General features: G+C 38.3%; 1 protein-coding gene across 2 annotated transcripts; it reads left to right on the top strand.

Annotated features, from left to right (window-relative positions):
• The first annotated feature begins 17,180 nt into the window (after positions 1 to 17,180).
• On the top strand, positions 17,181 to 126,077 carry TDRD7 (tudor domain containing 7). 2 transcript variants are annotated; one of them, XM_072596729.1, is made up of 17 exons: positions 17,181 to 17,362; positions 48,088 to 48,300; positions 50,364 to 50,505; positions 52,535 to 52,727; positions 64,164 to 64,237; positions 66,889 to 67,110; positions 78,605 to 79,193; positions 80,498 to 80,684; positions 89,385 to 89,496; positions 91,008 to 91,210; positions 98,860 to 98,994; positions 101,705 to 101,791; positions 115,127 to 115,261; positions 117,104 to 117,214; positions 120,960 to 121,459; positions 123,580 to 123,740; positions 125,576 to 126,077. In XM_072596729.1, the coding sequence occupies exons 2-17, from the start codon at positions 48,094 to 48,096 to the stop codon at positions 125,794 to 125,796; spliced, it is 3,279 nt and encodes a 1,092-aa protein (XP_072452830.1). In that variant the 5' UTR covers positions 17,181 to 17,362; positions 48,088 to 48,093; the 3' UTR covers positions 125,797 to 126,077. The 2 variants fall into 2 exon arrangements, with proteins under 2 accessions (XP_072452830.1, XP_072452831.1); XM_072596730.1 differs by having other exon boundaries at positions 17,200 to 17,362; positions 48,088 to 48,308.
• Positions 126,078 to 130,683: the final 4,606 nt, after the last annotated feature.

The following is a 130,683-nucleotide window of genomic DNA, read 5'->3' as shown; positions in this document are numbered from 1 at the left end:
AAGAGTTAAAGAACCCTGTGAGTAGAAAAACAAGTGAAAGAAATTACTCAGGATAGTTCCCCTACATCTCTGAATCTCGGACCGAGGAGGGACACAATCAATTCAGCTTGATAATTCATGGAAAAGCCAGGGATTTGGGGAACGTCTTCTTTTGAATTTATCTGATTGGCTTCTCTTTTCTGATGTCACAGTAAAGAAAATACTAGGGAATTGCCTGAGACCCTAGCTCTACATGTGATACAGAAGCTGTCAGAAAAGGAAAGGATGAAAAAGAGAAGAGTACATTTCACAAGAGGTTTTGAATTAAAACAGGTTTAGAATGCTCCTTTCCCTCTGCCACTACTTTCATATCACAACTCCAAGTCACTAAAATTTATAGTGCCATGATGAACTTCAAAATAGGTGAAATAGTTTGAATGATGGAAACCAACAAATCATGACTTACAGCCAGAAAACCTTCCTGTTTCCTACACACACATACACATGAAGTTTCATATGATCACAGACCTAAAGCTGGAAGGTACCCTAGAGACCATCTTGTTGAATCCCCTCATTTTAAAGATGATGAAAGGGAAGCCCGGATAAGTCAAGTAACTGGGACAGGCTGGAAACAAGCCAGTCTAGTGCTTCAGGTTTGATAATGGAATGAAATGAGACACTAAGAGGCCCTCTAACATTCGCCAATAGCATGAAAGGATATGCAACAAGGATTCAGCATTGATTCAGGTGAGCATAGCTTGCCTTCTCTCCATCTGTCCTGATGATCTGCTGGTCAAAAGTGAGTACTCAACCTGAGAAGCCCCTGACTCTCTCAGGGCTGGGCTTTTGTAGTCAGGCAACCATGAAGCTATATTGACAACTAAAAGACTTAGTTCCTTGGACTACTTAAACCTAGAGGATGATTTCACTGCTTTTTAGGGAAAGTCTGGCCTAGATTATGTGTCAAATACTAAGCAGATGTTACTTCTACTATACTCATTTAAAAGCAATAGTTTTCTTCTATAATATCCCATACCATTCTAATTGACTTGTCTTGTAGCTCTATGTGGAGTTTTCTTCATCCCCAACTAATCCTGAGGCAGGTATCGTTTCTTTAAAAAAAAAAAATACACAATAAGCAAGGATTAATACATATTTGTGGATTTGACCAGCAAAGCTAGAGAAATATACATTTTAAACATTATGTATCTGTGCTGCTTTGCCTCACCTCAGAAAGGCCCTCACTATAGCCTTTATTAATAGACCAGTTCCCCCATGGCAAGTATCTTAAGCCTATTCTCTTCTCAAGCCTCTAACCCCATGTGTATTTCCTACTGGTAGATGACTTCAGTTTTTACTTTACTAGGAAGATCAAAACCCTGTAAGTTTTTCTCCCTTTCATAGCGGATAGGGCCTTGACTTCAAACTAGCTTCAAATCCTCCCTGAGACAATAGCTATATGACCTTCTGAGCAAGTCACTTAACCTCTCCATGGGTTAGTTTTCTCACCTATAATATCAGGGAGTTAGACCTGATGGTTTGTAGGGTACTTTTCTTTCTTTTTTTTTTTTTTCTGTATTTAAATTTATTTATTTAAGTTTTCAACATTCATTTCCACAAAATTTTGGGTTCCAAATTTTCTCCCCATTTCTCCCCTCCCCCCACCCCAAAACGCCAAGCATTCTAATTACCCCTATCACCAATCTGCCCTCCCTTCTAACATCCCTCCCTTCCTTTATCCCCATCTTCTCTTTTGTCCTGTAGGGCAAGATAACTTTCTATACCCCATTACCTGTATTTCTCATTTCCTAGTTGTATGCAAGAACAATACTCAACAGTTGTTCCTAAAACTTTGAGTTCCAACTTCTCATCCTCCCTCCCTCCCCACCCATCCCTTTTGGGAAGGGAAATAATTAAATATAGGCCATATCTGTGTAGTTTTGCAAATGATTTCCATAATAGTTGTTTTGTGTAAGACTAACTATATTTCCCTCCGTCCTCTCCTGCCCATTTCTTCTGTTCTCTCTTTTGACCTTGTCCCTCCCCAAGAGTGCTGACTTCTAATTGCTCCCTCCTTCCATTGCCCTCCCTTCCACCATCCCCCCCACCCTGCTTATCCCCTTCTCCCCCACTTTCCTATATTGTAAGATAGGTTTTCATACCAAAATGAGTGTGCATTTTATTCCATCCTTTAGTTGAATGTGATAAGACTAAGCTTCATGTTTTTTCTCTCACCTCTCTGCTTTTTCCCTCCACTGAAAAGTCATTTTCTTGCCTCTTTTATGAGAGATAATTTGCCCCATTCCATTTCTCCCTTTCTTCTCCCAATATATTTCTCTCTCACCTCTTAATTTCATATTTTTAAGATATGATCCCATCCTATTCAACTCACCGTGTGTGTGTGTGTGTGTGTGTGTGTGTGATCCCACCAACCACTATAGGGTACTTTTCAATTCTAAATCTATGATCCTATGATTCTTCAAAAATTAATTACCTCCATTTCCTTAAATGACTCAATTCAATCCTCAAACTAGTTCTGCCCTTACTACACAAAAGTTGCTATCATGAAAGTAACCAATTGCTTTTTATTTAATCATAAAGAATGGGGCTTCCATTCTCACCAAGGCTGGAAATGCCATGTATACCTATGGGCTCCAATTCTACTCCTGTTTGGCCCAAGACCTCCAACCTGAGCGGCTCTATCCTTCATTCAGTAAACTGGTGGTCCACTCTTCTCTGGGGTTCGCTATATTGTGGATGAATTTACAGAGGCCACACAATCAGTATAAGCCACTGTAGCTCAGAACTCTCAAGTTCAAGAGATCTGCCAGCCTCAGCCTCCCTGATAACTCGCATGACATGCATGCATCATCACTCTGGGACAACTGTCTCCTATCAAACACAATGGCCTTTTCTCAAACCTGCATTTCACAGCATGAACTACTCTCTCTTTCTGAACATTCTTTGTTCAGCTGGTTCCTATGTCACTGTACTCTTCTGGTTTTTCTCACTCTTTCTGACTGCTCTCTGGCTCTTCCTTCTACCCTTAGTACTAGAGGCCATCCCTGAGGTTCTGGCTTCAGTCTTTTCTCAGAGGTCTTGCCACTTTTGATGGATGATCACCAAATCTGAATTGGCTTTTGAGGCCTTGGTCAGATTTCTAATGACTTACTGGACTACTTGGCTGATGCTGAGGTCATCATCTTTCCTTCAAACCATGTTCCTCTTCCTGACTTCCCTGTTGGGAGTGACATCATCTATTTCTTCTGTTTAGCATCTCTTTTTCACTTTAAAATTTTATTCATTTGATTTTTCTACCTGTTCTTTTCAATCATGATGCCTAAAGGTTTTCATTTTGTTAATCTTTTCAAAAAAGCTTTTACCATTGGTTTTACTAGTTCTATAGTGTGTTCTGAATTTATATTTCTCCTGATTTTAAGATTTGCTCCATTATGCTTATTTTGGATTTGTTTTTCTAATTTGAAAAAGTTACATATTGAATTCAATAATCGTCTTTTCCTAACAAATGTTTAGAGGAATAAAATTTTTCCTTTAAGGACTGGTTTTGTTGTATCCAAAAATTTTTGGTATGTTCTCAATTATCATTATATTGAATATAATTATTGTTCTTACGCTTTATTTTTTGACCCATTCATTATTCAGCATGTCATTATGAAGTCCTCATTTAGCTTTGTACCTTTTGCCTGTGCTCTTATCATTGATCACTATTTTTATTGTGTCATGGTTAATGAGCTTAATATTTCTGCTTTTTAAAAAATTATAATTGTTTGTAATCTAGAATGTGATCTTTTATTATAAAAGTTCCATCTGATGGTAAGCAACATGGAGATTCTTTGATATTCCCATTCAGGAAAACCTGTAAGTTTCCGTGCTCTAAATTCCTCCACAGTTTATTCATTTTTGTATTTTCAGTTTTGTTTATTATTCTGTTCTGATTAGTCCAGTTTTGAGAGGAATGTTAAAGTTTCCTATTGTTACTGTGTTACTCCCTAAGCCTTTTTGCAAGTCAGTTAACTTTTCCTTTATGAATTCGGATGCTATGTTTTCTGGTGTGTATGTATTTAATACTCACATTGGTTCATTTTCCATGGTGCCTTTAAGTATAAAGTACTTAATTTGTTTTTCTGTTTACGTTGTGAATTTATTTTTGATTTGTCTGACAGAATGATCACAAGTCCTATTATTTAAAAAAATCACAGCTAATTTCCCCCCAGTCTCTCATTTTGAGTTTATATCTTTCTTTGCTTATGTTCCTTATAAATAATAGATTGTGGGCTTTTGCTCTTTTATCCATTCTGCCACACTCATTTTATTGGATTATTTAGTACAGTCACATCAAAGTAATGAGAGTTGGGCTTTTGTTTCCATTTGTTTCTTTAAATTATTTAGATTTAAAATTTAAAGTAAAGACCTTGTCCCTGAAATTAATTTTTTGTAAACTACTTGGATGCAACTCTATTCCTAAAGGTCCTTTTTCTCCCCCAATTCCCCACTCCTATTTGCCCACCCTTTCCCTAAGTGAGGGATTTACTTAAATTATTTATTTTTAATTTAGCATTTATTTCTTTTTCTTCTTCTGTCTGTCCTTTTGTTCCCATCACTGTCAAGTGGTTAATTCAAAATTTCCCTTCTTGTCCTTTCTTCTGACTTACTGTTTGCTAAATTTTCTTTTAACTTTGCTTTCTTCTAAGTTTTTCTTGTTTTTGTTCTCTTTCTTATACTCTCCCCTTCTAGAATATTCTAAAAATTTTATTCTCTGATTAACGAATTTCACAGAACCACCAAATCACAGAAATAGCCATGCGTGACTGAAGCTCGGAGAGAAACCAGGCCTAAATATAAAACTCTGAGAATCACTGAAAAGAGATGCTAACTGAACCCATGCGAGCGAATGAGACCACCACATGAGACAGTATACAGTATAAGGATTCCTCCAGGCACATGCTGACTTAGAAAAACACATATCAACATTATCTATGTTTTGTTGTATTTTTGTTAAAATTTCCCAATTCCATTTTAATCTGGTTCTATTGCACTTGGGAGTGTTGTAGATGATATGTTCCTACAGGCACAAGTGTTTGTCATCTTTGTTAAAGAGCAGGGGTTCTTAACCATTTTAATGTGATAGTCCCTTTCAGAAGTCTAGTGAAGCCTATGAATTCTTTCTCAGAATAATGTTTTTAAATGCATCAAATAAAATGCGCAGGATTACAAAGGATACCAATTATATTGAAACTGAAAATGTAATTTTTTTCCATCCAAGTTCACAGGTCTCTTGAAATCCATCGACCCCATTAAAATCAGGGGATCCCTAGGTTAAGGACCTCTGGTACAGAGGGAAAAGAGAAGAAGGCTTAAGACAGACCCTTGGGCGATACTCACTATTAGCGGGCATGAGAGAAATCAGATAGGGAGAACTCCAAGAGAATAGAGTCACAAAAATCTAAAAAAGGGAATGCATCAGAAAGATATAATAATCAACAATTTCACAGGATACAAAGAAGTCAAAAAGGATTAAGACTGAGAAAATGTCATTAGATTTGGCAATGACTTGTTTAAGGGCACACAGGTAGTACATACCAGAACTTAAACCCAAACTTCTCTGACTCCAAGACCAATTCTCCACATACTACACCATTTGTGTATCATTTTCTCTAGGGAATTGTAAACTTAAGAACAGGGAGTCGTTATCTTAATTATTTTTATCTCCTCCTGCACAAAGGAAAGTGCCTTACACAAAGCAGAAATATACTTGCTGAATGAATGAAAGTCAAAAGAAGGGAACCTCTCTTTGGGGGTGCTTAGACAGATTCATAAAATGGAGGTTCCCAATCTTTTCATGAGGAAGAATAACTTTTCCATTTTCCTAAAACTTTAATAGTACTTATAAAGGAGAGAGAAGGGAGGAGGTAGGGCTATCTGATCATTAACTCCATGGCTCAAGAAGTTTCTGTGACTCCCTATTGTTGTTCAGTTGTTTCCGACTTTTTGTGACCTCAAAGATACTGAAGTGGTTTGTCACTTCCTTCTTCAGCTCATTTTACAGATGAGGAAACTGAGGCAGAGATTAAGTGACTTGCCTAGAGTCACAAAGCCAGTGTCTGATGCTGGATCTGAACATAGGTCTGCCTGATTCCAGGCCCAGTCCTCTGTCCACTGTGCCACTTAGTTGCCCAGCTCCCTATCACTTCTAGGATAAAATACAAGCTTCGTTCGTATCATATTCCCTTTACAATTTGGTTTCAATTCATTTTTGCAGATTGACTACATATTACTTCCCTCTCTTGAATTCTAAGCTCCAGTCAAATTGATGTAAAAGGCAGTCCATCTCCTGTTTCTGTGTCTTTCTGTAGGCTGTACCTACCCGTGGCTCAAATGCTCTCCATCCTCTCATGCCTTTATAATAACAGTGCTTTAAGGTCAGCAAAGTGCTTTATAAATATCTCATTTTTATCCCTACAGCAACCCTGGGAGGTAGAGGGTACTATTCTCTCCATTTTAAAGATGAGGAAACTGAGGCAAACAGAGGTTAAGTGTCTTATCCAAGGCTATACAGCTATTAAGTGTCTGAGGTTGAATTTGAACCCTGTGCTTCCTGACTCTAGGTATAACACTATCCACGGTGCCACTAGAACCCCAGACTCCCTTCAAGACTCAATTCAAACTCTACTTCTATTACATCTTTCCTGATTCTCCTGTTCTTCCTATCCCTGAAAACTACTTTGCATATACTTATCTGTTTACGCATCATTTACCACCAATAGAAAGTCAATTTCTTGAGGCCAGGAACTGTTTTGGTTTTTTTGTCTTTGAATTCCTAGCACCTGGTACATGGCACACATTTAATAAATGCTTATTTAATAGAATTAATAGTAAAACCCCTAATTCAAGTAGGGAAGAGTCACCACTACTCCCCTGTTGCCCTGAATCCATCTTTAACCCATCTTCTTGAGTTTCCATATTTTCCAGAAACACTGGATCGGAGTGTGCAAGAGGCCCTGAACATGTCAAGGACAAGTGACCCATCCCATCCTCACTCCAGGCTGACATAATTTATAGTTTACACCCCAAGCCGTATTCCCTGCATGACCTTCACAGTCAAGACAAGTACCAGTCTTCATTAGGTTGACAAAGTATTTTGGTAGCTGGGACCCTTGTAGATAAGCAGACCCTTCTATCTTCATGGTCTAGCAGTTCCCAAGGGAAAAGAATGCTGATTTGCCATCATCTTGCTCCTCCCCTTTGGGAGGGGTTTTGTGCTTTTCTCACCTTTATTGCACCTTTCCCCCTCCCATGCCACTCCTATTTAGGAGGAGATTTTTTTCCCCCTTATTTTTCCTTTGTTTTACTGCCATAAATAGGTAAACTTCTGTCTGGATTGTAAACTCTTTGCTCTGGCTTAGGGTTCCACATGCATATTCATTTCTCTTGTAATAAACCTAGTTGTCAGCTAAGCTTAATGAACTTGTGATTGCTTGTTGACAACTGGTGGCAGGATATTATAGAGAGGACACTGTGATAAACAGGGTAACATGGGAACAAAATAACAGGAATTAGTTTAATAATCTACAGGCAAGATGTTAAGAGTCATGATCAACTAATTGGGAATCCCTGCTCTACAATGTTCTATGAATTCTCCTTCACTTACTATGGAACGCTAAAACAATTGGAAGTCATACCAAGAGGCCTACTTCATTAAGATTATCTGTTGTTTAGTTGATAAATTCCATCTGCTTTTTCTGACCCCATTTAGGGTTTTTGTGGTAAATATATTGAAGTAGTTTGCCAGTTCCTTCTTTAGCTCATTTTACAGATAAGGAAAGTGAAATAAACAGGTTTAAGTGACTTGCCCAGAGTCATACTGCTACTAAGTGTATGAGGCCAAATTTGCATTCAGGTCCTCCTGACTACAGGGCCAACAATCTTTCCATTGTGCCACCTAGCTGCCCCTTAGGAAGATAATACTTCTGGTGTACTCTGCATTAGGCAGACTATGTCAGAAGTACTGTGTTCAATTCTCATTATAATTAATATAGGAAAAACATTGATACTCTTGTAATCATTCAGAGGAATGTAATGAAAATGGTGGCCAGGATTGTGGGATCATGTAATGAACATTAAAATGAGAAGCCTTCACGAGTATAAACAATCTGGGGGAAGAGGGGAGTTGGAACCAAGATGGCACTTCCCTGAGTTCTCCCCCAAAGCTCTCCAAGTACTTGTAAAAAATGACTCTTAAGAAAATTCTGGAGCTATAGAACCCACTAAATGACAGTGTGAAACAAATCCCCAGCCTAAGACAATCTAGAAAGTCAATAGGAAAGGTCTTGTGCACCTTGCAGGGAGCGGGTTGCACTGCCACAAACCAGCCAGGGCAGGCCTCAGGGGACTAAATCATTGGCAGCTATGGCAGTTTTGAGACTTCTCAACCCACAAATGCCTAAAAAGTCAGTGGGAAAACTCTGTGGAACTTAGGTGAAAGAGGAACCTGTGGTCTGGCTGTGTCTTGCCACAGCTCCAGGGTGGGGTGGCAGTGGTGGTGGTGGCAGCGGTGGCAGCAGCAGCAGCTGAGGCTGCTTCCTGAGCTCTGGGGAACTGAGAAAAACCCCTGAAGCCTGGGACAGTACACCCACCTTTATCAGCACTGAAAGCAGAGCTCTACCTTGGCAAAGAGTTAGAAAGTCAAGTGTTTGGCTGAGAAGATGAGTAAACATCATAAAGAAACTCCGACTACAGAATCTTACTTTGATGACAAGGAAGATCAGGGCATATAACCAGAGGAGGACAGCAGAGTCAAAGTTCCTACATCAAAAGCCTCCAAGAGGAATATGAATTGGTTGCAGGCCATGGAAGAGCTCAAAAAGGATTTTGAAAATCAAGAGAGGTGGAGGAAAAATTGGGAAGAGAAATGAGAGCGATGCAGGAAAATAATGAAAAGCGGGTCAACAGCTTGCTAAAGGAGACTCAATAAAATGCTGAAGAAAATAACACCTTTAAAAATAGGTTAACTCAATTGGCAAAAGAGGTTCAAAAAGTCAATGAGAAGAAGAATGCTTTAAAAAGAAGAATTAGCTAAATGGAAAAGGAGGTTCAAAAGCTCACTGAAGAAAATAGTTCTTTAAAAATGAGAATAGAACAGATGGAGGCTAATGACTTTATGAGACACCAAGAAATCACAAAACAAAACCAAAAGGATGAAAAAATGGAAGATAATGTGAAATATCTCATTGGAAAAACAACTGACCAGGAAAATAGATCCAGGAGAGACAATTTTAAAATTATGGGACTACCTGAAAGCTATGACCAAAAAAAGAGCCTAGACATCATCTTTCATGAAATTATCAAGGAAAATTGCCCTGAGATTCTAGAACTAGGGGGCAAAATAAATACTGAAAGAATCCACCAATCACCTCCTGAAAGAGATCCAAAAAGAGAAACTCCTAGGAACATTATAGGCAAATGCCAGAGGTCCCTGGTCAAGGAGAAAATATTGCAAGCAGCTAGAAACAATTTGAGTATTGTGGAAATACAATCAGGATAATAGAAGATCTAGCAGCTTCAACTTTAAGGGACTGAAGGACCTGGAATATGATATTCCAGAAGTTAAAGGAACTAGGACTAAAACCAAGAATCACCTACCCAGCAAAACTGAGTATAATACTTCAGGGGAAAAAAGGTCTCTCAATGAAATAGAGGACTTTCAAGCATTCTTGATGAAAAGACCAGAGCTGAAAAGAAAATTTGACTTTCAAACACAAGAATCAAGAGAAGCATGAAAAGGTAAACAGGAGAGAGAAATCATAAGGGACTTACCAAAGTTGAACTGTTTACATTCCTACATGGAAAGACAATATTTGTAACTCTTGAAACTTTTTTCGGTATATGGATAGTTGGTGGGATTACATACATACACACACACACACACACAAACACACACACACAGAAAGACAGACAGCACAGGGTGAGTTGAATAGGATGGGATCATATCTAAAAAAATGAAATTAAGGGGTGAGAGAGGAATATATTGGGAGGAGAAAGGGAGAAATGGAATGGGGCAAATTACCTCTCATAAAAGAGGCAAGTAAAAGACTTTTCAGTGGAGGGAAAAAGGGGGGAGGTGAGAGAGAAAGCATGAAGCCTACTCTCATCACATTCGACTCAAGGAAGGAATAAAATGCACACTCATTTTGGTATGAAAACCTATCTTACAATACAGGAAAGTGGGGGAGAAGGGGATAAGCAGGGTGAGGGGGATGATGGAAGGGAGGGCAATAGGAGGAGGGAGCTATTAGAAGTCAGCACTCTTGGGGAGGGACAAGGTCAAAAGAGAGAACAGAAGCAATGGGGGGCAGGATAGGATGGAGGGAAATATAGTTAGTCTTGCACAACATGACTATTATGGAAATCATTTGCAAAACTATACATACATGGCCTATATGAAATTGCTTGCCTTCCCAAAGGGGATGGGTGGGGAAGGAGGGAGGAAGAGAAGTTGGAACTCAAAGTTTTAGGAACAACTGTTGAGTACTGTTCTTGCATACAACTGGGAAATAAGAAATACAGGTAATGGGGTATAGAAAGTTATCTTGCCCTACAGGACAAAAGAGAAGAGGTGGATAAGGGAAGGGAGGGATGTTAGAAGGGAGGGCAGATTGGTGATAGGGGTAATTAGAATGCTTGGCGTTTTGGGGTGGGGGGAGGGGAGAAATGGGGAGAAAATTTGGAACCCAAAATATTGTGGAAATGAATGTTGAAAACTGAAATAACGAAAAATAATAATAAAAATAAGATTAAAAAAAAGAAAGGAGCAAATAGAAGCTAATGACTTTATGAGAAATCAAGAAATCATAAAACAGTATCAAAAGAATGAAAAAACAGAAGACAATGAGAAATATCTCATTGGAAAAACCACTGACCTGGAAAAATAGATCCAAGAGAGATAATTTAAAAATTACTGGACTACTGAAAGCCACGATCAAAAAAAAGCCTAGACATCATCTTTCAAGAAACTATCAAAGAAAACTGCTCTGAAATTCTAGAACCAGAGGGTAAAATAGAAACTGAAAAAATCTACCAATCACCTCTGGAAAAAGACACTAGAAGGAAAACTCCTAGGAATATTGTAGCCAAATTCCAGAGCTCTTGGATCAAGGAGAAAATACTGCAAGCAGTCAGAAAGAAACAATTTGAGTATTGTGGAAATACAATAAAGATAACATAAGATCCAGCAGCTTCTACATTAAGGAATTGAAGGGCTTGGAATATGATATTCCAGAGGTCAGAGGAGCTAGGATTAAAACCAAGAATCACCTACCCATAAAAACTGAGTATAATCCTTCGGGGGGAAAAAATGGAACTTCAATGAAATAGAGAACTTTCAAACATTCTTGATGAAAAGATCAGAGCTGAATAGAAAATTTAACTTGCAAATACAAGAATAAAGAGAAGCATGAAAAGGTAAACAGGAAAGAGAAATCATAAGAGACTTATTAAAGCTGAACTGTTTGCATCCCTACATGTAAAGATGATATTTGTAGCTTATGAGACCTTTCTCAATATTAGGATAGTTGGAGGAAATAGATAGGTAGTTAGATAGAGGGCACAGGGTGAGTTGAATATGAAGGGATGATATCTAAAAGATAAAATTAAGGAATGAGAGAGGAATATATTGGAAGGAGAAAGATAGAATGGTGAAAATTATTTCACATAAAAGAGACAAGTAAAAGGTTTTACAATGGAGGGGAAGAAGGGAGAAGTGAGAAGGAATGAATGTACCTTACTCTCATGGGATTTGATTTAAGAAGGAAATAATATATACACTCAATTGGGTATCTTACCCTACAGGAAAGTAGGGGGAAGGGGATAAGAGTAGGGGAAAGACAAAAGGGAGGGCAGATTGGGGGAGGGATAGTCAGAAGCAAACACTTTAGAAAGGGGACAGGGTCAAAGGAGAAAATAGAATAATTGGGGGATGTGATAGGATGGAAGTAAATACAGTTAAGTCTTTCACAGCATGACTATTATGGAAATGTTTTGCATAACTACACATGCATAACCTACATTGAACTGCTTGCCTTCTCAATGGGGGTGAGTGGGGAGGGATGAAGGGAAAAAATTTGGAACTCAAAGTTTTAAAAACAAATGTTAAAAAACTGTTTCTACATGCAACTGGGAAAGAAGATACATAGGAAAGTGCTTACAAGTAAGTAAAGGAGAAAGAGATGGGGGGAGGATGATAAAAGGGAGGGAAGATTGGGGCAAGGGATAATCAGGATGCATGCCATTTCAGGGTTCAGGGGAGGGGAAAGATGGGGAGAAAATCTGGAACTCAAAATCTTGTGGAAATGAATGCTGGAAACTAAAAATAAATAAATTTAAATCTTAAAAAAGAGTATAATAGATTTCTTCAAGTATTTCAAGGGTTGTCATATGGATAATAAAATTAGAATTCTCCTTCAGGAACTGCCTTTCTTTTATATTTATATCTAATGCCTAGGTCTGCCTGCACACAACAGGAATTTTAATGTTTGTTGACTGATTGATTCTTGCTGGCCACAGAGGCTCAGAGAAATGGACTGAAGTCGCAAAGAGGAAAATTTAGGTTTGATATAAAGAAAGACAATTAGGGCTATCTAAAAGTGGAGTGGGCTCCTTCAGACGGTGGTAGGACCTTTCAATGAAGGTCTTCAATCACAGACTAGATGACCACTAGTTTGATGTTTCAGAGGGGAATTCTTGGTCAGATATGAGCTGGACAATTTGGTCTCTCAGGTACCTTCTAACTCTGTGGAAAGAGAAGTAACCTTAATAGAAGTAACACCTTTTACTCACATTAGTGTAATTGGTAAGAGGTGAACTGGGAGAACATAATACCATAGTAAATGGACAGGAATACTATTATCCCAGTAGGTAATCTACAGGACTTCCTAAGCCTGTGGATCCACTCTACCATCTGCCAAAGATGCCACAGAGGAAAGCGTTAGGTGATGTCTTTCTAGTTTCATGAACAATCAATCTGGTACACCAAAAGTCAAGGTGAGAAAAGAACTGCCTGAAATGGGACAGTGATGACCAATGTGAGTCTTCTGTGAAATGCATCCATCAACATGCATTCATTAAGCACTTGTCTTACCCCAGAACTGCTGGATGCAAGAGATATAAAAGCAAAAAGAGAAATGGTCCCAGAAGAAATCTTGCTAATTAGAAAATCAGAAGTTTAGAGAATTTCATCTTGGAGACATGAATAGACTAAGGGATCTTTTCTATTTTCAACAAATGAAAAGAGATAAGGTAATTAAGATCTAAATCAATCTGAATGTGTAACTTTATTATACAATATGCTTTTCAGAGGTTTCAACAAAAAGAAGCACATAATCTATTTTCACAATTCTGTTATTCAGTGCCTTCAATAATTTTGTGGATTTATGCCATATTGCTTTATAGATCATCCAGTCTTTTCCGAGGATTAGTTACATTCAGCTGAATCATCCTAGCAGTCATTATGAGTAGATTAAGGGAGGCTGCTGTGTCAGCATACCATTCATATTCACATCTAAAGCCATTTTAGAAGGGGTAGGGTTATGTGGCTTTTGTTTACTTTTTCCTACCCTCTTAACATAAAAGCAAAGAGCAATCTAATGGACTCTTCTCAGTCTTTATGTCTCTTGATCTCCCTAATTACCTTCTCCTTCTCTGTTTTTTGTGTGTGACCAAGTTGTTTCTTGGTTTTCCTCCTACCTGTCCAAACAGTGGGCATACCCAGGCTTTTTCCTGAACTCTCATCTCTTTCCTGTTTCTCTCATCCTGTGACCACATCAGCTTCCTGGGATTCAATTACAGATTCAATATATAGATTACTTTTACATATCAAGCTCTGGTTTCTCTTCTGATTTCTAGTTTCACATCACTAACTGCATACTAGAAATGTCTAAATGAGTGTCCCAAAGGCATCTCAAACTCAAGATGTACAAAGAGAACTCATTATCTTTCTCCCCAAATGCATTTCCCAAACTTTCCTATCATTCAAGGACACCACCATCCTTCTAGTCAGCCAGGGTTTGCAAACCCAATGACATCCTTAACTCCTCACATTTATCTCACATATTTAGTTTCCAAATCTTGTTTATTTCCCTGCAACATTTCTCATACACATCTCCTTCCCTCCATTCATATAGACATCATTGTAGTTCAGGCCCTCATTACCTCGTACCTGTACTACTGTAAAATTGGTCTCACTGCCTCAGGTCTCTCCTCACTTCATCTTTCACACAGCTAAAAGAGACTTTTCTGGATGTAAAATGAAGGTCATACAGTAGAAGTGATACCTCCTACCTGAATGTCCTTGATTAACGGAGATTAGAGTGGATGGCCATTGGCAGTTCCTTTCAGGTCTAGAGATATGATCCTATAATTCCACTACTTGAAAAATGAAATTATCATCAAGGCAAACCAAGAAATCATTAATAGTTATACCTCTGACAAGGTGAGCATCCCAACAGATGTCCAGATAATGCTATTCCTACTACTACATGCTGACTGTGCTAGACCCGTTGCCATTTTCTTGGAGTCTTCATGTCTTTTTCCTTTCTATCCAGGTAGTCTGTCATATTCTTCAATGATGGCAATGCTTCTGTTTCAGCTTCCATTGATCTTCACTCAAATGTTCTCCATTATGCATACCCCACTTTGGTTGACTTCCTCACAAGAATATGTTTTGTGAATATACAACGCTACTCATTGCATTTCCACTTACAGCTACTACCCTGTTTCTTCTGATATACCCATTCAGAGCTATATTCTAGTCATGGATCCCATCCCACCAACTCTCCATGACATCTATGAGTTCAAATCCATCTAACTGTACAACGATCTCTAGATCACTTCCTGGTATTCATATTTTGTATCCCTGCACAGAGACCTTTGAGGTCATGGGTTTTATTACTGGCTTCTTTATTGGATTTTGTGTCCTGTGAACTTCTAGGTGACTACTGTTTTTTCCAATGGTACTGTATGCTATCTAACTTGGCAGTTATACTAAGGCAGTTTTCACCTCTTCCTGTCTTTACCAGTCTTTGTTAGGGATACTCTATCCTTAGCCGAGAGCTTTAATTTCTCTGAATTACTACAAAATTTTCCTAGATAAGCTCTATGAACTACATTATCTTTTTCTCTTTCTTGTCCTCAGATATATTTTTCATACTTCCACCCAACTAATACATTTTAAATGATACTTTATAATGCTACTTTCAGATTAAAAATGTACAATGGTCCCCATTGATTCCCACACCATGTTCAAATGATCCTACCTGACTTTAAGACCATCCATAATTTGGCCTTGGCCTAATACAAACATTTTCAAATTAACATGAACCTATTATTCTAATCAGTTTTAGTATAATATCATGCTTACAGATTTTTCCTCCACCGAGAAAAACCTTCTAACTCCATCTGCCTATCCACATCTTAACCATCCTGAACTACCACCTCCTTCAAGAAGCTTTTCTTCACTTCCTTCCAGCTATGCCACTGGCTAATCTGATGTAGGTTAAATTTGTAAGACATGACTCTTAAATGTTGGTTATCGCTTCCTAAGACTCTAGCTGCAAATATAGTCAGAAGGTGGATGGAGGTGTCAGTCTGGGTACAGTAAGCCCAAAGGTCAAACTTCTTTTTCCTAGAGCAAGAGTACTTAAGTTCAGATCTGTGAACTCAAAAAAAAAAAAGTGATAACTTGTATTTCAACATAATTGCTTTCTTTTGTAATACTATGTATTTTATACATTTAAAAACATTACTTTGAGGTGTCCATAGGCTTTACCAATTTGGCAAGGGACACAAAAAGTTTAAGAACCTCTGCTTTAGAGATAGGTAACTGCTATCTTAAAAAATTTCCTTTATCTGGCCAATCATCCTTTTTCAATTAACATTGCCACCTGACTGCTCTTCTAGACTTCATCATGGTCTCCAGAAAGTTGCCATCCTTCAAGATTAACATCAACTCTGAAAGTCACACCTGGTCAGTGCCCCACCCCCCTGCAGTTCCCCCCCCATACATACCACCGTGTGTAATACAGAATACATGTCACACACAGTGTGATATGATACATATCCGAGTGTGTATATAATATACATACCACAGTGTGTAGATAACATATAATATTGTGTATATAATATGTAACATATTATAAAAATGTGTAGCTCTAATATATACCACACTGTATGAATAACATGCATTATAACATAGAATACATTTCACAACGTGTATGTCACATATGATACATTGTGTGCATATAATAGATACTATGTATCACTGTGTAGATAACATAACACATTGTACAGTGTGTGATAATATGTAACACTTCCTATCTTCATGTACATAACAGACATACCACATCGCTGCGTGTACTTAATGATACATCTTACACAGCGTGCACATAAACGCCACAGTGTGTATAAAGTATAGAATATATATCCCACAAACGTACACAGAGTATATGGATATATAGCATTGTTTAAAAACCGTAGGAAGCCTTTGGAGAGTGTGCGCGTGTGCGCGCGTGCATGTGCGCGCGCGTGCATGTATGTGAGTGCGCGCGCGCCCGCGTGTAGACATAAACAGAAGTCTGGTGCTCCGAGCCTCCGACGAGGTGACAGCTACAGTCGGACCCGCCCCCGGCCCTTTACAGCACAAGCCCCAGCCCCGGCGCTCGACCCCCGCGCGCCCGCCTTCAGGGCCCAGGGCCTGCCCGAAACCGCGCCTCCTTGCGGCCTCGGGGCGGACTCTGGCCGCGGGCCTCGAGGACACAACCGCCCCGTTCCCACTCACTCCAGCGACCAGCGCCCTCGAGCCTCTTTCCGGTAGCGAGGAGGTCGCGACCACGACGCGCGCAGAAACCGCTGGGTGGCGTCGGTTTCCCCGCTCTCCTCAGCCATCCCGGGTCGGCCGGCCTGTCCGCCGAATCAACCCCTCCTCCCTGCCGCGTTCCTCCCTCCCGGCTTCATCCTCGGTAGTTGATTGGAGGAGGGACTGGTAGGAGAGCTGGGAAAGCCGGAGAAAGTCGCGCGTGCGCGCTAAGCAGGGCCAGGGGGAGGTGGAGCACCGCGGCGGTTGCGCGCAGGCGCGCTGTGTGGGGGCGGGGCAAGCATGGGGGCGGGGCGGAACGGAACGGAGATATGGGGAGGGGTGGGGAAAGCCTAGGTAGGCAGGGGACGGGGCGGGGTTAGAGAGCTCCAGAAGAGCCACCTCCGAGCTGCGGGAGCTGGCTGGGGACAAACCGAAATTGAAAGTCGTGGCCGTGGTGGCGACTGACGGAGGCGGCGCTGACCACCGGCGCGGGGAAGGATCCCCAGCGCACGGAGCCAGGTAAGCTTCCGCCCCCGGCCCCGCCAGCCAGCGGCCGTCCCACCCCCGCATCTACCCCACTCCCCATCTCCCGGGATACCGGCGCTGTCTGGGCCAGCTGGGCACCGTCCACTGCGCTCCCGGGTTCGGGGTCTCGGCCGCTCGGTCCCTGGGATGGGGATGTCCGCAGACCGGACTCGGGCTCGGGCTGAGGGTGATCGCCCGCCTCCTCCAGACCTACGGCACCTCCGGGGCTGCCGCTCCTGGAGGGGGGTTACGGACCGGACCGAGGAGGCTCCCATGCACTAGCTGTCCGCCTGGGGGGCTGGACGTCCCCGCATCTTACCCGCGCTTCCCTCGGCCTGCGGAGGGCGGTTCCCATGCTCAGTTAAATTGCCCCTGGCGCAGTCTGCCCCACCGCATCCCATCCTGCCCCTAGTCGGGGCTCCGGGCTGAGAAATTGACCTTGGGTCCAAACTGCCAGCGGGCTAAGACCGGGGTGGGGGTGGGGACCTTTGGTCTGAAAAGCCGGGGGGCCGGGAGAGTCTTTGCCCTGCGCCTGATTTGGGAGGTCCGAAGCGGGGGGGCCCCCTGGCACAGTCTGCTTGGAGAGGAAATAGACAGAATCTATGTCGATTTCACCATGTAACAGCTTTCACTGTTGTGGCCTCTGAGACCTTGGGTTTAAACTTAAGGTTGGGGGGGGGGGCGGGGGGGGCGGACGGAATAACTAAGCCTGTAAGTCCTAGAGTAAGGGACCTTTAGCATTAACCTCCGCCTTAATGCGTACACTGAGAATGTGCCTGGCACGGAAGGAAGCGCTGGATGTGCTTATTGCCAAGCGCTCGAAGTGACTTTGCTCAAGTTATGTTAGTAGTTCAGTAGAGGGAGGATTCCATACAAGTAAATTGATCTTTTTTTTCTGTGCACCCCTTCGACCTACTGATTTTTGTGCTGGGGTTTGTTGGGATGCGTTGAATTAAGCTGTTTGGATTGTGGGGTCCCCCATCCTAAATTTTAAGTCTCTAGACTAGGCCAAAGACTTTTTAAGGTTCTCCATGCAATATAACCTAGTACTTCTTGGGTATTTCGCGAATGTTTATTGAACCGGATACAAAGTGAATTGATTTTTATCCCCTCTTGTATAGCCCCTCTAGTTCTTAGACTCTGCTAATTACAATATTGTGTTGGGCTTTTGGTGGTAAGACTAGAATTTGACTGTAAGGTGTATTTGTTGGGTTTTTCATCTTTCAATTTAAGTCTCTTGAGACCTGAGACTAAAATTTTAAAGTTCTCTGTGTCATATCAATTAGTATTATCTTGGGTACTTAGTGAATGTGAGGCCGAAACCACTTTATAAGGAGTACTCACAAACTGGTTTAAACAGTGACTGAATTTGAAGTGCCTCTGTTCATAAATCTTTAGGCAGAAGATCCCATTGTCACAATAATTTGACTTTTTTGTTTTTGTTTCATAGAGTTTTAGAGCTGGAAGAGAACTGAGAGATCCTTTAGTTGCTCGTTTGACAGATGAAGAAACCTGAGGTTCAGAAATAGGTGCTTGGCAAAGGGTTAGAGATAGAGTCAGGCTTTCAGATTCTCAGCCAGTGCCCTTTCCACTAAACTGGCATTTGCAGTATCTTGCAATAATCAGATTTACAGAAAGTACTTATTTATTGTAGAGTGAATTATATTTTGTAGTAGTCAGTCCGCATTTAAAATTTGGAGCTAGAAATGAGAAAAATGAAAAAACTCAAAGAAATTCAAATGAAATATGTCAATACTTTAGTGTATTAGCCACTGTTTTCCCCTCTTAAGGAGTTCATTTAATGAGGAAGTTACTTAGGTTTTCACCAGAAAACATTGAGTCTAGAGATTAAAGTAGAGGAAGAAACTATTCATAGATAGTGAAATGTATTCAAGTGGGACATATTACCATAACTATATCTCAAATAGAAACTAAAAGTGGTAAAACTAGAACTTTAGTTATTTAGTTATAAAGGCACAATAATTGGGACCTTATGGGTCAAAGAGGCTTTAGAAGTTATTTATTCCAACTTCCTTCACGTTCCTCACCTTAAATATGAGGAAAATGAGGCCCAGAGAAGTAGTGGTTTGGGGACACAAGTGGTAAATGGGAGACACAATGTAATAGGATTTGACCCCAAGTCTTCTGATTCCAAATTCATCATTCCTTTCTTAACATCATGCTGCCTCCCAACATGTGAGTTTTGCTTAAGAATATTAAGAATCAGTTGACAAGATACATAGAATGTTAGATCTGGGAGGGAATTTAGTCCAGTTTCTCTCTTTTAACATATGAGGAAACTGAAACCCAAAGAGACTGAAACTGAAACCCAAAGAGAGTGCAGTTTGTCCAAAGTTAAGTGACAGACCTGAGTCTCTAATTCAGGTCTTGTGACTATAGTTACAGCACATTTGCCATGATACCACACTTCCTCACTTTGTTTTAATGATACTCAAAATTCAGTTTTATGAAATAAAAAATATTAATATGGGCAATAGACCAAAGATTGGAACTGAAAGCGCCCTTCAGGCCAATCTAATCTAACTCTTTCATTTTACAGATGAGGACCCTGAGTCCCAAAACAGTTGAAGTGATTTGCCCAGGGTCACACAACTTGTAAATAAATGTTAGAGGCAGAGTATAAAACTAAACTTCAAGACTCCAGCCCTCTATCCATTGCTAATAAGAAGCTGCTTGAGCCAAATGAGAAATATAATAGAATATAGTAGTTAATATGATGCTACAAGTGTACCAGGAGGCATGGGCTAGTCCCAGACTCACTTGGCAATACTCCAACTGAAGTCACATTCAGTTAGATACAAATGACTGTATCATGGGGAAGAAAGGGTTTTTAGGTTAAATTTTTTTTCTTTTCATCCTTTTTCACCTTTTAGCACTTAGTCCTTAAGACAGTAGCTCAATTTCAGACTCCCCAGCTAAACAACTGGAGAGCTTCTTGAGAACTCAAGTGCTAAGGACTTCAAATAGAATTTTCTCAAACTTTATATTCAGATGTATGAAGCTTGCCAGTCCAGAGTTTGACTTATTTCAGAGTCTGGCAGACTATTTGGACTTCATGCCCAAGTCAAACTATTGTTGATTTCTATATTCCTGCTACTTGAATGACAGGGGTATGGAGCAAGAGGTAGCTTGTTGTGGACCAGGAACCTCAGCATCATTAGGTGAGATTTCATTTTCAGGGGCTAGCATTGTAAAGAAGGGACCAATTATCTGTAATGCCCACTCCTAAATAGAGTAGGGCCAAGTGCTTCTATCTTGGCTTGTGATGAGCAGAATTGCAATAAGTGCACTTCTACTTAAGCAGAAAGTAATTTCCCAACTCCTTGGTAGGTAGGGAGTTCTGGGAAAATTAATGGCAAGTGTGATTGATGTTTGAGAGTATGCTGATGAAACGAATGATCCCATGCATCAGAGCCAAATTCTTGTTTTGTAAAATGTAATATGGTGCCTTTAAAAGTCTGTGGTAAAGACTTAATGTTTAGTAGTTTTTGAGCATTGGATGTTACAATATTTAGAATCCTTTCTTTCTGGGGCATTTTTCAGATTCCTTAACTCATAAGTCTCTGCTTACCCTTGAAAATTATATTGGAGTGAGTGAGGTTTTAGAGTGGACCAGAGCAGGATTACTTGTAGAAGCCCTCTGACTGCTGAGGGCTACCAGCATGAAATCTTTAAAACCCAGGTAACACAACTCAGCAGGAAAAGTTCATTTTTGTTTCTTACCTGGACATGTGACTGAGTGGTTAACCACCTTATTTCTGACTCACTGGACTTTTTGACTTTTATTTAGAAAAGGAGGTGAGGAGAGAGAGAAGAATGCAGACAGAGCAGAATGTCAAATATGATTTTATCTCTCAAGGTTTTCAAGCTTCACAATTGGTAAATTTCCAGTAATTTAAGAGGCTTCAAATAGATAGACCTTTTGGCCCTTTTACCTGTCTTTTCTTGACATATGTCCAGAAAACTGATCCACTTCTACCCAACTTTACATTTTGCCCATAAAATGCTTGGGGATGGAGAACCGAATAGCAAGGTTTTGAGAATCTTTGTATTCCTGTGTCAGTGACTGAAATTACTTTTACTTTACTTTAAAAAAAAGAAAAGTAAGATAGAAATTTTTTAAAGCAGTCTTCTAAATATTAATTGAAAAAAGTTTGGAAATGACTGCTCTAGAAATGTACTTGTTTTAGTGGAGTAGAAAGTGCTCTGGATTTGGGTGAGAGGATCTGGGTGTGACTCCAGCCTAGCCATTTACCTGTGTGGGACAAGTCAATCTCTTTAGGTCTTAGTTACCTCTCTTGTAAAATAAGAGGTTTGAACTAAATGGCCCCTAAGGTCCTTTCAGCCACTAGTCATGAGCCTAAAAACCTAGTTGCCTATATATTGCCTGTGATGATTTTTCCTTAGTCTATGTAATAAGACTCACCTTAAGATTTACAAAGTACTTCTTTCCTTCCAACAGCCCTGTGAGACAGGAAGTACAAATGTGATACCACCTTAACAATGAAACTGCCAATTTAGCTTTTTTGTATTTCTCTTGGCTGGAATCCAGCACTGATCTGGTTTCTTGATGGAGAAGTTAGAGAGAAGGAGGGCAGTGTAGTGAAAGATCCCAGGACCAAAGTCCAGCCAGAAGACCTTGGATTTGAATCTCGGCTTTGAGATGAGCTGTGCCACTGTGGTTAAGTCATTTAAGTTAACATCTCTGAGCCTCAATTTCCTCACCTGTAAAATGTGGATAATACCAATATTATCTTTATAAGATAATTTGTTAAATAAAGACTTTGTCACTATATAAATTTGTAAACTCTTATTTTCTGGAGGTGTAATTATTTCTAAATCTCAGGATTGCCACAGAGGCCTATAATTTAACAAAAAATTATGGTACATTAGAGTGGATTATGATCTTATTATTCTCTCCCTTGATGCCTGCCCATACTTGGAATGCAGTAAATTGACCATGCCCTTCTGGAAATCTACCATAGTGAAATCAAACAATGTGCTGGGGACCTTCTTCTAGGTCTCTTGATATTGCATAGATCCCAGGGGAACGTGTAGACTATCCCAGATATCCCGTTCTCACAAACCAACCCATCTTTGTTCCTAATCAAACATTTATTTTTCTGAATTACTCAGATATGATCACAGTAGTTGAGTGGATTCTTAATGTCGTCATCTTCGTTGTTGTGGCGATTGGAGTAATTCAGTAAATTTTTACATTAGGTTGTAAAAACTAACAGCCTTGAGTGGATTTTTTAAAAACTTGCAATGGATTGCTGGAGGAAAGAGACACTGTGGGAACACGTATTAGAAATCTAGTGCAACAGTCCAGATATTACTGTATCGTTGTTCAGTTGTTTCAGTTGTGTGTGATTCTTTGGGTTTTCTTGGCAAAGATGCTGGAGTGGTTTGCCATTGCCTTCTCCAACTCATTTTGCAGATGAGAACTGGGGCAAACATAGTTAAATGACATGCTCAGAGTCACCCGGCTAGCAAATGTCTGAGCAAAAGACTTATCATCCTGACTTCAGGCCCAGCATTGTACCACCTTGCCACCTGTTACTATATTAGAGTGTTGGCTATGAAATAGAAAGGAATGCAGATTATCATTTGTTCTAAAATTTCTAAGTTTTAGAGGCACAGGAAAATTATAGTGACTTACTTGTCCAGTCACACACAACTAGTATGTGTTAAAGATATGACCTGAGACTTGACCTCAGGGTCTTCTGATTCCTAGACAACCTCTATTCAAGTAAGTCATACCAGCAGTGGATATATAGGTTTAGGAAGGTTAAGTGACTTGCTTATCGTTACACAGCAAGTAACTGCCAGGGTTGAGATGGAAACCCAGCCCTCCCCTCAACTCCATATTACTCTAAGGGCCGAGTCTCTTAGGCAGTTGATAACTTGAGTAGAATCTAGGAGTTGGACTTGGTGGCATCTAGTCCCTTCCAGCTATTAAATCACTATGAAAAACTTTTGTACAAAACAAAATCAGTGTAGAATGAAAGGAGACAGAGTAAACTGGGAAAATAAGTATTGTTTTTCTCTATGTTGTTGTTAATGTGTAAATTGTCTTCCTAGTTTTGCTCCCTTCACTCAACATCACTTCATAATTCAGCAGTTTATTCATCATTAATGTAGACATTTTTGTTATTTCTTTTGTCTCACTAATATTTTATTATATTTATATACCATTATTTCTTTAAGCCATTCCCCATTTTTTGGTGTACTTATAGTTTTTGTTTTTCCTTCTCTTTGAACTTTTTGGCATTTATGCCTCAGAGGTTATCACTGGGGGACAGGGTATGTGCAGCATAGTGACTCTTAAGCTATTGTTTTCAAATTGCTTTCCAGAATGGCTGGACAATTCACAAGTCTACCAACAGTCTACCTGTCCTCCAATAATTGTCATATTCTTTATTTTGTCATATTTGCCAATCCCATAGGCATAAGGAAGTATCCTACGTTTGGTTCAGTGCTTTTCTCTTATTAGTGATTTGAAGCATTTTTATATGGTTTTTGGTAGCTTGTATTTCTTTTAAAAGTTGCCTGTTTTTAATTCTTTGACCAAAATTTGTCAGGAGAAACCATGTTTTTTGACCATATTTATCTATTGGGGTATGGATGTTGCTTTCATGTATTTGTGTCAGTTCAGTATGTATCTTGGATATCAGACCTTTATTAGAGATAATTGCTATAAAGATATTTTTCCCAGTTGACTGCTTCCTTTCACATTCTGCATTGGTTTTGTTTGTGCAAAAACTTTTCATAAGAGCATAGATTTAGAGCTGGAAGGGACCTTAGAAGTCATCAAGTCTGATTCCCTTCTTTTACAGATGAGGAAATTTAGGGTCATACCAAATTTTACCAGAATAAAACAGCGAGTAGCTGAAGTGAGATTCAAACCCAACTTATTCCGACTCCCAAGTCCCATATTTTGCTCATTACTACATATTTTCAATTTTATGTCATCAAAATTTTCCATGTCTGTCTCTTTCTCCAGTTTGATCATGACCTGTCTCACCATAGTATGAAAAGTATCTCCTTTCTCCTGAAATTTGTTTGATATGATCCTTCATATTTAGGTCTTATATCTATTTGGAGCTTATTGTGTGATGTTTTCCTAAACTTAGTTTCTTCCAGATTGCTTTTTAGTTTTCCTAGCATGTTTTCCCTATAGGAAGTCCTTGCCCCAGTTGTTTGGTGTCCTTGAGTGTATTATGTTCTTTTACTTCTGGGTCTTGTTTATATAATCTGTTCTACTGATCATTTAACATCTCTGAAGCTCTTTTTCTTCATCTGTAAAATACAGGCTTTGGAAGGGGGAAGTTAGATGATCTCCGAGGTTCCTTACAACCCAAACTGTATGATTTTTGTCACCAGCTTTTCTATTTTCTAACCAGTGACAAAATAGTTTTGCAGACGATTTCTTTGAAGTATATTTTGAGATTTAGTTAAGCTAAGGCCTCTTTATCTCTATTTTTTTATCTTTTGCTCTTCCAAATGAATTTGGTCTAGTTTATAAAGTAATACTTTAGTATTTCAGTATGAAACTGAATTTGTAAATCAATTTAAATAATATTATCATTTCTATTCTGTTGGCACAACCCAACCATAGGAAGTTAACACCTCTCCAGTTATTTATTTTCCATTATATAATTGCATTCATTTAATTTTTTAGTGTGTCTTGGTAGGTGGACTTTTACAGTGTTTTGGGCAGCCTTTTAGTTACTTTAAGTGGAATTTTTTTCTCTTTTCCTGCTGGTTTTTGGTAACAACATATGGGCTGATAACTAGTGATTTTTTTTTTATTGTATTTTATATCCTATTACTTGGTTGAAGTTATAATTTCAGTTAATTTTTAATTGAATCTTTGAGTTCTCTAAGCGTTTATATCTGCAAAAAAAAAGTGATCAGTGTGCTTTTTGCCTTTGTTTACCTCCTCATTTTAAAAAATCTTGTCTTATTGCTGTAACTAATATTTCTAAAACTATATCAAACTTTAATGGTGACAGTGAATACTCTTGCTTTGTCCTTAAACTTACTGGCAAGTCTTGCAGCATTTTATGCAAGTTCTCTTCTAAATAGATACTGTTTGCCTTATTAAGTAAAGTTCATTCATTCCTATACTTTTAAATGTTTTTAACCTGAATCAGTCAGTAAACATTTATTAGGGGCCTGCTCCGTCCCTGCTTTCAAGGAGCACAGAATTTAATGAAATTATCTACAGCCATGTGGAAACAAGCTAGCTATTGGAAATAATCTGCAGAAGAAAGTCACTAGTATTATACTTTGTGGAAACCCTTTTCTGTATATCTATTGATATCAATGTGATTTTATTCTTTTTGTTATTGATACAGCCTTTTAGTTTTCCTAATTTGGCTTTTCCTAAGTTTTCCAACCTCACATTCCTGGGACAAATCCAACCTTGTCAAAGTATGGAATCATTTTATATTGTTACAGCCGTTCTGCTAATATTTTATTCAACACATTTATGTTGCTGTTGATTAGATCTGTTGATCAAAGGTTTCTTTCTCTGTATCATCTTTCCCTGGTTTGGTTATCAAGACTTTATCGCATTGAAAGCGTTTGGTAGGAAATTTCCTTTCTCTTTTTTTCTCCTAAGTGATTTATGTAATATCAGAGTTAGTTTTTGTTTGAGTGTTTGATAGAATTCACTTGTAAATCTTTCTTGTCCTGGGTGCTTTGGTTATTTTTTGGCAGGGGGAAGAGAGAGTTATTGGGAGTTGCTTTATTTCTTTTTCTGAGAAAGAGTGATTTTATGTCTTTGTAAATATTCATCCATTTCATTTGTTACCATTTTCTTTGGTATATAATTAGACAAAATAGTTTATAGTCATTTTCTTTATTCATGTTGTGAATTCTTCTTCATTTTTGATATTGATGACCTGTTTTCCCTCTTTAAAAAAATTAGTTGTCTGTTGTTTTTTTTAAAACTATTCCTAGTTTTATTCATCCACTTAATGGGTTTTTTGTTTTTAGATTTATTTATATCTTTGAGTTTCATAATTTTAAATTGTGGGGGTTTGATGATTTTTTTTGTTCTGCCAGACTTTTTTTACCTGTATGTCCAGTTCATTGCTTCTCCCTCTCCCCTCTTCCCCCCTTGATAAAAACATTTAGAGATATAAATTTTCCTTTAAGAATTTCTTTGGCTCTATCCTGATGATTCTGGTATGTTTTCATATTGTTTTCATTTTCTTTGTTTCTGTGATTTGTTCTTTGTCTTTTATACTGTTTTATCTTCATTTTTATCCTTTTATAATTTTTATTGTATTATGATCAGTAAAATGATGTGTTTACTATTTCTGCTTTTTTGCATTTGTTTATTATACCCTACTACAAGGTGTCATGCATAGATCAGCATGTGCATATTCTTTTTGATTTCTTCCATTCAAAAATCACTAGCGATTTATCATTTTTAATCACTAGAGATTTATCACTTTTCTGAAATTCAGTTCAAGCCTTTAACATTTTTCTTGATTTTCTTTTTGTTAAATTTGTGCAAATCTGAAAGGGATATATTGAAGTGAAACTGCAGTCCTGGGCTGGGTGGAGGAGCTTGTTAATGTTTTCCTTTGGTTTAATTCATCATGGCTTCTTCTGGAGTCCTTTTTCATCCTCACTAGGGAGTTTCTTAGGGGAGCTAGGTTCTGCTTTAACCTTTCATGTGGCCCTATGTGCTAAAAGTCTCTGTTACAGATCTTCTAGGAGCTTATTATCTCCTCTGAATGTTTGGAGTTTATTTAGCCAAAAAGGAAATATTGCTGCGTTATCCTTTTTGCTAGTGTGTTCTGCCATGCCAAATGAAGTTGTTCTGTATTTAACTGAAAGCTAAAGAAATGGAGAGAGAAGAAAAATCTGGGTCATCCCACTGAAAAAGCTTCACTTTCCAGTACTGACAGACTCACCCTCTAAGATCCCTTCAAGTTTCCCATCTGTGAATCTATAATCTCTTTTTACCCAAAAAGAACTGAACTCAATCCGGAAGACCTGGGTTCATGTACAGTGTTTGGACAAATCACTTGACCTTTTGAGTTCTTTCAGCTGTCTCTCTATAAGAAATGGTGCTGAGATGTTCAGTTGCTTTGATAGAGGAAATGCTTCCCTACAGCACTGAGATTGCAGATTCAGGTTCTCCTCCCCATAAGAAGAAAAATCAGTTATTTTTTATCCTGTTCTTTTTTCTTTATAACATTATTTTTAATTGACTATCTTTGTCTCTTCCTGTTGAGATTTCTCTTTATTTTATTAAACTTTGTTGTGGTTTTTTTTTTAACTCTGCAGGATCAAAATTAAACTTTTTCTCTTGAAATGTCAGAATTCTCCAATTAAGATTTTCATTGTTTTTTTGGGGGGAGACTCTATCTAGAAATTTAAAATTTAATTTTTCTATAAATGAATTCAGAATATTGGATGTTAGTAGCTCTGGAACCAGAACATTAGTTAATCTTTAATTTTATAAACACCAAATAAAACAAGCATTTTCATGCAGAGTTGTTGAACAACAAAAAGAATACACATGAAACTGCAAATCTTTGTTATGTACGGTTTGCTTTTCCTTTTGAGCATTTGATAAATTCAACATCAATTTTTTAATTAAATTTTTTAAATCGTTAAGCAAGTTTTTCCTTTCCCATAGCTCCTTCCTCCCAGTGGAAAAAAGAAAAAGAAAACCAATGCAGCACACAGAGTCAAGCAAAACAAAATCCTATATCGGCCATGTCCACAAATGAGTCTCAGTGTGCCTGTTAGTCCATCACCTTTCTGTTCTATAACTTTCCAGACTGTTTTGTTTGACTTCATTTCCTTCTGGCCTCCCTAATTTTTTTTAAAATTTTATCTTATGAAATTAGCAAAAAAAAAAATTATTTTCCCTCTTTCACATGAAGAGGGGGCAGTTTTATACATACATGTATGTGTGTGTGTGTGTGTGTGTGTGTGTGTGTGTGTACACATAGAGTCAAGCAAGAGTGTAATTGCATTGGTTGTATCCTAAAAATTATGTCTCCTTCTGTACCCTGCGTCCATCATGTCTCAGGTGGTGGCAGTATCTGCTTCATTAGCCCTGTTGATAACAGTGGATGATTGTATTGACTTTCTAACTTCCTTGTTATTATTGTAAAAATTATGCTCATTTTACTCTCCATTAGTTCATCCATGTGTAGCCCTTCCTGGTTTCTCCTAAGCCACCCCATCATCTTTTCTTATGGCACAGCAATATTTCATTACATTTACATATCCTAATTTGTTGTCCAGCCATTCCCCAGTTGATGGGAACCTCACTCAGTTTCCAGTTCTTGCTCCTGCAGAAAGGGCTGCTACCCGTTTTTTCTTTCCAATGAGTCCTTTTCTTCTTTCTTTGATATCTTTGGTATATAGACCTAGAGGTGATATTATCTAGCATACATGCACAGTTTAGTAACTTTGGGGACATACATAGATCTCGAATATTTGGACCATTTCATAGCTCCATTGAGGGCATTAATAGGCCCATTTTTTTTTTCCTGTAGCCACTCCCAACATTTTCTTTTCTGGTCATTTTTACTAATCCTGTAGTTGTGAGGTAGAATTCCAAGTTCCTTCAATTTGTAATTCTCTAACTTAATAATTTGGGGCATTTTTTTATATGGTCATTGATAGCTTTAATTTCTTTCTCTGAAAACTGCCTGTTCATATTCTTTGACTAACAATTGAGGAATGGTTCTTACTCTATAGATTTTAATCAGTTTCTTATATACCTTGGAAATAAAATCTTATCAAAACTTGCTGCAAAGAAGTTTTTACCCATTAACATGTTCTACCTCTCCTCCACCCCCACACAATTTATCATATATTATTCTCTTTGTATCTTGTTTGGTTGGAACACTTCCTCTTTTCATAGATCTGAAAATTAATTCTTCTCCCCACCCCATTCTTCTAATTTGTTTGTCATGTTATTTTAAAGTCTAAGTCATATATCTATTTGGACCTTATCTTGCTATAAGGTGTGAGATGCTTCTCTATACCTAGTTTCTCCCATTTTTCTAGCAGTTTTGTTGAATAGTGAGTTCTTACCCTAGTAGGTCTTTGGGGTGATCAAACACTGGGCTCCTAAATTCATTTGCTTTATTGTGTACTTAAATTAATCCATTCCACCTGTCAACCTCTCCTCATATTCTCTTCTGCATATTTTTTAAAAAATGTTTTAATGAATTTCTTTTAAGTTGGCAACTCAGTAGCCTTTCCTTTCCTTAGCACTTCCTTTCCCTTGTTGAAATAACAAAAACATTAAAATAAATAGGTATAATCAAGCAAAACAAACTCCCAGGTCACTTGAGTCTGACTACATATGTTTCTTTCTGCATGTGTTGTCATCCTTGTTGAGAGAGGTCGGTAGCAGGTTTGTAATCAGTGGTTGTCTGGAGGTGTGGTTGGTTTTAGAAGTGAAAGAAAGTAGAGAACAGTTAATACGTGGAGAGTTCATACCAGAAGATTAGGGTAGAAGAACTCCCTCAGAAATTCAAGACAAGTGCTTTAGGTTTTCTCCTAAAGTAAGGAGACAACAGTCCTGTAGAAGGTGTTGTTTTTCCTTGGGGTTGATTGTTTGTAACTTAGGGTTGTTTGTTTTCCGTCCTCACTTAGGAACCTGCAACTAACTCAAATTTCTTACATATTAAATTACTATATGTTATGTTATGTACTTGTATGTGTGTGTGTGTGTGTGCGCGCATATATATATTCTTTGGCGAGTAACAAAGGAAAATATGTCCTTATATGATCGTAAGAAGGGGGTAGAGAAAGGGAAAACGTTGTAGTAGCTGAGATTTTGTCCGCCCTGACACAGGCAACCTTCTCTACCTCCAGCACACGATTGATTCTAGTAAGGTGCACCTTCCAGGATTTTAGAATGTTGTGCTGTGTATCATAAAAAGGTTTAGCATGACTGAAAAATTTGCCCCTTGAGGATAAAAATCTTTCTTGGTTGACAAAAAGAAACTATTTTCCATATTTCAGGAAACCCTTCCCCTACCCCCAAAAGATGACACTATAAAGCTGAAGTACATGCAGTGAAAGTACTTAAAAATGTTTATTAGACTGAGTTTTTTAATGTAGGTTACAGAACTAGAAGCCAGGCAAACCAAGGTGGAGGTTGAGAGTAAAGCAAGGTGAGCCTGAACAACCAGAATCAATGAGGAAAATCAGTATGGAGAAGTTGGAGATCATAGAAAAACATCAAGGAGAATCAAAGAAGGAGGAATAAACCAGAGATGTGAAGCTTATTTTAATGCAGAAGCTTCTTTTACTTAACTTACTATCTGAAGATTCTAGCTGTTAAAATAAAATAGTAATAGAATTTTCAGTGGTGCGGTGCTTATCCTTTTGTGTTCAGGGTTTCTTGGAATAGTTTGGTAGAAAGTGGATACTTTGACCAGAATACATGTGTGTTGGCCCACCAGCTACTGAGGGGTTTTTGAACCATCCTCTTCTGTATCATGACAAAGCTGACTCCACAGTTTTTTGAAATACAGGGTTTATGCTCTGTGTGTCCTAATTCTTGGACAAGCATAGATGAAGTAATGCAACCTAATATTGTGTTAATTATGTATAGTTAGGGTTATGAGATGTGAAATACTACTAGATATTGGTGAGGTTTATGGTACTGGGACCCCAGGAATGTCAGGATGGTATTGCCTGGAATGAATTCACACACTCAAGCCATCTCTTAGTCCAGTCACAAAGTTTATTGAAATACTTTAGGAAAGTGGGTAAAGTTCCCCGGGAACCTGCAGGCTGGCAAGGATGATGCCAAGACATATGGGAAAGGGACAAGGGAAAAGGAACCAAGGATGCAAATTAAGTAATCTAAGGACTTCCAAGGGATATTTTAGGGGCCAAGTGTCTTTGGGAGGAGGCACCTATAATTTGTGGATATGACAATACAGAGAGTCTGCCGAGATAAGGTTTGTTGATACCAGACATTGAGGGAGAAAAGACAGTTTTTGTTTAGCTGCCAAAGGCATGGACGTTGGGGAACAGGTGTGAAAAGAGAGTCCTTGGGTCAGTATCCCTGTATCTGCCCTGACAAGGGAATTACACCGTCAGTTGTGCATGAGTTTTGCAACTAGGGAAAATTTTCTCAAAGGGCAGGGGCCTACTGAAAGATTGGGAGCCTTCCAGAGACATGGTCTTAGGGCAGTCTTAGTGCACAAGCACCCTATCAGTATGTCTTTGGAGTATCCAGAAAATTTTATAGGTGTTGGCATAAACCAATGAAGGATGGAGTTGGAGTTCAGCTTGGGAAGTTACTGGTTTCGTAGTGGTCCCTGGATGACAGGAAAATGTGGAGCTGGACAAGATTTTACTCGAGCCGTTGATCCTAGTGTTCCTGTGGGACTCTCAGGACTACCAGAACAGTTGCCGATAACAGGTCTGGAGGACAAGGACACCTTATTATGTCCCTCTATAGCAGGTGTTCTTATTAACCCTTGGGTCCCTGAACTTGTGTTTTAAAGTTATTCTGATAACTGTTTTTCAGTATCATTAGTTTCCTTTGTAATTCTATGTGTTTTATTTTATGTATTTAAAAACATTATTCTGAGAAAGGGTTCATAGGCTTCATTAGACTGCCAGAATGGGACATGACACACACAAAAAGTAGAACCCCTGCCTATAGGGATAGGGAAGGTTTGTCTCCTCTCTCTTCATCTGTCTCTCTGCTCCTCCCTTCCTCATCCGCCCTTCCCACCACTCCTTCCCCTGTAAGCTAGAGATCAAGGTTCCAGGAGAATAGAAAACCAAAGCATTGAAAGGAGATGCAAGCAAACTAGCTGCCCAAGGCCGAGCTGAAAGTAGAACCTTGTTTATAACAGTTATTCATCTACTTGAGTTTCATCTCATATCTCTCATCACTTACGAGACAATCCTTGGATGTTTGCTCACTCCAAACTCAGTGTTCTCCAAACTGAACTCATCATCATCCCCTTCTCCTTCCGCTCTTAGATGTCTCTCTGCTTATTGCACTGTACTGAGGGAGGGAAATACAAGAATTCAGGGGAATTCTTGCATTGAGGAAGCTGGGTACACAGAAAAATACAAGGATATTGCTATTAAAAAGTCATTTGCTTGCCAGGTGAACAATGGAGATCAAAATAAATACCGGAGTGTTGACTTAATGAGATGTACAAAGTCCATGCAAATAGATACTAGAAGAGCTAAAGGAGTTTTGAGAGCAAGAGTGAGTCAGATGGTCAGATGATCAACAATTAGATAGGACCTGAGAGGGCCTGGACAAAGAAGGCATACACGTCATATGACACAAGCAGTAACTAGAAGGACTTCATTTTAAGACAGTTTTCCCTTCCTCCTTTAGCTACATTTGTCCTCTTAACTCTAGTCAAAACCAATCTTGAGTGAGCTTGACCTGGAGCCTCATTGATTGGGTAGTGAATAGTATGGGAAGCAGAGAGATGCATTGCCCAGAAAACACCATTCTCTCAATCCTGAAGACAAATTCCAGACTCATTTTTCACATTCTCTCTCCTCCTCCTCCTACTTATAAGCTGTTGTAAAATACTGTCGATATTTTACCCCATCGTCCTAGTACAGACTGTAATCAGGTGGCACGTAGATCATCACAGTAGTTTCATAGCTGAGGTTTCTCCCTCTCAAGTCCACCCAGTAATACTGCCCTTCTCCTAGTTATCTAACTGCATTTCCCACTATTCCCAACAGGCATCCTCCCATCCCCAGTCATGTTAGACTCGTTGTTTTCCACATATTGAGCTTGTTTCCTTTTTTGTTACTCCTGAAATATCTTGCTTTCCTCTCTGTCATCTAAATATTTGTCATTTTTCCTCCCTACCTCAATAGGCTTCCTGGCCCTCTTTGATCTCCCTTGCACTTTTATATGACATCTGTATACTGTGTAATTTAGCACTTTAATTATGTTCTGTCTTGTAGTATCCTCTAATTGTTTCAGGGGTATTAAATTCGTCTTTCTAAGTAGATTATGAATTCTTTTTGAGGTCAGGGTTAAAAAGCACATTATAGCTGTTCAGCAAATAATTTACTTACGAGGCAGCTAGATGGCTCAATGGATAGAGTAAGGGCCTGGAGTCAGCAAGACCCTGAGTTCAAATGTGACCTCAGACACTTGGGACCTTCCCAAGCAAGACGCTTAACCTCTTTTTGTCTTAATTCACTCGAGGTGGAAATGGCAAATCACTCCAGTATTTTTGCCAAGAAAATCCTATGGACAATATGGTCTACAGGGTCACAAAAATTAGGACACAACTGAACAAAAAAAACTTGCTTCATTTTTTAAAAGGGAAACTTCTAAGTAAACACATATACTTTTTTTTGTCAGTAACACTTTACCTGAGCCTCCTTTCTTTTTAAAAAAAAATTATCTTAGTTTTTAAATCACCAACATTTATCAGTGTTTCCCTCCTCCCAGAGCCCCATCCTTTATAACAAAGTATAAAAAAGAGGAAAAATAATAGTTTAGCAAAATTGACCAACATGTTGAGAAAGTATATGCAATGGGGCAGCTATGTGGTTCAGTGGATAGAGGACTGAGCCTGGAGTCAGGAAGACTTATCTTCATGAATTCAGATGTGACCTCAGACACTTATCAGCTGTGTGACCCTAGTCAAGTCAGTTTACCTTGTTTGCTTTTTCCCCCTTATCTATAAAATGAGTTGGAAAAGGAAATGACAAACCACTCCAGTATCTTTGCCAGGACCCCCAAAGGGGCCACAAAGAGTCAGACACAACTGAGACAAGTGTACAACAAAAACATGCAGTGCGCCATGCCTGTAATCTCCCTTTTCAGTCAAAAAAAAAAAAAAGATAAGGCACTGCCTTTTTATATCTTTATGTTTCTTCTTGGGGGCCATACTTGGTTATTATTCCACAGCATTCAGTTTCATTGTTATATTGTTATTATTCTTTATATTTTCAGTCTTTTTATAGTCATGTTCAATTTTTCTTGACCCAATTTGGGGGTTTCTTGACAAAGATACTGGAGTAGTTTGCCATTGCCTTCTCCAGCTCATTTTACAGATGAGGAAACTGAGGCATACAGGGATAAATGACTTGCTCAGGGTCACACAGCTAGAAGGTGTCTGAGCCACAGCTGAACTTGAGTCTCTTTGACTCCAGGTCCAGCCTTTTACCCACAGCAATACTTCACTTGTAATGACTTGTTTTCCTGTGTCTGCTTACTTCATTTTGCTTCAGTTTGTTTAAGTCTTCCCAAACTTCTCTTCATTTTATGCATTGTTTCTTATAACAATTAAAGTTTGCCTTTTATGAGTATCTTATTTTACTGTTCTTTCTTTTGGAGGTGTCACTAAAGGAGACAAGTTTGGATTGTTATTGATAGATTGTAAAGGAATACTGTACAAGTATGAAATATAGTATAGTTTTTAGATTTACAGTATTCATATTAGAAAGACAGTGAGTTTAGGAACTGTGTGCCTGGTAGACATTATTTCCTCAAATGGGGGGAGGGAGAAGAAAATATTGAACAGAAGTTTGCAAGGACTGTATATGAGAAAACACCCTTTGTGAAAAAAAGGAAATGACAGAAAAAGATGGGAAGAGTTAAAAACAAGCTCTTTTTTGGAAAGGAGATGCATCCCACCATTTCTACTCTCCCTTTCTAGAGAGAGACAGAATGGGAGCACAGACAGCTCCTCACAGAGTGGGACAAGATTGCCATGGACTACTTATTAGCTTGAGAGATGCAGTAAGGGCAAGTTTCAGAATCCTGTTTCTTGGCACGGGAAAGCAATAGTTGAAGGGAATGTCTGTGAGTTCAGGATCACATATTATATGCTCTTAGCATTGGAAAAGTAACCTTTTCATTTTAAAGGTGAGGAAACTGAGGGCTGGAGCCAGATTTAGTGATTTGGTTACGTCATACAGTGGGGTCAGTGTCAGAGCCTCCTGATTCTGGCCCCTCCTCTTCCCATTACATTAGAGCCAGGAGGCTTGGTACTGCTCAACATGCTTACTCTCCAGACTTAATGAGAGTAAATCCTAGAGAAATAAGACAGGAAGGACCTAACTTCAAGAGGAATCTCAGAAAAGAAAAGAAAAGAAAAGAAGACTCATTAGAGAAATTTAAAATTTTGGACTTGTAAATAGTCAGTTATTCCAGGATTATGGCTGGGATATGGAGTGACCAGGGACTGAAATCTTTGGCAATAGACTATTAAGACTGATACAGTGGATTACAGTGAATCTGCTGGAATAGCAAGAGATTACACACCCAAAGTTCGCCGAATATGTAATTTGTATTTGAATTTGTATTCACAAACTATGGTTTTGTACATTAAATGGCCTCCTGAGGATGCTGCGGGAAAGAAGCAGCTTTCAGAATGGTACTGCATGAGGATTGAAGAGTGAAGGCCATGTTCCTTATTTAGAATTTATTATGATTAATATCTTTTGTTATTTGTTATTTTGTTTTTTGTTTATTTTGTTATTTGTTTTATCATTGCCCAAATATCATCTGCTCCCCATCAATCTTTCCTGCTTCCAGAAAGCCATCTCTTATGGCAAAGACTTTTTTTTAAGTAGAAAAAATATTCAACAAAACCAATCAATATGTTGAAAAAATGTTGTGTAATGCCCATGTATACCCCTCCCCCCACCTCTGCAAAGGAGTTGGGAGGAAATTTCTTCTCACACTTATTCCGTAGAGCCAAGCTGATTCTTTATCATTTCCAAACGTTCATTTAAGTGGTTTTGTGATGGTTCTTTCTGTTTACGTTGTTAAAATCATTGTGTGTGTTGGTTTCCTCATTCCACGTACTTTACTCTGCATCACTTCATTTAAGTGTGTCAGCACTTCTCTGGATTCATCATGCTCATGATTTCTTCAGGATAGTAATAGTCCTGAAGCCATAATAAGAACTCAATGGCACTCAATGGAAAAGACCCTGATGTGGGGAAAGATTGAAGGCCAAAGGAGAAAGTGACATCAGAGGATAGGATAAATCAGTAATATCATGGAAACAGGGAAAATGAACTTGGACAGACTTTGGGAGACAGTGAAGGATCGAAGGGCCTTTGGGTCATGAAGGATTGGACACAACTGAACAACAAATCGTACCGCATTATGTTCATCTACCACAGTTTATTTAACTGCTCCTCAATCAGAAACCATTCACTTTATTTCTCATTCTTTGCTATAATAAAAAGTGCTGCTATGTAAGTATTTTGCTGTATATGGAACATTTCTTTTTCTCAGTTACCTCTTTGGAGTATATCCCTAGCAGTAGAATCTCTAGGTCAGAGGATGTGGGCATTTTAGCCACTTTCTTTGTACAGTTCCAAATTGCTTTCCAGAATGAGTGCGCACATTCACAGCTCTAGCAACGATGCATTAGTCTGCCTGAAAAGACCCTGTTTTTAAGGTCACTTAAGGAGTACTTTTCCCCACACTGTCCCCTTGAGTAGCTTTGGAAAGTTTCCCTCACAGAAGGCCTGTTTAGGAAATTCTTTGGACCTACTTTATCATGGCTGGAAATATAAAGAGGTTCATGATTAGGCCTGATGAAATGTAGGTTCTCACCTAGTTCTTCCAGCTAGTTAGATGACCTTGGCTAAAGATGGATGATGACAAGGAGAGTGATGATGAAGATGATGATGATGATGATAGCTAACATTTACCTAGCACTTTCAATTTGGCAGACAAGCTTTACCTAGATTGTTTCAGTTGATCATAACAATTTTGTGAGAGAAGTACTATTATTATCCTTATTTTACAGATGAGGAAACTGATTCTAAAAGAGATTATTAAGTGACTTGCCCAGAGCCCCCAGCTAGGAAGTGTCGGAGGCAGGATTTGAACCTGGGTCTTCTTGACACAGCATCTACTGTTCTGTTCACAATCCCATATAACTTCTCTTAGCCCTGTATTGAAAAGCCTAGTTGAGATCAGCCCTCCTTCCTTTGTACAACGATGAAAGAATCCCCTTTACAACATGCTGACAAGTGTTCTTCCAGCCTTTGTGTAAAGATGAATCCTGTGTTCCCATCGCTTACCCCAAGGCACTTCTGTTTTTTACTGCTGTAGATCACTCCCAATTTTATTTTCAGATTCTTCCCCTATGTAGGACCTTCCAACATCTCAGTGTTATATCTTTCCTGATATCTACAGGATACTTACATATAAAGCTTATACCTACAATTGGACTTATTTTCTTCCTTAGCCCTTTGTGTTGATCTGTTCAAGTTTCTCTTTTAGCATCAATAAGATCACTCTTCTCCCAGGCCCCCAGGTTGGCTATCTTGATAGGTCACCTTTTTAAACCTTCTCCATCATTCACTCTGGGGCAACCAGGTGGCACTGGACAGAGCATCAGAGTTAGGAAGTTGTTTAGCTCTTTCCATCGTGTACCACTCTTTGGCTTTCATGGCAAAGATACTGGAGTGTTTTGTCATTTCCTTCTCCAGTTCATTTTACAGATGAGAAAATGGAGACAAACAGGGTTAAGTGACTTGCGCAGGGTCTCACAGCTGGCAAATATCTGAGGTCACATTTGAACTCAGGTCTTCTTGACTCCAGGCGCAGTGCTCTGTCTATCCATTGTTCCACCTAGCTGCCCAGAATCAGGAAGACCGGAGTATCCTGAGACTTAACACTCTTACCACTCCCTATGTCATCTACCATCTACTGCCCTCTACACCTCCTTGAACATTTCATACTTATTCCTCCGTTACAGGTTCATGCCGCTTGCCACATATGACATCCTTTTTTTCTTGTGATTTATTTGACATTTGCCCATCTGGCAGGCTCTGCCATATTGTTCTCTGCACTATCATTTTTGAATAAATATTTTGTTCTTTAACTAAAAGTTACTCTGAATTGTAATTTCGTTTTCATTAACACGTCTCATTGGCAACTGAAGTATAAGCTCCCTAGAAAGCAAAAAATACCAAGATCTAAGCTCCACTCTTCCTGCTCTCCATTTCTTCCTTCTGTAGTGTCTAGCATGTGGCTCTAGGTAAACCTGCTACATATTAAATAGCTATACCTAACTGGAGGAAGGGCCTTTTACTTATCTCATTTTAAAAATGACTGTTCCACGTCAGGGTGGGTCAGTAGTCCATATTGACCCAACCTACTAGTCTTTCACTGACTATGACATCAACCTTAAAAAACATCTTATCATAATTCAACAAAAATTACATTCAATAAAGGGCTATGGAAACCTAGATTAAAAATTAATTGGAGACTAAATAATTGAATCCTAAAGAACAAGTGGGTTGAAGAACAAATGATAGAAACAATCAATAATTTCATTAGAGAATGAGACAATGTACCAGAATTTATGAGATTCCACCAAAGCAGCACTTAGGTAAAAATTTATATCAATAAAATAGAGAGAGAGCAGATCAATGAATTGGACATGCAACTAAAAAAACTGGAAAAACAAATTAAAACTCTCCAATTAAACAAAAAATTGGCAATCCTGAAAAAAAAAATCAAACGAGAGATTAATAAAATTGAAAGTCAAAAAAGCCATTGAACCAATAAAACTGGGAACTGGTTTTATGGGGGCAGGAGGACCTAAATAGATGAACCATTTGATTAGTTCATTTGATTTTAAAAAAAAGAAGAAAAACAAATTACTGCTGTCAAAAATGAAATTAAAGCAATTATTGGGAGCAATTTTGCCCAGTTATAGGCCAATAAATCTAAGTGAAATGGATGAATATTTACAAAAATATAAATTGCCCATGTTAACAGAAGAGAAAATGGAATATTTAAATAAACCTTTCCTAGGAAAAAAAAGAAATTCAACAAAACATCAATGAGGTCCCTAAAAGAAAATCCCCAGGACAAGGTGGATTCACAAGTGAATTCTACCAGACATTTAAAGAACAATTAATCACATTAGGATATAAACTGTTTGGAAAAATAGGCAAAGAAGGAGTCCTTCCAAATTCTTTTACAACACAAAGAGCAAAACAGAGAAGGAAAACTGTAGACCGATTTCCTTAATGAATGTTGTTGTAAGAATTTTAAATAAAACACTCGCAAGGAAAATAGAGCAATGTTTCACAGAGATCATACGCTATGACCAGGTGGGATTGGTAACAGGAATAAAGGGCTGGTTCAGTATTAGGAAATTATTAGCATAATTGACCATATGAATAACAAAACCAACAGACATCATGTGATTATCTCAGTAGATGCAGAAAAAGCTCTTGACAAAATACAACACCCATTCCTATTAAAAACACTAGAAACAATAGGAATAAATGGAGCTTTCCTTGAAATGATAAATAGTATTTATCTAAAACCATTAGCAAGCATTATCTGTAATGAGGATAAGCTGGAAGCCTTCCCACTAGGATCAGAGGGGAAGCATGGATGTCCATTATTACCACTATCATTCAGTATTGTACTGAAAATGCTACCTGTGGCAATAAGAGAAGAAAAAGAAATGGAAGCAATTAGAATAGGCATTGAGGGAACAAAACTATCACTCTTTGCAGATGATGTGGTAATATTCTTAGAGAATCAGCTAAAAAGCTATAGTTGAAATAATTAACAACTTTAGCAAAGTTACAGAATATAAAATAAACCCACATAAATCATTAGTATTTCTGTGAACTACCAACAGAACCTTGCATCAAGAGCTAGAAGAAGAAATTCTATTTAAAATAACTGCAGATAATACAAAATACTTGGGAATCTGCCTTCCAAGACAAACACAGGAACTACAGGAACACAATTATGAAACACTTCATACAAATGAAGTCAAATCTGAACGATTAGAAAAATATTAATTGCTCATAGATAGGCTCAGCCAATATAATAAAAATGATAATTCTACCTAAATTTATTCATTCAGTACCATACCAAATTACCAAAAAGTTCTTCTATAGAGCTAGAAAAAATTATTATAAAATTCATCTGGAAGAACAAAAGGTCAAGACTATCAAGGGAATTAATGAAAAAAAAAAACAGTGAAGGAAGATAACTTAGCCATACCAGATCTCAGACTATTTTATAAAGCAGTAATCATCAAAACAGTCTGATACTGGCTGAGAAATGGAGTGGAATAGATTAAGGACATAGATCTCAGTAGTAAATGACCATAGTAACCTAGTGTTTGATAAGCCCAGGGACCCTAGATTTTGAGACAAGAACTCACTATTTGACAAAAACTGTTGGGAAAACTAGAAAACAGTATGTCAGAAACTAAGTATAGACCAATATCTCATACCACATACCAATGAGTACATGATTTAGACAAAAAGGGAGAATACCAAAATAAATCAGGGGAGCATAGAATAGTTATGTGTCAGATCTATGGATAAAGGAAGAATATATGGTCAAATAAAAGATAGAGCCTCATGAGATGTAAAATGGATAATTTTGACTATTAAATTTAAAAGGTTTCATACCAACAAAATTAATACAACCAAGGTCATATATGGAAAGCAGAAAGATGGGAAATATTTTTTTTACAGAAGTTGTCCCTGATAAAGGCCTTATTTATCAGATATATTGAGAACTGAGTCAGATTTGTAAGCATATAAGTCATTCCCCAGTTGATAAATGCTCAAAGGATGTGAACTGGTAGTTCTCAGATAAAGAAATCAAAGCTAACGATAATCATATGAAAAAAATTGCTCTAAATCACTATTGATTAGAGAAATGCAAATTAAAACAACTCTGAGATAACAGCTCAGACCTATCAGATTGGCTAATATGTCAGAAAAGGAAAATGATAAATGTTGGAGGGAATGTGGAAAAATTGGGATAGCAGTACCCTGTTGGTGAAGTTGTGACCTGATTTAACCATTTTAGAGAGCAAATCGAAACTGTGCCCAAAGGACAATCAAATTGTACATACCCAGCAATACAATCCAGCAGTACCACTACTCAGTCTCTATCCCAAAGAGATTAGAAAAGGAGATCTATTTGTACAAAAATATTTATAGCAGCTCTTTTTATGGTGGCCAAGAATTGGGAATCGAGGGTGTGCCCGTCAATTGGAAAATGGCTAAATTGTGATGGATACTATTGTGCTATAAGAAATGATGAGCAGGATGTTTTCAGAAAAACTTGGATAGACTTACATGAACTGATCCAGAATAAAATGAACAGAACCACGAGAACATTGTACACAGTAACAGTAATATTTTACAACAGTCAACTGTGAATGACTTAGCAATGCAATGATCCAAGATAGTTCTGAAGGTCTTATGATAAAAAATGCTCTCCACCTCCAGAGAAAGAGCATATGGAGTCTAATTGCAGATCAAAGCATACTTTTTGTACTTTATTTTTCTTTGAATTTTTTTTGCTTGTGTTTTCTTTTGCATATTTTGGAAATATGTTTTACATGACTGCACATTTTTAATACATATAAAATTTCTTGCTTTCTCAGTGGGAAGGGAGGAAGGGAAAGAGAGAATTTGGAACTCAGTTGCTTTTTTAAATGTTTTTAATGTTTAAATTTTTTTAATGTTGAAAATTGCTTTTCCATGTAATTGGAAAAAATTGAAATTTAAAAAAAAACAAACCTCATTTTCCTTAACAATTAATTATGAATCAGTCATCTGTTATTTAGAATCAGGGAGTTGTTGAATTAGAAAGGACTTTAGAGATAGGTCACATTAACCTGAAAGTAATTTTAATGACCTGTTCATTTGAATAGAAATTAATGTGTGGCTAGGGAGCTTACTCATAAAAGCAAATTCTACTTCCCAGCAAATTCTACTTCCCAGCAAATTCATTAACAAAAATCTTTCAATCTTATTAGTTCTTATTAATGTGAACCAGAACTGGTGTTTGCTTTTATGATATGTAGAATCATGTATGTGTGACAGAGGAGACAAAGAAAACAGTACTTCTCTTTTAGGATCTTTTATTAATAATAAAGTTAATTTGAGGGGAGGGAAATGTTGGAGGACATTCCAGGTTGGACGAAACAGAGACAAATGACTACAGCTTAATAAGTGGGCCCTTAAACAACATGATGAAGAACATGAACTTCATCTAAGTGATCTCCTTTACATTTCTAGCAAGCTGGTGATATGATCAAAAGAGTGTTTAAAGAAGACAATTCTTAATCCTTTAGCTTTGAGGGGAGAAAACTAAAGATAGATTATGATTTTTATAACAAGAGACTTGGAAAAGCCAGGGGTGTTTTAGGTCTAGGGCATGGATTATGACTGTAGAAGGGAGTGGATTCAAGAGACATTACAGAGAAAATATTGGCAGAGTATGGGTGAATTATAACTCCGAGTGTTGTGGAGGTAGATGATGAAGCCAGTTTGGTGGTGTGGTAAGACCAGGCTAATGTCATCGAGGATGGCACGAAGGGCAAACTGGAGACATTTCAACAGAAGAAACAGTAGGAAGATACTGTGGAAAGAGTATCAATGAGTCAGCAAGCCTCTATGAAGTGTCTGCTATGTTCCAAGCACTGTGCTGAGTGCTGGGGGTAAGAACACCCAAAATGAATCCATGCACTCAGGGAGCTTCTGTCCTATTTGGGAAGACAACACATACATGTACAGTTATAGGGATGACTTCACTGGTGCAGGTGAGGAAACTGCCTCTCCAACGCAAATTGTCACCTTCTCCACAGCTCAGAGTTTCCTAGAGCACTAAGAAGTTTAAAGACTTGAACCCAGACCTTCCTGTCTTCAAGGCTATTGAGCCACTGAGCTATCCTTTTTCACTTCTGTGTGTATACCGAATAAATGCAAAATAAATATATAAGGTAGTTAAATACAAAGCAGTTACAGATGGAGGGAATAGACAGGTGCAGGGATCAGGAAATCTTCATGTAGAAGGTGGTGTTTGAACTGAGATTGGAAGGAAGCGAAGGGTTCTGTGAGATGTGGAAGTAAGGGGAGAAAGTGTGCTACAGACTTGGGTAGAGACACAGAAAGGGAGTATATTGTGCATGAGGAACAATAAGGACATTCTGACTGAACCCTTCAGGAAAGGGGGAATAATCGAGAAGTAAGCTAGAAAGCCAGCACGTTAAAGCCACTAAAAAAAAAAAATAGAAATGTGTATTTTATTCTAGAAACAATAAGAAGCCCCTGGAGCCCTTGCATATAGGAGTAATGTCATATCAGCATTTACTTTAGTGTTTACATCAAAGATGAATTGGATTGGGAAGACAAGGAACAATTAGAGAAGCCATTGCAGTAGTCTAGATCAGAGGTAATACAGGCCTAAACAAAGGTTATGGTTGTGTGAGAGCAGTGAGAAAAGAATACAAGAAGTATTGTGAAGCTAGTTATGGCAAGGTTTGGCAATTGATTGGATATATGGGGTGAGGAAGAGTGAGGAGTCAGGAATAATGCTGAGGTTGCAGACCAGGTGGACTAGAAGGATTAGATGCCCTTCAAAGACAGGGAGGTTTGGTAGAAGTTTGGGTTTGGGGGGGAAATAATGGATTCTGTCTTGGAAATGTTGAGTTTGAAAGGTCCATAACAATCAGGTTTCTAAATGGGAGAGGGAGGTAGTTGGGAGGCTAGGAAAGATGAATTTGGTTCACCATAACAGATATCTACTAAGTGTCAATTATGTGGAAGGACATTTTGTTTCATGGCTTGCCATGGCCACAGAAATCGTCGGCTAGTGGCCAACCAAGAAGACCTGGTATGAGAGAAAGCTATATCATATTATCCCGAGAATATTTAAAGATGTTACTAGGACAATAAGCAAATGAAAATCAAGGGAAAACATATGTTAATGTATCTACAACAAACTGTTTGGATTTAACACCATAGTCCCCAATGTATTGCCTAAGGAAATAAAAATAGCACTAATAAAAAAGGATAGTAAGAACTCTGAACCAGACCAGTTATTCACAGAGGAGGTCCAGACTGAAGGCAGCACACTTTTGAAGGAACTGAGGGGTTGATTCTTAAGATATTTGAAAAGAGAGAAAGATACTGAAGATATGGATATTGTCACCACTAAAAGAAAACAATGGAAATAATAATTCCCAACCATGTGCCTACTTTTTCATCTCTGCAATGTCTGTATGATGATAATGTATACATATGTTAGGGATATCCTTGGTGAAAAATTTAGGACTTTAAAAAAATTCTAATATTCTCCAGTAGACCATAACTTTACAGTCACACATTTGACTTAGAAGGTATAAAGAATAGAAGATCCCATTATGCTGATTGTTTGTTGACTATTTTTTAAAAAATCACTTTATTTGATAGAGTAAAAATAGTACTTTAAAGGCCTTTCCCTGAGAAAGTGTTTACCATGTATATGTCAGAATCTTAGTTTTCTTGACAGATTTAAAAAGAACTTTGCCACTCTAGTTATTAACATCGAGAAAGCATGAAACAAGGAGGCATATATCTACTCAAAATGTTTGTTACTGTCATGGAGTATACACAGCATAGAATCCAAATGCATGATAGATTCTCTGTAAGTAGAGAGTTCTTTCCAACAGCTCTATTTGTGAATGGTATGGTATCAATTGCATCAGACCTTGGAACACACCAAAGCCCCCTAAATGAGATCCATAACCACTCAAAGGTTATGCTTTGCAGAGAAGGAAAACTTAAGTGGATGAAAAATGTATCTTGTCCAAACCACAATATGCAGTTGGCTGGACTGACCATATATTTGATGTATCCGCTGCTGCTGGAATGAAGAGAGGAGGAAAAACCCTTATTAAACACTTAATATGGGCCAAGCAGCTTGCTAAATATTGGAGATACAAATACAAAAGACAATACTTTTCCTCAGGAAACTTTCTAATAAGAGAAAACACCTGCAGGAGAGTGGTGCTCAAGGTAGAGTGTTAGGGACAAAGAAATCCCTAGGATGGTTAGTGTAAATGGTAAGTAGTTGATTGACATTTTCTTTAAAGGAAGGGCAGAGTTGCTTGGTTATGCATAGCTTACCAGAGAGAAGCAGTTAATTGTGGAGAATTCTGACCATTCATAGTGCAGTGCCCAGGACTAGAGCTGAAGAGGCCATTGGAGGAATGTCTTGAAGACAGCCAGAGAGTAACTGGAAAGTGAACTGGACCTAAAATTGAATAAAGAGAAGGAAACAGGATGGATTTCATTTGGGAAATTCTAGAGCACTTTAGTTTATCTGTACTATCTATCAAAGATAAATATGCTGTTAGATGAGCTGTAAATCTATCTGAGCCAGATTAAAATGTAATTGAGAAATGTTTAACAAAATAAATGAAAATATAGCTCATCCTAAGGTGAATCTGTAGTTTTCCTGAAATAGAAAATCCATAACTTTTTTTAATACCGGTGTTCTTCCAGTCATATTACATGACCATAGGTCACAGAGTACAGCAAACTGCTAAGGAATCACGATTGTGGATCACTCAAAGAACAATGGAGAGACTTATAGTAGGCAAAAATAGTTGGCAAAATATGTGGGGAGAAAAACCATACAGAATATCAAAGGGACTATGTGACTGGAAAAAAAAGGGACCAGTTATGTAGTAAGAGTGAGGGAAAAATAGATGGACAGCCCATGTTGTAGCCATATGATGTTGAAAGACAGGAAACTGATATCCCTCCACCCCTGCTCCCCAAAACTGTAATCACAACCTGTAGAGAGTTTATAGGAACGTATGGACAAGAAGGCATCGATGGGTTATGATCTTTGCTGATGGAGAACTACTCACATGAATGAAATGACAAATCTCGTCCATGGAAATATCAAAAGTTATAGGTCCGACGCTGTGCTGAAGCACTGGGGATGCAAAGACAGAAACAAAAGTCTCCATCCTCAAGGAGTTTTTAGCTGGCTTGGGTCTTACTGTACATGAGCAAAAGAGTTTGACCTATCTCTTCCTCTCGAAAAACCACCAATTATCTCAAACTCAAAATAGAATTCGAGCCCTGAGATATTGACAAAAAACACAGATTCACCTTATGTTGTGCTATATTTTCATTTATTTTGTTAACTATTTCTCAATTACATTTTAATCTGGCTCAGATAGATTTACAGCTCATCTAACAGTATATTTATCTTTGATAGATAGTACAGATAAATATTGTGAGCTGACTCAAGAATTGAACAGGAGGAGGACAACAGTTGGGAAGTTGCATAATTCCTTTAATGACCTGAAGCTTTCTCATGAAACAGAGGCTTATGTTTCAAATACCAATATTGTTCCATGAAAGATGTATGGCTACAAGTCTGCAAGCATGTACAGTCTCTGAAGTTTTGAAGTCACATATCCCCAAAGGGTAATGGAGAGATAAATTGTGGGTCTCAGCAGACTACAACACTTTACAAAGATTCATTCAGGAAAGATGTCATACAACAGACATCATCAAAAAAATGTATAAATTGAAAGAGATGCATTGGTGAAAGGGAGGGATAGCCAATGACTCCATGGGTATGCTTATAATGTCAGGAAAGTGGAAAGAATATTTGGTAAATTTCATGTTTTGAACTATGGAAGGAAACTGACAAGAGTTGCACAGGTTTTTAATCTGCATCATTGGTAGAAATTCCACATCAATGAAATAACAGTGAAGTATTGGAATATTATTTGAAAAGCAGTTCTTCATTCTACTAAAGTGTCAATTTATGTATTTAGAAACTAGATAAGTCCTTTGAAGAATTATAACTAATAGAAGTCTATTTTATATAAGTAGAAATGGAAAGGTTTCAAGTATGGGGCCAGTGATGGACTTATCTTTTATCTGAGTACCAGGTTAGTGAAACTCAGAGAGAGAGACCCATCACCAGGTTGACTTCAGTGTGATGAACCCTGACAGACTTCCATCTTAGGGGTGTGTGTTGACAAAAAGTATGTCCATGAAATAATGTGCTACAGAAAGGGTGGAAAAAAGGTGTGAATGTGCAAAGTTTACAAATTCTTGAAATGTTATTTTCTAATTCAGTTTTATTGATGCCTTTTGTTTTTGTATCACAGTCATGTCAAGATGGAGGGGGGCAGGGATGGAAGCCCTCCTCTGTGATAAAGAGAACAAAAATATCCAATATAATGAGCATATGTGGTAGTTCACATAACATTCAACCCTTTTCTCCTTACCTCCCTGTTATGGGGAAGGGAGGTATGGTCCATCATCTCTTCTGTGAACTCTGATTGGTTTTTCAGTTACTTGAAGTTTGACTTTCTTTAGGAATTCAGGCTTTAGGCTGCCCTTGAGGCTTCCTTGGAATGTTAAGGTAAACTAGGGAGACATGATGTAAATGGGTATTACAAGATAGCACTCTAATAACAGAGCATCCTCAGAGAGTGTGTATGAAGCTGGGGGGTTTAGAACATGCTCCATCAGTGTAATGGCAATGAAATTACAGCTGTGTTCTGACCCTTCCCTGTCATCCAATTCCTTTCCCTTTCACCTAACTGAAGATGAAGTCACCATCTCCTGAGCAAGAAGGGGCTGTCCCCTCTCTCCTCTCCCCTTTCCTGTGAAAGCAGCTGAAGCAAGAGGAGGAGAAGTGCACCAACAAAATAGTGTGCTAACCCCCAGTGGAGTGTTGATAGACTTGCTGCCCACAAAACCAAGAAGAAATGTATTTATTCTAATGGTAGAATAGCCATTGTTTATATCTCCTATATAATATCTTTATAATTTATGTGTCAACTCCTTTCTAATTGTAAATTTGTGGAATGATGAATCATGTTGCCATGAATTTCTGTTCTTATTAATCACAGGTGAAGATGCTGGAAGCAGACTTGGTTGCAAAGATGCTTCGGGCTGTTCTGCAATCCCATAAAAATGGAATAGCATTACCCCGGCTACAAGGGGAATATAAATCCTTGACTGGTGATTGGATCCCATTCAAACAACTAGGATATCCTACTTTAGAGGCATATCTGAGAAGTGTGCCAGCAGTTGTCAGAATAGAGATCAGTAGATCTGGAGAGGTAAGAAGGTAATTGCACATATATACATATATATGCCATGTGAATTAAATGAAAACGTGACATCTCAAAAGTTCACAGAATCATAGATATAAGAAATTGGCCCAGTCCATTTTTACTAGTCCATAAAACTTTATTTTCAAGGTGATTACATTTTAAAAACCTGTGAATTTCCAAAAATGAATGCTATCTTCTTCCTTTTCCTTCTTCCTCCTTCCACTTCTCTTTTTCTCTTTTTGTTTGGTTCCTGGTCCTCACACCTGATCAGGTCAGCACTCTTACACTGAAGTCTGAAAGTGAACTGACTGAAAGCGAAATATTCCATGATTGAGAATATTTACATATTTCACCCTGATCTGCACTATAGTTTGCGTTGGGAAATAATAATCTAGTCCAACACTCATTCAAAGTACAGATTCTTTGTAAAACATTCCCAGCAAAGTTTCATACAGCGACCACAAGTACATTTTATATATAGTAAATGAGGTACCATGGGTGCTACTTGAGGTAGCCCATTTCATTTTTGGACAACTGTAATTGTTAGGGACTTGGGTATATATTTTTTTCTACAATGAGACTTAATATTCTTTTCAGTAATTTGGATCCTTTAATTCCAGTTTTGCCCTGAACGACCAAACAGAATAAGTCTAATTCTTTTACAGCTCTTCAAATATTTAAAGACTGCTATCCTGTTCGAGCCAGTGCACCAGCAGATCTTTGTCCTCTCCCCACTCTGCTGGTTTGCCAGATTGCCATGGTCACTTCTTCAGTGGGGCATCCAGAGGAGATTCTTCCTCTTTGGATATGTTCTGACAAGAGCAGAGCACATGCTGTGGGACTGCCACTTTCCTCATTCTGTGCCTGATGGTTTTGTTAATGCAGCCAAAGATTCCATGAGCTTTTTTAATCCTATACTATGGACTCCCATTAGTCTTTTCTCATGCATCTTTTTCGCTTATAACTTAAGTTACTGATATTTTTCAACAAATGACTTGAACTCAGCAGTAATGGAGTGGCTAGTAAAATGGGGTGCACCTGTGATTACATAAAGCACTGTCTAGAACCTCTTACCTTCTGTTCTTGATTTAATAGTAGGATAATCAATAAGTAATTAGTAGTAATATCAAGATATTGGTAAGCTTTTATTTTTGTGGGTGTCAGAATTTTAAAATAAACTTTCAGTTGATTTAAAAAATGAATTTAAAAGTGTGATGTACATAATGTGAGCCTAAGTTTACTTGATGGCACAGGACCGTTGATGCTTAAGTTAATGTTAGTAGTGTGTAAAAAGTCAGAAGAACAAAGTAGGTTAGCTGACAAAGCATTGAAAGTAATGTGGACATGTATGGATCTTGACAGCTAGTGAGTGTACCTGAGGGAAATTCTCTCCCAAATGGTAGATATTTTGTATGGATACCTAGAAGCTAAGAGCCTACTCATGATGAAATTGGCCTATTGTCATCCCACATTCTAACCTCTCTCTTTCTCAGTTTCCTAATTTGTAAAATGGAAATAATCCCAACAGCTACCTAACAGGGTTGTTGTGTGGATCAAATGAGATAATGTATATACATAAAGAGCTCTGCAGCCCTTGAAAGCCTATGTAAGTGTTAGTTAGTGTTATCATTATTATTTCATGTATGACCCAGTTGGCTTCGTTGTGTTTCATGGCTACAAATTGTCCCATTGTGCTGTCTTGCAGAACTGTGTTACAAAGGGGACCAGAAAAAGAGAGAAATCAGTAAAAAGCCTTAACTGCTATTGAAAAAAATGACTCAGTGTAGCCATAGTCTCTATGACTGGCCATCTAGCATATCATCATTATATATGAAGAACAGCATTGTGATATGATTCTGAAACCAAGTAATGAAATTAATAAAGCCTTTGGGCAAGATGGTTGTGAAATATGCTAAAAATGTGTTTTTGCTGGAGTAATATTACTGAGAGTAATTAAAAGGGATGCTGCGTAATTTGTATGTGTATACTTTTTCTCAGGTCTATTTGTTTCACTTACTCCTTAAAGAAATTTTAAATCTCAAACTTTTTTCCTTGCTTCCTACAATCAGATAACTTGCTATGCTGTGGCTTGCACAGAGACAGCCCGAATTGCTCAATTGGTAGCACGCCAGAGGAGTTCAAAAAGAAAAACAGGAAGGCAAGTGAATTGTCAGATGAGAGTGAAGAAAGCAATGCCGTTTTTCCTAGAAGGTAAGTTTGTGTATGTGCTGGAAATGTCAGATTTTGTGTACAGATGGTTAATTATATAAAAAAGAAATTTGTGATCCAGATGAATACTTTCAAATTCCAACTGGCATTAACATGTCTGTTTTGTATCATTTCAAAGAAAAAAACCCTGAAATTAATAATTCTATTTGAAAATTGTAATAGAGGAAATTTGATAAGATGACTTTTTGGAAGATTGACTTCTGATAAAACAAAAAGAAATTGGAAATAATTCCACATAGGGGTGAAGCCTTATTTGTATCTTTATTATTATAGTTTGTTTTTCTTTCTTTTTTTGAAAAATAGCATCAGCTAGAGTACTAGAGACCAAACTCAAGATTTCTGATTTAAGAGTTTATTTGGCAAATTATAAATTTTTTAGATGTAAAACTTTTTTGTTTTGTTTTGTTTTTGCAAAATCTGGAATTCCATGAAACCTGTGAGATCAATAGCATTTCTTAAGTACTTATTTTATGCTCAGCATAAAACAGTGGACAGCAGTGTAATGAAATGCAGCCAGAAGGCTTGGGTTCATGCTCATGCTGCTCTTGACTTTGTGCATAACCTTAAGTAGACCTTTCTCCTCTTTGAGTTGCTTAGTTTATCATTGCTAGGGTGAGCATATTGGACCAGATGATCTCTAAAGTCTTTTTAAGCACTAAAAAGCGGTGATTCCTCTGAAGTGCCCAAGAATGACAGAGAGCTCGTAGAAGAGCCTTTCCTTACTATTGTGCTGTAAAAAATGATGAACAGTATGCCCTAAAAAAAACCTGCAAAGACTTCTGTGAACTGATGCAAAGTGAAATGAGTAGAACCAGGAGAACATTGGACACAGTAATATCGATTTTGTTAGATGATCAGTTCTGAATGACTTAGCTATTCTCAGTATTTATTTACAGTGATCCCAGACAACTCTGAAGGACTTCAGATGAAAAATGCCGTCTATTCCCAAGAAAGTCTGGGGAAGATGGAGTCTGAATGCAGATCAAAGCATACTTTTTTACTTTATTTTTCTTGGGATTTTGTTTTGGTTTTGTCTATATTTTCTTTTACAACATGATTAATATGGAAATGTGTTTTACCTGACTACACATGTAGAACTTGTGTCAAATTGCTTGCCTTTTCAGTGAGGGCGGGGGAGAATTTAGAAGTCAAATTCTTAGAAACAAATGTTAAAAGTTGTTTTTACATGGAATTGGGGAAAAATAAAATAGTAAATAAATTTTTTAAAAAAGAAGACACCTTTCCTGATTCCTACTCTCCCCTAAACTGGTAGCATCTCTACCCAGATATTATCTTGAATTTCTTTTGCATATATATTTATATGAGAGATATTTGTAACAAAAGATTTATATGTAGCATAGTAGATAAGAGAGCTGGCCTTAATTTAGGGAGGACATGGGTTCAATATACACTGCTAACACATGCTGGCCTTGTGACCTTGGACAAGTGTCTTCACTCCTAATGCTCCAAGACTTGAGGTTGTAGAGAAGGTGCCAATCTGTACTGGTAGAGTGATTTTCCTCACCCAGGATTCCCCTATGTCAGTGAAGTCACAGGTCCAATCCTTATCCCTGTCTTTTTTATATCCTTATATGTGGACATGCTGTTTCTGCCAATAGAATGTCAGCTCATTGAGGCAAGATACTCACTTTTCTTTGTATCCCCAGTCCCTGAGAATAGTACCTGGCCCTTAATAGGTAAAGTTCTTTGGGAAAGGCTAGACAAGTGAGGGGAGTCAGGTATTAAGCTGGAGCAGTCATGGAAGTGGTTGAGAGACCAGGGAATACCATGGAGGCAGGAAGGAAGATAGTATGTTTGAAGAACAGTGTTGAGACCTGAAGTGGAGTAAGTATGGAAGATGGTTAGTTAGTTAAGGTAGGATAAGGAAGGGCCTTGAATGTTAGTTAAACTGAGGAGTTTGTGCATTAACCTAAAAGTAGGCAGATCTGATAGAATGAATCCTGAGTTTTAGGAAGCTTATATGTTCCTGTATATATGTCTTCTTTTGTAGGAAAACCAAAAGCAACACTCAGACAACCAGGATTTTCTTCAGAGTCTGAAAGAGACAGCAAAAAACCCACACTCTTAAGAGAAAAAGGTGTCAAATCTGGTAATGAAATTTCACCATATACCTTGCCCCCTGCCCTTGGAAGTGGAGTGTCCAGAGAAGTGCCGATGCAGAGACATGTGACAATGATAAATAGGTTAGTATACATAGAGTTTGATGTGTGTGCAGTCCTTTTTCAGTTGTGTTCTGACTCTTTGTGACCCCATTTGGGATTTTCTTGACAAAGATACTGGAGGGGTTTGCCATTTCCTTTTCCATCTCATTTTACAGATGAGGAAACTGAGGCAAACAGGGTTAAGTGACTTGCCCAGGGTCACACAGTCAGTAAGTGTCTGAGACTGGATTGGAACTCATGAAGAGGAGTCTTCCTGCCTCCAGGCCTGGTGTTCTATCCATTTCACCACCTAGCTGCCCCAGAGTTTGTTAGATGCACCAAAATATTGAGCTGAACTCATCTAATTTTGCATTTCTTAGGGTAAATGCTTATCAGACTATTTCATTAGGAATCCACTTTGCAATCTGTACTGTTAGATGGTTTTCTTTGCTATGAAATTCTGTAGTAATGAGGCCTTTAATATATGTTCCTAACTCTTTGTTGAGTACCTAGTATACTTAAGAGTTGGACCAACCCGGAACAAGTGAAGTAAATGAGCAAGGGTTATAGTCATCAGTTAGGACTTTGCTCCCTTCCACAGCCTACAGTTCACACATGTTCAGGAGGACGCTGCTTACCAACTGTAGCTACTACTCAGACTTCCTCTGCACATAACACAAATGAGATCTTTTTCTTGATTCTCATCTTAATTGCTGGTATCTTGGCATATCCATCTTTAGCTGAAATGACTAGGTTGTTTCCAAATCCTGCTCTAAGTAGTGTGCAGCTTCTATGAGAACTTTGCCTGTGATTTTTTTAGTTTTAAGGGCAGTAGTTAAGGTGCTCTTTTCCGTAGCATCACTATACCTGCATTCAAATGTGTGTGTCCTAGTACTTGTGATCTGGGACAGACGGAGAGAAGCAGCAGCTTCTGAGAATTGGGAGGGCACAAGGCTGTGATGGCTCTTTTGTCTTGTCTGTTGAGCAGTATCCAGAACTTTCTGACAGAGCCAACAGTATTCACTTTATGAGACAGAAAGAGACCAGAAGTAACAAGAGCAAAAAAAACCCAAAACACCCCTATTTTTGAAACACAAAATAGTTTGTTTTATTGGTTTTCAAATCAGAATTCTCTATATGTAAATATGGAGGAAAAACATCCAACTACCTTTAATTGTGATAGAGGATGGCATTTTAATATTGTTTCTTTAAACTCTTCAAGAAATGACAAAAAAAATTTTAGTTCTTGTGTGGCAGTATTCAAAATACCACAAGTCCAGCTCAAACAATGAAAAAGACTAAGTTTTCAGAAAGCACCACTCTAAATGTGTCATGTTGAGTGTGTGTTGAGATAAATAACAAAAGGACCCTAGGTTCTATTTCCCTAGAGCCCAGGGGAGGCAGAGGAAAAAGGGGGTGGGGGGGAGGAGGTCTATAGAGGAGAAGGGCAATACGCTAGGAATTAAGAGACTTGGGTTCTGTGCCACTAACCAGATAAATTATTTTAGGAAAGTATTTTGTCCTCTGTGGGCCTGAGTCCCTCTTTTATAGCATGAGCTAGTTGGAGTAGATGACATCTGCTTCAAGCTTGAAAACTTCTTAGGATCATCTTGTTTGGTTATGCACTCACCTGAGTGTGCACACACATTTTGTGTTAGCAAGGACCATTAGCTAAGAAGAGGAGATATTATGATTGTGATTCTTACCAACTTTAAAGAAGAAAGGTATCCTCCTTTCTCCTGCGTATGATGGGAATGCTTTTCATGGAACCTGGAATTCCAAGATAAGACGGAAGTACTGAGCGGGAGGACGGGTGAGACTACGTAACATGACCCGCTCATTTTTTTTGCATGAAGTTGCTAACTATTTAGCAGTGTATCAAAGCATACATTTTATGGTAACATGATAACATAAAATTGTAGTTATATATTAAGTATTATAATATATTTGTTCTCATCATTGTAGCATCTGCATATTCATTTTAGGGTCAGTTAGACTGCCATTAGCTGGATTAACATTACTTAACATTTTAGAGCTATTCTTGCAGTTGATAATTATTAGCTTGGCAATTTTACCATCAGTTTTGCTTCTTACGGATGGTTTCTTGGTAATCATGTTAAAAGAGAGAACATCATTATTGGGCCTTAATTTTAAAAAATTCAGTAATTGTTATTGTGAATATTCATTTATTTATCCTTTCTACTTCTTGGCAACTTGGATGCCTGCAGTAGTTTATTTGTATCTTAAGCACCTTTGGTGAAGATGAAAGTCCAGGTTATTGTTACAACTCCACCTATCTCTTATTGTATCCCTTTAAGTGATGGAGCTAGGAACGGGGGAAGGGGGGAGAACATTATGCCCCCAACCTAGGGGATTTAGAAGGAAAACCACAAAAAAAGGGGAATGGACAATATGGCAGTGCATTTGAGTGGGAGGTGGAAGAGGGAGTTGTTGACTAGCTTTTCCTTCCCCCACTAGAGCCTAAATCAAGCATCCCAATAAGTCCTTTTATTTACCATATATCCATCTAACAAGGACAGGGCTCATTCCATCTAGAGACATCTATGCCACCATATGGTTACTTCAACAGAGAGAAAAATTATGGAGACATTTCTCACGATTGATTTTCTTCTCAGTTTGTGTCTGAGGTGGGGTGAAAGGAATGTGATAGGGAAGACAAACTGGATATGTGAGTCAAAATGTTAGTAAATAGAGTAGCTAATTGGCAAAGGAATCTGTCCTTTTGCTTATTTCTTTCATTGAGGGGTTTACCCCATTGGTGACATCTCTTTCCTCTGCAAAATTGTTCTGGGAACGTCCTTTGAGGCCATTAAGGGAGGACTACTCAGATTTTTCTCCCAGCATGACTGGGAAATTTTTCTCTTCTCAAGCAATCAACAAATATTTTAGAAGTACTTTTCAAGTGTCAAGATCTGCGCCAGGTTGTGGTCATAAAGATTCAAACGACAAAATGATCCCTACTCACAAGGAGAAAGAAAGACACACATAACTCTAAAAAGAATCAATCTAAAGAGAACAAATACAGATAACTTGAGGGTGGTTAGGGAGGAAGGGGTAGTAAGTTCCACACCCTTTTGTTTCAGTCTTTTCTACTCTTTTCTGGGTGTGTGTGTGTGTGTGTGTGTGCGCGCGCGCACACGGTCACATTTAACACTTTCCAGATTCAGAGTGGAATCTCTTTTGGTCTCTTTTGGATTTAGGAGTTTGTGCAGATATCAGAGTTACAGTATAGAGAGAGTTGTCCCTGGAGTCAGAAGACGTAGGTTTGAGTCCCGCCTTAGACCTTTACTAACTTGATTCTGGGCAAGTCACTTATTCTGTCTGAGCTTTAGTTACCTCCTCTGTAAATTGGAGATGATGGTACCTACCTCATGGGGTTGTATTGAGGATCCAATTAGATCTACAGCTAGTAAAGCTTCAGACTGCACCAAGACTCTTGGGACATTATGTATGATAAAGTGCTTTGGAAATCTTCCTGATCCCCTACCCCAACTGCTAGTGTCTTCCCCACCAAACTCATTCTTGTGACCCCAGTGTGACGCTGACTAAACAGCATGGTAAATATCTGTTTGATTCCATTAACTGTATCAGCGTATTCTTATTTGTCTCATGTAAAAATAGTAAAGAATGTCTACCTGCATGACCTCCTGGGACCTAATAGTCAGAACTCACATTAAGACCCCTTTAAGATTTGTAGAATGCTCTGCATACATGCATACATACATACATACATTACCTCATCTGAGCCTCAGGACACTTCTTGAGGTCGGTGGTATTGTAGGTATTGTTACTCTCGTTTTACTATCAGTAGAAACTGTTTAGTGCTCTCTACTATGTATGTACAACTGGATTAATAATATGTATTTTATAAAATTTTCACAAATAGAAATTTTGTAAGGATGAGATAAATATGAAATGCTTTAAATATATTTTACTAATGGTACAGAACCTTTTTGTTCTCACTTAGAATATAAACGATGCTTTCATCACATTGTAATACGGTAATTTAGAGATGTAGTTCAGTGTTCAGTTTATTTTGATATTCCGCTTCAAAGGTTGTCATAACTTAAAAGGTTCATAGATTCATACAGAAGTATGTCATTGGCTATGCTTATTAAATTGTGATAATCATTTTTCATTCCTTTAATGCAAAGGGTCCATCAATTACTTGAAGATTTTTGTTGACATTGGACTAGTAAATTTACATCTTCCCTCATGTTACTCAGCTGCAAAATAATTCAGTATTATCCTTTTTTTTAACAATTGGATTCAGAACTTTCTGACACACAAGAAGGTTGTTTGGAGTAAAATGAGAAAATATTCATAAAGCTTTTTGCAGACTTTAAAGGACTTTGTGAATGTTCTTATTGTTGTTTGCCAGAGAGCATCCAAAGTAAAAAAGATAGGAAGTTTATGGCATAAGGGGTCAGTTGAAAGTACTGAGGATTTTTAGCTTAAAGACAGGAAGACTTAGAGGGGGCATGGTAGTCGTCATCAATTAGTTTAAGGGCTTGTTCTGTTTCATCCCTTGAGCTGGGATCAGGAGCAACAGGTAGAAAGAGCACAGAGGTGAGCAGAACGGGAAGCTGTTTGGGGAGGTGGTGGCTTTGCTCTTAATGGACATTTTCCCACAGAGAATGGATTAAAAACTTGTAGTAGGTGTTGTAGGGGAAATTGTTGTTCACATGTGATTTGTACAAAGGATGTCTGGCTTCTCTTTTTTAGCTTTTGAACTATATTATAACGAGCTTTTACAAACCCTTACTTGAACATAGGCAACTTTGTGGGAGAAATGCCCAGCTCTGCCCCTACTAATAATGTTGTATGAGCAATCTGGATTTCCTTGAATGCCATTATAGAAAAGCTTGGAGGATCCTTTGCATTAAAGGAATGAAAAATGATTATCACAATTTAATAAGCACAGCCAATTACATACTTCTGTATGAACCTATGAACCTTATAAGTCATGACAACCTTTGAAGCGGAATATCAAAACAAACTGAACACTGAACTACATCTCTAAACTACTGTATTACAATGTGATGAAAGCATCGTTTATATTCTAAGTGAGAACAAAAAGGTTTTGTACCATTAGTAAAATATATCTAAAGCATTTCATATAGTAAAGTAAAGAAAGGTATTTACCTTACCCTTCCTCTCCATCTTATTTATTTGTTGTCCTAACATGCCCTTTTGAGATACTGTAGGTTTCCAAGAGGATAGAAACTTTAGGGGACAGGCCATGTGCAATTTCAGGGTTGGTGCGGAGGAGAAACCAAATCTTTCCCTTCCCTTCTTTCCCATCCAAAGTTATAAATGAGAGAGCTAGCAGAGTGACCCTAGGACCTCTCTTGGTAGTTTTACCATGTAACATAAAGCATGTGGACAAGCATCTACAGAACTTTTGGATCTTACCTAACATTCTCTGGCTACTTACCTCACAACCTTTTTTTATTTCTGGAAGATAGTGTACCCTGTGTTTTTCATTTCCATATGGCAAGGACCCTACATTAATTTAAAGTTAATTTAAAGCTATGGAGCTAATCCATCTGATTCATTCCTTTTAACCTTGGGGCCATTCTAATGATTTTTAATGTCACAAAAAATTATTTTATACATAGCATTCAGAGTCTCGTGCCCCATGAACACCTGTTTAGGATTCAGGGTTAAGAGAAACTAAAAAGGTAAAAATGAGGGGATCCTAAATTAGAGCTCTAAGGTACCTTAGCAGTCGGGCAAATCATTTCCTTCATTTTCCAGATGATAAAACTGTGACTCAGAGAAATTAAGTGATAAGGCCAGGTTCCAACTCAGGTTCTCTGACTCTAAATCCCATGTCTTTTCCATTGTGCCACATTGCTTTCTATAGATTACATTAAAAGGTATGAAAGGGAACACATATACTCAAATCCATCAAGAACCTCAGTAAGGCTGTATACAGCTCACAGCATTGTGTGATTTACCTCAAGCTGAGATCTAGGATGGAATGCAGGGCTGTTTTTCTATCAGGAAAACTGCTTGGTGGTACCGCAGAGAAAAGCCCAGTTGAGGGCCAGGTCACATGAGTTTAAAAAAAATTGCTTAGGTTTTGATTTGTGTTGAGAGAATTATAGGATGTTTCCCTTATCTACTTTTAAAATGAAGATTGGCTAATAAAACTATAACATAATTTAAAATTTATTTATCATAGAAGCTAAGATCCCTACCTGAGCAAAGTGCTGGGGAGACAAAGACAGAAATGAAGCAGTCCTTGCTCTTAAGGAACTTATATTTTACCAGAGAAGACACCATACACACACACACATGCACAAGCAAATATAAAATATGTATTTCAAGTCAATCCCAGGTAACTTCAGTGGCAGGTTGGGGAAGGCCCTCATTTGGAGGTGGTGACTGAGCTGAGCTGTGCCGAAGTACATCCCAGGTCTGGGGGAGGCAAGAGATAGAAATGTGAGGGACAGTGAGTAGGCAGGTTTTTCCTGGAGACATAGGATACAATGTATAAATTGTATACAATATATAAATATATAATCACTCTGGTAAGGTAGGCTGGAATTCAATTACAAAAGACTTTGAATAACAGGCGTTTGTATTTGTGCCAGAAGCAATAGATAGAGATACACTATAGCTGAAGATATGCTCTTTGAGCAGTCGAGTGAGAGTCAGAACTGGACTTTCTCCATTTCATACCTGTGTAGAGGATGAATGGAGACTCTCATGGCAAGGATTGGAATCAGCCACATGAGAGGAGATTAAGGACTAGGCTAGGATGATGGCTTTGAGAGATACGGACAATGCCTTTGGAATGCAAAGCATGGGGGAGTGCTAGTAAACCTTAGAGGGTTAGAGAAGGAGTTGGGGCTGGAGTTGGGACATGAAGACTGGATGAATTTTAAATTAGAACAAAAGAGGGGGAGAGGGCAAAGATGCAGAGATAGGCATTCACATGGTCTTTTTAAGACACAATGTGGACCCATATGACTGGAAAGAAGCATTCATGTTAGGACAGCATTGGTAGTTATAGTTGGAAAGAAATTAAATCCAGACTGTAGTTGACTTTAAATGACATATTCAAGAGATTGGTCTTTATTTAATAGGCAGTGAGAAGGTATCCTGAAGGTTTCTGAGCAAGTGAGTTGTGTAATTAATCATATTTTAGGAAGATTTAACTTGGCAGTAATGATGTGCGTGGAAGACCGGAAGCAAGGAGACCAGGTAGGAAACTTACTGCAATAATACAATTCAGAGGTCATAAAGACCTAGACTGGGGCAGGGGCTGTAGGAATAGAAATGAAGGTACATATGAGAGGCATCTTATGAAGGAAGAAGTGATAAGAATTGAAAGTTGATTGGATATGAAGGTGAGAGAGAAAGGAAAAGTCAAGGATTACAAAATTTCAAGGCTATGAGTGATAATTTTTTTTTTTGTCAGAAACTGGTTTGAGATGAAGGGTTGTTAGTCTTAAATATGTTGCGTTTTTATTGAAAGTAGAATATTCAAGTAGAAATATCCAATTGGAAGCTGAAGATATGCTTAAAGAGAGGACAAGGCTAGAGAATCATCTACATAAAGATAACCATTGAATATGGCAATAGACACCCAGGCCTGTAACTTCCAGTCTAATCTTCCTAGATCTTGAAAAGGTAGAGATAGTGAGATTTAGGGGACATTTTTTAAGCCAATACTTTCAATTGGAAAGTTTCATACAGCTAAGTATAAGAGGTTTGACTTGGGCTTAAGGAAAGAAATTGTAAACTCTTTTAATTGAACTAGCCATTTTGTTTAAAGTGGGTTCTTAGTTTTTCCCATTGCAAGGGGTTTCTTCAGACTCTCCCATCTTCTTAAGTTTATGCCTGTGGTTTGGAACACTGTAACTGTCCACCAGTTTATTTGCCCTCTTAGTCCAGACTAGGCCTGCACAACATACTGTCCGCAGGCCACATGTTGTGCACTGAATTAGATGGTCCCTAAAGTCTTTTCTCTTTTTCCTCCCATCTGCATTTTTATAGGGTTCAACTTTTGTGACTGTATTTGGTATGTGATATACATGTATACATATACGCATATTCTTAGTATACATGTACTTTTTTCTTTCTTGATCCATAAAATAAAACCACTTTTTTCTTAAATTAATGAATAGACAAATGAATCAGTGAATGCATGCATAAATGAAAGCAACTACTTTGTACCAGGTGCTGGGGATTCAAAGACTAAAAAAGAGACAATCTCTGACCTCAAGGAGTTTTACATTCTAATTGAAGACAACACTTATAGGAGAAAGGTGACCTGGAAAGGGAGTTCTCTTCTAGCACTGAGAATGGGACAGATATTGAAATGGCCGTGCTGCAACACTGAATGGGTTGGAAAGTTTTCTTTGATTTCCTGTTTATAGTCTCTACCTTACTTCCACACATCTTGGGTTTCTAGGAAGGCTTGAAACTGGACTCTGACAGTAATTGTTGAAAGTTCTTTAATGTTTGCTTTCTTCAACTCTACTTGTAACTTTCAGAATTGCCAGGTCTTAGCTTCAGCTTTCCAGTTTTAACAGTTCAAATGATTAAGGTGTTACTGTCCTCCGAACCTTAGTCTATTTTGACATTAACCTCTATTAATCAGTAAAAATTTAGTGAGAACATACTATATTTAAAATGTTCTGAGACATTATTAGTATTATAAAATTTTACAGGGTACTGTATGAAGATGGTAATCATCTGAGAAATTTAATAGAAAAATTGTTTGGATAAATAAAGGGAGGAAAGAAGAGTTGGACATATGTTTGACTTGCAGTGTTAACAAGGGAAAAAAGGAAAGACCAGGAAGGAGAGGAGAAAAGAAACTGGGGGAGAAGGATACTTGAAAATAGTTAAGAAGAGACTTGCAGAAGAGATGGGGAGAAACGAACAGAAAGTGCGGAAGATGACGATCTCTACCATCTTCTTTCCCTTAGTTCTTCTGTGCCATTCTGGCTGCTATGTGTGTGTGTTACCTCCTACCCCTCTTGACCCAGCGGCTGCCTGAAATTGACCCCCTCACTCAACATCAGAAGCTCTGATCCCCTCAGCTATCAGCAAATATCTCCTTGCTTGCCCAGTGCTTGCAGTCTTTGCTCCATTCTTCTAACTGGCCAATACCTCTCATTTATTTCCATTTTTCTAAGCATGTGGCAGACCTGGCGTGCCTCCTGGCTGCCCCTACCCTCACGTTCAACCCCAACTAGTTGAGGTTCATTCCTTTTGTTGTCAGCTTACCCTCTATTTCCTCTGTCTCCTCTTTCATCATGGTATCATAGAACTTTAAAGCTGAAAGAGACTTTAGAGGTTGTCTAGTCCAACCCTCTCATTTTGTAGATGAGAAAACTGAGGTTTTAAAGGGTTAAGCCACAGACATACAGGTAATGCGTGATGGAGGCAGAATTTGAACCCAGGTCTTCTGAAATCAGATCCAGTTCTCTTTCCATTATTATAGTATGCTTCCTTATCAAAGTAATCTGTCAAAAACCTATCAATAGCCAGATGCTCTCACATCTCAGTTCGAAATATCATAGTCAGGTGCTAAACTGAGAATGTCCCAGCGTCTGCGGCGGACAGCTACCTCCAGGACTTTCAGCCGTGCAGGTAGTTGCCTTTTAATGGATGTTAATGCTGTTAATGGTATGATTTGTGAACTGGCAGACACTTCATTTTTAAAATGTCCTGAGAGTTCAATGGCAAAGATTGGATTCAGCCCAGAGCTTATATTTCCTCACCTTGATCTAAGGCTTTCTTGTGCCTTTTTATTTTTGAGGTAACATTTTTCTCTAGGTTTTTAAATTTTTAACTTAGAATGATTATAAAAACAGTCAAAAGTGGCTTTGCTGTGTGAGGCTTTCACAAATACAGGTCAGCATGACTGTTCTTATGTAATAGAATAATGAGAGATTTTACTTTCAAACTTTTACTTTAATGAGATTTCTGCTTTAATGAGATAAGTGCTTTTGCTGGCTATTCACACAACTTCTTATTTTTTTCGTCAAAATTAATTTTTATGATTGTCTAAGTGAATATGAGCAATTGAACCTTCTAAAATACTAAACACACTCTCCAAAAGACTCTGAGGGTACTTTTAAAAAAAATATTTCTCCCCAATTACATGTAAAAAACAATTTTAAACCTTTTTTTTTTTAAATTTTGTGTTCCAAATTCTCATCCTCCCTCCCCTCCTCTCCTTATTCTCTGAGATGGTAAGCAGTCTGATATAGGTTATACGTGTGCAATCATGTAAAACATTTCATATTAGTCATTTTGTGGAAGAAGACTTGAACCAAAAAAAAAAAAAAAGGAAAATGAAGAATAGTATGCTTTGGTCTGTGTTCACACTCCTTCAGTTCTTTCTCAGGAGGTGGATTGCATTTTTCTGAAATTATTTTTTAGATAGCACTGGTGGGCAAGATGGTTGCTCTTCTTTATCTACTCAAGGCAGAGATGGTGGTTTGGTTTGACCTTTACCAGTTAGGCGCTGCTTAATGGACAAAAACTTGGTTGGATAGATTTAGTTTATCATTCTGTGGAAATAAAGACTACAGAATCCTACAATTTTAGAACTTGATCAGTAGTTTTAGTCATGGCTGACTCGTCATCACCCCATTGAGATTTTCTTGGCAAAGATCCTGGGGTAGTTTGCCATTTCCTACTCCAGATTATTTAACAGGTGAGGAAATTGAGATAAACAGGGTTAAGTGATTTGCTCAGGGTCACACAGGTAGGAAGTGTCTAAAGCAGATTTGAACTCAGGATGTCTTTCTGACTCTTGGCTTGGGATCCTATCCGTGTTGCCACATAGTGGCCCATTTTAGAACGAAAGGGGAATTCTTGGTCAGTTTGATACATAAAGCCCTGTCTAGTTCTATGGTTCTGATTCTGAATCTCTCATTTTCCTACTAATGAAAGCAAAGCTCCAGAGTTTCTGACTTGCTTATAAATGGCAAAGTCAAACCAGAATCCAGGCCTTTTGATTCCTCCTCTAGTGTTCTTTCTCTTACCCCTGCTCCCCCTCTCATCAGCTCCAATTTGGGGGGTATTCATTGAGCCCTAAATTTACGTATGTGGTGAGTGAAATCCCAGTACTCATTTCTGAATGCTTTTTCATCACTAGTATTCTTAATTGAGAATTCATGTGAACATGTTTTTCTTTTCTTTTTCCAAGTCCCATAAGAATGATGGGAAACTCTCAGATTTCCAAGATCAGAAAAGGCTTTTACTTATTTCTAGATACAGTATATAGAGATTGCTCTTTTTGAGTTGGCAAATTTGGTGAATTGATAGATGCCTCTGTGCTTTGTTACTTGGCATCTTTGCTTTTTTAAAAAATATTTTGATGAATGAAGAAACTTTAAGAAGACTTCAAATGAAAAATGCAGTTTTGAAGCTCTGATTACATATGACTATAATTCTAACGGTATAATTTCCTCTTCTTTTTAGGTCTACCCCAAAAGCAACCCTTCCACCAGTATTTCAGGTGCATCTCACAAGAAGTTCTCCTAAAGATATAAATGGTATGTATGCTTTCTTGATGTGCCTTCACTGTGTTCCACCGCTAGGCCAGAGTTACCTAGCCATACCTCTGGGAGGGAGCACTTTCTGCTTCTAGCCTTCTTCTGGCGCCCTCTAGATGTATCTGTCCCCTTACTGTGATTGCAGAGTACTCATGTAGCTTCATAGGTGTAGTAGCTGGTTAAGAAGGAATAGAGAAGAAAAGCAGAGTTATGACAACCCCGTGACGGTAGTAGTAAGTAGCATTTTAACTTTGTGTGACCACATTGATAGCTTGAAAATATATTTTTGGTTCTCCATTCTGCTTGAAATATAAGATTTTTTTTTTAATTGCTGCTTTAGATATGACATGTACCAAACAAACAGAGGTAGTATAGTAGAGTAGACTTTTTTCATGAGAGCACATCTCTAGTTTTTTTAGTTGGTCCATCAAAAATAGGATTTGATTTACGTGTTTGTTTTGCATTCTAATATTCCAGAAATACATTTTGTCAACAGAGACTTTCTAGAATGATTTATTAGTCAACTGTTTTATCAGTTGAAGTTCCAGGGACTCTGTGTGGGAGAAAAAATTTATAATGGCAGATTTTACTTCTATAAGCCATTCAGTTGTAGGCAGGGATGGGAAGATACTTTTTTAAAAATTCAGTTCTTGCATAGGAACCCATATTTCATCAATATGGATGTTTTTATTCGAAAATTGGCTTTTGTTAGCTTGTGTTTAGTTTACAATTGCAAAGTCAGAAAAAATTTGGAAAGAATTACAGAACTTTTAAGATATTAAAACAAGTTGCTCCATTTATTATTCATATGTTCTTAGTACAGAATTCAGTTCATCTCCTTTTAGGTAGGCAAATTAACTTAGGCAAGTTAAATAATGTCCAGTGAGAAAGAAGAGAATGCAGGTTTGCTTAAAAACTTACATATCCATACATACATATACACACACATATATACATGTATATTCTGCATATTTTCACTGACAAAATAAGTAAACAATATACATTTAGTAAATAGAAAAGTATTATGGAATAACTGGCCAAAATCAAGAGGAGAAAATGACTCTTACTCATAGAGTGAATGTATTTAAAGGTCATTACAGGGTTGTCAAGCTGGGTAACAGCAGGTCTGAAAAGATCTAATTCAGGCCAGAACTGACCAGAGGATACTGAACCAGATCTTTAGGCCAAAATCTCTCTGAGAGAGTCCTGTCAGTTTTACTACTTAACTAATTATATAGAAAGGTAGTCTGTGAACTCTTGGGAGGAAAGCCTTGTGTTGTGAGCCTCAGAGTTCTGGACCTCCCTAGATTCTCCCCAGCCTTGAATTATGTCCCTTCAAATAATCCCAAGCCTGAGCTATCATCTGGAGCAGCACTTCTCAAACTGTGAGTTGATATCCCATGGGGTCATGAAAAATTTGGCTATGGTATAAGGTTTCTGAACAAGCAGTGACCAAAAAAATTAATTAAAAATCAAATGGGTAATGAATCCCAGATATTTCTGGCAGCATTTGCCCACATTGCATCAGGCAACTTCGCTGCAGCCTTGGTCCTGAACACACAGCATGAGCATTCTGCACTGCACATGCCCTCAGGTGCTGCCAAAACTGAAAAGGGTTCAGGAGTAGAAAATTTAAGAAACCCTAATCTCGAGTAGTGAAGAAAGGGGATCTTTTTAGCATCCTTTAATGGAGAGAGTCCTCATTTTAAAATGAAAAGCCTTGAGATCTTGGGCCTGTTTCTGCCACTGACTGGGTTTTAGCCAGTCACTTAATGGCTCAATGTCCTTACCTGTAACTTGGCTAGCCACCTCTCACAGAACTGCTGTGAGGATCTTGTAAGGCAATGGGTGTGAAAGTGGACTCGTGAATTATTGTATAAATATAAACTTGTGTTATTGCTGTTTTTTACAGACTGAGCGCTTCTTTGGGCTTCTTTTCAAAAATGATTTACTCATTCCCCTTCTAAAAGGGGGAAATTGAACAAGTTTTACATACTGGGAAATTAATTTTTACAAACTAAAATTTGTGGATTAGAACACGTCATTGCCTCTCTACCAGTGTTGTGTAAAACACATTTTTGGACTGGAGATAAAAAGTTAGTTTTTGAAATGACACTTTTCTTCCTTAGCATTGCTACCAGCCTGTTGTTTCTGAACAAACTGAAGCAAAGTTACAGAATGCTAACTATTATTTGGAGAACACCCCTTTTGGTGGTTACTCCAACCTGTTTGACTGATGTGGAGGTGAAATGAGCTTGCCCTTCTCCTTTGCAGCTTAATCTTTCTGCCTCCCATATTTAGTTGTGTTTACAGAAATAGTAGACTAATGAGCAAAAGAAGCTGTAGACAGATGAGCGATAGATTGGAAAGACTGAGTTTATTATCAGAAGAGCTGGGTTCAGATCCTACATCTGCAACTTAACACTGCCTTGTGTGACTTTGGAAAAGTCACTGAACCTCTCTGGGCCTCAGTTGCCTCATCTGTAAAATGAGGATGTTATACCAGATGGTCTTTAAGTTTCCTTCCAGCCCTAAGTCTATGATCTTGTGGTCCTAGGTAGGGTACTGGGTAAAAAAAAGTGTTTTTTTCCTTCATCTTTAGACAAAATACTGAGTGTTTTGGTTAATTTTTTCAATCTTTTGCTTTGAAGATAATTTAAATGAGACTATTCAAAAAACAAACATCATGCCTCCTGTGTCTAACACTTATAAAATGGATGAGGTTCAGATGCGAATTAAGGAGATATTAAACAAGCATAACAATGGCATTTGGGTATCAAAGCTTCCACAGTTTTACAAAGACCTGTACAAAGAAGAACTTAACCAAGGAGTTTTTCAGCACTTTGAACACTGGCCTCATATCTGCACGGTAGGTTTTCTTCTTTTTTACCTCATCTCCCCAAGTCAAATGTTAGAGCAATGATACTTGGTCAGCCATATCCATTTTTGTCCAAGGAGTACAAAACATTGTAGAGACAGTGTTTCAAGGTTGGCATATCTGAAATTGATAAATAGCAAATGTTATCACACTGTGATTGATAGAGGAACATAAACGTACAGAAACTAATAACAGTATCCATTTTGGAAAATCTCTGTCAACTTTTTAAAAATTAAATTGTATTTTTTTAAAATCAGCAAGAATTCTCCTTCTGTCCTTCATATCACTCTTTACCCACCCATTTGAGAAAGGGAGAAGAACAAAACCCTTGTTAAAAATATGTATAGTCAAGAAAAACTAATTTCTGCATTGGCAGTGTCTGCCCTCCAAAAAATACTTCTCAGTGCTCTGTGTCAGGAGGGTGGGGAGCATGTTTTGTCATGAATTCTCTGGAATCATTATGCTGACTAATGTCATGACTGTTTGTCTTTACAATATTTTTGTCATTGTATAAATGGTTCTCTTGGTGCTGTTCTCTGCACTCTGCATTAATTCATACAAATCTTTCCAGGTTTCTCTTACTTGTCTTTAGCACGTTGTTGTCATTGTATAAATTGTTCTCTTGGTTCTGTCTCATTCTGCACTCTGAGACCTTTAGTTCTCTATCTGGCTGTGAGTAACATGTTTCATCATTAGTCCTCCAAAGTCATGGTTTGTGGTTACACTGATGAGAGTTCCTAATTCTTTGAGAGTGGTTTTTTTTGTTTTTTTTTTTTACCGTATTGGTGTCTCTATATAATTGCTCTTCTGGCTCTGTTCATTTCACTCTGCATCAGTTCAGATAAGTGATTCCAGGTTTCTCTGAAGCATCCATCATTTTCTTAGAGCACAATAGTATTCCATCTCATTTCATACCATAACTTGTTCAACCATTCCCCAGTTGATAGGCATCCTCTGTTTCCAGTTCTTTGCTGCCATAAGAAGAGGAACTGTAACTATTTTTTGTACATCCTTAGTTAGAGTTTGTTTTGTTTGAAACTGATCCCTCAATCTATGATCCCTCCCATTTCCCCCTTCTCCAAGTGTCAGCTGTTCCACCCACTCCTTCCTTCTTGTTTGGATAGACTTCTACTTCAGGACCCATATTCCTAGTCTTCCTCTCCTTTTCCTGCTTTCTTGTTTTCCTCCTGTCTTTCAGTCCTTTGTCTGAATAGACTCCATTTGACTTCAACATATGACTTTGTATCCCCAACACCTATTGCAGTGCCTGAAACCTGGAAAGTGTTTAATAAATGATTTCTGATTGATTGAACGATATATGATTCTTAATATCTAACTGTTCTTACAATGATAGTTTTGTTTTCAGCAGTTTCTTGAGTAACAATTTCCAACACAGCATAAAATGGTGAAAATCAAATGCTCACTATATAAAAATCAGTGTCTTGAAAAACATCTTCTATTAAGTGCAAATGGAAGTTGGGTTTGATATAGACAGTAAGGTTCTCCAAGTGCTCCTATTTTATGGATAACATTGTGTTAGTTACATCAAGTGCTACTATACTCCTAAAACCATGATTGCATGGTTTGGCCTGGCCATCCGTACTGGAAAACCAAGGTAGGTGAAGAACACATTCATATCCCAGTTATAGACTGCACTGCGATCACTGAATTAATCCATTTGTATATATCTTTGACAAGTTTTGCAAATGAAAAATTAACTTGGCCAGATTTAGTGATTGGGCTGGATCATATTTAAGAAATTAGAATGCTTTGCTATTCTTCTAGTTCGTGGAATACCACAGCCTCGGAAAAATAGAAATTGCCAGTGTCCCAAATGAGAGTAAAGAGATGCATGGCTATAAATAGGATGCATTGATTACTTTTGCACCTAGAAAAGGAGATGGCAAGAGATGATAGATGGATAGCCAGTTATCCACCAAAAAATTAAAAGAACCAGAGAAAGTCCCTCCAGTAAGTTATGTAGATCCTTTATGAAAGATTTCGTCAAGAATTGTGCAAGATGAAAAAAGCAATTTTTTTGCAACCTACATCAGTAAATGTCCCACTCATCGGTAAAATCAGTAAAAATCCCACTTTGATAATGTCATGAATCCATTGAAATACATACTTGGTTTGCTGGAGTATGAGGCAGGAAAGTTAAATCCAGGAGCTCTCATGTTGGCATACATAAAAGATCAAAAATCTAATGTGCATCTGAAAAGGAACGCTGAAAGTAAACATACTGATGAACTAGAACATAAAATTCTACATAAGAGCCCTATGAGGAGGGCTCTCTGGAGAAGGTGGCCTTATTAATTCCTTGTTGCATAAATTAAAAGGATCAACGTAAGATCAGATAATGGAAGACTCATGGCCTATTGACTTTTTTATGTCAGATGAGAGAGATGATGGCAATAAGAAGAAAAAATGAAGGATCAGTCATATCAAACACTTCATCAGTTCATTACTAGAATAACAGAATGCTATAGCTGTAAGGTACCTTGGAGATCATCTGCTGTCTGAATTCTAGTCCATTCCCCCTCATTTTACAGATTAGGAAAATGTGGCCCAGAAAAGTTCCATAGGATCCTTCTAAATGTCCTTTCCACTGCTTTCACACTATATAAGTCCTATTATTTCTGAAAGTATGTATTGAGCACCTACTGTGTGTAAGGCACCATGGTGGGTGTTGTAGAGGTTGCAAGGATGAATAAAGTTGACCTCAAGGTTCAGACAGTCTAATAAAATAAAAGATCTGTACAAATATAAAGGGTTTGAGCTAAGCAATAATAGAAGTACAAAGTACCAGGGGTTGAGGAGGAAGAAATAGTAGCATGAACCCGCCTCCAACCTCCTCATTATGTTGGACCCAACTTCTAATGGAACTTATTTTTTAAAAAATTAGTAATCCAATAGTCTCAGCCCTTTGTCTCATGATTCTGTGATTAGAACGTCAGCCACAACCACTCTCATCTCAACATCTAACAGAATGAAACAGGTCAACTTTATTTAAAAACCAGTTTTATTTAAATACCACTCTGCTTGAAGGATACCCCAGTGGTTTGGTGGTAGCTAGTATTTAGAGTGTTCCTCCAAGTCCAAACCTTACTGTGTTAGCTTGAAACCATCATGACCTCTGGAGGGCAGATGGGCATTCTGTGGATAAATGCACACTTGACAGCAAAAAAAGAAAAACTAGCCTGTGTACCCACTGGTAAAGAAAAGAGAAAGAACTGGGCCATTCAGAGCAGAGAAAACCACCAGCAAATTCTGCTGCTCTGTCACGTCCTTTGTAAAACACTGTGCTGATAGATTCAGAAATAGAAAACTAGATTACAGGAGCCAGGATATGGTTTAGAAAATTAGCTGATGAGTGTACTTTCTTTAAAATGCATTCTGAAACCAGAGAGAAATTTGCTTATGGTCACATTCCAAGTTCAGATTCTGCCTCAGATGCTTAGTAGCATTTGACCCTGGGGAAGTCATGTGATCTCTCTGTGCCTTTGTTTCCTTATCAGTAAAATGCGGATAATAATAACACTCAATCTCCCAACTCTGTTGTGAGGTTCACATGAGATAGTATTTGTAACGTTCTTTGCAAACTTTAAAGTGCTGTATAAATACTACCTATTCAGTGTTAAACAACCTCAGATCATAACAGGTTTTCATGATTGGGTCCCTAAGATGGAACATGAGAAATCCATTATGTTTGTACTTTTATTTTCACTTTAGAGTTGTTCTAAAGTGGTCTCTGAGTTGTAAAAATACTTGTTTTACCTACCTTTTCTGAATTGAGGTGAAATGTCTTATCTGGAGGAAGTGGTAACCAAGAGATGCTATGGTTCCCCATTTCTCACAAAGATTGAAGTTAACCCTAAAAACAAAGCAGCTTTAATTTAATTGGGATGGGCCCAATAAGCCCTGGAGAAGAAGGCTGAGTCTTATCCCAGATGAAGTGATGTTAGCCTGATGAGAAAAGCAAATGTCACTGGTGAAGGAAGTGTGAATGCACCAAGGAAGACTATTGGGAAGAAAGATCCAGAGAGGGGTGGTTAACAAGTTTAACACACAAAATGGACGTTTTCATTTTAATCCATTTAATTGTCTAATCCAATTTAATTGTTATGGGAGAGAGCAATAACATACTGTCGATAGCATCGCTATGGGGCTTCATAGGTTTGACTGATATGAGTATTACTTTTCATGCCCATTTCACGTGAAGGAGCAGAGGCTGTCTGGAGATGTCACCCGTCCTTGGATTGGCAGCCTTTTCATCTCCCTTTGCTCTGAAACCCAGCTCCCTCAATCAAGAGGCTAAGGACTCATGGGGAAGAAACCTCATGGAAATACAGAGCGAAACACCAGTGTTCTCAGTCATATTTGGAACTTTGGAGTGGGTTAATTCTTCATTAACAGAGCATGCCCCTCTGTTTTGCTTCCGTTGCACTGGTCTCTCAGCCATGGTCTCCAGTTTCCCACCACCACCACCCCTCCCCTCTTTAAGAGCAAGAAGCCTACTTTGAACCCTCAGTCCCATTTTCATCCAGTGTCACTTCCAAACCAGTTCTCTACTGCTGTTGCTCAATAAATTCTCCTCTCTGAGGACTGTACATTGTTTATACCACCCCTTTCTGTCTCTGATGTCATCTTCTAGTTTCCAGGTTACTCTTAATTTCTCCGCTTCAGTGCCTGGCTTTCATGTTCATCCGTCCCTATCACCCACTCCAGTTCTCAGAGTCTCCTGTTATTTATGATCTTGTAGGAATTTGACAACATAATTCATCTGGTTCCTCAAGGCTAATAACTTTTTTTTCTACCCTACTTCAACCATGTTTTCTTGACCAACTTCTACCTTGGGGGGACAGACAAGCTAAATTAGACTAAGCAGCAAAGGCCCCTGGAGGGAAGTAGACAGGAGCATCGGCCAAATTAGGTGACCCACGACGCTGATGGAGACAACACTGAGCCCTAGAGGACTGGGCACAAAAGTGCCCCTCTAGGCTGCTGACCATGGAGCCAGTGTCAAGGAAAACAACCCCTGGCAGGAAAGAAGTTGGGAGCTATTTTGTGCAACTGCTGCAGCCCCTACAGCTCCTGAAGAACACGGAGAGTCTCACTGCCAAAGGCCTTGGCTCTGGGAAATGGGTCAGCATCAGAAGCGTGATGGTTTTATCTTTGGAAATTCACTTTAAAGAAGAGGCCTTACCATTAGCTGCTGTGTCCTAGGACTACGATTTTCTGTATTATTTCCCTATCAGAACTTGTGAATTCCTTGAGCAGACACTATCTTCTTTTTTATTTATATTTTCACAGCTTTGCATAATAGTACTTTGAACACACTAAGCATTTAATAAATGTATTTTTTATTCATTCATCTCATGCAGTTATACTATCCCCAAAGGACATAGCTTTGATATTCTACCTCCTAATCACAGCCTCCCATATTTGATCCTCCCATTCACAATCAATGAGTAATTATTCTTCTGTCTCATTCTGAACTCAGTCCTCTGGCCAAGTCTCGCATCCTCTCCCTTGTTTTTCCCTCTTACCTTGATCATGCTTCACTTGGCTCTATCTGTACCCAATATTTACCTTATAGTCTGCAAATTTAATACTTCTATATGTAGTACGTAACATCCCTTGTTTCCTCCACTTCCTGCCATTCGTTTCCAAACTGAACTCCCCTTTGTCCCATAAACAAGTAACTTTTCTTAGCCTTAGTTTCCTCATCTATTAAATGGGAATAATAGCCTTGCTGCTCAGGAATTTTGTGTAGATCAAGAGAGAGAATATTTGTGAAGCACTTACAGACCTGGGTTATATAAATGTTCAACTCTCTGTGCTTCAGTCCTATTCTAGATCTCTTAAATGTCACTGGAGAAAGTCCTGTGAGGAGTTTTCTAGTTGCAGTAGGGAAAGTATCAAAATTGAGCTGATTTTCACGGCATACCACATCAGCTGTTCTCACTTCTGCAGCGATTGACTTGGCTTCCCACCTCTTTGATTAAAATGAAAGGTACTTGCTCAGGTGCTTGCTTGCATTTCTCACAACTTATTTCCACAGTTACATCATATTCTCCTTTGCTTGTGCCCTACACAAGCTACATCCTGTCTCCTCAGTCTAATCCTTGAACCCTCTTCCCTCTTGGCTCTTCTGGAAACATTTTCAGTCAGACTTTGTCATCTGTCTACAAAATAGTCTTAGTCTTCCCAATACTTAAAAAAGTTTTCCTTCTCTTAAATAAATGTTCTTTCACAAATAATTGGCTTCGTCCAGGAGCCAAGATGGCGAAGTGATTGGTAATTGCTATCTTCCTCCCCATGTTGACCTTGAAGAGCCCAGAGAATATCTCCCTGGGAAAAAACGGTGTAAACAGTCTCTTAGCCTGTGAGGCTAGGAAAATCGCTAAGGAGGGGACCAGTACAAGACCAGAGCTGTCCCAGACAGCCTTACCTCAGCAAACCAGGAGAAGATTCTGAACCCCAGGGGGGTGAAGCCCACAGCTGCAAACACCAGGACCCCAAGCGTGCCTCAACACCAGGACCCCAAGCGTGACTCAGCACCAGGGGAAACAGGAAGACACTAGGGCAGCTGGAAACACCAACCACTGAGCTTGCCTATGCTCTAGCTCAGCAGAGGAGATGTCCTGTGGCCAGACCACCCCTCCCCCACACTTAACAAGCTAGCTCCAGGGTAAATCCGGAGGAAAACGAAAAAGACTTCACTTGGCCTCTGCTTTCTTACGTCAGTCAGTTGAGCACCAGGTGAGCAGCAGCACTTTAGCTTCAAGCTGAAACAGTCAGAGGCCACAACACACCAAGCCTCATCATCATGAGTAAGAAGCGAAGCAGGAAAGAAAAGATCGTAGAATTTTACTATGGGGACAAAGACCAAAACACAAATACCAAAAAGGTCAGCATTGAGATAGTACTCCCAAATAATTGGCTTTCCGTCACTCACTTTTCCTTCCCTGATAAACTTAGTGGAAAAGAAAATTGTCTATTCCCTCTTAGTGGATGGAGTGCTAGATTGGAGTCTGGGGAGACCAAGATTTGAATTCTTTGTTTGACAACAGCAAGTCACTTAACTCCTTTGAACCTCAAAGATCAGATATGATAATGTGTATGGAACACTTTCAAAAGCTTTATAAATGTGAACAACAATCATTCAATCCCTTGTAGTCTAGTTTTTGCCATTCTTCTGATACTGCCTTTTCAAAGGTCACCTCCTACTTCCTAAATGCAGTGGCTTTTGTTGTTGTTAATCATACTTGGTCCTTTCTACTAGCTCCTCTTTTTTTTGTTTCATTTCAGATATTTACCATATGTTCTTGGTTTTCTTCCAACTTCTCTAATTATCCTTTTTTCCCCACTTGCTCTTCATTCTCTTCCTCGCTTTTTAGTGTGGATGCACCCCAAAGGGTCTTTCCTATTGAGTAATGTTCAAACACATTTTGGACATGCAAGGCACTCTGCCATTACCACGCCATTCTAACCTTATCTCATGTTAATTCTTTTCTTATATTCTATTCTACTTAGGCTGGACTTTTGTCCCCTTCCCCATACAAGCTCTACTTTATTGTCTCTATTCCTTTGCTTATACTTTTCCTTGTCCTTTATCCCTGTCTTTAGCTTTTGAATTCTTATCCATACTTTAAAGTCAACTTAAATGCTACGTCTTCCTGAAACTGTAGTTGATTCCACATCCCTTCCCCATGACCTTTCCCCTTAGGCTCAAATGTGACAACTCATTTTTTAACTTGTAATGCACTTAGTATATCTATCTTTGTTTTTCTTATCTCTTTACAAACATAAAGTCAGGGACTATTTTTGCTAAACTTTCTATCTCACTCAGCACCTAGCACAGTGCTCCAGTGTTTGACTCCTTGTTGTATCCTGAATTACTTCAATCATAGAAGCTTACTTCCATATTTTAACATATATTATTGTGCGTCTACTCACAAATGTGTATCGTACTACGAAGGACATAAAGATGATCAGGACATGGTCCCTGCCTTCAAAGCTTGTGGTGTATGGGAGATAAAATATACCAAAATAACTAGAATACAAGTGTTAATATTTAGTCATTTTCATAGAAGTGGGTGTCTCTGAAGTTCTTAAAGGTCCCAGTATGACAGAACAGAATCAATTCAACAGACATTTGGGATCAACTGTGTGTTAAGATTATTTAGATGTAATGTCTGAAGAGAATAATCTGTGTCAGTGATTACTGTGACTGAACTGTACAAGTCTTCTGGAGATGTCTGATTGGTCAGGACTCCACTTCCATTTTGATAATCGACTACATTCACGTAGGAATGGTAAAGATGGACTTTTTTTCCAGATTTCAAGAACATCTCAGGATCTGAGATCATAGATTTACAGCTGAAAGGTACCTCTAATAAAGTTAGCTCACTCATGTTAGGAAACTGAGACACAAAGTGATAAAGTCACAGGTAATAACAGAGCTGGACTGGGAGCCAACGTCCTCTGGCTCTATCTACAGCACTTTTCCTACTAGATCCCAAACTGAGTGGACTCTGAACTCAGTGTCACCAGACTGAAAACAAGTACCATCTTGTGGCTGCCGGAGATATAAGCCTGATCCAGGAAGTTGCCTAGTAAAAGCCATATAAAATGGCTGCAAAGGCTACAAGTGTTTTAGCAGCAAAATAGCAAAAATTATGACCCCACAAACAGAGTAATAAACATTTCCTGGAAAATTAAATGTGTATGTGGACACACACACACATATATGTTTTTGTTATTCAGAAAGAATGTTCTTTGGGGTCTAGACAAACTCAGGCCATGGGTCTTGGTCATCAAAGAAGAAAGGATCTAAACAGCCCAGTAAGATAAAGTTTCACTGTTTCTGTTGCCACTTCTGATCTCCCATCAACCCTTTCTAATCGCTGCCACTACTTTTCATGTTTGTTTTCTTTCCATTTCTGGCTGCTACTTTGTTTTCTGTCTCTTTGGTCACCTGCTACTTCTCTGTTTCTTAGTTTTAGTACAGAAGAGATGGCATATTTTTTAATATTTAATAGAATGTAATAGAATTTAGAATTTAATAATAACAGAAATAGATAATAATAGTAGAAATAGAATTTAATATGTTGTAGAATACTCCTTTCACTTGAAAAACCAATCAATGCAGCATAATCTTTGAGATTTGGAGATTGTTTTGTAATGTTCTGATGTTATTTGTGTTAAAGGAATACCCCAGGCCCAAAAAAGGAAACTCTAAATGAAACAGTCTGATCCCAGATTACAGAAGCATTTATTGTTTGAGAAGAGCTTGCAATGTATGTGTAGAACTTATGTACACCACATAAGATTGTATGCCGTCTCAGGGGGAGTGGGGAAGGAGGGGAGAAGGAAGGAGAGGGAGGGGTAAAAAAATCTAAGATATATGGAAATCATTGTAGAACACTGAAAACAAAATAATTTAATGAAAAAATGCTTATAGGGGAAAAAAGGAGAAGAGCTTGCAAAAGAAAACTCACAAGGGAACACAGAGAGAGAGTTCTCAGTTGTTCCACAGGGAGTGGGGAAAAGGGTGAGAGAATATAGTTTCTCAAGGCTTTCAGGTGGGGAACAGGGGGTTGAGGAAGAAGACATCTGTAGGAATGATAAGCCAGGGAGTAAGAAAAGTCTCAAGTTTGCAGCTGCTGCTGCCCTTGAGATGTTCAACGCTGGTCTGACCTCTGCAGGCATCTCCAAGTTCATCTAGAGTTCACTTGCAAAGGATTACCAATATGTCAAGCAGCCACCTAGGCTTCAGAAAGCCTTCTGATTGGTTGTTGTGTATTCCCATTGCCCTGCTCCTCTGTAAAGAAGGGAAGCACTAACCTTTCTAACAAGTTATAATCATTGCAGAGCCCATGTCCACATTTGCATAGGAGCTGTATTTTTCACCATCAAAAGCAGTTTTCTCATACTTCTTCATTCAGAATTGTTCTCCATGTGTGAAGGTGCTAGGAAGTTAATCTTTGAACAAGTGAAGTTCTATTATAATGAATGTGTTTCAAAGATTTAGGTTGAGTTCTGATGAACTTTAAAAGAAATACTTTTAAATCCCAAGTTTAAAAAATTCATGATATAAGAAGTATTTTTTTTAATGTATTGCTCTCTTTTGTTTTTCATATCTCCTTCATTTTCAAATTTTCCCCTTTCCTTACCCAAACAACTAGTTTCTATAAACAAAGAACCATAAAGAAGTGGGGAAAGGCAGGTCAGCAAACCAACCAGCACATCACCTGAGCCGGACAGTTTTGTGGTGTTCCAAAACCACAGCACCCACCTTTGTAAAAGGAGGAAGAATGGCACATCTCTTCTCTCTTCTGCTTTGAGGCCAAACTTGGTCATCATAATCACAAGGCATTTTATTAAGGTTTTGTTCTTTGCACTTACGTTGGGTACATGTTCTTAGTTATGCTTATTTCAGCCTGTATCAGTTTACATGGCTTTTACATGCTCCTGTATTTTTTAGTTTCCTATACTGTAATAATAATTCCATTGCATATATGTACTAAAAATTGTAGAGCTACTGCCCATTCGATTGGGAATCTACGTTTCCCCCTAGTTCTTTGCTCTTACTGAAAAGACTGCCACCAACATTTTGGTGAATATGGAACTTCTATCTTTGACTTCCTTGGAGTATATTTCTGTTAGTGATGTTAGGTAGGCCGTGCAGTGGATAAAAGCATTTCTCATAGAAATATTAATATATGCAAAACTTATGTAAGGCAGTTGTTGGGGAAAGATACTGGTAGCTAGGGAGGAGCAGCCAGGAAAGATTCCATGAAGAAGATCGTTCTTCAGCTGAGTCTTTGAGGAGGCTCAGGATTTTAAAGGAGCAGAGGTGAGGAAAGCATGCATTCCAGGTATGGGTGACAAAGCAACCAATGCCAAGGCGCAGAGATGGAAGGAAACAGGCATGTACGAAGCGTTTATCACGTGCCAGGCTCTGTGCTCATCCTCACAAGAATAATAGGTTCTGTTATCCTCATTCAACCCGAGGTTAAGTGACTTGCCCAGGGTCAAACAGTTATACAGTGGTTGAGACTAGATTTGAAATCAGATTTTCCTGACTCCAGGCCCAATACTCTATCCACTGTGTACCCTAGCTCACTCTAAAGGAAAATCTGGCTAGTGTGAAGAGGATTAGTGTGTACATTAATGAGTCTGGAAAGATGGTAAGTTACGATACCAAATGCATCATATTTGTCTTATGTCAAATGGGTATCTTGTCCTGTTAAATTTAGAAATGTCTAGGTCTTCAAAATAAATAATTGATTCATAGATTAGTCAAGTGACTAAAGGTGCCCTGTACAAGACACAGAAACTGAGGCATATAGCAATAAAGGATAATTATGGATAAACTTTTACATTTTCTTGCATAAATTGAAAAATATGAACAAAATGGAATTTAGATTATTATTAATAATTGAAAGATGTTATTTTCTTTTTTTATGTTTTAAAGGTAGAAAAACTTTACAGTGGTGGTCAACAGGATGTGCTTATTTATCCAGCTAAGAGAAGACAGCTTTTGAAAAGTGAAACAGACAATGAAAAAACACCTCAGTCCCAGCCACCAGCTCCAAAACAAGTGTCTTTGTCAAAAGAATTCTCAGAAGTTGGATCAGCTTCCATTGATGATGACTTTAAGCAGAAGGTTGCAGAGCTGTTAGTGAAATATTCAAGTGGTCTTTGGGCAAACGCACTCCCCAAAGCATTTGAGGACATGTACAAATTAAAATTCCCTGAAGATGTGTTGAAAAACCTTGACCTGCTGTCGGATGTATGCACTATAGACCACATTTCTGACAATCCTCAGAAGGCCATTCTTTATGCAAAGCTACCGAAATGCACTGTTGAGAATCTGAATGACACAAAGCAAAAAATGACAAATGATGATATCACATCCATGGTTGAACAAGAATATTTGCAGATAGAAGAAGAAAACTCTGATTTTTCCACAGAAGAAATAATTGTTCCTCCTTTAATCATCCCAACCGAGCCATCGCCATCAGTTTTGGTAGTTGAACTGAACAACACAAATGAAGTTGTCATCAGGCAAGTATTGCTTTATCATTCTTCATCATTTCAATTGTTTCTCTTGTGTAAATGTTCTCATTTGTATCTAAAGCTTTTGGGCCATGTCAGCAGTACTTGACCAGTAGGATGCCAGGTTCCATGACCCCTTTGATCCCAGTGAATCCAACAACATCTTCGTTTTTGCTGTGCAGATTCAAGTGGTAGTCTCTAGGATCCTTCCCTTCATCTACTTACCTCATGAGATAGCACATGTTAGACTGGGAAAGGCATATGGTATAGAATTTAAATTAATTTTTACTGCCTTTTTGTTCTGGAGGAGGTCGTGACAGTAAATTCTACAAACAAAGAAGGAAGGAAATTCTACAAGGGAAGTGACAGTAAATTCTACAAAGTGTCGTTGATCTTGAGAAGTTACTATTCCCTCTATAAATGTAGGACATTGGTAATGACTGCAAGCAAGATGATCCCTGGCAGAAAAATAGGATTGGTATTAGTGACAGCAATCTATGCAGTAGGGTAACTATAACCTTCCCACCGTAACTGAGTATAGTAGATTTTAGAGGAACCAATCTAAATTAGGCTATGAAAAAACAGATCTTGATGTCAGGAATTTCATTTTAAAGAGAATGATCAGAATACAAATCATCTCTGAATCAGGAGTTCGTTGTAATTTTTCTTACTGGGTCACTGAGTAGGGGCAGAAAATGCAGAATTCTGTGTGCTTCAGACTTTGTTTTCTCTTGGTAGAATTGAATTGCTTTTCAAAATGAACTTTCTTTTGACCTTGCTTGCATGTGGTACTGGATTCCCCCGATTTCCACTGGGCTCTTTCTCACCGCACACATGAAAAATCACTTCCATTAGCCTTAGCTCAAATCTGATAGTGATGTTTCGTCAGAACACTTTTCTGTCTCTGTCATTAGTTGTCATGACCAATTAGTAGCCTGACGCATTGGAAGCACATTTTGGGGCTGTTTCAGGAGAAGAGTGACTTGATTGCTGGGGAAGTCTCCAAGGAAGGAACTAAATGACATTAGTCAGGGATATTGTAGATGAGTTTCATAATTTGGGTTTAGGGTAAGAACCAAATGGCCTCTGAAGCCCCTACTCTTAAGATTTCTTTATATTCTGTGTGGCAGTTTGCTTGCATTTTACTGGTATGAGACAAATCCTTATTAAGACTTATCAAGTTTTTTGTTGCTGCTGGAAGGAATGGAGTGAGGACCAAGAAAGGCCCTGGAGAAAGTACAGTAAAATGAGCAGTTTGTGTGTATTCTCCTTTGGATTATTTCATTTTCTCCTTTTCCTTATGATTAATGCAGGTATGTAGGCAAAGACTATTCTGCTGCTCAAGAATTAATGGAGGATGAAATGAAAGAATATTATAGTAAGAATCCTAAAGTGACATCAGTACAATCTGTAAATGTTGGACAACTGGTTGCTGTAAATGCTGAGGAAGATGCTTGGCTGCGTGCACAGATAATTTCAATAGAAGATAATAAAATAAAGGCAAGTAATATTTTACTCTTAACACTTTAGAGGATTTTTAATAACATTTTAATGCAAAAATTTGTTCACTACCTGCTTTGTTATATGTAATTTTTTCAGTAGATCAAAAAAGTTGTCCCTGTCACTCTCATAATATCTGAATTCTTAGTCCAGGACTCAGGAACCTGCATCCTCAAGGCTGCAAGTTCTGCACTTCTATCTTAGACATTATGTTCCTGTGAGTATCAATTTTAGAACTAGACCTATGATTTTATTGGTTTAGGGAACTCCACTGAGGAACCGTCTATCATGCAGATGTCATTTGCTCAGATTTCTGAGGCACAGAGGATACAGCCAATATGTTTCATAAAGAGGAAATGAGCACAGGTTTTTCGGGCTGGCTCTCTATCTACTATGCCTTGATAACTCCTTGTCTATCCGTTGTCAGTGAATTAGGAAATGGTTCATGCTGTTACTTGTTCTGATTACCCTGTAAGTAGGCAAGGGATCTTCTTTAGTTTCCATTTTCTACTGCTCATATCTTTCCAGTCGTTTAATTGAGAGCCCCCAGCTTTCCTCTCTCCTTCTACATCTGCCGTCCATCTAATCTCTATGTAGAGGTGGATCTGAATGTGGCCCTGGTCACCTTTTAAGCATTGATGCCAGGTGCTCCTCATTTTAAAAAATGGGTTCTGAACTTCCTTTTTCCCTTTACTTTCTAACTGGGGTTCTCAGAATTTCCAAAAGAGCTTATATCATTAAGTCTAATTTCTGTACTTCTATTTCTTTTCTCCTTTTACCTGGGAAAAAATACTGCTGGTCATCTTTTAAAAAGCAAAATCCAGAATTTTTTTGCTATGAGGACAGGATATTTCCTATTTGATGCATGTGCCATCCAGAAGCCTCTGAGATTCACAAAGTTTCCAGAAACTCCAGCAGTATTTCAGTTTGGCATTTCGAATTTCATTTATTAATTGTTTCCTCTCTTTACATAATCAAAACATTTGCATTAATTATTGATTTGCCTTGGAGTTTGTTTAGATTTTCTTCAAATAGTGTTTTTAGTCATATAGTGATAACAGTTTAGTAGCATGAGTGTTAGAAGAGGAGTTAGAGGATTCATATTAAATAGGCAGTGGGGCTTTTGAGCTCTAGAGTGACATCTTCAGATTCATGCTATAGGAAAATTGACAAGGAAGTGAATACTAGATTGGAGGAGGCTTCTCTTTCTCTTCACTCCAGGCTTTCTCATGCCTTGGGACCACCACTGGTCCAAATACTGACAGGCTTCTGATTTGTTTAGTTGGGATCATAGATATTCCTTGTACAGTTGTCCCACAGGCTTCTGGTTATCTTTTTGTGCCATCCTGAGCTGAATAAAGGTGCTTACTGTGGTTTCTGTTTAGATTTTATTTATTTATTTTAAGTTTTCAACATCCATTTCCACAAAATTTTGAGTTCCAAATTTTCTCTCCATCTCTCCCCTCCCCCCACCCCAAAATTCCAAGCATTCTTATTACCCCTTCAACCTAATCTGCCCACCCTTCTAACACCCCTCCCTTCCCTTATCCCCATCTTCTCTTTTGTCCTGTAGGACAAGATAAATTTCTATACCCCATTACCTGTATTTCTTATTTCCCAGTTATATGCAAGAACAATTCTCAACATTTGTTCCTAAAACTGTGAGTTTCAACTTCTCTTCCTTCCTCCCTCCCCACTCATCCCCACTGAGAAGGCAAGGAGTTCATATAGGCTATATATATGTAGTTTTGCAAATGACTTCCAGAATAGATGTTGTGTAAGACTAACTATATTTCCCTCCAACCAATCCTGCCCCCTGTTTCTTCTGTTCTCTCTTTTGACCTTGTCCCTCCCCAAGAGTGTTGACTTCTAACTGCTCCCTTCTTCCATTTGTCCTCCTTTCCATTACCCCCCACCCTTCTTATCCCCTTCTCCCCTACTTTACTGTAGTGTAAGATAGATTTTCATACTGTGTGGGATGGCTCAGGTCCCTACATAAATCAATTACTCAGAGGCCTCTCAAAGTGATGACAGAAAAGAGATTTATTCGATTCTCGAGAATCTGGACAATCCTACAGCAGTTCACCTGGAGTAGGAAAGCCGAAGACAGGGAAAGGGCAGTGATTTATATAGACTCTAACGCAAGTCCCTCCCCCCCCCACTGACCATTATTCTCATTAGCTGAGAATATGATCTTACATTCTAGACACAAAATCTAACCAATCCCTTTTGAAATGAAGACATTGAAGAATTAGGTAAACTTTATCCAATCATTGAGACCCTAATGTACTACACAGTTTTATATCCTTATATGGAATTATTCTGTTCTAAAAATATAGTAATCTTGAGCCTCTCAGTCTTACCTCACCCCTGGGAGAAGAACTACAATCTGAGAAGTATTCACGAAACCTATCCTACTCAATACTAAATTGAGTGTGCATGTTATTCCTTCTTTGAGCCAAATGTGATGAAAGTAAGCTTCACTTTTCCCCTCCACCGAAAAAACTTTTCTCTTGCCTCTTTTATGAAAGATAATTTGCCCCATTCCTTGTTTAGATTTTTTTTTTATCATTATTTGGTTGATTCTACTTTTAGATCTTTGCTGAAATACACATGGGAGAATTAGACTTGTCCCACCATCCTAACCAGAAGTCTTAAGAATCAGTCAAAATTCTTCCCAAGTAGCCTTCAATTTTCACATCAACATTTCTTTTTATTACTCATCACATTTTCTGCTGCTACCCTCTTCTACACATTAAAAAAAATTCTACTACATAGAATATTAGCACTGTTTTTGTTTCTGATAACACTTCCTAAGTACAAAGAAAGTTGAGTCTTGGACATAACATTAATTCGACTTAAATCCTTTGTTCTAAAATTTCTCCCCTTTTTCTTGGTTCTAGTGCCTCACAACAGAGGTGAACATACAATCCAAGTTCCCTGATTGTTTGGCCATTTTCTTTTTTACGAAAAGACTTACCTGTTTAGGAGGGAAGAAGGAAGGATGAGTTTGTTAAGCATCTACTATGTGCCAGACACTCTACTAAGAATTTTCCAAACATTATCTCATTTTATTCTCACAGCACTCCTGGGAGGTAGGTGTTATTATTATCCTCATCCTTTTATAGATGAGGGAGCTAAAGCAGACAGAGATTAAGTGACTAGTGGTTTGTCTAGAGTCATCCAGCAATTATGTGTGTCAGAAACAGGATTTGGACCACTGTCTTCCTGACTCTTTAAGGCCAACACTCTCTCCTTCACCACCTAGGCTGTTAGGCTAAGTCTAGAAAATCACAGCTTGTTTTTCTACATAGCTACTCTTTTGTGGAGATTAGCTTTGTGTTTATGCAGTTCTTTCCAGAGGAAGATCCTTCAACACGATAATGATAATTTATGTATTTTAAGTACTTCGATCTTGATTATCCATTGTATTAGTTGGGAGTGTTTGTGCAGGCGACTAAAGGCATCCAATGGCTTAACTCATGCTTGATGATCTCATCAGCTGTCATTTCTTTGTAGATGATTCTCAGATCTACTTATCCAGCTGTGACTTCTAGTCTTGTATCTCCAACTCCCCGTTAGACATTTCAAAATGGATGTCTCATAAACCTCTTAAACTTAGCATGTCCAAAACTGAATTTCCTATCTCTCCCCCAGAAGCTTCCCCTTTTCTTGTCTAGGCTACCATCATCCAGCCCTTCAGGCTTGCAACCTTGATATCATCCTCAACTTCTTAGTCTTTCTCACCCCCATCCAAACAGTTGCCAAATTCTGTTGATTCTACCTTTGCAACCTCATATGTCCCCTTCTTTCCTCTGACACTGTCACAACCTCACATTTATATTGTTGCAATATCCTTCTAGTTGATCTGTCTACCCCAAGTCTCTCCCTATTCAGTCCATCCTCCACTCATCTGTCAAAGTGGTCATTCCTAAATGCAGGTCAGCTCGGTGGTGCAGTGGATAAAGCACCAGTGCAGGAGTCAGGAGGACCTGAGTTCAAATCTCACCTCAGACACTTGACACTCACTAGCTATGTGACGTTGGGCAAGTCACTTAACCCCAGTTGCCTCATTCTGGGTCATCTCCAGTCATCCTGATGAATATCTGGTCACTGGATTCAGATGGCTCTGGAGGAGAAGTGAGGCTGGTGACCTGCACAGCCCTCCCTCACTCAAAACAAAGTCAAGTGCAAGTCATGTTGTTACTTCTCTGAATGGTATGGTCTTCTTCGGCAACAAAGGATGAACACACCTAAATGCAAGTCTGACTATCCCACGAAACAGCACACACACATACACATGCATGCACCCAAGCACGCACAAAGGCATGCACAAAAGTGTCGTTCCCTCTCATCTCCATGATCAAATAAAATCCTTTGTTTACTTTTTAAAGCCCTTCTTATCCTGTTCCTTTCCTACTGTCTTTCCATTTTCTTCCTCCAAATATTCTGCAGTCCAGTGACACTGGCCTCCTTGCTGTCCCTCATACAAGGTACTCCATCTCCCAACTCTGGCATTCTAAATGGTTGTCTCCCATGCCTGGAATTCTCTCCCTCCTCATCTCTCCCTCCTGGTCTCCTGACTTCCTTCAGGTCCCAGATAAATTCCTACCTTCTGTGAGAAACCTGTCCTGTTTCTCCTTAATGCTAGTGCTTTCCCACTATTGATTGTCTCCAATTTTTCCCATACACATCTTACCTGTAAATAAGTTTTTCCATGTTGTCTTCCCTGTTAGACTACGAGTTCTTTGTGAACTAGGACTGGGTTTTTCTGGCCAAATGCACTTTTTGTATATCCCTGGTGCTACTACCATTCCTGGAACATAATAGGAGTAATAAATGCTTATTTCCTTATGCTTAATAAGTGCTTATTTCATTCCTTCCCTCATCCTTCCTTATATCAAGTCCCTAAACCTGTCTTTCTTCACTGTCCACCTGCTATCTGCTTCTTCCCACTGAAGTCAGTTAGATCCAAGTCTTTTCCACTGGATAGCCCTTGATATACTTGTTGAGAGCCAGTAAGTCTTACCTTCTGCAGGCTAACCATGCTTAGTTCCTTCACTTGATCCTTGTGTTACATGGTTTCTTTTCTTATGATTATACTTATCAGTCTTTTCTAGAAACCATCTTGTCCTTTTCCTAAGTAATAGAGCACTCTGAATTGGGCACTATGTACTCTGTTTGATCTGACCATACAGACCATAGCATACAGTGGAATATTCACTACCTTGGAATGGACTTAAGTACCATGCCTGTCTTGTTGCAACTTAAAATAGAATTTGCTTTTTTGGCCTCTGTGTCACACTGTTTACTGATGTTGACCTGACTATCTCTAGCTTTTTCTGGATTATTGGTTAGCCACACCTATCTCAGACCTTACTTTTTTCTTTACCCTAATAAAGAACTTTACATTTGTCCCTGTTTTATTTCATCTTACTAGATTGGCTCATAGTTTCGTGTAATAAGATCTTTTTCAATCCTGACTATTACTCAGTGAGTAGGCTCTTCCTCCTAGTTTATCATCTGCCACTTTTCCCAAGCAGACCTTCTCTAACTTCATCCAAGTCATTGGTATATACTATGTCAAGGGCAGGTCCTTCCGACACTTCACTAGAGAGAGCACTACAACTTGACATTGACCTGTTAATGACTACTCTTTGGGTCTGGCCATTCAATCAAGTCCAAATCTGCCAAATTATACTATTATCTAATACATTTCTCTACTCCTTGGCTCCAGCTATACCATGAGAGGCTTTGTCAAATGTATTGCTGAACTCTAAGTATACTATTTCTAAACATTTGACTGTTATACTAGCTACCTTGTTAGATAATGAGGTGACATTTCCTTGAAACTATGCTGGGTTTTAGTGATCATTAAATTTACTCCTTCTACCCTGAGCAAGGGTCATATTGTTCTGACCTTCTTTGTTCCTCTTTTGACATTCAAAAGAACTTAAAAAAAAAAAAGAAACTTTGTTGACAAGAATTCAGCTTCAGCACTCTTGGCCCTGTCCCTGTAGGACTCTGTCACTGTAGTGCTTAATAAATGTTTGGTGAATTAAATCCTTTTACCTGCCTTTCTCTCATCTCCTACATGTACTTGAAGTTGCTCTTCTTTTTACTTGGTGGAATCATATCTGCTTCTGTTCTCACATTTGCATTCTTCTATCCCTCTTGAACTTGATTTTACCAGAAGAATATTAGTACATCCTATCAGTCCTTTCTCGGCATCCTTAGGTATCTCTTCCAAAATCTAGCATACACATAGCTATGCCTGACTTTTCCTTTCTTTCTGTAATGAATTTAGTCATCAACTCCAAAGATTATCTTTTTGTTTTATTTTTTTAACCTTAGCAGTCTTTTCCTCCTTGTTGGTCAGAATCAGTTAAAACTTCCAGTTTCCCATTACCTTTTATGGATGAAATTAAAGTCATAATTTTAAAAGTTTATTTGCTTTAGGAAGAGAGCATGATCCAAAAGGGGATCAGGATTATTGAAGTTTCCCATCACTACTATATCATACCTCCAGTTTAGATTTGTGAACTGTTTTTCCAGATTCCTTATCTGATTCTTTTAATTAGATGGTCAATCGTGTACTCCCATGAGAATATCACATATGTTTCTTCCCCCATTTTTCTGTGCCCAGTCTACCAACTCTCAGCGATAGCCTATGAACATGAATTTGCTTCCCTGTGGTAAGGCTCTCTGTTCATCTTTATTATGGTTTATAATTTGTGCGTTTATATATAGATGTGTATATATATATATATATATATAGCCTATGGTTCAACACCAGATCTCTTCTTGAATCTTTCTCCTGAGAATTACTGATTCTTTTTTCCACTGTTTTAATTCATTTGTTGTACCTGCTACTAGGTCACTCTGTAGACATTTTCCTTTCTTTTCAGTGTGAAACCTTTTTAGTCCTATTCTCAAGTACAGGCAGGTATTTTGTTTGGGCCTTCTTAGATATGCTCCATCCCTGGCCAGCGGCCCCTCATGCCTGTATTTTAAGCCGTCACTCTGAAATCCAAGCCCCATTCTCCAACGCTCTTTCTTAAAAACAAGGAGTTCACTTCCCAGATCTTTCTTTCTTTCCTTCAGCTTTCAGCTATAGTGACAGTGGAAGTACTTCTTATTCTCCCAAGGTTCCCAAGTTTTTGCCTATGACTTCATAACCCATCATGGTGCCCATCCTCCTCCAGAATGAGACAACTTTGCCCTTTGTGGCATCTGATCTGTCAGCATTACTTAGTTTTGATAGAAATACAGATATGCAGGTTACCCAAAATTCTCACTGCCCTCGACATTTGCATGGAGCCAGATCCTCAGACTTTTGGGGGTTTTTTGGTAATTCTCCTACCTGATCTTTATGGCAATTGCCTGTTGTTCCCCTACAATGCTTTGGAGGCCCAAGTAGTAAGAGGTTCTTGATATCTTTCTTTTTTGTGGCCTCATTAAAGGGCCCATGTCCTGGCTACTTCTTCAACAGGCCTATTCAATGAATGGGCGTTACCTCACCCTAAGTGAGTACCTGCAAAGACCTTGGCCTAAAGGGCCCAAGGTCTCCCAGTGCATCCTGGGCCATTTCCAGTCATCCTGAGGAATATCAGGTGACTGAATTCAGATGGCTCTGGAGGTGAAGTGAGGTGACCTGCCAGCCCTCCCTCATTCAACACAAAGTCAAGTGCAGGTCATGTCATTATTTCTCTGATGGTATAGACTTCTTCGGCAACAAAGGACCAACACAAATAGGAGGTTCTAGATGTTTAATTTATACAAAATATTATTTCCACAGTTTGTCATGATAGGATACTATCTGCTCAGAAAGCAAAAATCCAACTATCTAATTATATATCCCCTACCTTTTTATCTTCTTGTCAATGCTCTCTGTATCTCCAGACTTTACTTCTAGCCTCAAACTTTGCCTAATACCTAGCCCAGTGATTCAGACTTCCAGCCATCATCATGCCATGCCACCAAATTCATACCTTTCCCCGTACCCGTCCTTACTTCCCATTGCTTGCTCTGAAAATAGAGATCAAATCAGTGTCACAGTTCCTGCAAAGGACAAGTAAAATTATCACTCCGTGACGTCCTGATCAAAACCTCTTCCTGCCCATATATGTGTATGTTGTCCTTCTCTATTAGAATATAAGCTCCTCAAGGACAGAAATGTGTTTGTGTTTTTGTATTCTCCATGCTTTGTATAGTGCCTGATATATAGCAGTTCTTAAGAAATGCTTTTACATTCATTAATTCATTTCTTATACAGCTGCTTGGCTCGTTGCCCCCACTGGGAACAGAGAGTACTGCCTGCATTAAGAGCAAAAGAGGATATTAGGGACTGAAGATCTCAGGAAATTGGAACTCAAAGAGGGAAAGCTGATTGTGGGAGAAGGGAGAGGATATTATGGTATGAGGAAGTCAAGAGTAATGGTCAGAGAATGTTATCCCCATTCATGTATGCTTGTAAAATGATTACTCTGACCTGTCATTCAGAAGGGTATTAGAAACCAAATAATCATACTCTCATAGTTAAATTTTCCTGGGATATTCTAGTTCTGGTGCCATATTTTAACTTTAATTGAAGAATAAAAAATGTGATTTTGAAATAAGATGGAGCCTACATTATTGTAAAGTTTTAAGGAACTGGTAAGAAAAAATTGTCTAAATATTCTTTTTCACTTTCATCATTAGGTGTGCTATGTTGACTATGGTTTCAGTGAGATTATAGAAAAGACCAAAGTATACAGACTAAACCCAAGATTTGGTTTGCTCTCCTTCCAAGCAACAAAATGTAAATTAGCAGGTAAGCAAACTCTTAAACATGATAAAAATGCAATGTGCTTAAAGGTACCATGGATAAAACAATATCAGTGCATTGTACATATACGTGTGTGTGTGTGTGTACTGTATGTAATATATGTGTATATGTGTCTGTACACACGCACACACACACACACACCATACTCTCTCTGTCTCTCTGAATGACCTTACTCCAAAGTTCTTGAAGAAGAGTTAATCCAATTATAAGGAGAAATAAATAGCAAAACTAAAATAGTTGGGGATCTCAATTATGCCCCAATTATATCCTAGATAAATCTAACAGAAATATAACTAATAAAGGAGTTAAGGAACTGAATAGAATTTTAGAATAGTTTGACATCTCTTATGATTACTGAATATGAACAGAAAAGAGTATTCATATTTCCCCTTGGATGGCACCTTTATAAAAATACTAGCTTTATTTCATTGAAAAGTGATAGATCTTTCATACAATATCAGAAAGCCCACAAAACATTGGAGAGGGGGTGCACTTGCATCTGGGCTGGTTGTCTCTTGGGTGATTTTCAGCTGGGACTTCTATAGCATTATCTCGAGGTTCTAGTATGTCTCTGTAAGTACAGTTGACTTTAAAACAGTTGAAATTAAAAGATATATGTCATACAGGCCAATGACTACTGGTTGTATACACTGAGTAATTGTGGAACTACTAATAAGTTCTCATAGGTTTTTTTTTTTAGTTTATGACACTTTCATACATTGTATTTTATCCGCTTGTGGACAAAATTTCCATGCTTCCGTATTTTCCTTATTAAAGAAATACCTGTTAACCAGCTGAGTGGTAGAGCCCAAAGTTGGTGCAGGAGTTATCACTAGGAACACTTAACACAGTATTATCAGTTAAGTGTACAGATTGACTCAGAGAATCATTGCATTTAGAGCTAGAAGAGAACTTTGAGATTGTCTAGTCCAGGTCTCTTGTTTTGCAGATTAGGAAACAGGTTCCAAGAGAGGGGAAGGTGGTTTGCCAATGGCCACTTTGATAGTGTCGCAGAATCAGAATTAAAATCTATGTTCTCTGACGTTGTTTGATTTCTTGATAAATTGGAATTTATTGCGTCAAATGTGAAGAGAACATTCATTGTTTTAACAAATGGGCTGGGAATAAAGGATATGACTGGTGCAGAGGCATAGAATGGGAGGAGGAAATGTGACCAACCCCATCAATGGTTGTGACACATTCAACTTCCTTAATTCAAATATAGTTATTTGTATTACAACTAATTAAAGAAAAATCTGTTTCTCTCAGTGTGATGGGTCTGCTGATCAGATTTTTCTCATTGACCTGGAATTTTTTCTCTGGGTAAACATTATCAAGAGTTTTTATAGTGTAGCATATTTTTGTACAAAACTTTAATAAGGAATAATGGTGAAAACATATAACAGAAGTCCATTTAAAATTTAAGAATTTTACAGTGAAATAGTCTTTGTTAAGCTGGTAAATAAATGCTGAAAAAATGTTCAATTGTTTTTCAGGGTTGGAAGTGTTTAATGATGATCCTAGTTTAGTGAAGGTAGTTGAATCTTTAGCCTGCGGGAAGATATTTGCCGTAGAAATCCTGGAAAAAGCTGAGATTCCTCTTGTGGTCCTGTACGATACATCAGGCGAGGACGACATCAACATCAACGCTACCTGTCTAAAAGCGCTTTGTGACAGAACGCTGGAGGCGCACCTTCAGGTACTGCGAGGGCCGCCATTGTCATCATCAGCTTGTGAACTGAGCGAGTCGGGGCACTTTAGGCTGACCAATAACATGAGCTGATTTTTTTATCTTAATTGCAAAGTCCCATGAACATTGTGGTTTTTTAGTGTGTCACTATTTGGTAGTAGAGGAATATAGTTGATCATTGGGATTGAAATTAAGCTTTCAATTCAAAAACTCTAAAGAAAATAACCCAAATTTAAACTTGTTTGGGGTTTTTAAAAACAATAGAATACACTATAAGGGCAGAAAGGGTGCTTACCAATGCAAATTTTCAAGTATTAACTATTTTTCTCATAAATTCTACTACATTTGGAATCTAATATCTGTCTATCATATGATCTGTAAAGAAGTGGAAATAGTACTTAAAATGCTAAATAATTTTTAAAGATAGAAGAATAACTAGACTAGACCAAATATGTATATGTATATGTGTATATGAACTCATATTGTTTATGTATCTATGCATAGATAAAGATTTAGACAGAAAGAAATACATTCTGAACGTGACACAATTGATTCTCAAGAGATCTGAAATAGGGAAAGATAAACAACTGAAAAAAACTACCAGAAAAGGTGATTGTAAGGGCATCAATAACCACTCCCCCATACGTACCTCCTTTCTCATCCCTGAAGTTATGAGAGTGATTTCACACGTAGAAGGTATTCTAGAAGGATTTAAGATGAGAAGGGAACAAGTGGTCTTTTGAAAAACCACATGGGGATCATATCTTCAGAATCACATAACTGAAAGGTGCAATGAACACAGTGAGCTCCTATTGTGTTTATTTTCATCAGCTATATGGTGTGGTAGGCAGACCTTTGGTAGGTAGACCTTGGTTTTAGAGTCAGGAAGTTCAGGGTTCAAATTCCCTCTCAAACACTTAGGAGCTTTCTGAATCCAGGGGAGGTCATTTAAGCTCAGCCTCATTTCCCTCATCTGTAAAATAGAGATAATAGTAAACTCTCCGATGAGGTTGTTTTGAGGATCAAATGAGATCTTATATGCATAAAAGGAGAGATAGAAAGGCATATTTGTGATATACACATATATACTTTTTGTTTATATTTTACATACATGTATATATTGTTTTTCAAAATTTAAGACATTATATGTGTGAATTGTCATTATTATAGCAAATGAACCCTTTGAATCTTATCAAAAAAGATGGTGAATGTTCAGATGTTTTTTTCCCACTCAAAAGTGAAAACAAAATAAACCAAAAAGGAAAGAAAAAAGATTATTATTAATAATAGTAATGAAATGAAATGAGAAAACGTAACCAAAGGGATAATTTTGTTCAGTAATCCTTTAGCAATTTCAAATTAAATGTGAACCATGGAGAAAAATGCTCCCCAAAGTGTTAGGGCAGATATTCAATGCAGAATACTAACGGAAGAGGGAATTCTTTCTCTAGATAACTCCATTTGTTGTCAGCTAAGTAAAACAATGTCAGGAAGACTGGCATTCTAATGACCTTGGGCAAGTCATTTAACCTCTGTGTAAAATGTAAATAATGATAGCACCTGCATCCCAAGATTGTGGTGAGGATTAAATAAGATATTTTTGTAAAAGTGCTTTGTAAACTTTGAAGTGCTACATAAATGCCAGCTGTTGTTATTGTTGTTGTGTGCTATCAAATTAATTGAATCAAGACCAAAACCACTATAAACTTCCTTTGCAACATCTACAACCTCTTAAAAGAGTTCATAAAGAACATTAATTGTCCAAAAATGCAATTAGATGAGGTCAGCCCATTAAGTGAATCTATCCAGGGGGGCAGAGCCAAGGTGGCTGAGTACCAGCATGGACTTTCTAGAGTTCCCCGCCAAGCCCAGCCAAATACCTGTAAAACTTGGCTCTAAACAAATTCTGGGACTACAAAACCCACAGAATGAGAGAGTGAAGCAAATCTCCAGCCCAAGACAGCCTAGAAGGTCGCCAGGAAGTGCCACATGCCACACTGGGAGCAGAGTGTAGTCCATAATGGGCCATGAGTGCACAGAGGGGACCTGAGCTGGCCTTGGGGAGACTGAATGTCTCATACCTGTGATGATTTCCAGACTTCATGACCCCAAAATACTGAGGATAAATTGTAAGGTCAGTGGAAAAGCCTGTGGGACCAGTACAGGAGAGTGGAGTGGTCCAGCCCCAGGGTGAAGGTGAGGGGGCGGAGAAACACTTGGCAGCCAGCCACAGCAGCACCTGGGGCAGCTGGAGCCACTGTTTCTGGGGGGAGTGAAGCAGCTGACAGTATACCCCCCCACTCCCACTGGAAACAGAGACTGCCTTAACAGAGAGCTCAGAAGTCAAGTAAATGACTGGGGAAATGAGCAAAAACCGAAAAAAGAATCAGACTCTAGAATCTTACTTTGGTGACAAGGAAGACCAAAGTGTGCAAACAGAAGAAAACAAAACCAAAGCTCCTCCATCCAAAGCCTCCAAGAAAAATATGAATTGGTCTCAGGCCAAGAAGAGATCAAAAAGGATTTTGAAAATCAAATAAGAGAAGTAGAACAAAACCTGGGAAGAGAAATGAGAGTGATGCAAGAAAATCATGAAAAATAAGTCAACACCTTGCTAAAGGAGACCCAAAAATGCTGAAGAAAACAACACTTTAAAAAATAGACTAACCCAAATGACAAAAGAGATGCAAAAAGCCAAGGAGAAGAATGCCCTAAAAAGCAGAATTGGCCAGATGGAAAAGGAGATCCAAAAGCTCCCTGAAGAAAATAATAACGTAAAAATGAGAATGGAGCAGATGGAAGCTAATGACTTTATGAAAAACCAAGAAATTATAAAACAAAACCAAAGAAATGAAAAAGTAGAAGACAATGTGAAATATCTCAGTGGAAAAACAACTGACCTGGAAAATAGATGCTGAAAGCCATGGTCAAAAAAAGAGCCTAGACATCATCTTTCATGAAATTATCAAGGAAAACTGCCCTGAGATTCTGGAACCAGAAGATAAAATAAATATTGAAAGAATCTACCAATCGCCTCCGAAAAGGAAAACTCCTAGGAATATTGTAGCCAAATTCCAGAGTTCTTGGGTCAAGGAGAAAATATTGCAAGCAACCAGAAAGAAACCATTCAAGGATTGTGGAAATACAATCAGGATAACACAAGATCTAGCAGCTTCTACATTAAGGGAGTGAAGGGCTTGGAATATGATATTCCAGAAGTCAGAGGAGCTAGGATTAAAATCAAGAAGCACCTACCCAGCAAAACTTGAGTATAATACTTCAGGGGAAAAAATGGTCATTCAGTGAAATAGAGGGCTTTCATGCATTCTTGATGAAAAGACCAGAGCTGAATAGAAAGTTTGAGTTTCAAACACAAGAATCAAGAGAAGCAAGAAAAGGTAAACAAGAAAGAGAAATCATAAGGGACTTAATCAAGTTGAACTAGGTAGTTGGAGAGATTATATACATATAGACAGCTCACCAACAGGGTGAGTTGAATGGGAAGGGATATATCTAAAAAAATAAAATTAAGGGGTGAGATAGGAATATATTGGGAGAAAAAAGGGAGACATGGAATGGGGCAAATTATCTCTCATAAAAGAGACAAGAAAAAGCTTTCTCAATGGAGGGGAAAAGGTGAGAGGGAAAAAGTAAAGCTTACTGTCATCACATTTGGCTTAAGGAGGGAATAACATGCACCCTCAGTTTGGTATGAAAATCTATCTTACAGGAAAGTAGGGGAGAATGGGATAAGTGGGGTACAGGGGTGATGATAGAAGGGAGGGCAAATGGGAGGAGGAGGTAATTAGAAATATACACTTTTGGGGAGGGACAAGGTCAAAACAAGAATAGAATAAGTCAGTGGCAGGATAGGATGGAGGGAAATATAGTTAGTCTTTCACAACATGACTTTTATGGAAGTCTTTTGCATAACTGCACATGTCTAACCAATATTGAATTGCTCGCCTTCTCAGTGGGGATGGGTGGGGAGGAAGGAAGGGAGAGAAGTTGGAACTTAAAGTTTTAAAAACAAATGTTAAAAATTGTTTTTACATGCAACTGGGAAATAAAAAATACAGGTAATGGGGTACAGAAATGTATCTTGCCCTACAATAAAATAGAAGAGATGGGAATAAGGGAAGGGAGGGGTGTGATAGAAGGGAGGGCAGATTGGGGAAATCAGAATGAATGGTGTCTTGGGTTGGGGAGAAGGGAGAGATGGGGAGAAAATTTGAAACTCAAAATCTTATGTAAATGAATGTTGAAAACTAAAAAATAATTTTTTTAAGGTGAAAAAAATTAATCTATCGATACATCTATCTTGGACAGATTTTGCATGTGCACAGTGATTTAGGCCAAAAAATTGAATAAGAAGAAGAGAGTCATCTTCCTTTTGAAAAATGCATAGTACTTTCAGTAAGCTTAGACTATTCTCTGAAGTCATCTTTTTTTCCCCTCAAACACTCATATTGTTCCAGTGATGCTATTATGCCTTGAGGTCATAAAACACCATGAATCAGAATTGCAGGTGACCCAAAAGGCAATGAAGGTATAAAAGACCATTAGCATATCACCAGTGATGACTTGAGTGCGAAAAGTAGTACAGATTATCCAGGAAATAGATGATTGAAGAAGGAGGTTTTCCAGTCATGTAATAAGAGACAGGCATAACACTGGTTCTACACTGGTACCTAAATGTTATTAAAGGGCATCCACACTTTGAATTATTTATGCAAGATATATGGGAAGGCGTGGATAAAAGTTGTAGAAGATTGAAATATGTGGATAGACTCTGATCTCTACTGTTAGAGGGAATATCCACATCAGTAAGGTCACAAGTCCTTTGAAATATGAGTAGTATAAGTTAAATATTTTACTCTTTCAATTTGTCAATTCATCTGAAAAGTTTCAGAACTTGAAAAGAACTAAATAATAGTATCAACGTCTTAACCACTTCCAGAAGGAAAATAGATGAAGAAAAAGGAAACAAAAACCAAAGAATAGTTTCTGGAATACCCTGAGGATTCTGGGAAGATGATGGAGTTAGTCAGAATATTCCAAGCTCTCAATATTTTACTCCACAAAAGAGATAAAACAGCAAGAGATAAAACAAACACAGAGTAGAAAAAATAAATGAGAGAAGGGGCAGAACATGGGTCTTCCTGGGATAATTGGAGAAGATCTGAAGAATAATCCTGGGAAGAGGTTTAATCCCTGTGAAGAGGAAACACCTCCCACCTAGGATAGCTTAATAAGAGACAAGCTCTGGGGTTAGCAAACCCTGGGGGGTTAGGAGGCTGCCTCTACCCCAGCCATAGGAACTTTTACCCCTGGAACATTAAGGGGAGTTGGACATCTGATCTGGGGAAGATCAAGGGAACCTCTGCTGACAAGGAACACCAGGTCCAGCTGCAGAGCCCAGGGAGTGCGGAAACAATAGGGGAAGGACATCACTGGCAGTGGGCAATTTCAGGAGGCTGGAGGTCTTGGTTTAGGTTCCAGGGCAGAGAGGAGAACTGAAGGAGAAATCTGAGGCCAGAGGCACTATTCCCCATTCCTCAAGACTAGAGATGATTACAAAAATTAAGCTACTACAAAAAAAATATTTTTTAAATGCATAGGCGAAGGAGAAAGAATCCAACTATAGAGAGTTACTATGGGAATAGAGAAGACCAGGGTTCATCTTCAGAGGAGAATACTGAAGCAAAAAGACCTTCTTCTACCCCAAAGAGTAATATCAAATGGTCACCTGCCCAGAAAGAATTCATAGAAAAACTTTAAAAAGACTTTAAAAATCAAATGAGAGAGACTGAGAAAAAACTTTTAAAAAATAAGAATAACCCAAGAAAAACAAGAAATTGTGAAAAGAAAGTCAGCCAATTAGAAAAGGAGATCTAGAATCTTAAGGAAGAAAATAACCCCTTGAAAATCAGAATTGGGCAGGGGGAAGCCAGTGAAGTTATGAGATCAAGAAATAATAAAATATAAAAGGTGAAAAAATAGAAGAGGATGTGAAACATCTTGTAAGAAAAAGAACTGATCTGGAGAAGAGATCAAGAAGAAAAAAATGTAAGCATAATCAGAGTACCTGATCCAAAAAAGAATCTTGATACAGTAATACAGGAAATAATTAAAGTAAATTGTCCTGAAGCGTTAGAACAAGAGGAGAAAGTAGAAATAGAAAAAGAAATCCACCAGTCACCACATAAGACAGATCATACAAAGGAAACTCACAGGAATATTATAGTCAAATTCCAAAAAGGATAAAGTATTATAAGCAACAAGAAGAAAACAATCTACCTGTGGCATTGCCGCAGTTGGAATCACACAAAACCTAGTAATGAGGACACTAAAAGATCGCAGGTCTTGGAACACTATGTATCAAAGAGCAAAAGAACTTGGCTTCCAACCAAAAATAACACAATCCGCAAAGCTAAGTATAATTCTGAATGAAAGAGACGGACATTTAATGAATTGTCTGACTTTCAAGACTTTGTTTTAAAAAAACAGAAACCTGAACTTAGTAGAAGATTTGACATACGAGAACCAAGAGAAACATAATATACATGCTAAAGACAAATTACAAGGGACTCAGTAAGGACAGACTGTTTACCTTTTATGTATGTACAATGTTTGTCTTAAGATTGTTGTTAGTAATTGGGCAGTTTGTAAGAAAGATTGTGTAGACCTGAGCATGATGCTATTTCAGAAAAATAAAATGGTTCAGGGACAGTTAAAAAGTAATTATCTTATACAAATGAGGTGTGAGAGGGAAGAACCAATACAGAGGAATTAGATGGGGAAAGAAGATAGTTGGTTCTGGAAACCTACTTTAATCAGGAATGGGTTCAAGAGGGAACAGTACGTATACATCTAGAAGAGTAAAAGCCTTCTAAATTTGGAAAGAAATAAAACACTAAGGGGGGAGGAAGCAAGGATAAGGAAGGGATCATTAGAGGGGAGGATGAGGGAATAGGTTAAAGGTGCATAGAAAAGGGTGTTTAGATTTATGGGAAAGGGAGGATCCTTAGGGGAGGAGGGGAGTAGGTTAAGTAATTGGGGGGTAAGGAAGTGGGTAGAAGTAAAGTAGAGGAGTCAGGAGGGATAGGAAATAAGAAATAGGCATAAAAATGAAAACAAAGATTAGGAGTAAAATCAGAAGTAGGAAAAGTACAGGTTTAAGTATATGTGTGTATGTATATATCTCTATAAAATATCTGTACTTAATTGTAACCTTCTGGGTGGAGGTGGGGGAGTGGGAGGAGAAGGGGAAAAAAGAACAAAGTAAAAAGTGCACAGCAGAGAATAAAAGAAAACCTACAAGGAAGCAAAGGAAAAATAGCTCAGTGCAACATGTGGTATTTAATATGCAGGCTTTCTTGAAATGGAAATTTATTGCTGTATATTTTGAATCCTCTCTTTTGTTCTGCTGTACACATGATTTTTTTTCTTATTTTATATTTACGTTTGTATTTCTTGTTCTTAGTATGTATTTAAGTCTAAAATTTAAAAAAGATTTTAAAAAGAAAAAGAGAAATGAAGGCACCTCACCTTTTAGAACACTTGGTTTGTACAAATCGGTATATATTCAGTGGATTGGCATGACATTTAATTTATTTAATGTTAAAAATAGTCACGGTTTATTTTGTTTCTCACAGGCTGATGCTATGTACACAAGCGTGAAAGTGACCAATATTTGTTCGGATGGAACTTTGTACTGCCAGGTGCCTTGTAAAGGTCTGTCCAAACTTAATGACATTTTGCAGAAATTAGAAGACTACTTCCATTGTAAGGTGAGTATGCACAGTATCATGTAGATGTCAGTACAACGTGCTATTAAAATCTAGACTTTTTGGTTGTGAACCCCAAAGGTACAGCTGTGTGTAGTGTTCCACTAAATCCTCTATAATAGTTTCCTTTGCAGATACAGAATTTGCGGAGCATATAGTTATCAGTTCATCAGTAAGAGTTTATGTGTTTTGTGTAGGCCTCTGTGTTAGGTGACAGGGACGTTGGTTATCCAAGGGTACAACTTGTTGGCGCTGTCAAAGGAGCCCTACTAGTCATCTCCCCAACAAGAATAGGGAAGACTTTAGGTCATAGTAAGATAAAAGTCCGTACTCTAAAACTGTGCTTTGATATAGTTTTCCAAGTTCCTTTGAGGCTTCCCAAGACTGTGCAACTGTGTTGGGTGTAGTACATCTGACGGCCAAGTGTGGGCCAGGCTGTCATCCATTATTATAACTCTGTATCTGAATCAGTGTTGGCATGTCTTTGTAATGATAATAACTGATTTTATAGCACATTTAAGGTTTTTCAACTCCTTTAACTACATGTATTACCTGAATTCCCAATTTCTTCAACATGTAGCTACTGGAGTCAGAATGTGACTTTCCCAGGAATAGTTGTAATATTGATATAAATAGCAGCACACTTACACATAGTGCCTTCCTCAATATTAAAGAACTTTGCGTGTTGGTTCTAGTTTTTAAACTTTTGTTGCAGTCCAAAGATACCCTCTCCATACTTGGATTTCCCAATAACCTAAATAAATTAGACCAGTACTTGGATTTGAATTTAAAATTGTAAGATGAAGTCCATCTTGTGATTTCATTTCTTTCGATGTTAACATAACTTTATACACAGTTGAAGGTATATTTAATAACAGCAAGTTATTTAGGTACCTTGAAATACTGCTTTGAAGTTAAGTTTCCATGATCTTTGTCATCTTTGTCAAATGAATCAGATCCATAAAAAGAGAGCAGTGTGGTTTGTCTCTCATTTTAAGTAATAGAAAAGGATTCTAGCATTTTCCCTATGTTTCCAGAATAAAACTCAGATGTTTAAGCAGAGGGTTACGTACATTTGTGATAGTATGTGTTAGTCTGTGGACTGCTCCCATATAGTGAAAGTGTTCAGCTCTCACATACACTCTGAGGATTGAGAGATCAGAAGCCATTTTAGTCCAGGCTAGATATGAAACCTGCATCTCTGTATCCTTGTAGGGATGTCGCTTCAACTTGAAGACTTCAGATTTGGAATAATTCTAAATCTGACTTTCTATAACTTTCACTATTGGCTTGGATTCTGGGACCAGATAGAATAAGTCTAATAGTTATGTCTTGTACCAGTCTTTCGTGTATTTGAAGACAGGAAGCATATCCCACCCAGGTCTTTTCTTTTCCAGCTAAACATTCCCAACCTCTACAACAAATAGAATGGCTTCTAATCTTCTTACCATCCTCATTTCTCCTGCACATTTTCTGGTTTAGGGACTAATTAACCTTTTTTAGTGTCATGAACCCCATTTGGCAGTCTGAAGAAACCTATGGACCCCATTTCGGAATAATGTTTTAAAATACGTAGGTTAGTAAAAAATAAAGTTGCAAAATTTTTCCCTTCTAAATTCCAAGGCTCTCCTGAAATCTATCCGTAGACTCCTTTGGCTGTGGACCTTAGGTTAAAAACCCCTGCTTGTCAACATTTTTTTCTTAAATGCTACACCTAGATTCAAATATGATGCCTCTACTCCAGATATTGTCTCATCAGGGCAGAGTACAGCAGGACTAGCATGGTTCCTGGCATATAAGTAGACATAAATAAATGTGTACTATAACCCCCATTATTTTGTATACAGTACTTATGCTAATGCAATCCAAAATCACTTTAACTTTGAGCTTGCAGTTCGCTGAAATCCCAGGTCCTTTTCACATTAACTTTTTTAGCAACAGCTCCCACGTCCTATACTCGTGAAGTTATTTTTTTTAACTCAAGTGTAGAATTTTCAATTTAAAACTAAAAAGAGGCAACAACGTGGAGCAGTGGATAGAGTGCTAATCCAGGAGTCAGGAAACCCTGAATTCAGATCCTACCTCAGCCATTTACTCTAGAGGTGTGACCCTGGGCAGATCACTTCATCTTTTTGTGGTTCAGTGTCCTCACATGAAAATAGGGATGATAATAACACGTGCTTCCCAGAATTGTGGTGAAGATGACCTTAAAACTTCGCAAACCTTACAGGACTATACATATAGTAATATATCATAACTGGTCTGCTGTCCTATCAAGACCATTCACTTGACAACATTTAGAAACAGAAGCACAACCGTTCCTTGCACTTTGGATACACCTAGTACAGGGGCGGGGAGCCTGTGGCCTCAAGGCCACATGTGGCCACCTAGGTGCTCAAGTGCGGCCCTTTGACTAAATCCAAACTTCACAGAATAAATCCCCTTAATAAAAGGTTTTGTGCTGTAACTGTGGACTGTGCACTCAGTCAGAAGGCTACATCCACGGACCTAGAAAGCCTCATGTGGCCTTGAGGCTGTAGGTTCCCCATCCCTGATCTAGTACATGAAAGAGAAGAGTTTATATGAAAGCAGCAGGTTTGATTACGTTATAAGCAACATGCTGATATTACATAGTTACTTCTTTGTGTACTGATGCTACGGTAATCAGATTTTTATTGGGAGTAAAGTGAAATTGTACATTTTTGTTTTACAGAACATGACATCTGAGTACTTTGTTTCATTACCTTTCTGTGGGAAGATCTGCTTGTTTCATTGCAAAGGAAAATGGTCCCGGGTGGAGGTAAAATTAGGTTGTTTTATTTGCTAGATTCTCTTTGATTGACAATTGAGTTTGAGTTTATTCAGAATAACAAAAGTTTTAGGTGAATTAAATCCTATTTGGATTTTCTGGGAAGGTGAAATTAGTCTAATTTCACGAAATTGGTAAGTGTGGCATAATTATTGTTATTTAATATATTCATTGTACCAAAAGTCTAACTTAAAGAATTTTAAAAGTTCATTAGTAAACCACTCGTTTTCTACAAAAACAGTACATGGAAAATAGTATCTTAGATCAGGCTAGAAAAGCCTGATTATTCTATAATGTACCAAGCAGCTAGCTGACACAGTGAATGGAACACTGAGCTTGGAACCAGGAACACGAGTTCAATTCCTGCCTCAGATACTTGCTCCATGACCCTGGGTGAGCCATTTAATCTCCATTTACCTTAATAACAGCACCTGCTTCCCAGAGTTGTGGTGAGGATCAGATGAGATGATATTAGCACAGAGCCTAGCACATAGTAAGTGCTCTAGAAATGTTAGCTACCATTATTTAGCATTGTTGCTACTGTTAAACATATCAGATGTATCATAGAACTGAACCAGCACAGACCCCACTTCCCATTCTGTTGCATCCACTCTTGTTTCCAGCTAGGGTTTTCTCCTTCCCTGATGCAATGTAGAACAACAATTTTAGGTTTTCAATCTTTTTAAAACTAATTTACCAAACGGAAATACTGAAAGATTAAAATATCGTTTGCCAAAACTTCCTTTCTCCCCTTTTATTTTTTAACTCTGATTTTGCAGAGAAAGACAGACATGAGCACGTACTAAATGGCAGATCTCTTACAAAAAGGACTACGGCAGAGGCCCTTTGAAATACTGCAAAGAACACTTGACTTTGATTCCCAGGTGCTGGATTCCAATTAGACAAGTCATTTAACCTCTCCAAGGCTGTTTACTCATTTATAAAATGAGAGAGTTGGATTAGATGATTCATCTTGAAGGTTCCTTCATATCTAAATCTTTGATCCTATGAAAAGTCTTCATTTCAGAAGAAAAACACGCTCAGGTTTTTCTTGGTGTCCAGATATACAATCACAGAAGCTGACCTAGAGCAGGAATGAAGGCTAGAACTCTTTAGAGGAGATAAGGAGTATCAGAGACAATGGACGGCAGTGTTGGGGCTGGAGAAAGACAAAGTAATAACCTCTGAGATTTACCTTCCCTTCTTTCTTCCCCTTAACCACTCAAGTCCAGCTACCAAAGACCTTGCTCTGGATTGTTCTGTGGCAAGGAAGAAAGGAAGAGCCCTGTGTATATGTGTTCCCACTTATCAGTCATTGGAGAAGAGAAGGAGAAAGAAGGAAGGGAGATCCCACATGATAGTAGGGAAGGAAAGATGGGGCTTATCCTGTATTTGCTTTTCCAAACTGACTTTCTAAATTGATCCTTAATAAGTTGGGGATTGCCTGTGTCCAATCTGGTACATTTCAAAAAGACCCGATTGGGGGAATATAAAGCATGTAATTGTTATTCAGTTGCCACAGCTGTTTACTCCGTATGCTATAGAAATGCACAAGTACTCTATTGAAATATGCATTTTCAAATAGACTTGTATAGCTTTATATTATGATTTTATGTAAATAAGCATGTCTTCATGTGACTGGTCATTTGGTAGTTTCACTAATTTACCAAGTACTAATAGTCTAATCCTGAACTATTGTTACATTCATATTTACAATTTTGGCTACTCAGAATATTGTCTGTCTGAAGGCTAAAGAGTGGAGTCATTTATTGGAAGTATATGGAATGTGGGGAGAAAAGAATTCAAGGCATATGATTCCTGTGGTAAAAATGATATATTTTTTCTTGAAAACTGTCCACTCTAAAGCGTAGAGGAAATGTGTTGCCATTGGTGGATATATAAGTGTAGACTGCTTTATTCAGTCATCATCATGAAGAGCTCCCTTCAGATGGGATCTAGCCATTGAAATGACATCATTGACGTAGATCACTAAATAATTCCAAAAGATTTGCTCCTGTTTGAAATTTTGCTTCAGGGGATGGGAGTTAAAATATTAGCCCCAGTTTATAAGCCCTAAGCTACCCGGAGTTTGCCAGTAAGCTAGCCAGTGAGCCAGTTCCACCTTTGGTTCACAGTTTGGTTATATTTCTGGATGCAGTTAACGTGCAGTTATGTAACACTTCTAGATCATGCCAACCATCTGTTTCCAGTTTAATTGTGGTGGTCTAGTGAAGTAAAGGTGATAGGCTGGTTCCATCTAATAGGGCCTTTTACTCATGGAGAAAGATTGATGGGTTAAAAGATGCCATCCCTGTGGTAAAGTAAAGGGCACTAGAATAGATGAACTAAGGGCATCTCTCAACTTAAATATTCTCCTGTAAATGTATAAGGTGCTCATCCATAAGAATGGAAAGAATTATTTCTAGGATAAAGCCCAAATCTCCTGCCTGGCATGTAAGGCCAAACAAATTCTTCATTCCTGCCAGGCCAGTCTCTTTACTTTCACCTGAATATTTCATGCTAATTCCTTCCTGTGCTCCTTTGCTTATAAACTGTTTCCTGCACCCAGCACAACTTCCTTCCTTTTTACCTGTATTCAGATTCTTTCAAGACCCAGCTTCTCGAGGAAACTTTTCCTAGACATTCTAGCCCTGCACTGATGCTCTCTTATGGCACCTGTTGGTACCACTCATTTTGGCACTTAGTCATATATTGCCTTGCACTGCTTGTAACTGTTCCATATGTTTGTCTCATCTCCCCATGAGAATGTTGTTAGAACTGTGAGCACTCCCCAGAGGACCTAGCCCTCTGCCTGTGCTGCAGTTTACAGGGGAGCCACAAAGGACTCTTAGTTCATCTTGAGATCCAGGAAATATGGCCTTCTTTCTTTCCTTTTTTCTTTGCAGCACACACCAGTTGTGTGTGCTGCAAATGCAAGCTGATGTCTGCCAGAAGGGAAGGGTAAAAGGGAAGAATGCCTCCCTGTCTCTCAGCTTAGTAGAGAAAAGGAAAGGTTCCTAGAAAGCATGGAAGAAATATTATGGGAAATTAGAAAGCAAGATTCCTGGGCATTAAAAAAAAGAAAGGAAAACAAGTATCAAGATATTGGTTAATGGAAGATTGTGAGGCATAATTTAAAAAAAAGGAAAATCCACATTCCATGAACTATGTGATAGGAGTCTTTTACCATGGAGAGTAATTTCTGATCTTTGGAAGAAGCAGCATCACATACTCAGTCAAACACCGAAGAGGATCCTTGCAGGTGAGAGGATCCTATTTACCACCCCCAAGAAGAATTATTGTGATGAATTATGACTCCTTACTGAGGAGCTGAGATTTAGGTAAATGTAATGTATGTAATGTAGTTAATATGGCTATAATTAGGAAATGTGCCTCGTTTCTGAAGTGGGATGAAGACTTCTCCATCACTCCCCATTTCTGTTGATTCATATAGAGACACAATACAAAAAAAGGCAACTAGGAAGTGTTTCTAGTGGCAATATATGTATGTATGCATACATATACACACATACATATGTGCACATGGTATTTGTGGGTATATATCTATCCAGATGGCATTTCTGTTTCTCCTGGAAAATGAAAATCATTAATTCAACAAACATTCATTGAGTGCCCTCTATGGAGCCAAGTGTCATAAGGACAAAATATAAATGATGATCTTTGCTCCCAAAGATCCTACAGTTCAGTAAGGTCCACAGAACATATACACAATTCTAATGCCAAGGAGAATGTGATATGACATAATAGAAATAAAAAAGTACTAGAGAAATTCAGAAGAGAGGAGGATTCTTTCTCCCTGGAGAGGATCAGAGAAAATAAAATAAAGATGGTGGCCATTGAGATTTGTGCCTCAAAAGAAATAGAAGATTTGGACTGTCTGAAATTGGGGAAAGGGACCTTCCAGGTGCCAGGAGGAAGAGTGTGAGAGCAAGAAGGTGAAGATGGCAAAACAGGAGATGACTTCAGGGAACAGTGTCTGAGTAGTCTAGTTTGCCTGAAATAGGAAGTTAATGAGGGAAGATAGATTTGAGCCAGATCACAGACAAGAGAAAGCTTATCAGAAGCTTTGACTTCAGATAAGGAGATCAGGGTGAGGGAAGATGTCAACAGTCCATACCATAGCTCATAATACTGAACAGAAGACTCCTGTCAAAGAACCAAGTATACGTATGAAACTCCCTGACCCAACTGAGAAGGGGGATGTAGATTAAATGAAAATTTGAGGAGAAAGTAGTAAAATGCCCTAAAATGAAATATGCATAATGGAATTGCTTAATATGGAGGTGAAAACACAGTGAAATTTTTAAAAGCCGCAGAAGAGAAAGAGATGTCCAGCATCTCTAAAGTGAAAATAACAGACTGGACACCTTCTATTGTGAATATGCCAGTAATACAAAGTAGAAGTTGTATAGAAAGTAAACTTGAAATTGTAATACAAAGAGGTAAAGATGAATACCTCAATATAGCAGAACTCGTGTAATGGGATTCATGACTAGAATATGACAGTGGAAGGCTGTATCTCATTTAAGTAGAGCAGAATGTGACTTCTTCTAATGAATTTGTCTTTAACTGTATCTTGCATCGGTGTCTATTCTGCACATCCTTAGCTTGTCACTCCCTTTTCAAACAAGAATTTCTACAAATTTCACAGCAAACCTTTTTTCACTTGGTTTAGTAAACTAGTAAACCACAAGAATACTATAGACAAATTATATTTTTTGATTTTGGCACAAGCATAGTGTGTTGGTAATGTAACCAGATACTTAAGAAAACTAATACAATTTTTAGTTTCTTTGATAGAAGATAGCATTCGAATCAGCAATAATCACTTTTTTCTTTACATTGAGCATGCTCCATCCAAGTTATGTGTTCATTTATGGGTGCCATGTGTTAGCAGGGATACATACCTAGAGTGAGTTCATAAGAGAACAGCTTGGCTATGGAGTGGTTCTGGAAACTTTCATATATAAAATAGTTGAAGAGCTTGGGATATGCAACTTGGAGAATAGAAGAATAAGAAGGAACTTGAGAGTTATATTCAAATATCTGAAGGGCTACTATGTGAAATCTTTATTATTCTGTATTGTTTTGAAAAACAAAATCAATGGGTGAAGCTATGGGGAAACAGATTATAGCTAAATATAAGAAAGAATCTTCCTCTTATCTCTGTCCTCCATATGTATCGTTCCAACCAGCCAGGATTTGGATTCTTGCCTCTTTTGGCCAACCCTCCCTCCTATTATACAAGACAATAACATGACACTTAGTACAGGGACTGTTAACTGAGCCTTAGGTCGGTTAGGAGCCTTAACTACTTCTGTAGACTTATGTCTTTTCCATAAAACTAGAACGCATCATGAAAATAACAAAGCAAAAAAGCCTTATTTTTAGTATAATTTAGTATTCGATTTCAAGAAACACAAACAGCTGCCTTCTAGCCAACCCTTACCTGTTAGTAGTCCGTCATCTCCCTGAGGACAGGAATGGCTGCTTTTGGCTCCCTAGCACCTAAGACACCCAGGACTTACCACATAAATGTTTGTAGAATTGAATCTGATGATCCTTCCTTGCTCTTAGTTACCAATGTTCACCTCAGGTCAGATAAAAACTTAACCGTCCATCTTTGAGTCAGTCAGTTAATGCTCTAAGAAAAATGAAAGTTCTACTTAGTACTTGTATGATGCATCAACTTTTTCATTAAATCTATTCCATGATATTTCATATTCTGTAGAACAACCTAGTCCAATAGGTTGAATCATTGAAGCAACTTTGAAGGGCAGGAAAATGAACAGAATATCCTCAAGCACAAACTGTTCTTTTCTGAAGAGTTCCGTGTTTAGGAACAGAATCTTTGTCCACGGCTGTAGGGTCTTTAACAACAGGATTTCAGTCCGTCATGGGCTCCTGCAACTATACTGACTTTTTTGCCCCTGGTATTGCAGAGTGTAGATCACATAAGAGAGCCTACTCTTGGAAGTGTATGCATGCGCACACACACACACATGCAGACACAAGCGCACATGTACACACATAGACACACGCACACACACGCACACACACTGCTTTGTAGTTGTCTTATGGATGGTGGGCTTTTAGCATTATACGTTACCAAAGTTAGTCATTACTGAGATCTAAATGACGATTTTCCCTACCCACAGTGCAGCTATTATTATGTGGCTAATATGACCTGGTGCTTCCATACAAATCTCTCTGGGGAGCTACTCTGTTTTCTACCCCTTTGTTGGTAGCTCTTTTGTTCTCAGTATGTGCTACTCACCATCTTCTTTGTCACCTTCTGATTGTTAATGCCACCTGCTTCTTCCATCCAGCACTTTTTCCTCCATTTTTCTCATTTCTTTCTTGTCTGTTCTGCTTCTTGTTACTTTTCCCATGCCTGTTAACTCTCTTAAAGAACAGCTTCCATTAAATATGATAGGTGATACCTATTACTTTGAGTTCAGTTCAACATTTTTGTCAATGACTTGAATGAAAGCTTCTGAATGATATAAAAAGCAGAGAAGAATGGAGGACCATGGAACCCCCCCCCAAAAAAAAGATCTTGAAAGGCTAAAATGGTGAGCTGCAGCTAACAAGATGAAGTTTTAGTGGAGATAAATTACAATCCTACACTTGAGTTTAAAAAAATTGTGCAAGTACAGAATGATGAAGGTATGACTAGAAAGTTTTTCATGTGAAAATTAAGAGTTTTAGTTAATTCTTAGGCTGCATTAACAAAAATGTTAATGAGAGATAAATGATAATTCCATCATATTCTGCCCTGGTCAAAAAACAAGCTAAATTTTTGTGTTGAGTTTACAGTGTCACCTTTTAGAAGGGATATTGCTGAACTGTACCTGTCTAAGAGGAAGATGACTAGATGGTAAAGTTACCCAATAATAACTGACTTTTACGTAGCACTTATTATATGTCAGGCACTGGATTAAATATTTTACGATTTTTCTTTCATTTGATCCTCACAACAACCCTGGAAGGTAGGTGCTATTATCCCCATTTTAAAGAAGAGGAAACTGAGGCATAACAAGGGTTATATGACATGCCCAGGGTCACACAGCTAGTAAGTGTCAGAGGTCAGATTCGAACTCAGTTCTTCCTGACTCCAGACCTAGAAGGGTTCTAGGTGAGATATTATTTCAGGAACTAGAGAAGCTTTATTTGGAGAAGGAAAGACTTGTGGGTTAGGGAATGGGATTACTGTCACCAAATATCTGGAGGTTTGTCAAAAAGAAGAATTTAATATTTTTTTCCACTTAACCCTGGTGAAAGAATTTGGGCAGATGGATGGAATGTATAGTGAGATAGTATTCAAGACTCAGGTACTTATTGATAATCTCATTGATGTCAGTATTCCTTCTAGTGAGGCAGATTACATCCTATCCATACTTAAGCATTTTATGTAAGTCTTGGTCATATTCTTTCATAAATTCATCACCTGACATGCTGGAGGCCTTCTTCACTTTCTTCTAATATCACAAGGATTCCAGTGGAGCATTCAGACCATATAGCTGTTATTCCTCGCTCCTGACATGTGGTCAGCTCATTTTTTTTTTTTGCTCATACATTATAGATTTATTAAGAAAAACTACTTAACATTTAGATGTATGTGAAAGTGAAATGTGTTGCTTTCAGAGGTAGTGAATTTCCCATCGGTGGAAACATCTTCAAATGGAGACTGAATCATCACTTTTAAGGAATGTTCTGGATAAGGTTAAGCATAGTCCAAATGAATGCTTCTTTCTAAGATTCTGAAGGGCAGCTGGCCAGTCATTTACAGTATTCCTAACATTGGCTCATTTAGCCAGAGTCATACTGCATCTAATCTTACTTCTAGAACTTTGGGTCTGAAGCTCTTTCTCCTTTGTTTAGTAACTGAGACATGACATTCCATACTATTTGAGAAAAAAAGGTTCTCCTCACAGCTCAAAATACTCCTGGATCTGTAGTCTCACCAGTACAGATATTCCCTCATTAATGGAGATCCCAACTCATCCTTCTCTGCCCATTTTCTTTGTCCGTGTCCTCCAAAGAGCTCACCCCATTTCACCACTCAATGTTCTGGGAACTTTCCTTTCAGTAGCATGCAGATACCCAGTGGAACATCCAATATACCTTCCTCTTGCTACATGAACAGATTGTCTTCTTTTTTCCTATATTTCTTTTATGACAGATTTAGTCTGCATACTTAGTAATTTGTTATGTGTTTCAACCTACCTGCACCTACTATGTATCTTTCCATTGTCCTGTAATTATATTTCATTTTAAGTCTCCAGAGACTTATAGCCATACAACCAGGTTAGCAGAGTTTTGTAAGTATGGCATAGCAGATTATATTCTTCATTAGTGATTCAGTCACAGAGAGTTCTCAATGATTCCTAACTAGATTTTAGAAGAATTTTTTAAACACTCTAAATGGTGGAAATCAATACCAATTTGTCCAAGAACGTGCCATTGTGTATCATCTTAGAAGTTTAGTATTAGTGTAAGTTCAGAAAATTGGATTTTTAATTTGAGAAGATTACATGCTCATTATAATGAATAATCTGAATAAACCAGACTTGTGATTTTCTTAGTTTAGAAAATTTCCATTTTCACAATCTGGAGTCTTAAAGAGTCACCTTAGGCATTCAGAGGTTAAGTGACTTCTACTCCGCTGCGACACTCATCACACTAACCACCATATATTAGCGTCATGACTTGATCCTGGGTCTTAATGATTCTGAGGCCGTCTCTTTCTCCTGCAGTATGCTATACTGCCTTTTGTATCTGTACATGTAACATGCAAAAGGCATCCTTGAAATATGTCTATGAATATAGGAGCTCCTGTATGAGGTTGGATTTTTTTTTAAAATAGGATTTTCCAGACTAAATTGCTAAAATTTGAGTTATGCCCTTTTATATCTATATCCTTTTCCTTTGTGAATTGATCTTACGAATCTGAGCCCTAACTTTTATGTAGATGGTGCTGACATTTCTGTCTTCAACTCTGTCCTCTGACCTAAGTGCCAGGCCCATTTGCCTATGGGATATCTCTATTGAGCATGTCAAATTATCTTTCTCTCTTATTCCTTAAATTTGATCCCCCAACCTCCCTAGTTCTTTCAGTGATACTAGCCACCATTTTCTCAATCCTTAAGTTTAAACCTCAGTTTTTTGTTTTCCTCTTTTAGTCATTAATTTCAGTCACTTCAGCTTTGAAACTTTTCTGGCATCCCTTTCTACTGCTATCAGTTAAGTTCAGGCATATTTGTCACTTATTGTCTGGATTATTATTAGAGTATCCTGGCTTGTCTTCCTCCAGACTTTTCCAGCTCCAATCCATCCATCCTGCAAATGATTCCCAAATTAATCTTCAAGAAAACATTAATTTCTTCATCTTACTTTCATGCTCAGAAATCTTCAATAGTTCTACTTTTCATATGTGTGTAAAGTGTTCAGTTTGTATTCACCACCATCCTCAGTCTGACATCATCCTACCAAACCAACCTTATTTTCTCCCCAAAATAAAATCCCTACTTCAACGTCCTTGCAAAATACTATGTTCATTCCTAACTCCATTTTCTGTTCTGCTCTCTTCCCAGCCTGAAATGCCTTCCCCCATACCGCCCCGCTTCGATTTGCTTATCCAAAGTCTATCTATCCTTCTGGGCTTAGCTCAGAATCTTCTCTTACTATATAGTTTCCATGACAACTGCAGGCTCTACCCTTTTCCCTTTGTATACAGTTATTTTGGCATTTATTCTAAAATAAGCCTTGCATTTGTTTCCAGTGTAGATCAGAGGATCTCAGGGAATATTTTAGTCTGTTTCCTAACTGAAGCAAGAATCCTCTGAAATGTTTCTAAGTGGTTATTCAACCTTTGAGACCTTTTGGGTACAAGAAACTCACTATTTCCTGACACAATCCTTCCACTTGTACAGAATTTTTGTTGTTAGGAAACTTTGCCTTATGATGAGTCAGAGTCTTTAGCTAACCCTCACGTAGCAGGAGCTTAAATCCCCTAACCATTCTTTTCAGCCTTCCTTGGGTTACAGACAGCTTGTCATTTTCTCTTTTGAAATGTGGCACTCAGAATTGTGAACACAGCATTTTAGGTGTCATCTGACTAGGATAACATACAGGAGAACTGTCACTTCTTTTTTATTTAAGCATTGTACTTCTACTCAGTGCTTTTTTTCCCTCAGCAAGAACATGATAGTGTTCATCCTGGTAAATCACTCATATGTACAGGTAAATTTGTTAGAAGCTGCATTTTAGAATTTGACTTGGTGATAAAATGGAGTATGAAGCAAGGAATAACACAAGGCTCTACAGATATCATCAAAGATGCATTCTCCTTCCTTTGCTTCGTTATGTAGCATATTTCTTGTGCCTCTGTACCCCCTCATTATGAACTGCAGGAAACTCAGTTCTGGGCATCTTTTGGAAGGACATGGATAAACTTGGAGAATGCCCAACAAAGGGTTGCCTACCTGGATAAAGAAGGTCATGCCATATGAAGTTCAGTTGAAAGACCTGGAGATGTTATAGCCTGAAGAAGAAAAGACTTGGCAGGGACCAGGCAGCTGTTTTCAAGTAATGGACAAGTAGTTGTCCTGCAGAAGAAGACTTCTTTTGCTTGACTGGGGAGCACAAAACTGGGAATGCTGAATAGAAGTTGCAAAGAGACAGATCTCATGTGAGGAAGAACTTCCTGACAATTAGAGCAATCCAAAAGTGAAATGAACAGTCCAAAAGTATGACTGCCTCTGGAGCTGGTGGTTTCCCTATCACTCTAGGCTTTCTAAGCAAAGGCTGGATAACTATGTGGAGGAAGATTGTAGATTGAATTCTTATTCATTTATGGGTTGAACTAGATCTCCTCTGAAATCCCTTCCAACTGATTCTGAGAAATAATGCTTTTTAAGAAAAATCCTCCTTCTTCTGTCATTAATGTGAAATAATTTAAAACTGTTCAAAACTTTATTTTTTTATTTTCTTTTCTTTAGAGGACCAGACAGCATGTTTTTAGAGTGAGAAAAATGCTGTGTCTATATAATACAGAACTCACTGAGGTTGACCACATTGGGTTTTTTTTTGTTTCCCATATCTCCTGCTGTTAACCCATGGAGCCTGCAGGCCACTGAAACTCTCACCTTATTTGTTTTAATGAATTGCTCTCTTGTTTTGTCTCCTCTGTCCTGTACTTAAATAGTTGATTTGTTTTGAACTAAACATTTGTCTTTATGTTCGTTCCCATCCATTTTCATTTTCTTTGAATGTTTCACTCCACCTTGTTGAGGTCTTTTTAGATTATATTTCCCTGTTAAAGTCCTTGTAGATATCACTAGACATCCCTCTAGGTTAATATTGATTAATCAAGGATTAATCAGTAGTTTTTGTGGCCAGTTCAGTTACTTCAAAATCCACTAGACTTGACTGCCATCCCTTTACATTCCAAAGAGAGGTATCATTTTATCAAATGCATGACTGAAATCCAGTTGTACTTTCTCTGGCGTTTCCCTGAATGCCTGATCTAGTAATTGTCCAAAAAAAGTACTGAATACTGAGGTCAGTCTGGCATAATGGCACTGCTTCCTTGATTATTAAATAGAAGTTTTTGAGTAATTTATTTCAAACTTTTGTCAAGGTCAGCATCAAACTTCTCTGTCTACAGTTTGAAGGTAGAGTTCACCTTGTTTCCCTCACAGAAAATTGGGGTATTTTACCTGTTTCTTGCCCTAGAACATACCACCTGTTTTTATGTTTGCTCAAGGATCACAACTGTGGGTTATTTTCATAATTGTGGATGTAATTTGTCTGGGACAGTGATTTGATTCCCCCATAGGGCAATGAAGGACTCATTTATTCTCTCTATACTTCTCTTCCATTTTGGTTCCCACACGCTTAAGGTGTTATCTTTTTAAATCACTACGCCAAGAAAATAGAAATTTTAGTAGTTTCTCTTGTTGTTGGGTATCTGTCACCATTGCCCCATCAACCCAAAGCAATGCTTTCCTGGCTGGAGCACAGACTCTACAGGGACGGGAGATGGTTGACTGTGGACTGGCCAAACTTTTAGTTTATCACTGGAGCACTGAGATTAGTGATCAACCTGTCCTAAACTGTAGGCAGTTTGGCAGTTAACAATAGTCTTTACCCAGAGAAAATAATTAGTTAATGATAACTAGAAGTTTCAGCCCATCAAGTAATTACCAATCTCTGAGCCTCCATCCTGCTTGCCTATGGCTGTCTATGCCCAGTGCAAGACCTAGGACCAGAATTCAAGGCTTCAAACGCTCAGTGTGATTTCAGATTAGACCAAAAGGGCATCAGAGTTGGAGAGGTATTTGATAGCAAGTGAAGCAACAGTTCGTGACATTACATTTCAGGTGTGAGAAATGACAGCCATCTCTGTCTGCTTTGTTCAGATATTGTTCCATATGGTATTTCTCTGTTCACTTCTTATAATTATATATTGTTCCATTTTTTAAAAATAAAAGATTCTATTTTAAAATATGGCCTCATCACTAAAATATTTATTTCATACCATATTCAAGGCCTACCTGATGGCATATAAAGACCTTAGTGTTATGTAATAAACTTCCAAAGAGTTAAGCTTGTTTTTCAGTGACTGCAAATAGTTCATTGTTTGTTAAGGGAAACTTAGAATTATTTGAAAAACACCCTTAATCTTCTAATGTTACCATCATGTATGCTAGCCATGATTTCCCGTAGAATGTTCATTGTAATGTGACTAGCTCAAAGAAAACAATTGGTCCGATCCAGGATAACGAATCTTATCATCTTAACTGATTGATCTGATGTAAACATAATTTTTAAATGAAAACTTTCTGACTTGTGAGGAGAATGTCCTGAAATAACATACCAAATACAATGTGATCCTTTTAGGAAAGAGTGCTTATTAAATCTTCCAAAAATCAAATTACTTAAATACAATGTGGAAAAGTACATCGTAAATTAGGACAGCTGACCAGTTTAATTGGTTAGTGCTGATATTTTCTGCTACGTATTGCTAGTTAAAGAAAAAAGAATCCAAGGTCTGGAGTCAGAGACTTGGGCTAAATTCTGCCTCTGATATTTAATATAACTGTGTTGCTGCTGGCAAGTCATTTGACCTGGCTAAGCCTCAGTTTCCTCATTTGTAAAATGATTGAGTTAGACTGGATGGCCTCTTATGTCCCTGTCAACTCTTGCCATAGGATCCTGTCAGTGTAAGCTGGAATTCTGGTGCTCCAGTGTCTTTATGTTTTGTCCAGTTTAAGTTAATAAATACTTTTTTCGTTCCAGATAACAAATGTTCACAGTAGTCGGGCTCTGGACGTTCAGTTCTTGGATACTGGCACAGTTACCTCCGTAAAAGTGTCAGAACTTAGAGAAATTCCGCCTCGATTTCTACAGGAACTGATTGCCATACCACCCCAGGTAACATATCACTTCAGAAAACTTGCAGAAAGCTGTGTGGAGTGTGGCCATCATCACTACTACATACTCTTAAAAAAAGCATAGTCTCAGATTAGTCTAAATCTTATTTTTAAGTTGAAACTTGTCTAATTTTAGTTGCTTAGTCATTTTCAAAAGTACAGTAAAATTTGCCAATTCAAACTTAGATTAGTATCAGTCATTCTTTATTATTCGTATGAGTGTATTTTAAGAGATACAGTTTCATCATTTTCAAGTTCAGACAGTTAATTAGAAATAAACTAGTTACATAGTAGGAGTCAAGCTTTGATGAAGAGACAAAGTGATCAGTGATTAAAATATCATCGCAAGAGAAATAGTGCTGGTGCTCGTATACACGCGCTGCATTTATATTGTTTGTAAATGCATGTTTCTGGAATGCTTAAAAACAAAGCATTAAATCATTATTCTCTTTCCTAACCTTTGTCCATTGTTATTGGTGTTTAATTGTTTTCCCTGGCGATCCCATTTGAGGTTTTCTTGGCAGAGATACTGAGTGGTTTGCCATTTCCTTTTCAAAGTCATTTTACATTTGAGGAAACTGAGGCAAACAGGGTAAAGCGACTTGCCTAGGTCACACAGCTAGTAAGTATGAGATCCTATTTGAACTCAGATCTTCCTGACTCCAGGCCCAGTGCTTTATCTACCCACTGCCCCACCTACCTGCCCCAGCAACAGCAGCAACCCTTGTCCATTGCTGAAATGCAGATGAACGTGTTTTGTTGCATGGAGTCTCTCCATATTGCCACTAAAATGAAAGCTTAGAATAGTCAGGAGGTTTGAATACATTTTGATAAGAGAGAAAAGAGCTCAGAAAGAGCTCCGTGGCGTTTATTGGTGCCCAGGAAAACGTTATAGTGTGGGACACCTTAGGAGATGAAAAGACAGAAAGGAAATGCAGCACAGAAAAGGAACAGAAAGACGAGGGCATTGGAAGCTAGCTTCTCCTCTTTCACCCAGAAAGCTTTGTAGGCCTCTGAAAGGCTGGGGACCAGAGATTTACTGCTTGCTTGGTAGCAGCTGCTCAGGTAGAAATGGGAAGTAGTAAGAGATAAGGTAAAAGCCTAAGGTAGTAACAAGGTCTTTGTTTTTAGTTATCATGTTAGACTTCAGCATTTCATATTGGGGAAGCTAGGTGGCACAGTGGAATAGTGTCAGGCATGGAGTCAGGAAGATCTCAGTTCGAATCCAGCCTCACACACCTGCTAGCTTTGTGACCCTAGACAACCCTCTGAACCCTGCTTGCTTCAGTTCCTCATCTGAAAATGAGCTGGAGGAGGAAACGGCAAACCACTCCAGTATCTTAGCCAAGGGAACCCCAAGTGGGGGCACAAAGAGTCAAACAAGACTGAAATGACCGAACAACAGATAACAAAAGATAAGGTAAAAACCAAAAGCAATAATGAGGGTTTTTTAAATTATCATCTGTTAGATTTCAGCGTCTCGTATTATCATAGAGTTAGAGCTGAAAGAAAGTTTAGAGGCTGCCTACTTGTGATGAAACAGAGGTCCAGAGGACTGAACGGACACGAACACAGTCACCAGAGCAGCGGGTGGCAGAGCTGGCATCTTTGCCCAGGCTAGAGTTCTTTACAAACTATGAGCTAAAATGCTACAATAATTTTTGTGATTGTGTTCAATTTTGTCCTCCACACAAGGAGTGAGTTTCCATAGGTCGTACTTGATTTCTTTGTACTTTGGTCATCTCTGAATTATAGAAAATGACATTTTTATTCTTGATGACATGAATTTTAGAATGGCATGGGCTAAAAGCATTCATACCTTTTTATTATGCTTTATCTGCAGGCCATCAAGTGCTGTCTGGCCGATCTCCCACTTAGTATTGGCATGTGGACCCCGGACGCTGTGCTTTGGCTGAGAGACACGGTTCTGAACTGCTCTGACTGCAGCATTAAGGTCAGCATTTTATGGAATGACTGAATCATGGAAAGCTCTAACAAGAAAATGCTGTAAGAAGGACAAAGATTTGGTGGAAGATTTAATTTTCTATTAAAATGGAGACTTCCCTTCAGAGTCGGTCATAATCTCCATTATATTTTTATACGTAGGGTAGCTTATGGTTAAATGATTTCTTGTTTGAGAAATTATCCTAAATTTTTGTGATATTTGTAAAACACTTGTCCTACCTTGTGTCCTTACTAGTGAACAGTGAGGTTTTTGTGAGTATCCAGGGGTGGGGACTCTGCTGCCTCGAGGCCATATGTGGCCTTCTGTGACCTTTTGACCAAGTTCAGGTTTTACAGAACAGATCTTTTTATTAAGGGGATTTGTTTTGTGAAGTTTGGGTTCAGTCAAAGGGCTGCCCTTGAGGACTTAGAGGACCACATGTGGCCTCGAGGCCGCAGGCTCTCCACCCCTGATGCAGCCCTGTATTTTGTTCTCTCATTCATGTGCCACAATTATACCAATAGGTGTCACTTTGCCACCATTTTAACTGGTGATAAGGAATTAAGTACCCTATAACATGAAACATTTCTCTGTTGGAAATTATAATTAAGCATAGAATTTTGTGTAAATGCTTGAGCTTTTATTTTCTATAATAACTTGCTCATGTAGCACTTTATGATTTACTATACAATTTCTTCTTGGCAGTGCTGTGTGGTAATGCTGGCTTTCTTCTTTAGTGCCTGGAGAGGTTCCCTTGGCTGGGAAGAGTGGGCAGTTGGGTATGAGGAGTGGGTGGGACTTGCCCAGGGTGAGTGAGAACCACCCAGCTGGTGGTCCTGTGGATCCCAACTGACTCTTAAGTCCAGAGCTCTAACTACTGCACCATGCTGCCTCTTACTAGCACATAAAAGATTTAGATATGTTTGACCAACTGGTATGAAATGCATAGATACAATTAGCATGTACTTTTGAAATGCAACATAACTGGCATAATTTGGCTTATAAACAAAAAATAATGGTTGAAATAATTGGTTTTCCTTTTCTTGGATTTGAATTTCAAATTGATTTGCTTGAATTTCTGTTTTTGAACATCTTAATGCCCCTTTCCAAAGATGTCAAATGAAGACCCAGCTCCAGCCCCACTTTTTCCAAACACTGTCTTCTCCCGACTAAATACATCCCATATAGACTTATTTTTTCCTTCTCTGAACATCTGTAGAAACTAGAGTTTGAGTCTCAAGTTAACTTGTAGTTAGTTCCATATTATACAGTTGCTGGTGTTCTTTGGCTGAACTATATGGTAAGTTTGTCTTGGCAAAAGGCATTGTCTTAATGCGTCCTTTGTATCCTCTGCAGTTTTAGGTACAGTGATTCTCAATAAAAATTTTTGTTGTTAATTTGAAGTAGTACATTTGCCTCTGCTTTAAACATGGAAGTAATGTAGCAGTGAAGCACCAGCAGAAAAGAATGCACAGGAAAGTTCGCGTGAGACATTTACCCAATACCCCTTTGTCAAGCGTCCTGTATGGTCATGAGTGCCTTCTCCTGTCAGATCACCTTCCTCTTAGTTTAGGTTTACCTAGATGAGTACATGTTGTGTCCCCTACTGTAATATATTCTTGAGGACAGGGATTTTTTTTTGTCTTTGTTTGAAATGTCAGCACTTAGCACAGTGCCTGGCACATAGTAAGTGAGGACTAAATTCTTATTGACTGACTGACACCCACTATAGATAAGATGCTAGCCTAGGAGTTGAGGGGGAAACACAAAGATTCAAAAAGAGATCCTAATGATACCTGACAGCATGGAGTACCTTCACTATTTTATGTAAGATAAAGAAAAATGGATTCAGATTTAGAATGCCATAAGTGAATTTTTAAATCCTTATGAACAAAACTGAATATTCTGACATGTCTTGCAAATTTCCCTATTATGTTAAGAGCACTGCCATTCTTCTAGATACCCAGATTCTCAACCCTACCTAGTGTCATCCGTGACTCTTCTCTCTAACTCACCTCTTATTTCTAATACAAACCTTCTCATTTCTTTCTTAGCAATATCTGTCCCATAAAACGTTCTCCACATTCACAGAGCTACCCCCCATTTAAGTTCTCCTCAGTTCTCAATTACACTATCGCTATACCTTCCTTCAGTTGGATCGGACTTCCTTTGGTCTCTCCCCACACGAATCCATCCTCCACAGACCTGCTAAAGTGATTTTCATAAAGCACAGGTCTTACCATTCCACACTGCTTCCCTTCTTCAGTAAACTCCAGTGGTTCCCTGTTACCTCCAGCTTCAAATATAAACTGCTTTGTTTGGTGTTCAAAGCTAACTTAACCTGACCTCTTCTTGCGTTTTCCAGTCTTTGTGTTGGACTTGGAATGTGGAGATCTGGGTTCTCATCATGGGTTCACAGAGTTAGATCTGGAAGGGACTTGACAGATGAGGAAGCTGAGACCTGAGTATCAGATAAATGACCCAAAGCCACCTAAGTGTAGTAAGTAGAAAATAAGAAATTCGTACCTCGGTTATCAGACTCCAAATCCTTTTTTTCTCTATACCACATGGATGACTTTTCCAGTCCTCTCTCTGACAACTCTTAGCCTTGTGGTGCTGGGCAAACCATGTAGCATCTCTGTGTCTCAGGCAAACCTCCTAGAATTTACCTGCTAAGTCATCTGTTACATAATGAGAACAAAAGACTGATTTTAAAGTCTGTGGACCTGGGGTCACCTCCTGACTGGCCACCTGTATGACCTTGGATGAGTCCTTCAACTTCTCTAGGCCTCAGTTTCCCCATTTGTAAAATGAGCTCAAACTAAATGATCTCTGAGGCTTCTTCCAGCTCTAAATCTGTGAACCTATGACTTTAAATAGACAGCTGCAGTTTATACAGTGAAAGGTTCCCACTCTAGGAGTTCCCTGTACTGCAAAAATCCCATTTCCTGCATATTCCCCATATTCTAGTAAATCTAGTTCAAGAATTCTAGCACTTTTAGCTTCCTTTTACTCTTTTAGCAGAAGCCAGAGATGTGCTGTGTGCATTCTTAGGTGTTCCAGAGCCTTATCTTGCCCAGCCTGCATAGGGAATCACTCTTGTCTCCCACATAGAGTAGGAGCTACAAGTACTTGAGTCTGGGTCACTTAGCAGTTTGGCACAGGTCCCTAAAATCTTCTGTTGGTATCTTATCTGATTCTGCACACATTTTATTTTATATTTATCCCCGTCCTAGCCTGAGGATATATCCGCTAACCACAATAGCTCCTTGGCTATTAACTAGTCTCCCTAAATCAGTATTTTCCAAAGCAATTTGACCATAGAGCACTTTGAGCAAAAGAGAACAAATATCCTTGTTTTCATATCCCAAAATAACATACAGTAAAAATTATATGTGTTAAAAAGGGGAGAGTGTTAAAATTGAAATTTTCTCATAGAATCACTATTCATATTTTCCAAAACATATAACCTTCGTAAATGAGAGTAAGTTTAAGTAAAATATAATTCATGTCATATTTCTCTCTTTGGTGTTTCAGTGTAGTAAGTAAATCAATCCCTTAAAGTTACTAATTAAAGTTACTGGTTTTACCTTTATATAAGAACTCAATGGGAAATGTGTCATGTCTTAATTTGCACAGTTTACATGAAATACTACATCATCTTTTTCACAATGTTGATTCTGTAAATAACTTTACCTTTTTAAGATAAATGTACATCTTGCTTTATTAAATCATTTTATTTCTTTTCCAAAAGGTTATGAAATTGGATGACCCCAAAGGGATTGCACATATTTATCTGTTTACTCCTAAAAATTTCCCAGATCCTCATCGTAGCATTAATCGGCAAATTACAAATGCGGATTTATGGAAGCATCAGAAGGATGTGTTTTTGAGTGCCACACCCAATGAAGGTAGCCCTGACAACAAAAGTGACAGTGTCACAGTACCTAGAACCACTCTTGAAAGTGTCAAGAAAAACTTCAACAATCCCATCCCAAAGTCTGTAATAGAATATACTACCAACCTCTCTGTGATGGATCTTCCGCCTCCAATACCTTTGTCGAAGCCCGGAGAACACATGGATGTGTATGTGCCAGTGGCCTGCCATCCTGGCCATTTTGTTATCCAGCCTTGGCAAGAGTTACATAAACTGGAAGTTCTAATGGAAGAAATGATTCTGTATTATAGTGTGTCTGAAGAGCGAGCCGTAACGGTGGAAAAAGACAAAGTGTATGCTGCAAAAGTGGAAAACAAGTAGGTATTTGGGGGGTGCGGTGGCAGCGGGGCATCTGTACTCACAGTGTGAGTTCTGTCCTCAGAGAAGTCAGTGCCAAAAGTTCTCTGCTCCAGTGGGGTCACTTTGGAACTGGCAAAAAAAAGGATTTTAAATAGAAAAGGAGTCTGATTAATTACAGGGTTTGCTGGCCTGTGAAACTGTACAATTCAAATCCCAATGGCAGTGACCACCATTCTGTTAAAACCCATTTATGCTTAGACTGCAGAAGCTCTTAGATTTCTCACTATATAATCAGAACATAGACTCACTTGATTTAATTCTTAGGAGATTTTGTTTTCTTTTGAAAATATTTCTTTCGCTCTTGTTTGTCCTCAGCTTTTAGTAGTCATACACTTGCTGTGGTTAGTCCATGGTTAGTCCATGACAGTTTTACTCACACGTCTTCCAGGCTTCACCTAAGTGTCATTACCTACGAAACAAAAACTGTTGTACAAAAGAGAATTAGCAGAAAAGGAACTTTGGGAGACCTGAGATCTGCTAACATTAGGCGTTGCATCTCACAGTTCTTCAGATGCTACAGCATGTTTGAGTATGATCTCCAGCAGAGACATGGGAAGAACATGTCAGCTGACCACACTAAGTCATTGAATCATAACTCTAGAACGGGAAAGAAGCCCACGAGGCCATCAAGTCCAACCAATTTAGGTACAGATAAGAAAACTGAAGACTTAGGAAGATTAAGTCCTAAGTGATATGGGTAATAAACTGGAATAGATTTTATCTCAAAGATTGAGGGGGAAAAAGTTCATAATGCTTAGATTTGTAGCTTTGTATCAGTAGATGTAATCTTTACCCATGCAGGTCACATGATGCCTACTTATTCTGCATTTTTCCATATATAAGTTGCCTTCATCTTGGGGGGATGGAAACTCTAGGTGGGATTTCACTGACGTAGGGAACTCCCAGATGAGGAATCTCCTTCTGCCATTGTGGATGGCCACCTTTTCTGCCACTTGTGGTCTTGTGGAGAGCATGCTTGTCCAGGATCACACACCAGTAGATATCAGGAGGTGGAACTTAATGCTGGGTCCTTCTGGTTCCATTCTTCTCCTCTTCTCTTCTCCAGATTAGTTTCTATAGAAATTTACTTCTGACTTGTAATAGCAAGTGCTATTTGCAGCTCACCCTCCGATGGCTACATATAAGGTTATCCGAGGAGCTGTCTCATTTTTTCAGTAAAAGGCACTTCAGCGAAGTCATAGCTGCCTTTCATCCACTTCCATCTGCTGTGCAAATCAAGCTGTTTCCCCTCTGTGGGCCTTCGTTACTTCATCTGCACAGTAAAGGGGCTAGACTCAGTGACCTCCAAACTCTCTGCCAGCTCTAAACTGTGGTGCTGGGAAAAGAATACCGCCGGCTCTAGACAGGTTCATATGCTGCCTTTGATGCTGACTTTCTAACCTTGGACAAGGCACTTGGTGTCCCTCATTTGTAAAACAAAGGGGGTGGTCTGGAATGCCTCTGACACCCCTTCCAGCACTACGTGCTTCCATGATCCTTTCTACTCTAGCCCAACAAAATATGTTCTTATTCCTCAAGGTTTTCAGCTTGGAACTGGACAAGAAGTCTAGTTTTCATGGTCATATGAGAAGAAAAGCTGGCAATGATTGGTGTTTTCTTGTGTTTAACTACAAGCTCTAAACTTTTATCACTTAAATGCCATTCTCCAAAAGCAAGACAACTTTGAAAGTTATACTTTGAATTTATTATAGACTGAAGGAAAAGTAAATAATAGGAACGTATAGTTTTGTGTACAATTCTCTTTCTCTGGTCTGCTTGTATATGGAAATGCTCATTGTATTTGGTGTTAAGTTCAGAATTTTAAAATTGCCTTTATGTCTTTAATGTCTTACCCTTGTTGCAATATTCATTCTAATCTTGAGTCAAACTCCATTACTGATAGCCTGTGGACCCAGAAATGGTAGCATCCTCAAAGAGTGTGCAGCATCTAGATAATTTTGGTCTTTGATCTTAGCTCCCACATTAACTTTATATTTTTCATCCTAAATGGTGTTTAGCTGTGAGGCCGATGTTTACTTGAACTGTTTTTTCTCTTTAATCCATGAAACACTTTTAGGTGGCACAGAGTGCTTTTAAAAGGAATTCTGACCAATGGCCTAGTGTCTGTTTATGAGTTGGACTATGGCAAACATGAATTAGTGAGCATCAGGAAAGTACAGCCTCTAGTGGACATGTTCCGGAAGCTGCCCTTTCAGGCCATCACAGCTCAGCTTGCAGGTAAATTATAGAGTTGGAACCAGTGCTAGGACGTGCCCTTGTCTCTGCTTATATGTGGGCTTCGGGGAGGCCTGAAACAGAGATCCTACGTACACAGAAATAGTGGGTGTGCTTTTTGGGAGGGCGGAAAACTCAAAACAAAGAGATCTGTCAACTGGGAAATAGCTAAACAACTTGTACTGCATAGATATAAAATGGAAGATTCTTATGTTCTAAGAAATGATGACTATTAAGAATTAAGCCAAATGTGGGAAAACTTACAAACAGATGGAAAGTGAAGAGAATCAGGAAAATAATATACACAGTGACATATAACGAAAATGTTAAGAACAAAATAAAACCAAGCTGAAGACTGTGTAATAATTATGACCATGCCCCCAGTGGAGAGTTGCAACTTCCTTCATTGGGGAGCTGTAAATATGGAATAATACAAATACGGTTAGATGCAGGCAGCGTGTTTGGTTTTGTTATACTGACTTTTTTCTTGTTATTAATCTTCATGACAAAGGATGCCTTGTTGGATTGAGGGGGGGGAATATTTCCAGAAAAGAATTACACAAAAACAGAAGGCATAAGTACATAGATTGTGCCCAAATTCCATTACTTTTATTAAACCTGATGTAACTTCATACTGACATACTAACTTCATTCTATATAGATTTAATATCAACCTAGGTGTCCAAGTTTATGAAATGAAATTTTATTGCTTCAATTCAGTTTTAAAGATCGTATGGAGTGTCTGATGGCACTTGCAGTCTGAACTCTAGGATCTCAGATGATAGACTCTAACAAATGAAAAGACATTTTTAAAATTACCTAGTTCAGTCTGTTCATTTTAGAGAAAAGAAAACCATGGCCCAGAGAGAGGACAGAGGTCCTTTGGTATGATGAAAAAAACGCTAAATCTGTAGTTTGGAAGGAGCCTCGCTTGAATTCCTGGCTTTGCTACCTACTCTGTTGTGAATTTCAGCAAGTCCTTTGATGGGGCTCAGTTTCGTCCTTTGTAGAATGAAAAAAGGAGAACTAGATAATTTTAAGGCCTTTACCTGCTTTATTATCCCAAATCTTCAGCAACCTGCTCTGATACCTTAACTCAGATTGCCCGACTCACAGTCCCATACCCCTTATTATTAGAATGAGTTATATTAAAAATTTTGAAAGAATCTAGAATCAGAGAAATTTTACTGATGTCATTCATATATTCAGAGTCCCAGAACTGGAAGGCACTTAAAAGATTATGTAGTGTTAACACCCTCGTTTTATAGATAAAGTAGCTGAGGCCCAAAGGGAGTGGCTTGCCCAAGATAAGCCTTAACACAGCGCGCGCGCGCGCGCACACACACACACACACACACACACACACACACACACACACACTCACATTTACTCTTCCTAAGAACATTTGTAGGGGAACTGTTATCTTAATTATTTACGAGGGAAATGGACCTATCCTTTCTCTTTTGAAATGATCATATTGAGCAAAGAGATATGGTCATTCTATGTTCCTTATTTTATTCCACAGCATCACACTCCAAGGAAAATTCTAGAATGTAAACTCTTTGAGAGCTCAGATTCTCTTTTATTTTTAGTGTTTAGTTGCATAGTAGGTAATTAATGTCTTTGAATTAATTTAATTTCTGTGCACTCAATTCAGTGGCTCAATTCAGATTGGGAAAACTATGGCAAAAACTTAAAAAAAAAATTATTTTCCTGCTGCTTATTTTTTACTTTCAGGAATTCTAACTTGGACTCTTCAGACTATTTTGAATAAAATAAAAATAATATTTGATTGCAGAAGTATATTCTTACGACTTCTCTTTGTATTTTTGTACAAGGAGTGAGATGCAGTCAGTGGTCAGAAGAAGCTTCAATAGTGTTTCGAAATCATGTCGAGAAGAAACCTTTGGTTGCGTTGGTACAGACAGTTGTCGAAAGTACCAATCCTTGGGATCGAAAAATAGTGGCCTACTTGGTGGACACGTCACTACCAGAAACTGATATATGGATTCATGACTTTATGTCCGAATATCTTGTGGAGCTTTCAAAATTTAATTAATCACTGTTGCTGAAACCTTGACAACTAATTCATATTCTTTAGCAATAATAATAATAATAAAACAACATGAAGCAGGCTTTCAACACCAAAAGTCTAACTATGCTGCATGGCTCTGAGTATCTGCAAGGGATTGAGAAAATATGATGCTTATGGTCTGTGAAATATATTTAATAGAAGTTTTGTTTAACCAAGTTGACTTTTCAAAGGACTTGCACTTTGTTTATTACTATAGTTTTAGAGTGTTGGGGTGGAAAAATAAAGTGTTGTTTATCAACATCAAAGTCGACTACTTCGAGTTTATTCTTAGGTTTTATGATCTTAAAATGTTTGCCTCCCCTTTCTCTAATATCTTCATGTCCCATCCCATGTTATTATGGTGTACACACAGTACACAAGTTCCTTCTGTAAGTGCTAAGTATGTATTAAGTTACATGGGCCTTACTAGTCTTATTATATCACTGTATGAGATTCCTTTTTTTTTCTTCCATAGAATATCTCTAAAAATTACAGCCAATCTCAGGGGCATGAATTTCTGTTTCTGAAGACAAAATTAAGTACTTGTATGCCTATCATTTTAGTTTTAAGAATTTGCATACCAATTTTCATAGGTCAAATAGGCCTAGAAGCCCTCTGATTTCTTAGTAGGTAGGACAGAAATCATCTTCTCCCTCTTGTTATTCAGAATGCTAGCAACTAGTGTAAATCTAATTTGGCAAAGCTTTCTATTTGGAGTTGACCTTGGGACATTTCATCACCAGAGTTCATTCTGGGTAAGATAGCAGCATAAATAAAATATAGAAATGGAGATCCAAGAATATTATATGAAGGTTGGGAGGGGAGAGAGAGATAAAAGTTGGACTAAAGAAGAAAGAAAGATCATAGAGGGAAGTAGTGAGATGAGGTTGGATCCTTGATGAAGGGCCACACTTATAAAGGCCCTTGAAAATCAGGAGAAAGAGTTTAATGGCCTTAAATAAGAAAACGATATGATGAAAGCCTTTAAAAATAGAAAGATTGGTTTGGCAGTGGTGCGCAAGGAAGGACTGCAGGGTTAAGAGGAGGGAGGCATGAGGAGCCAGTTCATCTACATAATCCTGTTACGAGGTGATGAGAACGTGCTCTAGAGTCATGGCCGTTGGTTTGAAGAAAGATCAGAGATGTCTTAGTGAAAGGACTGACAGGACTTGGTGAAATCTGGATATAGAGGGAGAAGTCAGTCAACAGCATTTATTAAGCCCTTAATAGATGGCACACACTGCTAGAGATACACAGACAGGCAAAAAAACAAAAACCTGTCCCTGTCCTCAAGGAGCTTGCATTCCAACGGAAAACCACATGTAAACAAATAGATATGTCGGAGAGAGAGTAACCAAAGTTACTGTTAACTAGCCACTGGAGGAACCAGGAATGGCCTCCTACACAAGATGGGATTTGACTTGAGTCTTGAAGTAAGCCAGGGAAACTGACTTGGAGTTGAGGAGGCTGGGCATTCCAGAAATGGGTGTAGCCGGCACAAAGGCCTAGGGACAAGAGGAGTATCTTGTTCTGGAAACTGCCACTAGGCCAGTGCAGCCAAGAGAGAATGGAAGCTAGTTTGTTTGGACATAGAGTGAGTTTAGTTTTAAATGTGTTGTATTTGAGCTAATATCAAGAAATCCCAGGAGAGATGTTATACAGATAGATGGAAATTTGGAATGAAGGCAAGAGGTCAAGGCTAAAGATAGAGATTTTGAAATCATCCAACTAGAGGCCACAGTTGAAGCCATGGATGGGAATGTGATTCTTCAAGAGAGATAGAAGTTGGGGAAAGAGTCTGAAGGATTTAGGATTCCAGGAAAGACAAGAGTTGCAAGAAAACCAGGGCATCCAAAGCAAAGAGTTTCCAGAAGTAGGTAATTATTTCTCTGTAACATGACATTAAGAGTAAGAGGGTTTTTTTTTTTTAAACTGGAGCTCTGATTTTCATGATACAGGGGAACTCTCTCCACTGATGTGGTTTGGCAACTCTTCAGCTTATTCGAGAGTTACCTAGGGTAATGAGACTTGCCCAGAAACAGACAGAAAGTGTCAGAGGAAGGACAGAGAGAGGTTCACTATGCCCTGTTGTCCCTCACAGGATAGCAAAAGTCTAGGAAAAGGGAGCAGTAAGCATAGATCACGCATTTTTAGGTGTTAGACAATAAAAGGAAGGAGAGAATTGGGACTGTAGAATACTAAGGTCAAAAGGAACATGTTTCCATTAGGAAGATGGGAGAATGAGACTTAATGTTTAAAAATAGGTAGTAGATTATGAAGAGGCAGAGATCGAATTACTAAGAAGGAATGGATATTTGAGAAAGCAAGATCTAGAGAAGGCATGAAGATCTCAGGGTTGGCTCTGGGGAGGAGATAAAGGGTCTCAATTCCACTGAGATTAAAAGGAAGGATGAGAAGCCACATAAAAGTAATGATTGGAGCAAAGATGATAATCTGTGAGACAGCCGGACTCAGTCTTTGATGTGAAGTAGGTAATAAGATAATCTTAGTAGAAAGAGGATAAAAAAAAGAGAACTAGAAGTCTTATGAAGAGGAAGTGAGGGCACGGTACTCACGAACACATAAAAGAGCCCACTGGATTTTTTTGTTGCGGTCATAATTTCAGATGGTATAGAACAACTTCTTAGAACAGGGGTTTATACCTGAGGTCCACACACTTCTTAAGGGGCTTACAGATATGTTTCAAGGGATCCATGAGCTTAGATAGGGGGAAAAATTACATCTCTGTTTCATTATATTTTGTTTTCTATGTAATCATGTACATTTTATTCATTTAAAAACATGCTGTGAAAGGGGTCCATGACACACAAAAATGGTTAAGTTAAGCCCCTACTCTATGGAGACCATCTGGGAATAAATAGGGAAATGAAGACTGTTAACTCCTTAACCCAAGATTTCTAATTTCTTATGCTAACCTAGCACAGAGTCAATTAATTTTTTTAATTCACATTTTAGAACAAATTTTAAAATGTATATGTTTATGGTTAAAATTGTGTGTCTGATGAATAGTCTGAATTTATTGACTACAGTTTTAAATGAATAAAGCACTTTAATTGCTGATTTGGGTGGTTGTTATTCTAGCAAATTTTGGCAAAAATACATTATTATAATTCATAATCTGAAAAAGAGATGCTCATTGCTAAAATAACTTTTAAAATGTATTTGTCACCTTTGGTAAATAAAAACAAACTATTATTGGGATTTTTAATGTTGCTGCAAAGTTAATCTAAAAAACTATAAAGACACATCCTGCCTTTATACATACATATATATCCCATCCTCCCAAAATTAAAGCCTACATATATGTTGAACTATGATGAATAAGGATTTGGGGCTTATTTTCCCTCTTTGAAAATTGCCTCTTTATTGGTCCCAAATGACTTCTCCCTCATATCCCACCTTTAAGTTGAGTGGAAATGATGGTTCTCTATAAATCATGTTTTCTCTTAAGCAAGGTAGATATACAGATAGATGTGACATTTTCTCTACATGTGGACTCAAGCCAGAGAAAGTAATCTAGTTTCATCTAGAGCCTGCTCTAGGAGACTGACAGCAGCTAAAAATAGAGTTTGAGTGTGTGGGCTCGCCCTCCAGATTTATGGGCAACTCCTTTCAGACAAACCATAGACAGGTCAAAGTGGAAAGAATGACCAGGAAGGTGAGGGGAATATGCTGCATGAAGATTAGTTTAAGGAACTGAGGATGAAAAGAGAAGACTTGGAAAAGCAATAGAGGGCATATAGTTTCTTGAAGTTTTCTGTTTGTTTTTAAAGCTCGGTCGTGTAGCAGCAATAATTTGGAGTGGTTTGCCATTTCTTTCTCTGGTTTGTTTTAAAGCAGAGAAAACTGAGGCAAACAGGGACACAGTAAGTTTCTGAAGCTAGATCTGAACTCAGATCTTCCAGATGTCAGGCCCTACACTCTATCCACCGCACCACCTAGCTATTTATTAACTTACTTTACTTGGTCCTGGAAATAAACACTAGGTCATAAATGGAAGGAAACTGAACAGAGATTTAAATTTGATAGAATAAAAAAAAAACGTAATACAGCTGCTCAAAAATGGAATGGACTGCATTTGTAGTAAGTTCCCCTTCACTGGAGCTGTTCCAGTAGAATCTGGATGACTACCTGCTGCAGATATAGAGGGAAATTTGTGTTTTAGGTATTTATTGGACTAAATGTCTGGGGTCCCTTCCAATTCTGAGATTCCAGTCTAAGGGAGCCCATAGGTATAACTTTTATATTTTCTGAACAAACCAGCACATATGATCAGAGAAAAGGTTGTGAGGTTTTTTGGTTGGGGGGTTTTCCCCCTGGTTTGTGACTTTGTCATTTGTTGTCACGTCCAATTCTTCATGACCCCATTTGGGGTTTTTTTGGCCAAGATACTGGAGTGGTTTACCATTTCCTTCTCCAGCTCATTTTACAGATGACGAACGAAGGCAAACAGGGTTAAGTGACTTGTTCGGGGTCACATCACACAGCTATTAAGTGTCTAAGACCAGATTAGAACTCACAAAGATGAATGAGTCTGCCCAACTCCAGCCCTGGCACTTTATCCACAGTGTCATCTAACTAGCCATTGATTTGTGAATAGTATATTTCTAATTGGGACTGACCTAAGAAAACCTGAAATATATATGTTCGTGGTGACCAAACCAAGAAGGCAACTAATGGGGATAAACAGGTCAGCAGGGAAGAATGTGCAATAAATAAGGGGAGAAAAGAGGGGGTAGACCATGGGCTCCAATCTTCCATTACTATCAGTGATCTGGCATCCCCAATACGAGATTAATTTCCTTTCATTATGGTTTTCCCTTGGCTCATTTTTCACATCTCATTTCTATA

The sequence above is a fragment of the Notamacropus eugenii genome, chromosome 3 (assembly GCF_028372415.1).
Source record: "Notamacropus eugenii isolate mMacEug1 chromosome 3, mMacEug1.pri_v2, whole genome shotgun sequence".
Classification (NCBI taxonomy): Eukaryota; Metazoa; Chordata; class Mammalia; order Diprotodontia; family Macropodidae; genus Notamacropus; species Notamacropus eugenii.
The sequence above is the reverse complement of the archived record's forward strand: the minus strand, read 5'-3'. Positions and strand labels throughout refer to the sequence as shown.

Excerpts from the sequence above, each read along its gene's own strand:
- TDRD7 (XM_072596729.1), top strand. The coding sequence starts at position 48,094 with ATGCTGGAAGCAGACTTGGTTGCAAAGATGCTTCGGGCTGTTCTGCAA. Across the intron at positions 80,685-89,384 it reads TAGAAGATAATAAAATAAAG|GTGTGCTATGTTGACTATGG; the intron begins GCAAGTAATATT and ends TTTCATCATTAG. Across the intron at positions 115,262-117,103 it reads TGATTGCCATACCACCCCAG|GCCATCAAGTGCTGTCTGGC; the intron begins GTAACATATCAC and ends CTTTATCTGCAG.